The sequence below is a fragment of the Rosa chinensis genome, chromosome 2 (genome assembly GCF_002994745.2).
Source record: "Rosa chinensis cultivar Old Blush chromosome 2, RchiOBHm-V2, whole genome shotgun sequence".
In the NCBI taxonomy this organism is placed as follows: domain Eukaryota; kingdom Viridiplantae; phylum Streptophyta; class Magnoliopsida; order Rosales; family Rosaceae; genus Rosa; species Rosa chinensis.
Window position 1 is genome coordinate 55,558,940 of NC_037089.1, and position 133,509 is coordinate 55,692,448.

Here is a 133,509-nt window from a genome sequence, read left to right on the forward strand (position 1 = left end):
TTCTTCTTTGGAATGCATAACCATCTAGTTCTTGGAAATTAATTCTAGTTCTCACATTGGAAGAGAAAATAGATGGCTCGTATTGGGGGAAAGGATAGTGGGGATGTAGATGGCTGCAAGTTCTATGGGGAAGACGATGCACACTGCAAGTTCTTTTTTTCTTTCTTTCTTTTTTTCTAGTTACTATTAGTTGTTTAATGAAATGGGCAAACCGGAAATTAGACAAATGTTTGTTAGGGCTGGGTGTATAAAGATTTTTGTTGGGTACATTTAGAAACACCCTTATATAAATAAGGATAACTAATTTCGAGTTTTAAAATACAACAAGTGTGAACCACTTCATTCTCTTAAACACTGTGTCGGTGTGTCCAAATACCAACAGACCACAAACGAGGAGGGTAATTCACCATCATGTAATTCATGTTGACAATACTGAGGAAAAATCATACACATGATTTACATAATAACATAAATTTCAATGAAGGATTGGAAGAAATAGATTAGTCCTCAATAAATAAAAGTTGTTCGTAAACGACTATGTATATGTACGGATTGCAAGTAATGGTTCGATCCTCAAAAAAATAAAAGCAGTTTGTAGACAAATAAATGTAAGATAAAGATTGCAAGTAAAAGTGCAATTATCAAAAAATAAAAGCATTATAAGAACAAGAAAATGAGAAATTACTAATTTGATTTTTTGATTGAGGCTTGCATAATGCAATTGACTAAAGACGAATTTTGACCATGCCCTTGTGCATGCAATTCGATGGGCACCCATTTTCTCGAATACAAAACTTGATGATCTAAAATTAAAGCACCGCAATTTTGAACTCTAGCGAACTATATACTATATTTTGTACTCTCTTGTCACAAAGAAGATTTGTAGAACAAATGAGCTAGGAAGAACTCATTGATTGGATTTCCGGCCCTTGATCTTTGTCAATCTTTTTTTAGAGGAGATATGACAATGAGTGAACTAATGTTTTGTTCACTTATTTCCTTTAGAGACACACGTATTCCTAAAGACACCTATTGAAAATAAGACATGTACCCTTTCGATTTAAAATGTTAATATCAATTACATTTTCATTCATATTTAATTAGAAACAGACAACTAAACTTAGAACATAGTTCTCAAGAATAACGTCATAGTTCTCAAGCAAGGATTGTCAAGATAAATCGAGGATTGACTATGTCCTTCATCATTGGAACAAAATGGATTTTCAAAAACAAATCTGATAAAAAGGGTCAGATTACCCGCAACAAAGCAAGGCTTGTTGCTCAAGGGTATTCTCAAGTTGAAGGTCTTGATTTTGATGAAACCTTTGCCCCCGTTGCAAGGCTTGAATCTGTTCATCTTCTCTTTGCCATTGCATGTCATTTGAGGTTTATTCTTTATCAAATGGATGTGAAAAGTGCGTTTTTAAATGGTGTTCTTCAAGAAGAAGTGTATGTTGAACAACCTGCAGGATTCATAGATCCTATCCATCCCGACCATGTGTATAGACTTAAGAAAGCTCTCTATGGGCTGAAACAAGCCCCTAGAGCTTGGTATGAGAGATTTTCCTCTCATCTTTGGATAAAGGCTATGTTAGAGGTTCAATTGACAAAACTTTGTTTGTAAAAAGAACTTCTCATCATTTCATTCTTGCTCAAGTCTATGTGGATGACATTGTTTTTGGTTCAACTTCAGATTCATTGATTGAAGAATTCACTAATATCATGAAAAATGAGTTTGTGTGGCAAATTAAATTATTTTCTTGGTCTGCAAGTCCAACAAAGGAGTGATGGTCTCTACATCTCTCAAACCAAATATGCCAATGACCTTGTGAAAAAGTTTGGTTTGGATGCTGCTACTGCTGTCCGAAATCCCATGGGAACTAGTTCAAAACTTGATGTGGATTTGACTGGAATTAGTGTTGATCAAACCTTGTATAGAAGCATGATAGGAAGCTTGTTGTACCTTACTGCTAGCAGACCCGATATTTCTTTTAGTGTTGGTGTTTGTGCTAGATATCAAGCTAATCCTAAGGAATCACATTTAAAGGCTGTTAAACGCATCATTAGATATGTTTATGGAACTTCTAACTATGGGGTGGTGTACACCTTTGATTCCAATGTTGAGATTGCAGGTTATATTGACTCGGATTGGGCGGGAAATGTGGATGATCGAAGAAGCACCTCGGGTGGATGTTTCTTTGTGGGAAACAATCTTGTTTCATGGCATAGCAAGAAGCAAAACTGTGTGTCTCTCTCAACTGCCGAAGCCGAGTACATTGCAGCTGGTAGTTGTTGCACCCAAATGTTATGGATGAAACAAATGTTGAACGACTATGGTTTCCCTCAAGGTAAGTTGTCAATCTTTTGTGACAACACTAGTGCCATTAACATTTCTAAGAATCCTGCTCAGCACTCACGCACAAAGCATATTGATATTCGATATCATTTCATTTGTGATCTTGTTGATGCAAATATCCTTCAGCTGGAATTTATTCCCACTGAAAATCAATTGGCTGATTTGTTTACAAAACCTTTAGACAACCTTCGTTTTGAGTCTCTTAGGAAGTCTATTGGAGTGTGCTCTACTGTTTGAATATTCTCACTCATATATGCAGGCTGTTTGTTATATATTATGTGTGATGCATTTAGTGTAGGTTGTGAATTATTTCCTTTGGGGATTGCATGCATTGTTTCAATCCTAGAAAATACTGATCATGTCTTGATCTAAGATCAGAGGGTAGTGTGTTCATAATTTCTTCTTCCTTGGTCACTCAAGGTTCTCAAGACTCTTTGCATCAGCTTTCTATTGTTCACTGCTCTTTTTTTTTTGTTTGAAAACTCTATTATCTTAAACTCTTGCACCTAAATCTCTTGTGGGGTTTTATATTGTGCTAAGTTTTTATGATGGTTTGAGATGAGTAGTTTATGCTTCTTTGTGAAAATATTTAGAGAAGCTTGGCCAGGCTATTCCCAAAGTAAACGGGCCTCGGTCGTGGTGAACGATATGAGGATTGGGAAGAAAAGGGAATGGTTTGGTCACCCCGGTGGTATTTTCCTGTTTTGATATCCTCTTTTTGACTCGAGTTGAAATGTCCTTTGGAGTGTCCTTGTTACACTTAATGCCTTAAAACCAACTGGTTTGAGAGCCATTGACATAAGACTTGTTACATGGGTCAAAAATATGGTTTATTTCGGAAAGCTCAAGCTTAACAAAGCAAATGATGATGAGCTAAATAAATAAATTTAAAAAAAAAATTGGAGAGATAAGGATCAATGAAAAAAAATAGGACTTCATCTCATTCCTTTGTAATCTCTTGTGTATCAATTCTTATCCCTTGGATGGTTTAGCTCAAGTTTCTAAACAAATTCAAGAATCATGAAATGCTACAAGTCATCTTTGAGCTGTGTTTACAAAAAGGAACTGTCAAATTGTCTTGAGTTTCTTTGTGGGATCCGGAGGGATTGAAATGTGCTCTGCAATCCTCTGTGGCTCTTTGCCTGGCTTGTCAAGATAAATCGAGGATTGACTATGTCCTTCATCCTTGCTTGCTTACATTTTTAAATTCTCAATAATCCGCTGCATATATTGAGGGGGAGTATTCATTGATACATGTGGTCTTCCTTGTGTTCTTCAAAATTGAAGGTTGTTATTTCAAAAATGTTATCCAAGTTGGCCATTTGCATTTTTCTGCAGATTTTGTACTCTTGAACGGATGTTTTCTGTTCTTATTGATAGCATTTTCCCTTTGTCATTCCTAGACAAAAAGGGGGGGAAGTATTAGGTGCCTTTGTGGCTGTTCCTTATTGCTAATGCTTCATGTGATCTTAAAATGCTTTGCTTGGTTGCATTGTTTTTCTTGTGCCTTTATTGCCCATGCTTCACTTGGTATGTCTTGTGCAATTGTTTCAGGTTTGTTTTGGTTGCAAAGTAGTGTTTTGTTTAGGAATGCCAAAGGGGGAGATTGTTAGTATAACTTGTATTGGCATTCCTCACTTTAACAAAACACTCTACCCACTAAGCCCAAGAGTTAGAAGCCCTTGTTTGCAGCCAAGACCATGATTGCTTTGTTTAATTACCATTGCTGTAATTGTGGTTGTCTTGCTGTCAAAGACCCACGTGAAGACTTGAAGATCAGTTTGCTGCCTTGCTGTCAGCTTCCCTATCTTGACATAATAGTTTAATTGCAACTTGGTTCTTCTTCTCTTTTGTGTGGCTGTGTTGCTGTCGAAAGCCAAGGCCAAGTTTGAAGAATTAGTTCAATTACAACTTGATAACCTCATCACAGTTTGTTGCGTTGCTGCCTTGTTGTCGTGGTTCCCAATCCCATCTCATCTTGCTATCTTGTCCAAGATCAAGCTTCAAACTTGAAGATCAAAAGAAGACCCCTCTTCTTCATGGCTCAAGTAAGCTCATACATGGCATCTCTTTCAAAAAGTCAATGGTTTTTCATGGGTTCCCTTCCTATGTCAGTTTTGATTATGGAGCTTGAGTGTTTTGGGTTCTTGAAATTGGTTTCCCAATTGAAATTAGGAGCATGAGTTTACACGGGCAATCTGAAATTATGGGTATGGGTTTACCTTCTCCAATTGAGTTTAACGGTTCTTTGAGTGAACTGTCCTTTCTCTTCCTCCTATATATATATGGGTTCTCTGTTCCTATTCTGGTATTGAAAATACTTGTGTTTCAGTCCCTTTGTCTATCAAGAGTTTATCTCTTTGGTTTTCTATTTTTCAAAATGTCTTGTTCCATGTTGAAAACAATTTGAAAAACACAAAACCATTCATGCATATTCATCTCTTGCATCCCATGAGTTCAGTTGGGAATTGTAAGCTTCAAAGGTGAAATCTCCAAGTCGAACTTGCTGCGTTCATAGCTTGTGTCATAGTTGAGATTTCTGAGTTGTTCACTTGTGTAAACAATTAGCAAGGAGTGATTACAACAGTCTAGTGAGTTAGTCTAGAAGGATTGCCGCGTCAGTGCAATCCAAGTGTTGTAAACTTGTAATCTGTTTCATTAGTGACTTGGTTTTGGTCTTTCAAGAGTAAGGGCCACGCAGATGTTTTCCCTTGATAGAGTTTTACTGCGTCAACAAAACATGTGTTCTTTATTGCTTTAGTTGGTTTGTTGAATTTACAATACAATCTGTTCATTACCAGTTCTCAGGATTGATCACCCTGTTGCAATCCCTGAGAAAGGTTTTTGAACGAAAAAATTGGCTGTGAACCTATTCACCCCCCCCCCCCCTCTAGGCTCCTTCTAGGATCTTCAAAGTTTGTTGGGACTAGTTTTTGCCAACTCAAACAAAGGGTGACAAGATTTTGGGTTCGATCATGAGAAAAGGTCTTTTGTAACTTTGTATAGGAGTCTGCTAATATCTTATCTGCAACTTCACTTGTACTACTGAAATCTGAATATTAGCTAAAGCTAAATCATCTTTGTGGTTGAAGTTGTAGCATCAGTTTTATGTTCAGAAAACTCTTTTTAGAGCAACTGTACGTGCGACCATATATACTCATTGCAAAAAAAAAAAAAAAGAGCTTGTGCTGTCAAATTTGGAAGTCCCAATTAAAGAGTTTAAGGAGAAAGAAGTGAACTACTAGAAGCTTGACACAATATTAATGGTTATGGCTCCTTCATTATTCTCCTCCTTGAGAGCACATTTATGGTGGTTGTTGATGGATGATGTAATTTGATGATATGATGATGGAAAAGTTAAGATAGGTTAGCTAATTTGGTGAAAATTATGTAATTGATTAAGGTAGGGGAGATGGAGTGAATGAAGAGAGAAGAAGAGAGAGAGAGAGAGAGAGAGAGAGAGAGAGAGAGAGAGAGAGAGAGAGATGATAAAATTCAGCCAAATTGAGAATGAGTATGACATGATGCTTAATTAACCTCAAAAGATACAATTTTGTGACGGAAACAAAGGCTAAAGAACCGTAGTATCCTTAGGAAGGTTTAAAATTACAAAGGAAGTCAAATAGTACTTTGCAAATTGAAACGAAAAAAGAAAAGCACGAGTAAGAATGGAGAAGTGATGAATGATAATATGTTTGTGTGCTGATGCATGTGAGACCTATAATCCGAAGGCATAGAGGAAGTAAGGTACGTAATGTCCTTTTGACAAAAGAATGGTTCATGAATGTGGACGGGTGATTGCTCTACATGGTGCTTGCATAAGCATAATGATTCTCCAAATATACCGATTCCAATTATTTTGTCGCACTCCTAAGATTGGGTTATTATTATGTCTAATTTTCGCTATATTTGTATTTGACTTTGGCTAAAATAAAAATAAAATAAAATTAAAACAGTTATAGAATATATGACCAAACTTTTCCAATTTGTGAAGCTAGGAGTTGTATATATCTAAAGGAACAAAGACCTTAATTGGCTGACAAGGGTGTTTAAGCACTCTCTCCATTGTGAAGCTAGCTGGGAGGTGTCGATCTCTGAAGCAAAAGCTAATTTACTCTACTTCAATATTTTGTTTCTCATGAGATTCTTGAGGAAGTGCATGTATTTCTCTTTCATCGCAATATAAGTAATAAAAACTAAGACTCAAAATCAAAGTCATCTCTCCAATGCAATGAGGAATTGAAGAGCAAGAGGGATAAGGGTGAAGAGAGAAGAGGGCTGCGTGAAAAAGGAAGGAGATCGAGGCTTGCGGTATAGTCTACCTATTTTTGGCTAAAAATAGGTAATACCAATATTAGTAAACCTATTTTTAGCTGTAGATCGAGTGAAACTGTTTTTACCTCTTATTTCTCAATCCTCACTGAAACCTTACATTTCTTGAAGTTTCCTCTCCATAGCCTGCAATGTTGAGATTCATAGTCGTACAGTAAAATTAAAGACCCTCTCAAATCATGTACTGATTTCTTTAGCCTTCATCTGGAATCAGCTAAAAGTAGGGCATCATAAAAATTAGAACTGATTACACTTCCCATTTCATTGTTTCTCGTCTTCGAGTGGACCAAACTTCTTTGCCTTTGGCCAGATCTTGTTTGTCCATGATGCGTTACCATTCATCTCTTCTCTTTTACTAAATACTCACAACTACACCATCTTTCATGGCAATGCAACATAAGAATTCCTAGTATACCTCAATTGTGTATCATTCAAAATATTTGGTTAGTGAGGAACTAATCAAACAAGGGTGGAACTACTAAGGGACAAGATGGGTCCTCGGCCCCTCTTTCCCTTAAATTCATTTGGACTGTCTCGCCTAGACCTCGAAAAGAAAAAGAAACAAAGTGTTTTTTCCTACGTTCACGCATATGATCGATGTAGTCGTCGAGCCTAACAAGTTTTGCCCCGATGGTATTTATTCTTGAATATTGAAAATTTCCATATTATTTAAGATTTTGATTTTAATTTTGTAAAATAGTCAATTACTTTACAGGTTGCTGAAGAATTTGTTGATCAGTTTGTGTTGTTGTTTTGTTGGAAAAAACTCAGATTGCTCAATTGGCTCAAATCTCCATCTCCAAGTATGTCCTTAATTATATAAACTTTTTCATTTCTCTATTTTTATCTTATATTTTTTCCAGGTCTTTTTATTTAGGAATGATTATCTTTTTGTGCATTCTAAGAGATCACGTATGAACCCTATTTTGTAATCATGTTTCGCCAATCTGCTGTTCAGAGTTTGAATCTTCATTAATAGATCATAGACCCCTTAGCCTGTATATGTCGAGGACATTCCTTAGTGGAAGTTCCATGCATTTTTTTTTTTTTGGTTCTCTTAATTGATATCTTTAGTTCGTACACTTGTGAGTTGTGAGCGTTGAATTGGTTGATAGTCTTCCATAGGTCATTATCTATGGAGTTTGTTTGTTGGTTTATAAGATGTGTATTCTTTAAGTTGTGGATGATTACTGGATGAATGAAATTGTTTCCTTTCATAATAGTGAGAAATACAATTGAATCTAACAGAATAGAACGATGAGGAAGTTATTACATTATATATGAGACATTGTAATCAGTATAAATTTCATGAATGGATGTGTATTTTTGTATGACAGTTTGGGTAACAAAATTTCTTTTCTTTTGTCTAGGTCCCAGGCATATATTCTTCGCCATTGAAATCAAACAAGCTAACAAGGTTTGAAGAGGAATCAAGAAGGATAGTTAATTTGCTCAAACGTACAGAGCTAGAGTACGTGCATGCATCTGCAACTATAGAGTAATACAACACTGCATGGATAAAGAAACCCAGACATAGTGAGAGTGAAAGAGTCAAAGAGATATGGCAGCCCTAGTGTACCAGATGATGTCGTCCACAGCACTGGTCTCACTGGGACTCTACCATATGATCGCCACCACCCGCAACCACCTGAGATTCCCACAGTCTTATTTCGCTAGACCCTACCACCCTTTCCCTCTCTCCATCTCCTCATCATCCCACAATCACCGCCTCAAGTTCCTCCAGCTCTACCTCGTCATTGCATTCCTCGCCGTCGCCATAGTCCACCAAACAGTAGCCTCCTTAGACGCCGATCCACTCCTCAAGGGTCGCACGCCTGTCCACTACTTCACCTCCCTCCAGTCCGCCGCCTCCCTCTTCCTCTTTCTACTCCTCACACTGGCGCTCCTTCTCTCCGAGTGGATCCCATCTTTGCTGCCCCTCCCCACCGACCTCATCTTCGGCCTCGCCGCCGCCCTCTTCTACTTGCAGTCATTCGTCTCTTGGGGCGCCGCAGCCGTCCAGACATCCGACCTTCAGGCCAAATGTGACTCCATCTCAGGAAGGATATCCGCCCAAGCCTCCATCCTCTGCCTCGTCTTAGCTTGCCAGCCAAGACTATTCGTGGCAGACGTAGGTTTGGGCGCTTCCATGTCTCTGCAGGGACTGTGGGTCCTGCAGACGGGCCTCTCCCTCTCTGTGGATGCCTTCATCCCAGAGGGCTGCCACAAGCTTCTTGATGTGGTCAATGGAGTCGAGGGTTCAACCAAGTGTGATTTGGACGAGTCCAAGTTCAGGGCTGTGGCCATTCTGGATCTAGTGTTCTTGGTGCACGTAATGTTCGTGTTGCTGATTGTGATGGTCACCTATGCAATGACTGCCAAGTCGGTTGGTATTCGGAGAATGGGTTCTTACGAGGCCTTGCCTAATGACAACAGCCACATTCAGATGAAATCCTTGAGTGGCACCCAGGCTTAGGCATTGATTTAATTAGAAGAAGCAGAGCAAAGAGTTCAATTAGATACTCATGCAGAGCCTAAAGCATTGATCGATTTTGTATCTTCGATCTTTTAGGTTTTTTTTTTTCCTATCTATCACTAGCTAGGGTGATTGACCGTGATTCATATCGATGCGGGAGATCGATTTTGATAACTGATTCAATGTGTATATACAATTACAAAGTGCTTCCCTTCTTTGTTTAATTGTTTGTAGCCAGGCAGCTGCCTTTTGCTTTACTACGGGTTAGTGAACAAGAACTTCACAAACAATTAAACGTTGCCAAGTTTCTTCTTCACAGGTTCTATAGTAATAACAGTACACTGTGTAACAAGGTGACCGCATAGCGCAGTGGATTAGCGCGTTTGACTTCGGATCAAAAGGTCGTGGGTTCGACTCCCACTGTGGTCGCACCTAAGTTGTATATTTTTTTTTCGTTGTATCTAATGTCTGGGAAACTACTTCGATAGTTCAATTTCTATTTACATGGAGTTTAATCCAACAAGCCTTTCAGCATGGTGTAGAAGCATGCAGTTTGTTCCATGAAGTTTGAGCCGAGTCATAGTAATATTCCCAAAGAAATGAACAGGACAGCAGAAAGTTACTTACTCACAGACACAGTAGATTCTCCGTTCTCGTTTAACTAACAGAATCCATCTACAATAATCTGTCCATTTGAAAGAAGCCATGTCAAACAAAGGAAATTAATTTAATCAATGTCACAGGTAATAAGAGTGTGTTGTCTAAATCCTGACACTAACTGGTAATCAAATTAGGTACTTTTCATTGAAACATATAATGTTTCTGCAAGGATAGAAAATTTCCTTTAAATGCTATACCATATTTACCACAACCACCTATAGTATATCAATGAGGCTAGGGAAACTCACATTTCAGTAGCATTCAATCTGCTAGTTAAGGAAGCCTAGGTGTTTGTTTGAAGAGAAATGGCAATGGAGGGAAACAAAGTAAGCTGTGAAGTGTTGGTTTGTATTTGGCTTGGATTACTGATAGGGCAGTCTACAGCTTTATCATCCGGATCGTGCTATAGTGGTAGCTTCATCGCCTGTATGAGCCAGCCACCACACAATCCTATCAAATGTGGCGTTTACCGCTTGAAAAGATGCCTCTTACCAACTGGTCCCTTTGATGGCCAAAGAAATCCTCAATACATTTGCTGTTTTGCACCCTAGGTTGTGCTTCCTCTTACTGTGCCAATATCAGCACCAACCTTAATCCAAGTAATTAGATCTCTCTCTGACTCTCTCTCTCTCTCCATCCAAAATGGTGAAACATTACGGTGTCGGGTAGAGCTGTAGAACTAAAGTGGTAAAATTGGGTCAAATAGTTGCATGGTTTTTAAATTTACTAAAATTTTTCAGAAACTATATATTAAGAGTGATCTGTAAGATCAATGGTCTTGATCATCAAGCTTTATGTTTTAAGTGAAATTGTCTGCAAAATTTTTACTGGGAATTACACATACGTTTGTGAGTAACGTAAATAAATTTACGTTGATTTTCTTTGATCTTTATCAGATGAAGGAGAAGTGAAAACTCGTGTGGATTCTTGCTCGGGGAAGCGCACCAATTCTCAAGCATCGATAACGCACTAAATGTTTAGTAATTTCTGCAAGCTAATGAATAAAAGCAATTACAAATATGTATTTGTATCTCGAAAGAAAATTAATAAAGTGCCAATAGTTGTTTTGAGCATTGGTCTTGAGATTTGATTTCAAATCTATACTAGTTTGAACCAAATGCCTCCATGACTCCATCTATAATGAGCATTTGTCTCAGAGCATTGAATCCACCCCTATTTCACTATAACTTGGTACATACCCAGAATTTTTATTTCAATGTAGTTTCATTGAACAAGCTCTCGAGCACAATGCAGTAGTCGCACTCTTGGTGTATATTGAAGGTATGAGAAGAGATGTAGAGCTAGGCTCTTTGAAATGAGAAAGTGACAGCTGAAAGTTTGCAACTGGAATCCACTAATGTCTACAACTGATACGATTCCTACTATACACTGCAGAAGTACAAGAGAATCACGATTTAATATGCAACAGTTGTTACATAGAAATCATATTTTTCCTCTCACAGCCTCACATTCCTATAATTAATGGTATTGGGAAAGAATTTCAAGTTAGGAGAAGGAGAAAGCCAGAAAACAAATGGCTTCAAAGTAAGATAAAAGAATAACCAAAGTAACGGGGAAAAATAATTTACCACTATAAAAGTAGTTCACTCTGATTCAGCAGCCTTTCTCCTCCTACCTCTCTTTGCAGTAACAGTGACAGCACCTTCAGCCTCAACTTTCTGTGGTTTCTCATTATTTACAAGATCTTTAGACGATTTTATTTTACTCCTCAGCCGCAATATTTCACCCTTGGCAGATGCCAACTCCTCTTCCATTTTCTTTGCTCTCTTCTCCAGACTCTCCCTTTCCTTGCCAAGTTTCATGACAAGATTATGGGCATCTTCCATATTTTCACGTGCCTCTTTGGATGCAGTCTTTTGCTCTTTTAGGGACTTGTAAAACACCTCTTTCTCATCTTCAAGGTTAGAAATTAGAGAATTAGCCTTCTCTAACTCTTTGGAAAGTATTAATGCATTTCGGTTCATCTCATCAAGTGACTTTGTAGCCTCTTCCAGGTCTGTCTCAAGAGACTTCTGGGACTTCTTGTTCTCTGAGATTTGCTTCTCCAGAGTTTGAAGTTCTTTTTTAAGAGAAGAAACTCGCTCCTTCTCTTCTTTTAAATCATTAGAAGCTTTGGCAGCTGTTTTATATACATCAACCAATTCATTCTGCAGGCTATCATGATTTTCTGCAACAGCTGCTAGTTGATGAGACACACTTTGCAGCTCCTCTTCTGTCTTCTTTAGAAGTTCTTTCACTGCAGCAAGCTCAGTAGCAATCACGTCACCACTTGATGTAGCCTCATCTAGGCTCCTCTGCAGTGATTCCCTAACTCCAGTAAACTCAGCCTGAACCCGAGAGATCTCAGCTTCAAGTTCTGTACACAAATTTTTGACTGTTTTAATTGATGTTCCAGATTCGAAGCTTCATTTCTAGATTTTCCAAGAGCTTCCTGAGTGATGTGGAGTTCATGTTTCAAGCTCTCTTCACTGTTCAATGCATTATCCAACGTTTCCCTCAAGGTTTCCTTCTCTCGGGTCAAATCAGCAGTTATCTGTTTGCTTCTACTTGAGTCAGTCAATGCAAGCTCAAGTTTTTCCTTTAGCAGCTGAAGGGCCTCATCTTTTTCTCCCAAAAGCTTAGCATCCAAAGCTGCCTTTTTTCCAGAGGATGATTTCAGATTATTGTATTCCTCCTGAATAGCATCAAGCTTCCTCTTAAAATCACCTTTCTCAGAAGACAAAGAACTTACTGTTGAATTCAATTCATCCACAGTGGAACTCTTCAATTCCAATTCCTTTTGATTCTTCAGGAGTTCAACTTTTAATTGTTGAATATCTGAAACTGCATGAGCTAGTTCATCCCTAGTTTGCTTGTAGGTAGTTTTTAAGTCCTTCAACTCCAAATCCTTTTCTGCGAGAGAAGAGCTAAGGCTTCGAACATTACTTTCTCTGTCCTTCAGTTCTGAATTGAGTAAATTAATCCTTCCCTGCAAATCTTCGATCGAGTGGAGCTTTGCCTTCAAACTTTCTTCAAGCTCTACCTTATCTTCGATAGCCTTTGAAAGGTTTGTTTTAAGGCTTTCACTTTGAATTTTAAGCTCCTCAATCAACTTCTTCTCACTATTTAGCTCCTTCCCTAGGTCCACAATAGTACTCTTTGCTGAATTTAGTTGGTCTGTTAGAGACCTCTGCTCTTCCTTTGCCTTTCCAAGTTGCTTGCTCCTTTCTTCCTGTTCATCCAGTAGCTTGGATTCAAAGTTCTTCTCCAATGAAGCAATAGCAGCTTCCTTTTCTTTCAGCTGGTTCTTCATCTGTGCAATTCAACCACAGCAGATGTGGGTTAGATCAAGCAAATCATCCAAAAGTACATCCTTGCAACGAGAACAAAATCAAAGGACAATGGTTTTTCAAGCTCAGACTCGTAAATTACGTTCTAATGAAGCATTTGAGCATACAAGAAAACAGCAAAAAATTAAAAGACAAACATTATAGATTTATGGTCATAAACTTGTTGAAGTTCCTTTTTAAAGGGACTAGACTCCTTCAATTTTTTCTGGGTTATCTCAGCAGGTAAAGTAAAGCTTGACTGTAGAAGTGCAAACTTACAGATTCTACTATTGCATCAGTAGCTTTCTTTTCTTTCTGAGCCAATCCATAAAACGCACCGATGACACCAGAGCTGAAAATACCAATACCATTCAGGATAGACAAAATGGGATTTGGTGCTGCATCTCCTTGCAGTCCCTGCTATTCAATGATATTCACTCTTTAGACAATTAAGCCTCATTACAATCATTAAAAAACTGAAAGCTATTAATTGGGATTTAATAGCAAATCTAGTATTCAGACCTCTGCCTTTATGTTCTTGTCTGGAGTCTTTGGCTCAATTTCTTCTGAAAAAAAAAAAAAGAATAATAAAGAAAAAAGATTAGAGCATAAATAAATAATGAACCAAAGTGGAAATGGGTGACTAGCAGCAAGTGTTTCATGGAACACTGGTCCATGCTAAGAAAGACCAAAAAGCGTAGCAGAAGGTAAGAACCTTCATTATGTGTAAGAAGTATGTTTTTTTCCTTCTTTTTTTTCTCCAAAAGAAAAAGGCATTAAATTATCTTATGAAATATTATTAAGTTAAACTAAAACTCTGATTTTCTGCATCCCCCCTTATGATAACGTCTTTCGGAATCAGTAACAGCATCAAAAAAAGAAATAAAAAAGGGCAATTACTACCCACAGTCATACATTCTTTAGCTACTTAGAGTGAAAGACATCTTTTAGGCCACTCAATTCCCCACTTAGTCTTGAAACCAGATAAGGATTGTACTGGTATCTGGGGCATCAGATATGGTTTTGCCACCTATAATACCTTCTTCTGGCATGACTTGGTACAAAACCTGTGCCTAAGCTAATCTGTCAACCTATGCAAGTGGAGCTACTATTTTGAATTTCTAGAAGAAGAAAAAAAAACACACTCAATTGATATGATATTCCAACATTTTCAGCATTTGGGAACCAAAAATTGGAACCTTGTAGACAACAAACTTAATATTACCATTTGGATTAGCAAAGATGAGTATTTTATGTTTGCAAATTACAGTAACATCAAAAGCTGGGTCCAAATTGTTATCTTCTTTTCGAGTCCTCATTTTATTAACAATCCACATAGAGATTCCGAAGAAATACAAAAGAACAGCCTACAATCCATTATATGCATTTAATCCTCCTTTGAAGCAGAATACCATTATCTGCCTAGTCTTAGGTGATTCACTGTCTCCATATGCAACATACAATGACCTATGTGTTACAGATACGTGATGTAGTCCCATCTTGATGTGATGCCTTTATAAAGAAATTACACTCAACTCCTCTAATATTGCCTAATCAACTCAGATTTTAACTTCAGTTCCAACATCTTAACTAACATCCCTCAACTTGAAACTGCATTATCAAAAGAACCTTATTGTTCTGAGTACTGACAGAATTACAAAGTCACTTGAAACATACATATTAGATCCTGGAATAAAATAATTATCAAAATTTCACAAACAAATGATGAGCAATTTCCAACAAAAGTCAGAGAACATAAAAGAAGACTGTGTTCCAAAGTTCAAAACTTCAAATGAGATGACCCATTTGCGACAAACCCAATTCTTCACAACAAAGCCCATAAGCTTTCTCCTTGCAATACTCATGATCATTAGGAAAAAATCTCACAACCCATTTCCTAATATTAATAACAAACTCAGAGAAGAGCACAAACAAAGCAACCAACTTTGAGTAGTTGTAACTTACTAGCGGGAAAGGCTTCAAAAGCATGAGCCCTGAGATGCAATAGTGGAAGAACTGAGATACCCACAAAGAGAATAGCCCTCCTCTTGCCATGATCGCCGTCGTTGAGGTCCTCTTGGCGCAGAGACGACATTGGCACTCTTGTTCTGTTTCTTCTTGCGTTGGTCTCTGCATTTCTGGTTTTGGAATGAGAAGAAGAAGAAAAGGGAAATCGAGAGTGAGGGAAGGGAGAGTGTAGGAAGCAAGTGCTCCCCATTGCAAACCCCATTTTTGATTTCTTTGGTTGATATGAGGATAGAGTTTAGCGCTCAAAGTTTTCCTCTTTTGCTCTACTTTTTTCAATTTTCTGTTTCTTCTCCACTCACTGATAGCGAAAGCCTCGTATATACCCCATCCATTTTCCCTTTTTTTTTTCTTCTTCTTTTTTTTTTCACAAAAAGAAAAGAAAAGATAATATTATTTAGTTTCACCAAAATCATTTATTTAGTTATTAATCTATTCATGTGAAGCTGTTATATGTTACTAAATATTGCGGAGGCTAGCGTCGTTGGGTTGGATTGGTTCAATAGACGGGGCACACTGCAAACAATTTGTAATGTATATATTATGTTGGAATTTTAGTTGATATTTCAAAACACACAACTATATGATGAAAGGTATTTGCCTTATTTTCTAAATGCGTCAATTTAAATTTTGGAGTTATGAATTTCAGTTTTGTTTTTAGAGCACTTATTGGGATTATAAATTACAAATTGACTCATATTAATATATATATTTATCATGATCATAACCCGTCTAGTAATTATTTTATACATGGGGGTTATAACAGTTACCCATTTTATAACCCCTCTATTATAAATTTATCATTCAATCTCTTTATGATTTGTATAATTATACTAGCTAGCAACTCTTTTATAAGCCAAAACACCACTTGCTCCAAATGCGACAGATACTCTTTCTCTTTCATCATCTCTTTTAAAATTAGTTTTTCTCTCTCTCTCTCTTGAATTATTTTTTGTCGTAAAGTTTTGAGAGTTTTACTATTTTACATTTTGCCAAATGAAAGAATCAAGCAGTTCTAGGATCCAAGTTTGCGAGTGTACGCTTACAAGGATTAACGGTTGTTGTACCCTGGAGGGTAGGGCGCCACAAACCTGCTACACCGAGACATTGTCTCCGAGGGGCGAAATCTACTCTTAAGGGCAATGTTTACACGCCTCAACCTAAAACTCTTTTCGAGTAATGTGTCATTCGGAAGCCTATAAATTGAAGAGATAAGTTCTATAATCCTTGTTATTTTCTCTATTATGACAATAATATTATGATTATTATTTGTTACTAATATATTGTATTTTTGAGATCTTGTAGGAGGTGAAATCTGGAGAAAGAAGTAGCATCCATCGACCAAATTTTCCAACATATTATGCGTTTTGAAATTTCAAAATTCTGAAATACTGTAGAGCTTTCCATGTTATTTCTGAGTAAAATTCGGAATTGTCCCTCATGGAGTTGATCTCATGTACAAGAGAAGCCAAAAGTAGTAGACATAGAGAAGTAGAGAACCCAGCACGAAGACTTTGTTGAGCCAAATGGTGTGCGGTACTGTTGTTGACTCACATTGTGGTCCTTTTAATCTGTACCATGCTCTGATATCATTTTTACTATTCACTGCTAACTAATGTCCTCAGTGAAATGTCATTGCTTTCCTTGTTTTCCCAGCTCAAGTCATAAACCAGGTACCACTAGTTTCAATACAGTAAAAACACTAATGGCAGCTTAGAATTACAGTGAAAATGATTTGGTTAAACCATAATAAGACAAAAATGATGTGCTTATCAGCTTATGCAGTGATGCTAGGCTTGATTTTGAGTGTGGGGGAACTTCCAAAATTATGTCATTCAAAAATATGTGGATGCTCCTCTGCTGAACGCGCCCATGTGAAGAGAGAGATGTTAAATATCGTACGACTTCTGAGATATACATTTGTAGGGGAATATGCAAACCTGCACCATTATGCAGAGTCCGCAACTTGACACTAAAATTATATGGAGGTGGTGGGAATCTGTTCATTTGAAATTGAAAGAATGATAATGACTAGGGCCAACCTGAACCTCATTACCTGAAAGGACAGACTGAAAGTAAAAGGATGCCTAAAACAAAAGGTTAGCGTTGGCCAAAACAATATGAAACTGGAAGAGAAAACAAGCTTTAGAAATTTAACCATAGGGAATGTAGCAGCAATGGATCTCTATAGTAAAGCTCTGCTTACACTAAAGGAGAGTCCGAAATGTACATTAGGATCTCACCACACGGAGCACAGATCTTGCAAACTACAGGGGTGTTCTTGAGAGGATTAGGACTATAAGCACATATAATCAGAGTTATTGCCTTGTAGTACTATGTTTGACTCTGGCACAATTTAAGGACATACACTCATCTTTGATGCAATGCATCAAAATGATCCTGCAATTGTTTCTATAGCCATAATCTTCTAATACAAAATCGTTAAAGAACTAAATAAGTAACCCATACACAAGCTATCATAATCTCTGACCATTCGGTGAACTGAATCATCATACTTCAAAACAAAAATCATCAAAGCTTATGAAATAATACCCCAAAAAAGTCAGCTGTTATTTCAATACCGCATGCAATCAACAATGAGTTCAGGGGGTCCAAAGTGTTTTTTACATGAACACTTGCCAACAAAAGCATTAAGAAACAAACGGGATACGAAAACTGATGACCAGGGCTTTTAGCCACTTGAAATCATCCAATCAAAATTATAGAGAACGACCTATGATGCTACTACTACTCTATGTCCCGAGTCTCCTGACTATGCATACCCAATAAGAAGAGATCTTCCTGGTAGCTTTCAGGAGAGCTTCCTGCAGATTTAACCCAAGTCTCTTCTGCTTCCTCTTCAGCAAAAATCTTCTCTGAGTGACAATCAAAGCTACAAAATGCTTTCTCACTTCTGCGACAAGTCAGAGAAAACCTTAGCCTAAAAAATAAATGTGAAACTTGGGTAAAAATTGCAAATAGAGATTTTAAACAAACCTGCACATGTAAATTTCCTCTCCTACCAAGTTCTTCTTGCAGGTGTAACAGAATCTCAAAATTTCATCTGAAGGGTCATGTTGTAATCCCTCCTGGTGCTGACCCACTCGAGGTGATTCTATCTCGACTATTTCTTTGTCAACATTGTTTAAATCTTTTGTGTGACATTCCAATATACAGTCACAAAAAATATGAGTAGTCTTCGGGTTTGGACCATGAGAAATTATACAGGTATAGTCCTCAGAAAGTTCCATCTCTCTAGCAGGGATAGAGGATGCATATTGAGGGTTAGAGACAATGGGTACTGGAAGTGAACTTGGTTTAAAACCCAACGAACTTTCTCCTTGCATAGAGACAATCAGTGAGGAATCCCTGCTGGAGTCCAACAAAAATGGTTCAATGTTTTCAGATGGTTCAGATTCCAAAGGAAGTCCCACAAACCCAGATGAAACATTCACTTTATCTGGTTTGAGTTGGGGATTGAGAGATATGGTTTCAGAAAGTGGCCTAATTATGTAGTTTCTGGGTAAAGATTGGGACTTCATGGAATAATCATCTGAACCAGAACAGAGCTTTGAGGAGTGAGAGTTGTTTTTCCCCACCTGTGGTCGAAAAATTATGGTTTTCCTCTTCGATGAACCAAGAACTTCACTAGTAGCTTTGGTTTCATCAACAAGGAAATTGACAATGCCAAGGCCTGCTTTCCTACAATCCCATTTCTTGTGATTTCCATTGTGGGATGATGATCGAGCGGACCTAAGTCTAAATGGGTTGCTAAGATTTGAAAAAGGCCTGAGGTCCAGAGGAGATGTAGGGCTCCTAACTGAGTCAGAATCTGAAGAACCTTTGTTACCAAACCCTACAAAGAAATCAGGAATACTGAAAAGCATGCTACTTGTGTGTTTCAGGCTTAAACTATTAGAATCAGCCATTAGATCCTCATGCAAAAACAATCTGCATGTGAAATACTTATCTTCCTCTATGATGTTCTAAAAGACCCCAGTCTCTAACGAGGAATCAGCAATTCCTTACTGCTTCAATTTAAAACCTGAAAAGAACAACAAAAATACATTGAATTAATGGCAATAACAACCAATGCCACACAAAATGAGTGAAGAGGCAGGGTGTAGCAGCATCCACCATTTACTTAGCAATACAAATAGTAAAGCTTAAGTGAACATCATGAAAAATGGGCTTTAAAATGATACTAGTATGCACCGATCATCTAAAGCAAGGAAGAAATGACCAGATAACAATCCTAAAAGGAATTTTTCAGCAGAATGGGAATAGAACCAACTAAAACCAATCAAATAAGAAGGAAGGGTAAATCATGAGCATAGATCAATAAACCACTATTATAGGCAGGCAAGAAAATCCCACCCAAAACGAGAAATTTCACTGATCCAATCCAAAATATATGCCAAATCAAGATAGATGATCAAGATTAAAACTTTCCCAGATGGTAACTAATCAAAAGTCCCAGTGCAACCCAGAGGGTACAGTTCAAAGGACTCAAGCAGCCCAGAAACCAAAACAAGTGCAGCAACAAGTAAAATCCATAGAACCCACTTCAGTAAAGTTTCTTCAACGTCCCCCCACACAAACACTATAATCAGATGTATCTGATGACATGCATATCCTAACAGATACGCTTCACTTTCCCAAATAAACCTCCAAACTCATTTAAACTGGGCAGGGAATCCATACAGAAATCAACGGTATTTAGGAGCTAAGTTGCAAATGCAGATTCAAATACAGTAACGGATTGATCAATCCTCCAAATGCATCAAAGGGTACAAGAAAATATGATTAAAGTATGAATCTTTTGCTCAACTGCCAGCCATAAATTCCTAATGAACATCAAAAACATAAAGTTTACAGTACCTAGCTGAGATTTCAAACAAAAGAATCAGTTCAAGACCCAATTTTTGAAGTCCCCAAAACCCAATACAGAGAAGAGATCAGCTAAACAAAAGTACATACCCATATAAGAGAGAGGAAACCCACCTAGTTTTCTTCTCCAAGAACTCCACTGATTATGAGTGATGAGTGATGAGTTTTGGGAATATAAACGGCAAACAGATGTGGACAAAGTCTGTAACTTTTTCTTATTTACAATGCACTTTTTTTCTTTGGTAATGCATTTAAAACGAGAGCAACAATGGACACTTTACTGTGGTTTCTGATATGTATTTATCTCTCTCTCTCTCACGCACACACGCGTACACACACGATTAACAAAGCTTTCGTATAGTCTGCAGCTTGGTATAAAACTATGTATATTCTCTCAGTTTGGAGTTGATGGCCATGGCGGCATCTTTTTTCTGCATATGAGATACCACATATCTGGCCGTTACATTTTTTCTCTCTCAAAAATAGGAAAATTCTCGTGAAAATAAGTGATTCCCTGGCCTTGAAGATAATTATTTGCATATTTATATACGTTGAGAAGAAAAATATAATAATTTTTAGAGTAAAAATCAGAAATAGTATTTTTTTTGTTTTTTGAATTAATGGTAATTCCATTGATAAAACTTATGTCAAAAAGTTCATTACATATCCACCCGCTGCCTCACAATTGACATAACAAGATTTCGTGGTGAAACCATAGTGATATATATGATAGACCAACTATATTCGAACTAATCGCTCACTTTAAAACGAGCCTATAAGCTATGGAAAAAACATAGCGAATAGACAAGCAAAACTACACTCGTTAGGGCCTATTAAGTAACCTAACCTAACACGCATAGGCCCCTAAAAAAATAGGGAATTATTTAGCTAAAACAAAAACTAAAATAGAGGTCACATCCCAATAGCCCACAGTTTGCCCTAACCCGAGCCTAACAACAAGCAACCCAATCCAATCCCTGTCGCACTATGCCAAGCCGCCAACAGTCTAACACAGCAGCCTTGTTGCGGCCATGAGGAACACCACCACCATCATCACCCGACGCAGTCAACCGGAGCCCTTAACGAAACCCAACAGGAGAAGACCCGACCCACCAAGATCAATCTCCACGGCACCAAGTCACCACCAAACAACTCCACTGCCTACGCCTCCATCAAAGCCATCACCTATGTGTTGCCACTCGACCCACCATGTCGTCGTCGATCCCGCATGCCACAGCGCTCAACAGACCAAGATTCGGCAACGATGCTGTCAAACTCCAAGCAAAGAGACAAACTGAGAACAACTATCAGCAAGCCTTTGAGGTCCGTTCGGCAGCAGACTTGACATCACGTGACCAAGGCCGACATAGATGCTAGGCTACCACCGGACAAGCGCCATTCGAGTACGCAAGAAGACGTGCTAGGGTTTTGGGAGAAAACTTTGAAGAGAGAGAGACTCAATCAACCTAGGTTTGATCAAAAATAGTACTTGAACTATACTTTTATCTTATTAATAGTACCTGAAATTTTTTTTTTTGTCACAACCCATACCTGAACAAGTTCTTTTAAAATGATACCTAAAGACATTCGTTCACTACTCCAGCCAAAAATCGCACATGAGGCACACGTGTCTCATTTATTAGGCACACATTTGGTATTTGTGTTCATTGATTGTTTGAATTGAGATAAGAATTTTGAGTTTTTACTTTATAGTTCAAAGATTGAGAAGCAGATAGTGGTTTGGGCCATGATACAGTTAATGACTAGTATAAATTGTCATGTTTAACCTTGATTAATGAGATATGTGTGCCTCATGTGCCATTTTTGGCCAGAGTAGTGAGTGAATGTGGTTTTAAATATCACTTTAAAAGAGCTCGAATAGTTCATATACTGGTTGTAACAAAAAATAAAGTTCATGTACCATCGATAAGATAGGGGTCTAGTTCAATTGCTATTTGTAATTTTTTCCCCTAATTTTTAGGGGCCTCGACCAATAGCTCCCATCTAAGAAATTTTTTCATGCTACCGTCACACCGAATAGATTGTGTGACGCTCCACTTAAAGGCTCCCACATGGATATTGGATCCAACTCATATCCACTTTGAAAACTGATTATGTAGAATACCCTTTCTGGATCGTCAACCCTTCGAGCAACTTTTTACTGTCCCCACCGGTATCTACCTCCCAGCGAAACCACCAGTCCACCACACTGAAATTGATGAGGTATTATAAAAAAATAAATTTTAAAAATAAAATAAAATTAAAAAGCCTTAAGAAGAAACCCAATCATAAATCCATTAGACGTGAGTCTCTTATCTGAATCGAGTTTGATACTATTGATATATTCTTCGACCAAAAGGAAAAGAAAAAAAACATATTCAAGGAAATAATGGAGGTAATGAGAAGACTGGTGTGTGCATGGAAGAAGACATCTGTTGGGTGGATCAATGCAACGTGGTGAGCATCTGTAGACTTTTGACTTTAGTTGGATATTATCCCAGAAGTCTTGAAACCTAGATGAGCGAATAATTCCAAAAAAAAACATTGAGCTTAAGTCGGATGTTGATGAAATTCTTCCAAATAATAATTGAATTATTTCCTATCGATCTTCTCCATTTTAATTGAAACCATCTTGCCCAGACAAAAGAATAGTTATGTAAAATCAGATTCATGAGTTTTTGTTTTTACACAAGCTCAAGGACATAGCCCAGATCAGAGAAATTGGCTCTTCGAACAAATATTTTTTTTTTTTTTTGGGCCAATGAGAAACTTCCCTAGCATATTTTGCTTGACTGATAAACACAGTTGATAAGTAATTTACCAATTCTTCTTAACAAAGAGGCTTGGATTGGAAAGTGAATGTAAGCTGGTAAATAACTGCCTCTGCGAGAGCAATCTAAGGCTTCACAACCTTTCTTCCTACAAATCTGAGCCTCAACGATTAATGTAGAAGGATAATTGGCAGGGATGTCATTCCTGTAATAGCAGTTGACTTCAGTATGCCATTTCTTACTACTAATTTGACGCTTATGGGAGGAATCCATGTTCATTCCTCCATTCCTACTAGTCATATTGTTGTTATATATATTAGAACCATTGCAGTTGCCTCTGGCTCCATTATATAATCTTACCCTTCCATTAAAATTGCTGCCTTGATAACCACGTACCATGCATATATAAGACAGTTTTCCTCAATTTTATCCACCAGAAGAGTTACCGTTATAGTGTAACCAGCAGAGGTGTGATTGGGGTCTCCTGAGTAGAAGACTGCTGTTAATAGTTATCAACTTATCATAATCTATCTCTGCAGCAAGCAACGAGATCTAAAAGACATCAGGTAAGGAATCTGTGCTAATCACCGTTTTAAGACAACGATAGTGCCACAACAATATCTTGCTCATCTGACTTAATCCAATCCAATGCTTCTGCAACAACATCTATCACAAATTTTTTTTTTTTTTGAAAAGCTATCACCAAATTTAAATACTCTAAATATGTGATAAGTAATGAATCAATCATACTCAGCAGCAGATGAATATCATTCAGAAACAAACACATAATCTGACGATAATGAATAGTTTTTCACGAACAGCTGGAAAGTCATTTAAATTCCACAAAACACATTAGACTGAAATTCCATAATAGTTTTTCAACGAGAGTTTTACCAAATTTTGAATGGTACAAAACATATTTCCTGTTTTAATATAAAGTACAGAGCTAAACCATGTTCTTTCAAATTGTGCAAGCCACAGATGAAAGGTAGAGACGACAATGTCAAACCAGATGATCGAAAACAATTGGGACTAAACATGCACAAGCAAGGTTTCCGCTCTTAGCTCTTTCCACATGACATATATATGAACACATGCATTAATATATGACCAATTTAGAGAAAAAATCACGGCATTCAGAAAGGACTCGCCAAATACAATACAAGTGATACTACAGGACGCAGACTGTGTATTTAGTGAGTGATGAAGTCATGAAACTATGTCTTCTTCTTCTTCTTCTTTTTTTGACAACTTCAAAACAATTAATGTACGTCTTAAGCATAATACAATTGTTGAATTGCAACAGAAAGGGGATACTAGAACCAACTGCACATGTAATGAGCCGCTATGTCTAAATTTGCTGACATTTTCGTCACAGCATCTCAGAAATGATCCAATCAAGATATTGTAAAAGACACGTTAATATTTTTCTAATGACACTAGGTGGTTAATGATCAGCAGCTCTCAGTCACCAAAGAATAGTGACACATGCAAAAGAACAATTATTGATTACTAATATTGACAGATAAAGATACACGAACTATTCTGGGGATTAAGTTATATACCTTGAGGTATGCTCCAGGACTCGGATCAATCAAATAACTAGCATAAAGCAACACTATGAAAACTAGCATAAAGCAAAGACTACGAACACACAAATATAGCTCAAAAAGGGACATAACCACATACCTAGAAAAAATGAAAACCCCACTGTTCTCACAACTAATGGCCGTTGACAACAAACCCAAAAGACAAACATATACCTTAGCTTTGTGTGTATTAATTGTATGATATAAACTAGAGAAAGCTTCTTTCAAATTTCTGAAAACCAACAGAAGACATAATTGGAGAAGTGTATTCAGTAGCTTCTTCCCCAGTAGGTCCACTTCTTTGCTGGCTTTCCGGATGCAAAGCAAAGAGTTCCTTCAGGGAGTTCGGGCTGGTCAAAGGGCGAGCATAGCGACTTTGCTGCTCCAATTGCACTCTTTGTTCGGATTTTGACATTCTCTTCTACTTCATGTTCATCACACCAAGGAGCCAGGATCAATTTCTTGTTGCTCAAGGCTACTGTGAATTCATCCCAAGTTCTGGCGACCTGGATAGAAGCATCTCGTTTTTGTTTTGCAACATCAAAGAGATTTTGTTGAATTTTATCGAACATGTCTTTCACTTCCTTGACCAAGTCGACCACAGGAATGTCCACTTTCACACAATTGTCACGCCGAACACAGCCTACTTGTTTCTTTTCCAAACCTTCTGCTCCAATTTCAATTCTTAGAGGAACACCTTTTAATTCCCAATGTGAATACTTCCAATCAGGCGAGTAATTGTCCCTCAAATCAGCCTCAACACGAAATCCAGCTTCACTCAACTGCGCAACAATTTTCAGGCAGGCATCAAATATGACATGTGTATCGGCATCCTTAGAAGGCACTGGAATCACAATGGCCTGGATAGATGCTACTTTTGGTGGCAGTACCAAGCCTTTGTCATCTCCATGCACCATTACCATCACTCCAATCGTTCGAGTACTATAACTCCAAGAGTTTTGCCAAATCATTGCTTTTTCGCCCTTTTCATTTTCATAAGTAATGTCCAAGTTTTGACCTAGACAATGTGAAGTGGCTCCTTGTACACCGCGGCCAGTATTTGGAACAAAAGCCTCCACACTTGTGGTGTAAAGACCATCGGCAAGTTTCTCGCTCTCACTCTTTTTTCCCTTCACAATTGGAATTGCCAAATATTCCTCAAATATCCTTCTGTACAGTTCCAATATCTCAAGGACCTCTTTATCTGCCTCTTCCTTTGTTGCAAAAGCTGTGTGGCCTTCTTGCCAAAGAAACTCCCGACTCTTGATAAATGGAGTGGGATTGCTAAACTCCCATCGAACCACATTGCACCACTGATTTAGCTTCAATGGTAAGTCGCGGTGTCCCCTAATCCACTTCGAGTAATAAGGATACATAACTGTCTCACTCGTTGGACGGATTGCAATAGGCACTTCCAATTCAGATTTTCCAGACTTTGTGACCCAAGCAACCTCTGGAGCAAACCCCTCTATATCATCCTTCTCTTTTTTCAGACCAGCAGGGGAGACGAACAAAGGAAAGTAGCAATTTTTAATCTTCATTTTCTTTATTTCTGCATCGAAAAATGCTTGCATGGTCTCCCATATTGCCATTGTCCATGGCCTCAAAATATAACATCCAGAGATGTCATAGTATTCAATCATCTCACCTTGAACAACAACCTCCGAATACCACTCCTCGAAATTCTCATTCTTCTTCTTGATCAGACCCAGGCCAGTTTCTTTCTCCACGTCCTCCTTCTTTTTCCCACCACTCCCCGAAAGATATTTCAATAGAAAGGCTGAAAAGCAGCCCAAGCATACAACAATAGAGAGCCCAGAGGATAATTGAAACCTCATAGTCAAATCGATGGAGGGGAGTCAAATATAATTTGAGAGAATAATTTTGTGATGTGTATTCTTCTCACAAGGAGGATATACAGATACAAGATATCCTAAATATATATAAAAGGAAAGTAGCATGACTCAGGGCAACGAGGGGAATCTAGCGGCTGCGTTCTCGCTCCTAGGATTAGGAACATGGTCCATCTTGGTATGAAAGAGACAAGCTAGAGTACCCCCCAGTATGGGATACCTCTATTTTTTATTTTTTTAATATATAACAACTAAATATGATAGTAACCTGATGAATAGGTCATCAGGTTACCCAATAAAATTTTGACACATGGAAAATAAAAAAAAAATTATACCAATTTAACAACACATTTGTCATCAATTTGTAATATTGTCTATGTACATGTAAATATTGTCCTAGACCTTGTAATTACCTCAAAGAGGACATTTATTACAATACTTTTGATAATTTGTCCTTACATTCGTAATAAGCGTTGTCAGAGATGTAATTATTTTCTCAATGACAAAAATTACAGAAAGTACCACCCAATTACACAATCGAGAACTATATTACGTGAATGAGGACACACGCTCTATTTGGTATGAAATATGAAGATTTACCAATCGTACAACACATTTGTCGTCAATTTTGTAAAATGATTCATAAATTGGTAGATGTTGTCATAGACCTTGTAATTACCACAAAGAGGACATTTATTACAATACTTTTGATGATTTGTCCTTATATTCGTAATAAGCATTGTCAGAGATGTAATTATTTTCTCAATGACGAAAATTACACAAGGTACCACCCAATTACACAATCGAGAATTATATTGCGTGAATGAGGACATATGATTTATTTAGACTAAAATATGAAGATTTACCAATCGTACAACACATTTGTCGTCAATTTTGTAAAATGGTTCATAACTTGGTAGATGTTGTCCTAGACCTTGTAATTACCACAAAGAGGACATTTATTACAATACTTTTGATAATTTGTCCTTATATTCGTAATAAGCGTTGTCAGAGATGTAATTATTTTATCAATGACGAAAATTACACAAGGTACGGACCAATTACACAATCGGGAACTGTATTACGTGAATGAGGACATATGATTTATTTAGTCTAAAATATAAAGACTTACCAATCTTACAACACATTTGTCGTCAATTTTGTAAAATGGTTCATAACTTAGTAGATGTTGTCCTAGACCTTGTAATTACCACAAAGAGGACATTTATTACAATACTTTTGATAATTTGTCCTTATATTCGTAATAAGCGTTGTCAGAGATGTAATTATTTTATCAATGACGAAAATTACACAAGGTACAACCCTAATTATACAACTGAGAAGTAAATTATGTAATTGAGGACACATTTTGGTATTAATATTAAGAATTACCATTTGGAGAACACATTTGTCTTCAATTTTGTAAAATAGTTCATAAACTAGTAAATATTGTATTAGACCTTGTAATTACTAAAAATAGGACATTTATTACAATATTTTTGAGTATTTGTCCTTACATTCATAATAATCGATCCAAGAGATGTAACTATTTTCTCAATACACAACATTACACAAAATACTACTCAGTTACACATTCGAGAACCATATTACGTGAATGAGGACACTTGCACTATTTGGTATGAAATATGAAGATTTACCACCTATACAACACATTTGTCGTCAATTTTGTAAAATGGTTCATAAATTGGTAAATATTGTTGTAGACCTTGTAATTACTACAAACAGGACAATTATTACAAATTTTTAATCATTTATCCTTATATTTGTAATAAGCGTTATCAGAGATGTAATTATTTTCTCAATGAGGAAGATTACACAAGGTAAAACCCCATTGTCTTCAATTTTGTAAAATTTATTTCAATATTTTTGATAATTTGTCTTTACATTCGTAATAATCGATGTCAGAAATGTAACTATTTTCTAAATACGGAACATTACACAAGATACAACTCAATTACATATTCGAGAACTTTATTACATGAATGAGGACACATGCTCTATTTAATATTTCATCTTAAACCAAGGTTTGGAATTGAGGAAGAGTAGAGAATTGGTGCTGGAGGTTGATCAAAAGCCTTTGCCAGTTGAAAGGTGGGATTGTGCAGTACATAAATTGAAGAATAAGGATTTTGGGTGAAAGTTGTTGACGGCAACTGACCAAATTGAGGTAAGAAGCATTCTTGCTTTGGATTTAATTCTTAGTTGGGTTTAATTGAAACTAAGGTAGGGTCTGGTATCAAGGCAGACTTGAACATGAATAGTGTAGTTAGAGGGGGGACTTGCTTCCCAGAAGTTACTTGGATATCCTGGTGAGCTAGACCTTACTTGGATATCCAGGTGTGCTAGACCTTACTTGGATATCCTGGTGAGCTAGACCTTACTTGGATAATGGTAGAAGTAAAGTATTGTCGATACCTTAATTGAATGTTGAAGGCTTTGTATGGTTTTGAGATTCCATTGAACTGCATGTTGGTATATGTATAATTGTATTATTCTGGAGTTAAGTTGCAGATTCGGGTGAGTTTGGCAGAAATTAAATTATAGTTAAAGGTTTGGTTTGGTGCTGTGGAAATTAGTTGTTCGCTTGAACTATTTACGTGATTTAGGATTGGTCGAAATTGATATATAGGTGAAGGATATCTACTTGTACCTAGAAAACAATCAACAAAGAGAAACATGATTAGTCATGCAACTTTTGACTCAACCAAACCGACGCAGCAACTTTCTCATGAAACAAGCATTCTAATTGCATTAGGTATTAGCATCGTCTCTCTGTCCTATCAAATATCACCACCAAGTTCATAATTAAATGAACTATAAATACTAAAAGGCAAATGAGAATATAGCAGCACCATACAAATCACGAACTATAAATACTTCCATCATAAATATGTAAGAACATAGCAGGTCCTGACTAAAAGAAGATATCATTGTAATTGAAAAGCTACGCAGCTGAGTGCTCTAGCTATACAAAACTCAATTTGGACAGTAGGCTAAATTTGACTGAGTTGACTTAGCTAGTTACTTCAAACATAAATACTTGCCAGAAGGAATCTGCATTTTCATGAATAAGGATAGCAAAAATCTCAGAGCAATAGCAACAGTTCATGTAATTAGAGAAGAAAAATAAAAGAAAAGTGGGAAACAATCATTCAGTCTCAACTCCTCAACATACTGATTATAATAAAAAGGTGCCTGTTCCTTTTTATTGTAATAAAAATACGGTATATTAAGGCTAACGCTACTCACCTAACCATATACTAATCAAACATAATAGGAAAAGAAGAACACACTTGTGTTTCCAATAATTGAGTTTATAGTTGACCCAAAAGTTTCCAAGAATAGTTCAGAAAATGGAAAATGCATCTAAACATGACAAAATTCCAACATATGAACATGACTCCTAAACTACATCCATACCAAATCTCAAAATTTCGATTCTCTTTCCTTCCACTAAAATCAATTTTCTGCACAGAATAGTGGAAAACTGAGCAATTCTCAAAATCTACTATACATTTGATTTCCATCAAACACACAAAAACTTAAAAAATAAATCCCTCAAACAAAGTGAGAGAAGAAGTTCCTTAAACCAAAAAAGCCAAAAAATTTGAACTAGCTAATCAGCTGCAAAAACTTACACAAAAACCCAGAAAGCTGTGCCTACACATGACTACATACTAACACCACAAAACCAGCGATCCAACACAGGGATTACAAATCAACACAGCAAAAACGGCAGAGCAACCAAAATTGAACACCAACAAGGTACAAATTTCAAAAGTTTACCCTACTACCTAGCAAAGCTAATCAGATAAATCACACAAGCAGTACCCCTATTTGGTTCTACCCATTTGATCAATATATATGAGAAGCTAACCAGAGATTTCCCGAAAGCTAATATATATCATGGATTATGAATCATATATCACAAATATGTACAAGTAAACACCAAATCAAGCTGCTGAAAGTTACTAGACTGCAGATATTTGAGCAAACAGCTTCGATTACGAATCAAACTCAATCAAGCAAATTACAAATCAAACTCAAACATTCTTTGGTTAAATTTTACATATACTACGAAATCAAACTGCTCATCATTTAGCCCAACCTTCAGTATCACTATGAACAATCAAATTAGGAGACGAGCGATCAATTAAGAGAAGAAAGAGAGACCACCTTCACCAAATCTCAAATCAACTCTAGCCCAGCCTCTCAAATCAAAATAGAACGTATACCTGTTCTATCTCTTCAAATTCCCTTCAGGGCTCTCAATTTACATGAGAAAAGACTCAAACTTTGTTCAGCAGGACACACAGCCCGTTTTAACTGACAACAAAAACCCCATTTCTTCAAACTCCCATCAATCCCCTCAATTTACATGAGAAAAGAATCAATCTTTACTCTTCACAAACTCGAAAGTAAACCCCAAAACATAAAAGCAAGCAATATCAGCAACAAAAGAACAATTTAAGAACATAAATTGTTGAATGCCAATTTCAGAACCAGCTAACCAAGCTTGATTTCAGCAACAAACCAAGCTTGTTTCAGGCTATCTGCTTTGCTGCTTGAGGAAGAGAGCAACCAAGTTCAAGACTTCGAGGCTATTCGACTGAAAACCCAGAAAGTAGTCGAGATGTTCATGTGATACAGATCGATTGAAAAGTAAGAGCCGAGTTACCACCGTTAGTTCGTCACCATCGACGCCTCAACGATCGAGGAGACACGCTGAGACGGAGAGGGTCTTTGCCGCACAGAGAGAACCCGTGGGCTGGAGGCTGAAGACGACTGGATGAGCAGTGGGGAGGCAGAGTCACGCAGAGAGAGAGAGAGAGAGAGAGAGAGTCGTGGTGGCATATCATATGAACCAGTTACCGGCTAAATAGGTTAACTTGATTCGAATATCCACGACCATTGGATATATTGTGGATCTGACGGTCACAAATATTCATCAAACAAACAGTATGGGATACACCCCAGTACTGTAGAATTTTCCGGTATGAAATACCTAATCAAACTAGATTAAGTTTTGTAATTAAATTAGGAGAGTGAAATTGATACTCCACCTTAATTACAATCCCACACCAATATTTCAATTTTGTTTCGGGAGAAAGCTAGGAACCGCTTTTGTGTAGGAGAGGAAATAGGTGGAGGCAATCCTATTACAGGAAGAAGAGAGAAGCTTTCTGAAAGAAGAGCGAAGACAATGGTACGTAAGAAAGTGGTCTGCTACTCAATCATCATCTCGATCTATTAATTCCATCATCCATCAAAACCTAATTTGTTCTTTCACTGGAATCGAAGGACCTTGTCAAGCCAAACTATCGAACAAGCATCAGCTCTCCTTCCCGGCCAGCTCCAACTTTCATGTCCATCGTTGGATTTTCGTAACCATGTAACTTGTATAGTTGCACTAGTTGTGCGTAGGGAAGGCATGGTATGCTACTACCTGGCCTGCATTGTGATTTACCTTACTGCATCGTCCTTAACAAGTAGAATTGTTATCTATAGCTACTTATGAGATGGGATGCTGCATCTATAATACGTTGTGATGGGTTAAGGGGTCCTCTGCCCAATAGGAAATAAAGCTGTTGAACTGATTAAGCTGCGTACCATTAATTTATTCTGTATAGTACATGTTTCAAAGACTAGACGGAAGACTATACGAGCTCATGGGAAAGGAGCCTACGTTGCAAAATTCAATTATTCAAATGCCTCTCACAACAAGCTCATGGGAAAGTTTGAACTGAAGAGTAGTAATTATCTGGAGGTCCCTGATCTCCTCAAGATCGATTTATCTCCTGGATGGCCCTTGTAAGCTTTATTCATGAGTCTATGTTCAGCAGCACAGCATATTCTTACAGGGAATCCTAGAACAGCGATATTTGAATTTGGTGTCTGGGTTGCGAAGGCATCTGAGTCTTTGGGGGATCCACTCTCTTAATGCTGTTTATGATGGAATGTATTGGGGCTAAATGCAGGCCATTTTGGTGAAATGGCTATAATTAAGAAGTACAGGTTTTGAGCCAGATGACATTACATACAGCCAAATATAATACTTGATCAACCCTGTAAAGTACTAGATGGCATGTGAATGACATTGAAGCTTGGGTGATCTGCCCCCACTAATGATGCACGGATACGGCAATTTGGCCTCGTATCCCGTATCGATCCGAGATACAGGTACGATACGGCTTGGATACGCTCGGATATGCGGATCCAGATTGGATACGGTTTGGATACGTCTGTATCCTTTGTGGATACGTAGTCTGTAAATAAACCGGAATACCGGATACGCCGCTTGGTCGTTCACTTCTCTTCTCCTCTTCTTCGCAAGTCACAGACTACAGATCAATCAGACTTGTTCTTCTCTTCTCTTCTTCTTTGATTCACCTGTAGCTTGGAGGTTGGAGCTTCAATTAGGCTCGCTTCATTATGTTCTCCCCTCTCTTCTTCTTACCCATATGAATTTGATTGCTTCTGTGATGGTACAAGTTCTTCGATTGGTTTTAAGGGTGTGATGCTTTCATGGGTTTGATGATAAAAGGATAAGGATGAACGGATTTATGGGTTTGATTTCTTTGATTCGACCAGAAAGGTCTGATGGTTTGGTTATATGGGTTTGATTGCTTCGATTCGACAAGAAAGGTCTGATGGTTCTGTTTTTTTTTTTTTTTTTTTTTTTTATGACAATCTGATGGTTCTGATGGATTTATGGGTTTGATGCTAAAAGGATAAGGATATTTTAATACCTTGATAAAAAATATTAGTTGTTGCCACTCATCACTAGTATGTTAGGAAGAAGATAAGTATAATATATATATATATATATATATATATATGAATATATTATTTAATTGACGTATCCTTCTCGTACCCGTATCCAACTATATTTAAGATTTGCCGTATCCACGTATCCGATCGTATCGTATCCAGATATTCGTACCCGTATCAGTGCTTCTTAGTCTGCCCCTCATATCGAGACTTTCGAGATGATTTTAGGGCATTGTGCTGTTAATCAGTGCGACAGGGCACTGGTCTGTTTTGCATAAGTATTGGGAAACTCGAAAGTTGAAGGAAGTTTGACATAAAAACACTTAATTTGCAGGTACTTGTGCGGACAATGTGAATAATGTGACAACAATTGCAAGAGGAACATGGAGGTTCTCAGGGAAGACTTTCATGTACAACTTTATGTTTTGCTATTCTATTCTGAAATTCTGAATCAAATAATGCTCCTTTGCTGTTCTTCGAGAATTACTTTGATGAATTGAAATAAGTCCCTGTTACTATTGTATTCTCAATCTCCTCAAATCAAAAGTTAAAGTTTCAACAAGGTGGGCATATCTTACATTCTTAGAACAACAAGTGATTGATATATATATATATATATAGACAAATATCAGTAAAATGGAGATATATAATAACCTGTACGTCAATGCAAACCTCCTGTTCTCTACCCCCTGAAATTTGAAAACCGTAAACTGGCAAAGATTAATGGACCTAACCTTGCTTGTTTTCGTTCCAATTGTTTCCATTTTGTTTGAATTTGTAGTCTGTATCATTAATTAATTTGTGACACTTTACTCTTTTCTGACCTATGCAATTTGAAACAATACAATTTTAGCTTCTTCTTTTTTCCCCCTTCCCTTCAGCATAATTTGTTTTGCAACTAACTGGTGAACATTTCATTCCAAATTTAGGCCATACACAGACTTCTTATCAACTTTATAAATGTTAGTATAGATTTTATTGTATATTGGCATTCCTAATACAAAACCTAGAGTCTTAGGTCTAAGTTAGAAGTGTGCCAATCATTGGAGTGAAGACCTAGTCGAATGAAAAGAAAAAGACTCAATGCACTCAATGCTTCAGTTGACTCCTCAAGGTACTTCACGGGTAATTGCATATGCATCTCATACGTTTTGTGTCTTTATGCATACTGGGATTGATGCATGTGTTGCAATCCCGGTTAGGTCAGAATATGTGAGTTGGTCTATGTTCGATTTCTTTAGTTAGGAGATCTTTTGTGTATTATTGCTGTCAGTCATTAAGTTGTAAAAGGATATTTATTCTACATGATTTGTTCAGTTAAGTCTATCTTTTTCATTAGGGATAAAATCATGTTTATTTGCAGAATATCTTTTTAGGATATGTCCCTTCCATATAAGGAGTCAATTAGGTTTTGGTGTCTTTATTGTCCAAAGTTTTAGGGGGAGTCTGCATATTATAAACAACAATAAAATGTGTTCATTGTGCTGGCCTTTGATGTGAAAAAGATTGTATTCATCCATTGTGATTTAGAAAAAGGCTTCATTCATCTTTGAATAGTGATGTGCTTCAAATAGTATCAGTAATCTACTTGTTCCAAGTTAAAGTAGATTGGTGAGTCAAACACTTTTTCATTTATCAATCATATACTGCATATCAAGTACTCTCGAGGTCAGTTGGAGTTGTTGATGTGCAAAGAAGGTTGAAGGTCAAGGTCAGTACCTGTCAATCCTACCCGTGAGAGCAGTTCATTAGTGGAGAAGATTTACGAAGACGTGATCATACATCCTTCTAGAATGTGTCTAGTAAGTATAGCCGAGGTTAGTGCTATTGGTTGTTTGTAAGAGAACTCGTATCTTTCCATTAAGTGAATTGGTTTTCACTAGGGCTTTAGAGAGTTAAGGCCCCGCAGTTGTTTTCCTCATTTTGAGGTTTTTACTGCACAAACAATTCTGGTGTCTCTTGATCGCTGTGTGATTGTGTTTTCATTTCTTTTATACACTTTATCTACACTGCTATATTCAGGGATTCATATATGTGTTTCAATCCTTTAACGTTTCTTGCTGAAGTTTTTTGTATTAAGGAAAAGTTGTGGTTTGTGTAGGGAAAGCCTATTTACCCCCCTCTAGGCTTTTTAGTTTCGTCCCAATATTTTCAATAAACCCACTAGCCACTAACAACATTCTCACCAGAAGATCTGAAGGAAGAGGAATTAAATGCGATGTACCGGCCGGTAGCTTGTAAAGCCAAAGTTTCTTCAATCATGGCATTTTGCCACTGAGAATAAGCAGAAGCAGCCTAAAAGAATCTTGGTTCTACGTAATCATAAATCTCAGTATAACAAGTAAAACCACAGGCCAAAGGAAACTCATCAGAGAGTTTGTTTGACCTACTGCTTGAAAAACAGTAGTAATCTTCAAAAAGCTTCTTATCTGTAATCCAATATTTAGCCCTTGTCACCATGGAATGTATATTGGAAGCATGTACAGAATGAATATAATCAGGATGCTCATTTGAATTTCAGAACAAGGTAAAAGCACTTGCACCTGATCTTCATTATTAGGACAGCAAGGTGCCAGGTGGAGCAGCAGAAGGGTTTATAGTATTCTGAGAATGCTTAGTAGATATAGAAATAGAATCTGATTCATTAGTATGAAGACTAGATCGTCAAGAATAAGAATCATGAGATCTACCCGGTTGTCCTCCAGAAAATCCAATGCCAATAAGCCACTGAGGAACATAAAGCATGCCAGCCTTTTTTTCTTCTGGATTCTTTGTTTGTTTAGGGATATTGTGGTCTTTGTAGTGAAGAAAAAGGACTTGACTACAAAGACCACAATATCACTTTGCAGGTAGTTTAGCTCCTTGACACTCTAATTGCCTCTGTGAGAGCAATCTGAGGTTGCATGTCCATTCTTCACACAAATCTGACTCTTGACAATGGATGATTGGCAGGGATGTCAATCCTGTAATAGCAGTTGACTTCAGTATGCCCTTTATTACTACATCTATCACACTTAGGAGAGGCATGCATTCCGGCTCAATATTCCTCTAATATTCCACTACTGTATTGTTGTTATTATAACCATTCCAACCCTTAGACCATCATATAAAACACAGGGACTCCACAGATATATATATATATATATATATATATATAATATCTGTGTGTGTGTGTGTGTGTGCAAGAAAAAGAGCTCATTCACATTTTTTTTCACTTTATACAAGCCGGAAAAGTGGAACATCAGCACCTGCCACAGATGAAGGATAGAGACTACAAATTCAAACCAAATGGGAACAATTGCAACTAAACATATATACAGAAGCAAGGTTTTGACCACCCTCTTTCTACTTGGCATATACATATGGAAACAACTGGGACACCGATAAGTATCTGTATTACTGATCTGGTTTTAGATTTGCAGACTACAAAGATGATGCTCTTAACACAAGGACTACATATGAAGTTATGATTTTCGACAAAAAAAAAAAAACAGAAAAAGTTATCATTACTTTTCATATTGGAAAACAATGTTTTGAGATAACTAAGATCATATTAATCAGTGTTCTGAACAGAAACAAGATCCTGAAATACAGAGTCAGAGTACAACTTTTAAAGTTTTAATTCTGATGGCCTAATTTTGCTTTTGCAATACTTGAACCCAATCTTTTTGGCTCAAGTGTTAGTTTCATGGGGCTGCAAACTGCAATACAAATACTCGTAGTCAGAGAACAGTAGATAATTGGTGTACAGTATAAGTTATAATTCAATTGAAAATGCATGCATATCATTCCATGCCAAAAATAATTTACTTCATGTGCGTGTGTGTGTGTGTGTGTCAGGATTCAGGAAGGATCGGTTGAACTATCAGTATTTTTAACCTGAAACTAGATATAAAGTACCTTATTAGTTACATATCTTTAATGAAATCTGGACCATATAAAGGTGAATCCAGTTTACTGTGACAGCAGTCTAAAGCTTCAGTTATGACTAAGAACTATAAAATGTTTTTGTATTTAACTTAAAGAGTCTATGCACCCAAAGAATGAATACATCTAAACAACTTATAGGTGAAGATAGTATGTGCTGATTTGCCATAATATAATACCTACATATTGATGAAGATTAGCAGCTGGTATTTGAGTTAATATCGAAAATAAAAGCTAGCTTGACGTTGTTGGAAAATAAAACCAGCTGACCTGGTGATCGAAATTTGGCCTTTGGCAAGTCTAAGTATCAAACTGGTTTAACAATATGGAGAATGAAATATCAGCGCTAATCTTCAAATCATGAGTTGCCATTTCAAAAATGGTGCACCCTCTAAGCACTTGTGCAGGGTTTGAGTTTTAACATCAGTCTCGGCTATATCAAGGTAGTATTGTATTCTGGGTTACAAAATAGGAATTAGAAGTCAAGGTATTACACGGTCATCCTATAGTAAATATGCTTGAGAATTGGTTTGTTGTTAAAGCTGTAAACTTTGATAAATCTCGTCTCCTGCTATCCCACCACCAGAAGCTAGAAAGTTTAGGAGTGATGGCGAGTGGAAAAGTAAAGTCCTTAATATGGCAATAATCCTGTCCATCTTCTCTTATTTTTAAAATATTGTTTCACAACTCCACACCAATCTCAAAACTATAAAGAAATCATGTTCAAATTGTTGTTTTCACAGCCCAAAACACTCGCAAAAATCGTACGAACTCCTTTGAAATTTGAAAGCCAACAACACCGTCCTTTTTTTTCAAAATGCATTTATTTTCCTCAAAATCACAACACAAAACAACGGTGAATAAAACACACAATATATATAGTTTTTCACTTCACCACCCAATCTCATCAAAATATGTATATATATCAAGCGCAAGCGCAAGCGCAAGCGCACGCGCACACACACACGTAGTCATCCACTCAGGGATGCCACTAATACTAAATATATATAGTCCACAAATTCAAAACCTAAAAATCATTTTATAACAAAACTTTGTTTTAACTTATTCATGAACCGTTCACGATCAAGTTTATATAATTCAAAACAAATATTTATTTTCTTACTTGGGTACGTGTGGCTTTGGGTCTTTTTAGGTTTATATTTTTTTATTTTTTCTTTTCAATTGGGCATGCATCCTTTTTTACTAAAGGATGTTAAGTCGGTTCTCGTTCTTTGAGTGGAAAGGTCGACAAGAAACAAACGGTTTTTTGGTTAATTTTATTTGCTCTGGGTTGCCTATGTTTCTAGTTTTTGCACTTAACCAAAAAATGTGGGTGTGTTAGAGGATGTTGAGTGATATGTTTGTGTGCGGGGTGTGCTAGTATAGTGTGTTTTATATAGTGCTCGGGGTGAACGAAACATTCTTTTTCTCTTATTTAATTGGACAAGACATTAAATGAAGAAAGTGTTGAGATATATCAATGTATTGAATTATTATTTTCTATAAAACTATTAAAATAAGAATAAGCATTAGCCTCAGAAAGTCAACTTCCGGTCAACTTGGGTGTGGGAGACGATGTGTTGGGCAGTGGGCTTTTGGGCCTCTGCCGATCTGGGCTGCTATGCAGTCTGGAGAACTGGGCCTGTGGTTCAGCTCCCCTTTTCTTTTACACTTGGATTGGGCTTGGGTTTGGACTTTTTGGGAGGTAACATGTCTTGCTCTTTTACCCCGTACTTGTTCCTATGATGTTGCTATGGCTGGGTTGAGTGTTGAGACGTACACCAAGAGGGTTTTAGGCGTTAAGATGTTCATACCAGTGGTTCCATCCAAGGACAGTGTAGGGTTAGGGAGTTTTTTCAATTATGTATTTGTTTTCAACAGTTCCTTTAGGATTTTAGTTTTTCTGGAATTTCTATTTTGGATTTTAGTACTCTATGAGTTTGCATTGTAATATGAGGGGTGCTTGTACCCTTCATGTTTGACCGAGCGAGGTCGTCATAATTTCTATCAATGGATTAATATTTCGTTGCCCTCAAAAAAAGAAAAAAAAGAATAAGTATTAGCCCAATACCACCCCCTCCACAAGCCCAAATTGCAAAGAAACAAAAAAAACTCACTTACGCACCAAACATGTGATAGCACCCTCTTTTATCCCGAATCGTTTTATACTCTCTCTCTTCTTCTTCTCTTTCCGTTCCCATCTCACTTCCTCCAGGAATTGGTTTCAGTTCTACGGAAATGTTGAGCTAAAGCTCTTTCAGAAGCTTCAATTTTACCTTTTATCCTAGAAATCTCCGGAAAGTTTCGATCTTTCTAGTCCGCAAAGACTTGGTCTTTTTTCAGGTAAGAATTTAGGGCTTTGGTTTCAATTTCCTAACCCTAGCAATTTGATTTCAGCTTGGGAATTCATAGTTTCTGAATTCGAATCGTGGGTTGCTTTTTGTTTAGAGTTTAGATGATAAATTTGTAAACTTGAGCTGAAAGATGATAGGGTTTACTTCTCAGTCTATTGGGTTTTCTCGCTAGAGTTTTGTTTGAAAGATAAGGTTTTTTTGAGATATCTATGCATGTGGGTTTTGCTGTTTTTCTTAATTTGATTCATTTTAAATGTTGATTTGGTACTGGTTTTAATTTAATGCTTCTTTCTTTACTGAAGTTGTAGATGATGATGATTGCAGTGATTCATGGACTTGGCTAATTTGTATTAATAGTTGCATGAAAAACTGGAGGTTGTTTACTGAAATAAGAAACTAGGGGAGAAATTAATAATGGGTATGAATGCTTTTGTGAGTTTGATCCTATTCAAGTGGAGAAACTGATGGTTTGGAAATAGAAAATTTTGGGCTTGGTTCTTGAGGTGTAACTTCTTTTTGTAATCTTGAGATTGTGTGGAAATGGATGACACTGAAGATGATGCAAGGTATCCTCCGAATGTGTATGGTGCGAATCACCCACAGGGCTATGATTCTGCACAGCCCCCGAAGCTACCTGCTCGAAGTGGTTCATTTTCTAGGCCAGTTAGTCATTATGATGACGATGAGGATGATGAGGATGAGGAGTTGGGTGAGGAAGAAGGCCACAATGGTCAAAATGGTTATCCTTCTGTTCATAAAGATGTTGGGGATGATGACGATGACGATGATGAGGAGGGTGATGATGATGAGGATGAGGATGACGAAGAAGATGATAAGAGCAAAGTCTTTAAGAGGATTGACGATGATGATTTGCAAAAGCACCCAAAGAAGCGCAAGTTGAAGAGTTTGATTTCAAGTTATGAATTTGCTCCTCGTGTACCTGCTCCATTGGTTCCAGCACTCCCTGCCCCAAGACAATCACATGGTGGCCGGAATGCACTTACGGATTGGACTGAGCATGAGACATTTGTTTTACTAGATGCTTGGGGTGACCGGTTTCTTCGGCGTGGGAAAAAGAGTCTTCGCTCTGAGGAGTGGCAAGAGGTTGCAGAGAAGGTGTCAGAGGTGTCAAAGATTGAAAGGACAGACACTCAGTGTCGTAATCGATTGGATACCCTGAAGAAGAAGTACAAAAAGGAGAGGGTCAAATTTGCAGAGACTGGAGGTGCTATTAGCAAGTGGGTATATTTCAAGAAGATGGACATGTTAATGTCATCACCACAACAGCAGGCTGGTCTCTCTTGTGGTTTGGACTCAGGAGAGTATGTTTTCATGAACCCTAGAGTGTATTTGAACCGTGCAAACGGGTTAGATGAGATGAGGGATAGTCCAGGGAATTCAGAATCTGCTGAGGGAGTGGAGGATGAGTCGGATGGGCTACCACCCAAGAAGAGAAGGTTTGGAAGGGACAATGATGAGCGATCTTCCTTTAGATTGCTTGCTGATTCTATTCAGAAATTCAGTGACATATATGAGAAGATTGAAAAAAGTAAAAGGCAGCAGATGGTAGAGCTAGAGAAGATGAGGATGGATTTCCATAGGGATTTGGAAATGCAGAAAAGGCAGATTATGGAGAGAGCACAGGCTGAAATTGCGAAAATGCGGCAGGCTGATGATGAGGAGAATGATGTGTCTGCTGAAAATGCTAGTGGGTAATAGCAGTATCTATCTGTAATGTTATTTACTTTTTTTAACTGCTAGCTGTTGTTGTTGTTGTAACAATTAGGGGTCTTTTACCTCTTTTAATTTATTGTGAGGAAATAATATGTTGATGTTGTAGCAGATATGGGATATGAAATAGGTTCGAAGTACAATTATTTCTACCAACGCTGTTCCCTGTTTGTTGCATTTCTACTCAAACTCTGAAAGTCTAGGAGTATATACAAACAAGAGAGATATCAAGTTGTTAAGCAGGTCTAAACCGAGGTACTTGATACTTTTTGTGTCAGTCTGAAACGGCATCATAAGTATCTAGTACCTCAGAATTAGAGCTGTAGCTTGGATGGATTCTCTTCTTAATTGTCATCATATTGACTGATCCTTATTTTTGCCCCTCGTTTATTGTTATTGGAATCTTGTTTCCCTCTCTCTGGTTGCCTTGGATATAGGTACTATATGTATGAACTGATACTACAAGATCCAAATGCTGATAAAAAAGTTCTACCAAATAAACGGATAGTCATTCATGGTGCACTGCTGTAATTTGTTCATCAATTTTATAATGTGCCCCTCTTCGCTTCTCAGTAAAAGACCTCAAAAATTTCTAGTTCCGATGCTTTTCATAGACAGCTGCACATTCACGAGTGAGGCTGTGAATTTCGAAGCCAGTGCACGGCGAGAAGAGGACGTATGACATTTGGTTCGATTGTTGAGGGTGGCCGCTCTCAAGCAGCACCGGTTTGATCAGTCAATTTGTGTATTATCCATCCTTGATGCAACAGTCTCTTAATTGGAAACTGTGGCTTGCTGGAGATTTAAAATTTAAATTGTGGTCTAGGTTTGTACATATGTGGCTAGACACTAAATTCTGTTCCACAGTGACTATAATTTGAGGCCTAAATCCTGTTTCAGGATTCTTTCTGACATTACGTGATGGAAACTGATGAAACCCAAGTCGTTAGCAACATGAGACCCTACCAGCATAAAGTAATCCCCAAGGAGTAGAATTATTCTACAGTTTATCTACCAAAATGTATATGTCGAAACCAATGTTTTATATATATGCAGTTTATACTTTATGATGTATATGATAGTGGTACAGTATATTTATAAAAAAAATATAAAAAGTAAAAATCAAGTTTAGAACTCCTTCTATGATGGCATGAGTGTGGGATTGTGAACAATGGGATCTTCAATCAGTTGTTAGAGAGCGGCAGGCATTCACTTTCCAAGATTTGATCTAATAGAAAGTTCTCTATCGAACTAGGGCAACACTTGGAATTTGTGGCTTTCATGACTAGGAAACTCTTTCAGGACAGATCATAGATGTGCCAGCACTTACGAGCGTGTATATCCTGCAGAAGAACCAGTCACTTCATCAGCCAGTCGAGCATACAGCACTAATTTGATCACTATAGAAAAGACCATATTATTCAGACATAAAGATTGCATATAATGTATCATAACTTCTAATTGTTGAATGCTGTGTGCTAACCTTTGTGATACGGAGGAGCTTTTCGTTACAAATAGACAAGAAACTACCCGCAATAAGTATGTTGACAGATAAGCAAATCTTCGACAATGTTAGACAGGAAACAACCACTAAAACAGGTATGGTAGTGTAAAAGAGCCTGAACATGGAATTATAAAATCAATCAGGGAATAAAGGAAGATACGTTACATACCAGATCACGGCCACTAGCAAGTGATGACATCATATTCAAAATCTATTGAACTCGTCTCTTTCATCTGCTCTGCAAGCCTCCTCAAACACACCAGCATCTGCTTCAATCTTGGCTTTGGACAGATTTCTATAGCCCTCCTTAGGTCACCAAGCCATTTTACATGGAACAAAATATTATAAATGGCAAGGATATTATAAGCAAGGATTGCCTTGAAGTTTCTTCATCTCATTAAAAAGATCCACAGCTTCATTTGGAAAAATTCCCACATTTCCCGAAATCTTTAACCATCATGGCACAGACCCTGAGATTTGAACCAGTTTCCTTTCAATGCTTGAAATAACTCCTTTTTCAGCTCTATACCAATTAGCTTTTCCAAGACTGTTGATCATGCTGAAATAAGCAGTTGGACAATGGGAATTCTTTTCATAATCCCCCTCAAGAAGCAATAAGGCTTTCTCAATTCTGTTTGTTATGCAAAAACTATCAACAGAATGCCTAAACAACCACATTTGCTTTCATTTAATTTTTACCATTAAGAAGCCACAGAAGCTGGTGCTTTGGATTCAAATAAAGCTTTAATTATAGTGTGAATCTTCAATTCTCACAGCTTTCTAAGTCCCCTTGAAACTCAGTGCAAGTAAAATCAGTAGGAGGCCACCCCATCCTTTTTATCGACTGGACTAGACTCGAAGCTTTCTGAACCCTTCCCAACTTGAAAAGGATAGCATTTGGCCAGTATAAATTTGACAGTTGGATTCAAACCATTCTTCTATATATCATAAAAGCACCTAAAAGAAAATCATCGCTATTTTCAACCCAATTTCCCAAATACAGACACTAGCTAGTGCACCTCATGTTGGTGCGTTCGGAAAACAGTTGCCTTTATACATATCTAATAATGGAGCTCATGGAACTTTTCATGATCACCTCATCAAAGAGCCAAACCAAAGAAACTCAACAGCTTCTACATCCCCAAATGTAAACAATAGAGAATGTATACCACTGTATTTTGAAAACAGTTACCTTTATTAACATCTTGCTATTGAGCTAATGGAACTTTTCCTGACGACCTTCTCGCACAGCATTAAGGTCATGGAGTTGTAATTGGACTTCCTTTGTGCTTTTATCCGGTACTAGGGAGATAGTACCTTGCTCATCTGAGCGCTCCTCAAGGTTCTTAAAACTTCACATAATTCAGATACAATGGTAACACATGTACTTTAAAGCATCTCTTGGATGGTTTTCCACAATTCACCATTTCACCAACCATACCACCCTCATCCAGGCATCAACACCATGTAAGCGGTTGAACTATGTTGTAAATTTTCTCTTCCCTCTGAACTTAAAAAATCTGAATCTTTAAGTCTTAATGATGGCCACAACATCAATCTTGAGAACTAGGAGAATCAATCTATCATCCACCTTCAGCTTCAGCACTTCCACTGCCTTTTCTGCATCAGACCCCACTTCATATTTTCAAAATCTTTTGTGAGCTTCTAATCCAATGACATAACTGAAGGTCCTTCCTTGACATCTTTACTAGTGGAGTCATGAGTAAGTTTTTCAGTTTGTCAGATGCACTTGGCAACCAAGCTGTTTTAATTTTCCCATTTGCAGTTTGCCATATGCACTGAGCAACCATATAATGCCAAGATCCAAATATACATGTCAGCACATTAAAACCATTGCAATATAGGTTTACAATTTTGTTAAAAATGATGGAACAACCTTGCTGTCCTTACCAAGCAAAAGAAATTTAAAAAGTCAAATAAACAAAATCCAGCTGTAAATATTTGAACTTCAACAAATGCCTCATATACCTCTTTGCTGAAATTGAAGCATAAATGATGAGGCTTACCTGTGTCGTTAAGTTCTCATAGTGATGACATGAGGTTGATATGATCACTTCAAAGCGCATGATATGGCAATCAACTTTGACATAAGCGCAGGTTTTCATGACTATCAAGCAGGACAATTCCACTTATGCATGGAAAACTTGACTGTGGTAGTAGAGACTTTGAGACTGTACTGTTGCATCAGTGACTTTCTTTTCTTTCTGAGCCGATCCAGGGATGATGCAGAGCGGATGGCGGCCCAATTTGAGGAACAGTTAAATCGTGCTAAAGGAGGAAAACGAAATGTGACTAGTAGACAGGAAATGGCAGTTCGGTGTCTGATTGGGACGCACCTTACCTTTCCGGAAAGGGAATCGCGCCAGAAACAAGACTCATTGCTTTGCTAGGAGCTGTAGCATTTTTCGGGCTTTTGGGATCGTTTAGGGCCTCAAAACGGCATTTTTCTATTTTACCCGTTTTTGGTTTTCTTAGTTATTTTTTGGTTGTTTTCGTTTTTATCCATGGGCCTTAGGGTTTCGCTGTTAGTCGCCCTAGGGTACTTTTCTCTTATTTATGCAGCAGCAAGCGGCTGCAGAACACACCTTTCATCTTTTAATCAATAAAATAGAGATTTTCTCTTTTATCTCTGGTGGACTTCAGAATCTTTTGCTTAGGTTTATTGCTGGTAAACCTAGTTATCAATCCGACTGCGTCAAGGGAAAGCACCCTGGACCCCAGAACTGAAAGTACCAAGACCATTCGGGATAGACAAAATGGGATTTCACGGTGCATCTCTTTGCAGTGCCTGCTGTTCAGTGAGTTATCTTTATTAAGTATATCAAGAACATTTAAAAAATGAAAGATATCAAGCATCAGACATCTTATATGTTCTGCTCTGGTGTCTTTAGCTCACTTTCTTAAGAAAAACGTTGAATAAATGCATAACAATCATGAACCGCGAGACAAAAACTGAGTTATTGTTGGAGGTGAAAAATTTCGTGGAGGAGTTTGACCCAACAATTAATGTGGACTAGAGCGGGAACTGACCTGGAAACAATCGAGAAGCTTCCCTCGAGCGTTGACCTGGAGTTTGACCGTCGGCTCGAGGAGAAGGGATGGTACCTGCAGAAAACCCTTCGATGCCTAAGTCAGTACGTTTCTTAGTAGTGGAGTACAACAAGTTGGAATTAGATGATTTACCTCGCTATCGAGCAGCCTATTTATAGGTGTACTTCGGCGTGGGCTGCAAGTAAACTTGCACAGCAAGTTGCAGTGACTTAAGCGGCACACCACCATGAAGGCCATATTCACTCCTGCAATAACCGTCACTTATTGGCGGCCATGATTGCCACACTGAATGTCGCATTTATCGTCGTATTTATAGCTACATCAATTGTTGCATTTACTGCTGGTCTGTTACCATTACTTCTCTTTAATTGCCTTGATTGCATGGTCAAATTAATTGACCACCCCCACAATGCCCCCAAATTTTCTCCTTGGGAATTCATCCCAAGAGAAAATTTCCAAAGCTCAAATTTCTCTATGGGCTCCACATCTTTATATTTCTCTTTGGGACCCCCTCTTTGAATTTCATCCAGGCCTTCCTCGTGTTGAAAATGTAGATGCTCGTATAAGAAGATCCTCGCTCCTTGTTTAGAGTCGGCATCTCATCTCGTCGACGTGGGTAATAGCAGTATCTATTTGTAATGTTGGCGTCTTGTTGTCGGCCTTTGGGGTCAATCTCGATGTCGGCGTAGGCGTTTTTCTCAACAATCTCACCTCAGCGCCGATCCAAACCTCGATGTCGGTGTCGACCTCGACGTCGATGACATCATTCTCAATGCCTTTAGTGCCAATCTCTATGTCGGTGTTCACTTCGATGAGGGCGCCCTGACTTCGAGAGCGACAACCTCGGGTCGGCGTACGCGTCTATTTTAATGAAGGCAAAGGTGTCTCAACGTCGGCGTAGGTGTCCACTTCGATGAGGGGGCCTCAATGTCGACTTCTCGTCGTCTCTCTTGATGAGGGTGCCTCGACGTCGGCGTCCATTTCGACAAGGGTTCCTCGATTTCTGCGTCCATTTCGACGAGGGCGCCACGACGTCAGTTTCGACAAGGGCGCCTTGACGTCAGTGTCCATTTTGACGAGGGCGCCTCAACTTTGGCTTCGACAAGGGAGCCTTGACATGGGTGTCCATTTCGACAAGGGTGCCTCGACGTTGGTGTCTATTTCGACGAGGGTACCTCGACGTCGGCGTCTATTTCGACGAGGGCGCCTCGACGTCGGCTTCGACAAGGGCGCCTTGACGTCAGTGTCCATTTCGACAAGGGTGCCTCAACGTCGGCGTCTATTTCGACAAGGATGCCTCAACATTGGCGTTTATTTCGACAAGGATGCCTCGACATCGGCGTTTATTTCGACAAGGATGCCTCGACATAGGCGTTTGTTTCAAAAAGGGTGCCTCGACGTCGGCGTTTATTTCGACAAGGGTGCCTCGACATCGGCGTCTCGTTGTCGGCGTGGGTGTCCTCGTAATCTCCTCAGCATCAATCTTAACGTTAGCCTAGGTGATGACGACGACCCCCGCAACGACCGTCATGGCTTGGATACGTATTCCATTCTCCTATTTGCCCCCTTGTTTTTCTTTTCGTAATGGAGGGTCTATCTGCCACGCATTGCGTCTTAACAACATCCGAGGATGGGATTGCCCTCACTCCCTGTACAGAACCGATTGCATAACCGCCATATCCTGCACAGTTAAAATTCGTCACGCCATCCCACCCCCGCCTGTAGCGAGGGTATAACGTCCCGAACCTGAATTTACCGATTTACTAGTCATTTGGACTGTAAATGACTTTTACTTTCACTTTTACTGTCGTTTCGGTACTTTTGAGGGCCCTAAAAGATTGCTTTTTGTTCGGGTCAAAATTTGAGAAAATTTTCTTCATGAAAGTTATAGAGGACATTAAACCAAGCGCGTGCATATATGATACGTAAAAATCGGAATTCATATGTGAAAGTTATAGCTTAAAATGTGAAAGTTACTATTCATGATAATAAGTATATATATGGAAATTTACTGTTGGTAGGTTTCCATTTTCGGAAACCTCAGTAACTCTCTCTCTCTCTCCTTTCTTTCCCGAGTTTTCCTCTTCCCCTTCAGCCTCCCTTCAATTTCCGGCGAATCTGCTTCTTTCGGCCGCCCAACGACGAACTCCGGGCAATGGGCGGCGCTCCGCCTCCTCCTTGACACACCTACGGTGGTGATTCAAGATGATTTGGCCGGAATTTGGCAGATTGGGCTTCCAAACTTTACTGTAGCAATCGGCTTCAATGGTCGATTTCTTCAAATTTCGGCCATCTCCGGCCACAAAACCAGATATAGTAGAAGCGCCTCGAGCCAAGGATCATTTCCCCTCAAGCTTCTAGCTTCAATTCGTGGTGTGGAGAGTGAATCGAAGAAATTTCAAAACTAGGGTTTTGAAATTTCTGGGCTTGTGTTCACCGGCCAAATTTGAGCTCTTCAAGGTAAAATTGGAACTTGTTGTAGTTGAGAAAGATGTTGGGTTTGTTGAGTAGGTGGTGGTGCTGCCAAATTTTGGTGGGCATCGGAGGTGGTTGCCGCCGGCGCGTGTAGCCCACGTGCCGCCACTGTAAGTTACACGCGTGGCGCGTAGGGTGGAGTTTTGGTTTCTATTTTTAGCTAATTAAAATGTACATGAGTTGTGGAGGTTGTAAATGTGATTTTGGTGAAGATTGAAGAAGTTGTAAATAGATTATGAATCTTTGAAAAGTTAAGAGTTTCGGTTATCGAATTTGAGAATCCAACCGTCGGATTTCTCTCAGTTCTGCCCTAGAAGCTTTAAACTAATGAGTTGATATTGGTGGTGAAATTTGAGTTGAATCCGAAAAGAAATGGAGATATGGAATTACGAGGGGTTTTCAGGATTCATTTTAGATTCGTATCAAATTGTCGAATTGTCACTGACGGAATATAATTGTGTACAGGACGACGTGATCGACGAAATAGTATTGTGAGTGGACTTTTGTTTTAAATAATGATGCATGCACTTATTTTCTTGAATTAATGCTTTATTTATTTATCATATTACTTTTCAAACATATGAATTGATTTCGGTTTATCTCGTGGTTTTGTGTTCAATAATGTTTTTCAGAGATTGATTATGATTTATTTCGGTTATGACTTTCGGATATTAATTTCTTATGCTTGGATTTGAATTTATGATTTATGTTGATTTTCAACGAATTATTTTCCGATATGATTTCTGGAATTATATATTATATTTTTATTTGTCGATTTGAGATTTTAAAAAGATTTTCGAAATGGGATTTCAATGGAGATATTTTTCTTATTTACTCATCGACTTTCGGTTTTGGCATTGGGAATGCCTTATTGATGATTGTGGATTTAGTTTTGTTTCTGAGTTACGATTTATAATTTGATCTCACCTATTTGTTATGATTTTGAGAATATTTTGGCGTGCGGGGCCACGTCATTGGAATATACTTATTTTTCTCGTGAGATATTAGGGAAGCTTTGTGGATTTATGGATTTACTGGTTTTCGATTGTTTTTCCTCACCATACTCGGGTCGTTCGGTTAGTGTCTCCTCCTCACTTACTTTGTGTTTGTGAGTGGCAGTTGAGGATTCTCCTCCTCACGTGAGTGGTAGTCGAGGTAATTAGTTCTCCTCCTCACACAATCTATGTGTGGGTGGCAGTTGAGGGTAGGTAGAGCCTAAGGGGCTCCTTTACCCGTATGGTGATATTTTCTTCTCCATATCCTATTATTACTTAACTAGCGGGGCTAGTCTGATTTCTCTTAACCAGCGGGGCTGGTATGTTTTCACGAGATTTCAGAGTTTAAAGAAATATGTTTTGTAAGTGTTGCATGCATCGAGGTTTTATAAATTTAAAGAAGTGGGAAAGTATTCAAGTTTGTTTCATTTAAATCATCTTAATTACTTATTTTTGTCCACTCACGCTAACGTTTTTATGTACTTTCCCCTGGGCCTTCAGTTTCAAATGCTCAGTTTGCAGGCGAAATTAGTTGAGGTCGGGTGTACATAGAGTTGAGGCATAGTCAACAGCATGGCTTCTGCGTTTGCCTTTGAATTAGGTTTTCCATGTTTACCTTTCTATTAGAATTGCTGTGATTACCTATGGGATTAATGTTATTCAAGTTGCGTTTTGCGTTATGTGAATTGGACGATGTTGTGATTTTGGAGAGCAGGGTGGCTCTGAGAATAAGGATGAGTGATTTAGAAGTGTAAATTTCATTTCTACAGGTTTTGGATAGTCCATTTTAGGAGAAGTTCTGCTAAATTTTTGGAAGAATTTCTTCTAAAATTGACCCCACAGGGCCACTTCGGATTTTAGGGTGAAATCCGAGGGTGGGTCCTGTTAGAGGGTGTGGTCCATCATCCCACCCCCGCCCGCAGCGAGGCTGAGGTCCAGAAGGTCGCACAAGTTTAATCAAACAATAGTTTAGTCATTCTCATCACTGGCTTCCATTGCATTTAAAGATCAATTGTGAACTATAATCATAGGAGTAACTGCTAAATGTTGATCGGTGTGACTTGGGTTGGTGCCCATTTGTTACTTTGAATGGAGACTTACCGACGTCCCCTTCGATTTCAACTGCGAGCCCTCGAGGACTGGCTCGGTTATACTCATCGATCACTTTCCTCAGCACATGCTTCCTTAGAGCCCTCAAGGATTGTCCTGTACTGGTTCCTCCAGTTGTTCATCCAATCAGTGTGCCGCTTGCCCCCTCAGCATGAGGTCTGTTTATGGCTTTTACTGGTGGCGTTTGTCACTCTATTGGTTTAGCAAGCACCGTCCCTGGCCTCGCCACTGCCTTGGCCTTTGCATCTCATCATTCAGAGGCAAGTTCAGATCTTACAGTAGGTTTGAGGCAAGTCTGTTTGGGGATTGGATTTTGTCACCGCCAGTCCTCAGTGACAGAAATGAGATGTCTTGAGGTGCAGCTTCCGCCATCACTTTCTAGGGAAAAGTGCTTCCCACAGACGGCGCCACTTATTGGAGGTGAAAAATTCCGTAGAGGAGTTTGACCCAACAATTAATGCGGACTGGAGCGGGAGCTGACCTGGGAACAATCGAGAAGCTTCCCTCGAGCGTTGACCTGGAGTTTGACCTTTGGCTCCTCGAGGAGAAGGGGGTACCTGCAGAAAACTCTCTGATGCCTAAGTCTAGGGGTGGGCATTTTGTACCGAAAATGCGGTTACCAACCCGAACTGCACCAAAAAAATGGTTCGGTAACCGCACCGAACTAAAACGGTTTGGTTTTATGATCACACCGCACCGAACCGTATAAAAGCGATTCGGTTGCGGTTTCGGGTCATAAACCGCCCAATTTAAACCGACCCACACCGAATTTATTTTAATTACATTTTATTTATTTATTATTTCTTTATTGATTGGAAATGTTAGTTTTCAATATATAAGAAATCCATTTTTGATTAGGTTTTCAGTTTGTAATAAGTTTCTATGTTTGCTTGATCATTGATATATATATATATATATATATATATATATATATGTGTGTGTGTGTGTGTGTGTGTGTGTGTGTGTGTGTGTGTGTGCTTAGGGATGGCAAAAATCCCCAGCGGGGCGGAGCTCCATTGGATACCCGCCCCTGATGGGGGGAGAATTCGAGGACAAATGGGGAATGGGGATGGGGATCCCCAATCCCCGCTATCTAAGATTGGGGATGGGGTGGGGATGGTATTGTGATCTCCATCCCCAAACCCGCCCCAATAATATATACATATATTTAACTATATATATTTTAATTTATTTTTTATAATATAAATCATAAATATATACATTTACTACTTTACTTTAATGGCTACACTTTTACTTTAATGGTATTTTGACTTTTGCACTCAATGAATTATGATTTATGAATTTAATCATGTTTTAAATTTATTTTTTGCAAATTTTGATTTTAAAAAAGACAATATGAGAAAAAAATATTTTATTTATTAAATTCTTATTGGGGATTTGGGGCGGGTTTGGAGGTTTAGTCCCCAGTGGGGATGGGGATGGGGAATCCCCAATATAATTTTATTGGGGATTGGGGCGGGGATGGGGGTAGAGAATGACCCCGGGGATGGGGATGGTATTGTGATCCCCATCCCCAACCCGCCCCATTGCCATCCCTATGTGTGTGATAAGTTGCTATGGTCTTTCTGCAAGTTGTTTGATATTTGGGTGATATTTGCCGATTTGTGTGGACTCTACATGCATTCAAAATTTATTTATGCCTTATTGAAATTGTTAGGTACAAATAAACTTGATTTTGGCCCTCTCTTTCTAGTTGAAATTAATAAATTGCTCCAAACCGAAACCGAACCGCACCGCACCGAAAAATTGTGTAACCGAAATAATCGGTTCAACCCTTTTGTAATGCGGTTGCGGTTTGATATATAGGCCAACCAAAAAAAGCGGTTTGGTTGCGGTTTGGGCCTCAAACCGAACCGAACCGCACCGCGCCCACCCCTACCTAAGTCAATACGTTTCTTAGTAGTGGAGTACAACAAGTTGGAATTCGATGATTTACCTCGCTGTCGAGCAGCCTATTTATAGGTATACTTCGGCGTGGGCTGCAAGTAAACTTGCACAGCAAGTCGCAATGACTTGAGCGGCACACCACCATTAAGGCCATATTCACTCCTGCAATAACCGTCACTTATTGGTGGTCATGATTGCCACACTGAATGTCGCATTTATCGTCGTATTTATAGCTACATCAATTGTTACATTCACTGCTGCCATTACTTCTCTTTAATTGCCTTGATTGCATGGTCAAATTAATTGACCACCCCCACAGTTACCAACAACATTAGATTTTACAAGGAAGACTGATCCATGCTAATGTACACAATTACCTTAGGCAAAAGTAGTCAGGCAATGGAGCTCAATAGAAACATGGTAATAAGGCAACCATCTATGTTCACATATGTAATGGACATGATGCTATTACCATAAAAGTAAGCAAGCTAGGACCCCGTCCTAATATTGCCTTGTCACCTCAGATTTCAACCAACTGCAATATCGATCAAGGACCCCAAGTGCATTCACATAAAAAACATGCATCTGCATACTCATCGTAGATATAAAATGCAATACGTACGATTCACGACAGAATAATATCAAATGCGAATCTAGTCAGTGAATAAAGAAACATCCTACCCAGGCTAAGCTCCATGTTCAAATACAATGATCACTTGCAATCCCAGTTGTTTACAGTGACAAATTATAACAAACACAATAAGCTCTTCTTCTTAAAAAAACCATGCCAAATCAAATTTCCCCATTCTCAATAAGCTTCTTAACTTGTACAACAAATTCGAGTTTTTCGAAATCCCATTTCCCCAATTGCAAGAAATCCAGTTCATTGCAATGACCAATTTACAAGAAACCCAGGTCTCTGACCCAATTGCTTAAAACCAAACCAAGCAAATACAATCACCAATCAGAACAATTATCTTAGAACACCTAGTTCAACTCGTCGTCTTGGTCCGTTGAAAACTTCTCCTATGTTTCAGCGCGCCCAAACCATCTTATTAGAGAGTTTTAGTGTCAGAGTCAAATGACCGTTAAGCCCCTCAAGAAAAAGAAAGAAGCCTTTTAACCGCTAAAAGGCAAACGCTTCAAAATTTGGAATTGAGTACAAACTCTAAAAAAAAAAAAAAAAACTCCGTTTTTGGCCTCTGAAGTTTTCTCTAATCTGAATCCATGGGAACTCTCCAACCAAACCATAACCCTCCTCCCATTGACGATGATGAACCGGATCACGACCCCCCTTATTTTCCCGCCATTTCCGAAATCCCAATGCCTCCGCCTTCGCCTCTTCAGTGCGCTCATACCCTAGCTTCCGGTGCCGGAATTCCCTCCCGGAATCCCGAGACTTCTACTGAGAACGGCGACTCGACCAAACCAGTTGCTAATGACTTCGCCAACACGCACTTCGGCGCCGACCTGGACTTCTCCGGCGGAGAGGAGGAGGCCTCCAGCAGCCGCCGCCGCCGGAGCCGGTGGGACCCTCAGCCGGAGACGGAAAGCCAGAGCGGCGTCTGCGCGAGGAGGAGGAAGTCGCGGTGGGCCGATGAGGAGCCGAAGCCGGTGATTCAGCTGCCGGGGTTCGTGGGAGGTATTGAATTCGATCCTGAAATTCAAGCTTTGAATAGTAGGCATCTTGAGATTAGTAGGATGTTGTCTTCCGGTTTGCCTTTAGATGATCGCCCGGAAGGGGATAGGTCTCCATCGCCGGAGCCGGTGTATGATAACTTTGGAATTAGGATTAATACAAGAGAGTTTCGTGCGCGTGAGAGGTTGAACAAAGAGAGGCAGGAAATTATTACTCAGATTATTAAGAGGAACCCTACATTTAAGCCTCCGGCAGATTACAGGCCGCCCAAGCTTCACAAGAAGCTGTACATACCCGTGAAAGAGTACCCTGGTTATAGTTTTATGGGACTTATCATTGGCCCGAGGGGGAATACCCAGAAGAGGATGGAGAAGGAGACTGGTGCTAAGATTGTCATTAGGGGTAGAGGGTCGGTGAAAGAGGGTAGGTCGCAACAGAAGAGGGATTCGAAGCCTGACCTGTCTGAAAATGAGGACTTGCATGTTTTGGTCGAGGCTGACACGCAGGAGGCTGTTGATGCCGCAACTGGGATGGTAGAGAAGCTGTTGCAGCCTGTGGATGAGGTGTTGAATGAGCATAAGTGGCAGCAGCTTAAGGAACTTGCGTTGTTGAATGGGACTATTAGGGAAGAGGAGTTTTGTAGGTTATGTGGTGAGCCGGGGCACCATCAGAATGCCTGTCTGTCACGAACTTCAACGTTTAAGAGAGATGTTCTTTGTAAGATATGTGGTGATGGTGGGCATCCAACTATTGATTGTCCAGTGAAGCGTACGAATGGGAAGAAAATGGATGATGAGTACCAGAACTTTTTGGCTGAGTTAGGTGGGACAATGCCCGAATCAGCAACTAAGCAGACTGCTACTTTGGCTCTTGGCGCAGGCAGCTCGGTAAGCAGTCCTCCTTGGGTTAACAATGCTGGGAATGCTAGCAGTACAGCACATCCAGGATTGGGCTCAACTGGATTGAAGCCTAGCAGGGACTATGATGACACAAATTTGTACATTGGGCACTTGCCACCTACTCTTGATGATGATGGTTTGATAAGGTTGTTTTCACGTTTCGGTAATATTGTGATGTGCAAAGTTATTAAGGACCGGGCTACTGGATTGAGTAAAGGTTATGGATTTGTGAAGTACGCTGATGTTCGGATGGCTAATAGTGCAATTGCAAGCATGAATGGTTTTTCCCTCGAGGGTCGAACCATTGCTGTCAGAGTTGCTGGCAAGCCTCAACAGCCTGTTGTGTCTCCTGGACCACCAGCTTCGGCAATGTCACCATACCCGGTCTCAAGCCAGCCTGTTGGTGCTTATCCATCCCAGCAATTTACCCCAGGTGGCCCTCTTTGGACTGTACCATCTACTAGCTATGCAGGAACTCCAGTTCCTTGGGGAACCCCTGTTCCTCCTCCATATTCTCCTTATGCTTCTCCAGCTCCCCCTCCTCCAGGTTCAACCATGTACCCTCCTCCCACGCCGGGTCAACCTGTGGCTGCTTACAGTGCACAATACCCTCCTCCTCCTGGTGCATCACGTCAGCCAGTGACGTTAAGTGAAGCACAACAGAGTTATACTCCTCCAGGGGTACAATCTGAAAGATCTACCCAATCTGCACCAACTAATATATACACAATGCCAACAAATGGCCAACATGCTTATCCTACATCTGCATGTGGCTACCCATCTTACTACAATGCAGTTCCACCACCTCCTGCCCCCGGACCTGTACCTGGTTCAACTGCATACCAATCCCAGAGCATTGGTAATGTGCCATGGGCCACAAGTACTCCTGTTCTTCCTCCTAATTCTTCTGCAGATAAAGCAACTCACGGTGCAGGTGCAGAGTATGAGAAGTTCATGGCGGGTATGAAATGATATGGTTCCCTTCGTATTATTCTAAGTTGAAGGTATGCACTGCACACTGTTTGTTCCATTCCTGTTTATACATATTATGTTTTGTTATCTGTTGGATGCGTAGTTTCGCTTTGCTCAATGTTTGATACTATGATTGATTCAACTAGCTGGCCTTTGCAACTCACAGTGGTATCAGATTTCTGCAGTTTCTAGAACTTCTTTCCAACTTGCAGTTTGAGCTGCATTCAGTTTTATGTTTAGTTAGCAGAGAATGTTTGGAGATGTATGAATTAATCACTCTTTGCTCCCATGAAATCTTCCTGAACCTGTGTTTGTGTTTTACCTTGGGTTATAAATTGGGATGTTTTGCCCAAGTTTTGACAGTTTTATAAGTTTTTCAAAAAGGTTTTTTTTTTTTTTCTGAAATAGTTCTACTGTTACATACGAGCATATGTGCTTCTATTTGACTTATATATATATATATATATATATACACACACACACAACACACACACACACACACACACACTGACACACATACAAATATATTTGAAAAGGTAAAGCAGCTCTACACAGGCCATAATACATCTGCTATGACAGTTTGCAATGCCTGCATGTTTTGACTTCAGGATTTGTATCTTTATGTCTATAAAAGTATAAGTCTACAAAAATATGCCTGTTTGGCTGTGTCTATGCCTCTACAAAATAAATGTAGCCCTCTAAGGATGGAGACTTCCATGTATTGGACTGAGGAGGGCTTTTCAGAACCTTCAGCTCCCTCCTGCTTTGTTAGGGGGTGGGGAGGTACGGTGTGTGTGCCCTTATCATTTGCTCTTTAATATTTCAACTTCTCTTAGTTTTAGTTTAATCCGGGACTTCCACTTGTTATATATATGAGGGTTGTTTACAGACAGATGATCATGCCATCATTATAAGTATGTGTTCCTCCGAGAAAGTTTTGGAATCTGGATATCGCACCCAAAATTTTCATTTGTTTTATTGCGGAACAAAAACTACCATGAGCCTCTCCTCCTCCCCTTTGGATATAAATAAAGAATGATTTTGTAATGATTGCTTTTTTATCTGTGTGCCATTGCTTTTATAGTTAATTGGATCACCTTGAAAAGCCCTAATGCAGGGATGGTGTTAATGATGTATATCTAAGAAATTTATAGTTTTGTTATTATCTTGCTTTTCTTTTTTTGTACTTGACATTGCTTCGTTGCCATTATGTAAAACTTTTACAGGACTGATGTTTCTTGGAGCTCTTGTGAGCCTGATTTCTTACCTCTTGACGTTTGGGACTCACATCTTTAACCTTGCTGTACTGTTATGACCTTTGCAGTGACATGAGCTGGAACTTCAGTTAACTGCTCTCATGTTGGAGATTCCGTCTAAAACAATATGATTTTGGGTGCTTATGTTAAACTTCATTATGGTTTCACTAATGTTTCCTTTTTCAAGTTTTGTTTGGATGTTCTTGAATGTCCAGTATCTGGTCCTTTACTTGCTTGTTTTCTTGCTTTCCCTATCTCTCTAATTCCGTTATAATCCAAATTTTACCATGAGGACCTAAGTTTTTCGGACTGCCAATGGTGCTGAAGCTGCTTCGATGATGCTTTTCATTCCATATTAAAAGGTTATCGTGCCTAACGACTTGAGACATGCTTGGTAGGTGTGGAATTCTTATGTTGTTCTCTTATTGACTTTTTCCATACAATGGGATTTTCTCACCAGAAATTTTGATTGAAAAATAAGTTACTGTTAGAAAGATATTCATGGGGTTTTTGCTGTGTTTTTTTGTTTTAATAGAAGTTGTTGAGGTTATGAAAACAAAGACTCATGGACTTGGTTGATTTGGGTTTTAGTTCTATGAAGAGGGGGTTGTGGTTGTTAAGCGCAGTAAGAAACTGTGGTGGTGGGGGCTTAAGTGAGTATGGATGCTTTGCGAGTTTAATTTTATTAATGGATGACACTGAAGATGAGGTAAGGTATGCTGCCAATCTGTATGGTTTGAGTCACCTGCAGGGTTAGGTTTCTTATTGAAGTGGTTCATATTTTAGCCCAGTTGGTAGTGGTGACTGTGTTGATGACAATGAGGAGGATGAAGAGTTGGGTAAGAAGACAATACTATCACATGTGGCCAGATTTCACTTGCAGATTGGACTGACCATGAGAGATTTGTTTTAGTAGATGCTTGGGGTGACATGTTTCTTCAACATTTGAAATGGAGTCTTTGTTGTAAGGAGTAGGAATAGGTTGTCAGAGGTCAAATATTAAAAAGGACGGGCAATTGCTGTTGTAAACTTGTACATATTGGAGAATATCAAGTTTGCAGAGACTGCTGGTGCCAAAAGCGTGTGTTTCTTTCAAGAAGTTGGATAAGCTAATATGAATGTCACAATAGCAAGCCGGCCTCTCATGTGGTCTGGACTATGAACTCAGGAGAGGGTAGGAACCTTTGCAAATGTGTTTGATGAGATGAGGATGATGGAAGAGAAGGTTTGGAAGGAATCATGATGAGCCGTCTTCCTTTAGATTGCTTGCTGATTGTGTTCAGAAATTTATTTTGGGATATATCGGAAGATCAAAATTAGTAAAAGGCAGCCCATGGTAGAACTAGAGAAGATGAGATTGAATTCGATAGGGGATTGAAAATGCAGAAAAGGTACCCGTTCTGTAGATAGTGCCAGCTAAGATCATGAAAATGCTACAAGATAGCCGTCTCTGCCGAAATTGCTAGCGAGTGATGTTATTATTTGTCCGTAATGTTATCTCTTGCTGTTGTTGAAACAATTAAGGGCCTTTCACCCCTTTGTTGATGTTTATGAATTATGGTATAAGAAAATTTTCGAATTACTTCTATTTCGCTGCCATTATAATCCATCTTGGTTCCACGTTGCTGTTGTATTTATCTACTCAGTTGTCATCTGCCGGGGCCAGCATTTTTAGCTAAAAATCATGCATGGGAGTATAGACATCTAGATAGGGATGCCCAGGTCCATTCGTTACTGCATGATAAGCTCAGTTCTGGTCCAAAGCTGCATGATTACCAAGAACCTTTAAATTAGAGTATCCTTCCCAAACTACTCAATTCATCCATCATAAAAAATAAAAAAAAAACCCAAAGCTTGGGATGCCACAACTTCGCAATTCCAATTAATCTGCTATAATTCGAAATAAGCATCAAATCAAACAAAGAAAACAAACTGATCCAAAATGTTATTCATAACAATAAAGGGTAACTTCATAATTGTAATTGTCGGACAAATTTACAATCATAAATCCGCTTCCATGAAAAGCCAACACTAGGCCGTCGGGTATTCAACAACAAAAGGGCGTAGCAGTCCAGCAATTTCAGTAATCCAAAGACAAAAATTATAATTCCATGTTAATGTCCTCTGCATGAACCAACACAAAAGAGGACATACTCGATACTAGCCAACTTATGTTGATGATCATCCCAAAATATAAGTTTGCAAGTGTGGTAGTAATCCTCTTGCAGCACATTGCCACCATTTGAATCAACAATGTGGTTGCTTGGACCGACTGATGTTCTGAGCTAATTGTCATGCGCATTAGAAACTCTTCCTTCAAAGTGGACTTCCATCTACTGATGCTGCATCTGCAAATCAAAGATGTCTTCACACTGTGAACTGACTCCAGCTTCCACCTACACAACACAACACTTTGGAACTCTCAAGCTCTTCACGTTGGATGTCAGCTTGTCTTGTTTCATAGCACGTCCTTTGCTTGCCTCCTACAATCATTACATGTGATAATTCTTCTGATTCATGTCAATTTGGAATCATGATATACTTCAGAATTTCCTTGACCCGGTCCCATATCTAACAATGTAGCTCGAATACCGGGGACTCGAGAAAGGCTCATATTTTGGGCTAATCTTAGGCGGCAAATCCTACCATTTCTTTCAAGTGAGGCGCGAGCCTCCCAAATCAAACATTGCCCGTCATAGATCCCAGTCTTGACTGAAAAGGTCTTATTTCAGCTCTTTGTTCCAATTATAATATAAAACCATATATAGGTTCTAGAGATGACTGGAGCCCTGTGTAAGCCATTAATATGTTGCAATGAAAACACCACGCCACTGACAAGCCTCCTAGTTATCACTGATACATTTCTTTGCTTTATAGAAGGATCATGTCAATACTCATGATTAATCAGAGTAACAATCTTCATAGGATTCCATGTTTGTGGACTTGCTCTCTTTCTAAGAACTAAAGCCACTTAAACAGAAGTAGGTCTGTATCTCAGGCTTCATATGTGTTGCTGGAAAATCATGGTAACATTTGCCAATATGTAAGAAGAAAGACTTCCGACTGAATAGTTGGAATTTGCTTCATTCTTGCAACTTTTTCAAATCACTTCAGTACATATTCAACTATTTACAAAAACCAAGATCCTTGTTTTCACGTCTTTTGTTTCTTCCATAACATGATCTTCTAAAGCCCTCTCATACTCGTTTCTATTGCCTTCTGCACATCAGCTGGAGCCATTCCTCCATAAGCTAACTTTACAAAAGACTACTGACCTTAGTATCTGTTTCCATCTGCATAGGCTTGTCTCCTGATTCGGGAACACAATTTTCAGCACCGAGCATAAGCAGGACCCTCAGCATCTTGATTACATCTACCTCATCAGCAGTTGGGGAGCCACATCGCTGGGGGTCTCAAGACTCTCCATCTTAGTAGCCTCCTTTGGATGCTCTTTTGGGACAGGAACCTCAACTTCCTCCTCTTCTGAAAGCTACAACAAATTTGAAAGAAACAGCTAAGATTTAAAATCAATAGTACAAATAAAACCAACAGCAACAACAACAAAAACAATTAATAATAATAACCTTAAAAGTAAAAAATAAAAACAGCAACAACAACAACAACAATCAACCACGAAGATTTAAAAGCACAAGGCTTTTGACAAACATACAGCGGCTGAATCCACAGACAATTCCATGCATATTCAAGTGAGCTTTGACCTTCCATTCTTTTCACTCGCTTTTAAAATTAAAAAATAGCAACAACAACAACAATCAACTACGAAGATTTAAAAGCACAAGATTTTTGACAAACATACAGTGGCTGAATCCAGAGACAATTCCATCATATTTAAGCAAGCTTTGACCTTCCATTATTTTCACTCACTTTTAGCAGATTGGAAAGGACTCATGTGCATATATACAATGAGATGTCACTAAATGTGGCCTACGACCCAGCCACATGACTAATAAGAGCATACAAGTCTGAGATTTCATATCCAACATGTCTGCTCACTGTATAGGTATTTGCCGGTGCCTTAAAATAACTACCATAAGCATACTACTTCACATCAACTGAAACCATGCCAGATCTGTAAATGTAAGAGCCTTAATCTTGGAATGGGACTTGAAAGCTAGAGTAGTAACTTTTCCAGGATAAAGCAATCAAGAACAGGAACCTCTCATTCACAGTCAGGTTATTAAATAGTGCACCAGATATATACATTGGGAAGAAACAAAAATAATTGCAAGAGTACAGCAGTGTACTTAGGCAACAGGAATTGAACCAAAGAAACAAGAATAAAAAGATTTAACAATAGAAGGGATGAAAATTTACCTGAAACTCTTGGACTTTGAAGGTTCGACTAAGAATTGCACATTGCAAAGCACCACCCCCTGGCGACGCACCCACTTGCACTCATAGTTCTCCTGGGCACCTTTTTCAAGAACTCTATCAACATCTTGATCCTAACTCACTTGTCAATCTTCTCATGCCACCCATCATTACAAATTTGATTATCACTTACTCCACACTAAGAGTACATAAAGGCTGCTAGCATGAAGGCAGCGTTAGGCGTTACCATCAGCAGTGCCTCTAGAGTTGGACTGTGGAACTGAGGCTCTGCATCCACAGAGCCCCAAAGGCACGTTAAAAGGAAGTGCCTTATAAAGCCAAGTAGTTAATGATTATTTAAAATGGGGGCGGGCATATTTGTTAAGTTGCTGAGTCAACCAATGTAATCATCAATATTCCCTATAAAACAGGCAATGGACGAACATTTAGAATTCATAATCATTTCATATTTTCATATTATAGAAAATTAGAAAGCTATTTTATGTGAACACTAAAGTATATGACTATCTCTTTCATAGCCTACAATGTTACATGAAACAGTGCAAACTATCAAGTGACAGAGCAAGCCTCATTCATATAATTTATAAATGTGTAAAAGTACTTGGATTGCAATCACTTGTGTGAACGGCAGGCCCTCAGCTTTACCAGGTTTTGATCTAAAAGAAAGGTTACTAGGTTGTCGACCAGGACAGATGACATGCCACTGGGATTTAAGAGAGCGTGTTTCCTGCAGAAGAATCAGTTTTTTCATGAGAGAATTGAGCAGCAGGTTTATGCCAGTAAGACTATATTTGATTGCTAAACATAGCAAATATCAGTCATATTAAGAATATACACTAATCCATATACTCTAAAAAAAATCTCAAATTTATGAACATGCTCTGTGTGAATTTATGTGAAAGAGAGAAGATTTTCATCACAATTAAACAATAATACTGTTAGTCCTAGTGCTTATTCATCACTTTATATGACATTATGATAATGCAGTGCTATTCTATGATATACTAGTGTTTAGGACAGTTTAAATTTCTACCGCTATATGTGTAGTGTGTATGTGCAGATACTAAAGAGACATCAACGCCATAAGAAACTAAACATGATAGATGTATATCTAAACAATGATACATGCATATATCAACAGAAATTGCTAGCTTTCAATTGTTGACACCATAAGAAACTTTTAAGCAAGTCTTCAACCATGTGAAATAGACCCAATTAGCACTGGTAAAAGGAAAATAAATTATATCATACCAGATCCCCTTAAGGAAGTCATATGAGCTTCATCAACCTTGCCGACTGCCTCAAGTATTGATGAGTAGGTGATGAGATCATATTGAAAACCTTTTGAAGTCATCTCTTTCATCAGCTTTGCAGCCTCTTCAAGCAAGCCAGCTCGACTGAGACAACCAAGAATAGTGTTATAAGAAACTGCATCTGGTTGAATCTTGGAATGCTTCATCTTTGAAAACATTTCTAAAGCCCTCTTTGGGCCACCTGCCCTAGCCAAGCCATTTAAAATGATGTTTTGTGAGTTTATGTCTGCAACACAGCCCCTTTCTTCCATGGTTTTAAGCAAGGAAAGTGCCTCATCTATCATACCAGCCCTGACCATCCCTGACATGAGGGCATTATAAGTATATACATCCGGATTGCATCCAAGTTTCTTCATCTCGTGAAAAAGATCCAGAGCTTCATCAAGACGCCCACATTTTCCGAAATGTTTAATCATCACGGCATATACTCTAGCACTTGCATGTCCACAGTTTTCTTTCAATTCTTGAAATAACTCATTTGCAGCTTCATACCGCTTTGCTTTTCCAAGACTGTTGATCAGGCTGCAATACGCAGCTGGACAAGGGGGGAACCCCTTTTCATCCATCTCTTCAAGAAGCAACAAAGCTTTCTCAACTCTATTTGTTTTGCAAAAACCATCTATCAGAATCGAATAGGTAAAAGAGCTCGGAATAACACCATTCACTTTCATCTTCTCAAACCATGAAGCTGCAACCGAAGCTGGAGCTTTGGAATCAAATAAAGCTTTAATTATCGTGTTATAAGTCACCACATTAGGTGTGCAACGCAAAATGTCCATCTCATTGAAAAGATTAATAGCATTTTCTATGCGACCTTCCTTTCCCAAAATGTTTATCAAATTGTTCATGAGCACAACATCAGGCTTACAACCCTCCTTCAGCATGTTTTTGTACATGACATAAGCATCTTCAACCCTCCCAGCTTTCCCTAGCCCCTTTATCAATTCAGTGTAAGTAAAAACAGTAGGCGGACACCCATTCTCTTTCATCTCCTGAACTAGACTTAAAGCTTTCTCAACCTTGCCCAACTTGAAAAAGATTGCCAATAGGGTAGTATAAATCTTTGCAGTTGGATGTAAACCGTTATCCTTCATCTCATCAAACAACCTAATTGCAGAATCATCACGACCCAATTTCCCAAATGCAGATATTAGTGCACTGTATGTGACTGTGTCCGGGAAACAGTTACTCTCATTACACATCTCATTATAGAGCTCATGGACCTTTTCATGATGACCTTCTTGCATCAGCATTAAGATCATGGAGTTGTAACTATGAGCTGTTGGGGTGCAGTTGTGGCCTTTGATTTGGTAGAAGACAGATAGTGCCTTGTTTACCATCTTAGCCCTTCCCAAGATTCTTATAATCTCAGACAATTCAGCTGGATCGATAACACGTGCACTTCGAACCATCTCCTGAATGGCTTTCCACATTTCACCAACCATACCAGCCTCGTCCAAGCAACGGATCAACCCCATATATGTGGTTGAATTGTGTTGGAAATTCCTTCTCTTCCCAACCCACTTGAAAAACTTAACCTTAACAATGGCCTCGACATCAATCTTGAGAACCGCGAGAACCAACCTATGATCCACTCTCAGCTTCAGCACTTCCAAGGCCTTTTCGGCATCAGGCCCCCACTTGAAAATTTTCAAAATCTTTGTGAACCTGTCATCCAATGTCCTCACAGAAGGGTCCTTCCCTGGCATATTTCTACTCATGGGAAAGCTGTCCGATGCATTAGGCAACCGGAACATCTTAACTATCTCATTTTCTGTGAAGTTGACAACAAAATTACAACTTGAATGTCAGCACACTCAGAGAACCATGCCAAATACAGAGAGATACAAGTCTAAGCTTACCAAGAAAACTAGCTAGGCATCTTTAACTGGGTAATTCAATAACAACATTACTAAAGCCATATGCGGACACAGAGATGTTGTTTGACCCAGAAACGTCAAAACAAAGAAGACCCCAGTTGCAGAAATTGAAGTTAGAAGACGAGGGCGGCCTTACCTGTTTGATTAAGTCTCTGAGAGAGAGGAGTGGAGGTTGATATCGATCGAGTTGAAGCAACCGACTTGGCAATCAATTTGGCCATGGCATACAGTAATAAGTGTTTAACGGATGGCCCTCATTGATTTTGCACCCTCTTGTTTTCCTTCAGACTCTAGAGAGCAGAAAGGAGATGACTGCTGTTCACTCCTGGTTTCCTCTTATTTATTTTTAGGGAAAATCGTCTAAACAGTGTCTGAACTTTTCCAGACTATTAATTTTCATATCTAAATTTTAAAAAATATCAAAATGATATCTGAGGATTGAAATTCGACCCAATATTCATACCTAGGAACAGTTACAACGTTAATTCCGTTAACTTTTGAAGGGTATTTTCGTCCCTTCACTTGAACCTAATCGTTTTCCCCCAAATCGATCTCCCAGAACCTTAATTTCGTTGAAGTTTCGTCGAAGACAGCAAGGAACTGTGGTGTGGGAGATGGCGAGGAGCTGGGCGTACGGGGTTGTCCTGCAGCGCCTCCGCTACGACGGTGGCTTCTAGCCTCGTCGAACGGGCCATAGTGATGGCGATGCACCGACGGGTTTTCTTTTCTTCTCAGGTGGTGGTGACGGCTGCTGCGAGGTAATGTGTGAACCATATCAATCCCCACCCTCAATGAACAAACTGGGCACAATCCTACAATATCCTAGTATTCTGAGCAAAATGGGCATGGAAATCCCTCCCTTACATCGTCATCCCCATGAATTTCTTCAAATCCCATGAACATATCAGATCGAGATTGAAGAGTGGATTGGTAGCGCTTTGAAGCGGTGGAAAGACGAGCACTCCATGAATCACCGTCCATGATTTTAAGTCTTTGTGAATTTAATTTGGGTTTTGTTTTAATCCCTTGGCTCCGTTCTCACAGATTCAGAAAGCCAAAAGAAAAAAGAAAAAAAAATCCAATTTGGGGGATAAAGGCGGAGGCTTTAAGCTGGAGAAACCGACGACGACGATGAAGGCGGTGGGTGAGGAGGTTAATTTCAGTGAAGAAGAAGAAAGGAGCGATTAAATCTCCAACCAATTTGGTTTCTGTGTATAGGCCGGTATATTGATATTTAGGAGTATTTGATGAGTTGGGAAAAACTGGAAGCAAGAAGAAATGTTGGGTGAATGTGACAAATGGGCAGAGTGCAAGTGAGAATTGAAGAATCTCAGCTTTGCTCTCTCTCACTCTCTCTCTCTCTCTCAATTGTTTTTCCAAGCTCATTATAGTCATAGCCCACCAAGAAATCCCATTGAAGCAATGATCATGATGAAACACCCTCTGCACCCAGCACTCCCTAAAAGAATCTTAACTTCACTTAGTAGTCATCAAAACCTTCCTTCCCTTAAATTTACCACTGTCATCTTCAACACGGTAACCAAGACTTCCCTCCCACCCCAAAAGTCCAAAACCATGAACCTTTCTTTTCTTCACCTTTATGAAATCATTGAAATGTGATTTCAGTCAGGACCAGGATAGAAGGGAAGGGAAAAAAAAAAAATTTAAATAGCTCCTCTGCTGGGAGTTGAACCCGGGTTGATATCTAACCAAATTTGCTACAGTGGATTGTGTTGTGTAATAAGGATCAATACTGAAAAGACGAAAATACCCTTGAAAAGTTAACAGAGTTAACGTTTTTACTGTTCCTAGGTATGAATATTGGGTCGAATTTCAATCCTCAGATACCATTTTGATATTTTTCAAAATTTAGGTATGAAAATTAATAGTCTGAAAAAGTTCAGATACTGTTTGGACGATTTTCCCTTATTTTTATTTGCTCACCAAATAAAATTAGGATTGCTATTCTCTTAATAGTTTTTTTTTTTAAATCGAAATACCACATTCTTTTTAGGGTCCTTGACTCAAAGCCCCAAAATCAACTAAAATTGTCCCACTTACCCCAGCAACAAATTTTAATTCCCACTAACCCAATTTGAAGCAAAATGACGATTTTAGCCTTAGCCTAATTAAAAATTACATTTTCTCATACTCATCTCTCTCTCTTCCCCACCTCCTCCTCGGCACAATTCTCTCTCTCTCTCTCTCCCCCCCCCCCCCCGATGCGGCGTCGAACTCTGGCATCACTCTTGAAGCTCCGGTCGGAGCTACCTAAAGACGATGAAGAAGCTCCGGCTTGCCTAAATCACAGACGAAAAGCGCCAGCTTGCCTGAAGACGACGAAGAAGCTCCGGTCGGAGCTAACTCGCCGGTGGCGAACTCGGATCTCGATTTGAACGTCGTCGTTTCTCTCCACTCTATCTCCAGCACGACTCCTCTTTCTCTCTCTTGCAGATTCCTACAATCTGGTCTCCTCGCAATAACAACTTAGGGTTTCGATATGATATTCAGACATTTGCGTGCTCAATTGAGAGTCTGCAACTGGGAAAAACCGGCGAAGAAAGGTGCAGCGGTGGGTGCCCAAATCAATTTTTTTTTTTTTTTTTCGGGTCTAAGTTCAGTTTCGGGAGGAAGAACAAGAAGAAGGCAAATTTGACTGTAGGTGCGAAAGGTCGGCGAATAAGGTCCTGGAAGTCACTGGACGAACAGAAACAAAGAACGAATAGAGGTGCGAAAGGTCTTCGTGTAGGAAGAAAGAAGAAGATTGGATATCAAAGGGTGGAAAATAGACTAGATAAGTAGATATGAAGGCGTCCGGGGATCGAGGTCGAAAAGAATTTTTATTTTATTGTCTTGTTTGTTCACTGCATCAGAAATATGATTAGGGGGCAATAGACATCTATTGGGGAGCAATAGACATCTATTAAGCAATACATGGCTGATAGACATCTATTGGGGGGCAATAGACATCTATTAGGGGGCAATAGACACCTCAATAGACGTCTATTGGGGGGCAATAGACGTCTATTGGGGGGCAATACATGGCTGATAATCGTCTATTGGGAGGGCAATACATGGTTAATAGACGTCTATTGGGGGCAATACATGGTTGATAGACGTCTATTGCCCCTTTATTGGGGGGCAATAGACGTCTATTGGGGGGCAATACATGGCTGATAGTCGTCTATTGGGGGGCAATACATGACTGATAGTCGTCTATTGGGGGCAATAGACGTCTATTAGAGGGCAATAGACGTCTATTGGGGGCAAAAAAACTTTCAGGTGGGTGGTAGCCGGTGATCGGAATCCGGTGGCCGGTGACCGGATTCCGGCGAAAATTGGCCGGATTCCGGCGGCCGGTGACCGGAATCCGGCTGCCGGTGATCGGACTCCGGCGAAGTCCCCTATGGTTTCTCTCTCTTCCATTTTCTCTCTCTCTCTCTCTCTCTCTCTAAGTAACAAATGTGAGGGTAAAATGGTATTAAAAAAATAATAAAAACAAAAAAAAAATCTTAATGGGGTATTAGGGAAGACCTCCTTAGAGTGTTTTGGGTAAGAGAGAATTAAAAAAACTTAGTGGGGTAAGTGGGAAAAAAATCTCTAAAAATGGTGTAAATGGACAAAAACCCTTCTTTTTATTGAACCAACGAGGAAGTCACCCAGTACTATTTGATCTACTAGCATAAGTATTCTCTTCGTAAGTGAGAGGTCATGAGTTCGACAGAACTTACAATAGACTAGTTGTTATATATGATTGTTTATTTGATCAAAAAACACAAAAATGAGGAAGTCGATTGTATTTATAATGAGCAAGATTACAAATAGGATAATGGTTCGTCATAAATCTCAGTATGACACAAAACTGAAACCCTTGGTGACAAAGTAATTTAACTTCGGTTGATTACTGATCAAAGAGAATGTATCTTAGCAATATACACAAACTCGTAATATAGAAATTTTTTGCGATGCCCGAAAATAGTGAAATCCGCAATACTAAACCAGAGACAAACCCGAAAATAATGAAATCCACAACACTAGACCAGAGACAAACAGCTCTACATTTTGCATCGGGAGTATATCAAGAGACAAAAGGTCTGAATTTGGCCAAGCTAACACGACATACACTGGGTAAGTCGGTACGTTGTCAGTCCAGGTTGAATTGCAATGGAATAAAAGCAACCGTTGTTTTTCTTCCTTTTTTAGCAATATATCCAGTGTAACCTATCCTCATTTTATTTGAACAAGAATCCATTGACAGGAGGTTCTACTTCCATGGCCTAAACCTGAGGTTTTAACCTGCAAGTCGAGCTATGTGTTTAGAAAGACCACAGGAACTAATGTTAATTTCAACTTCAAAGTGAACATGCTCAGCCCGGAAACAAGGAGAACCATAGGCAAAACAAAATCGAGAAAAGCTTCAGATTCATGAAATTAAGAGATCCAAGACATAAGACAGTAAAAACCTACACGAACAAAGAGCTGAAAGGCATGCTCCCAGCATAAGAGCAAAATAAGACCAAGGATACAATTCTCTTGAAAACCCTAAAAAAAATCCGGATTCTAGAGACAGACTCTAAATAACTGACGAAGCACAATAAAGGCTTTACAGACTCTTGGAAGTATATCATCAAACACAACCATAGGCCTCTCCCCTCTCAGTCCAAATTGTGTGCAAGGCTCAAATTGAAATGTTTTGATGCTTAGGAATCAAATCCAGGCCACAAAAATCATAGGAAGACAAATTACTCCACAAACTAGGCCTGGGGAGCTTCTGGCTTGTCTGTTTCCATTGGTTCAGCTGGAACCTCATTGTCACCAGCAGCAGGATTCTCATTGGAGTTGGGATTGGCATGGCCTTCACCACTCTGGGGTTGATCGCTTCCCTGAGGAGATGGGCTTGGTTGTGGTTCAGGAGTAGCTGGTTTGGCTGGTGCTGGTTTTGGTTTTGTCATTATTGGTCTACAGAACCTGTCGGCCAAATACACATTACCAAATTAGATATGCCTTGAGGAAATTAAAAACTGGGAGTAGTCACCACATTTCTTTGTGATAACGGGGGTACCTATCGAGTGCTTCAGCCTTCCTCTTCACATCAGCTGACAAGAGTACTGGAGTAGCATGTTTTGGCAGTGAATCCTGTTGCTGTTTTTTCTCTCTTAACCAGGCCTCAGCTTCAACACACTCATTTAAGACCTATAAAACACAAAATAATGCAAGTTAAACCAAAGATGTTGCAAAGTGACAAAAAGGTCAACAACCAATTACAAGCCCACTACAAGTCTACCTTTTGTTTGTCAGCAACATCGATGTGATCGAATTTTGGATCAGCTGATACTGCAGCTTCTCTGTAACTGTTAACACAATGACCTAGTTGGTCAATGACAGATCCCCTCTCTGTATGCTCCTTGTATCGCTCTTCAATGGCATCACCTTGCTGCAATTCAATGAAACCATCAAAATGAGAAAACCATAATATACTTGATGACAGATTGTTGTATTCTCTTTAGCAGATTGAGAAGAAAATAACTCAAATAGGGGAAGCGGTAGAAATAATTAGAAGAGCAGAATCCTCACCTTCTTAAGCTCCTCAAGCTTGGCAACATAAACACCTTTGGTTTCGTCCTCACCATCTTCATATAGCCAGTCTTCCGTCTCCTGAAGTTTGGTGATAAATGCTTCCCTCTCCGAGTCAGTGACAAATTCCTGGTACTTGTCACTCAGCTGGAGGCACGACAGAGACGTTTGTTAGCAATATATATTTCTTCTTTTGAAAAGAAACAAAATAATAAAGTAGACAGGAAATCCACAAGCAACAAGGAATGTAAAGTACCTTGTTTCTCATGTCATAAACATATGCCTCAACAGCATTTTTCTTGTCTTTTGTTTCTTCCATAACACGATCTTGTAAAGCCATCTCATACTCACTTTCTATTGCCTTCTGCACTTCTGCTGGAGCCATTCCTCCATAAACTAACTCTACCACAGGAATGATTGTTTTCTTAACCTTTCTTTTAGGAGCATCAACCTGCATGCAAACTGATTCATCAGCAGAGCGTCCAACCAAATACTACTACTAACTTTTACTCAATCCAAAAGACTGACAGTCTGACACACATTACTAATTCTGTCTGGTAAGATTAAACGCAGAATGCTAACAAAAGGATCACAAAAAAGTTGAATGAATCAAAGAACAAGAAACAAAACCAAATTTTATCTAGGTCATTCATCAAGCATCCACCCTTGGTCCACATAGATCTAAAGCATAAGAATACCACCCAAGTTCCATAGTATACAAGATCATTCCTCCCCCAATATAAAATGCCAAAACTGCTTCTTCTTTTTCTTTTTTTCTAAAAGAGCTTTTATTGCCAAAATCATGTGAAAAAATACAGCTAACACATGGCAAACCCACAGCAGACCACTGACCTTGGCATCTGTCTCCATCTGCACAGGCTTGTCGCCAGACTCGGGGACACCATTCTCAGCACTTGGAACATCAGTGCTCTTAACATCTTGCATATTCACATCATTCCCCTCAGAATTTGGGGGAGGTGCATCACTGGGTGCCTCATCAGTCTCCATCTTAGTGGCCTCCTTTGGTTGCTCTTTTGTGACAGGAACCTCAACTTCTTCCTCTTCCAAAAGCTACACAAAGGAGTTGAGAAAAGATAATATGATTTATGAAAAAAAGAATCAACTAGGTATACTTAAACACACAATTATTGAAAAACTTACAGTTGCTGACTCTACATATACGATCCCATGTAAATTCAAGCGAACTTTGACCTTCACCTTCGCCCTCTCACTTGTATTAGATTGGAAAGGACCAATCTGCACATGTACAATGAGATGTTGATAAATCTAGCCTATGATCAAGCCACAAGAAAAATAAAAGCATACAAGCATAAGATTTCATATGTAACTTGACCACTCACCGTATATGTACTGATCTTTACAGGTGCCTGCAAATCACCAACATCAGTATACTGCACATCAACTGAAAATGTGCCAGATCTGTAAAATGTAAGAGCCTTGAAACTTGGAATGGGATTTCCCTTGGGAAAGACGGTAGTAGTTTGATCCGCTCCTCCATTCTGGGCATCTGGGCCGGAACCTTTCCAGGATAAAGCAATCGAGAATGGAAAGCTCTCATTCACCTGCAGATTAAATAAGAAATAAGTACAAACAAGGATAATTGCGAGTACAGAAGCTTGTCACTTCTGACAACCAAAGAAACAGTATAGGAGTCTGAATATTTTACCTGAAACTCTCGGACTTTGAATGTAGGACTAAGCATTGCACACTGCAGAGCACAACCCCTGGCAACACACTCACTAGCATTCATAGTTCTCCTAGGCTCCTTTTTGAAGAACTCTGTCAATATCTTGATTATAGCAGGCACACGAGAGCCTGAACCAACAACCTCAACAGTATGAACGTTCTCTATTGAAAGATTTGCATCGAGAAGGGCCTTCTCCAAAGGTACCTTTACGCGTTCCAAAATAGGAGCACTAATTTGTTCAAATTCATCCCGCTTAATAAAACCTCTAACATCTTTCTCGTCCATTAAGCACTCAATATTCAAAGGTGCCTCAGGATTTGCACTAAGCACCTTCTTCAGCTTCTCACAAGCAGCTCGAAGCCGAAGGCAGGCCCTTGCATTCTGGTAAACATCTATCTTGTACTCTTCCTTAAATTTTGCCGCAAAGTGCTGGAACAGTACTTCATCAAAATCCCTACCACCCAAAGACAGGTCAAATGAATGAGCTAGAACTTTCAGCTGCCCCTTCTTGAAGCCAGCAATGCAAACTTGCATGCTAGCATGCCCAATATCAACAAAGGCAACATTCAATTGGTCGTTCTCTGGTAAATCTGTCTTGTAGATTCCATAAGCTAAAGCAGTTGCAGTAGTTTCATGAAACAACCTAAGAGGGTTCAACCCAGCAATTCTGGCTGCATCATCAACAGCTCTTCTTTGGAGATCAGTGAAATAAACCGGAATTCCTATACAGCAGTCTACAACTGCTGCATTAAGATTCTTCTGAGCTATGATTTTCAGATCAGAGAACACCATTCCCAAAACTTGGGTGGGTGTGAATGTCTTGGCTTCTCCCAAATAACGGGCATGGATCAACGGATATCCATCAGGCCCTTCAGTAACAGCAAAAGGCAGGGACTTGATATCCCTCTGCAACACGGGATCCGAGAATTTCTTTCCAACCAAGCGTTTGATCTGCGAAATCGTGTTCTTAGGGTTCATCATAGACGAAGCAGCACCTGCGGTCCCAATGAACCGCTGCTTATCCCCGAAACAAACAATGGCGGGAGTTTCACGTTTGGACTCGTCATTGAGCACGACATCAATACCCCTCTGCCTTGCCACGGCCACAATGCCACTCTCATTGCCAAAATCAAATCCCACCACACTCATCCTTGCAAGATTCTAAATCTGAACACAAACAACAACCCACATTCAGCACGGAATTTCCAATCAATTTTCAATCAAGTCAATGTTCACTCACACAGCAACAAGTCTCATCATACAATCAACCCAACCAAAGATCCAACCTTTACATAACAAAACTAACACGCTTCATCAACTACTAAACAAACTACACGAACAAATATAGAAGTCAAGTACCCAAGCTTGTATATAAGACATATCAAACGCAATATCAACCTAATTCCTCTAAACGCAAACAATAATCAAACAAAAAATCACAAGCAAGCATTAGAATCAAAGCAGTTCAATAACCCAGTAGAATGTTCAAATCGGAAAACAGTACCAAACAGATCTAAACCCAGCCGATACTCAAAACCCTGTGAGATCGGATCCGATGCAAAATCTAGGGTTGCGAAAAGCGTACCTGAACCGCAGAGGGCGACGGGGGCTTGTTGGGGTTTCTGGAAGTCTCTCAAAGAATGGAGAAACGAGGACTCTTTTAATGCGACGAGAGTCTGAGACCTAACCGAAAGAGAGGGGGGGGGCTTCAGGCAATTTTCGGCTTTTATATTTTTTTTCCAAAATATTTGGTTTTAGAGGTGGGTTTTTATAGAGGAAGAGCAGGGAAGTCAAGTGGTCCTAGAGGTGTCTAGAGGGCTTACTCCGATTCTAGAAAGATCTTTTCTTTTGAAGCGGTCTGAATTTTTTCCTAATTGATCTACCCAAACCGGGCTGCTACAAACCCTATTTTATTCTAGGGTTTTCTTGACCAATACAAACTCTTTTTGAATTTTGATCTACACGATCTACCATCCAAAACCTAAATTCGAATTCTAAGGCTAAGGCTAAGGATAATCCAAAATATATATTAATTCTTTTGAATAAACGGAATTTTTTTCAACTTATTTATTTTTTGATGAAAAAATAACACTTTTGTTACGGACTCAAAGTAGAATCCAAAAAGAGTAAATTATTTTGAATAATCAGAATTTTTATTTTTTAAATTATCTGTTTTTGGAAGAAAAAAAAATGACACTTTTATTACAGACCGAAAGTATAATGATTTTTAATCCTTTTTTAGGTACAACAATGATAAATATTACTTAAAGTGAATTCACATTTTTTTTTAGTACATTTCATTTATACTAGCCTCTTCGGCTTTTTTTAATTTTTTTTTGTACCAAAAAATTGGTTTTACATAATTTATTTCTTCATCAAACTGCAATAAAAAAAATAAGGAATAATACAGTTTCTGAACTTGTGGTAAATAACAATTGGTGATTCATTGCTCACACGTCTAGTAAAAGCCCTCCCATATTGAGATTAACAGTTTCTTCTCTCTCTTCTTTTCTTTTTCTCTTTTCCTGTTTTTCTTTTTCCTATTTTTAATTTATTGTTTTATCAATTATCTATTAAAATTTATAGTCTTAGAGTTTTAATTAATCAAGGGCAATTGCGGGATTATTGAAAATTTAACCTTCAACCTTATTGGCTTAATTAATACTGATATCAATTCGAACTATAGAACCGACAATTGAACCATGCTAGTAACCAAACCCGGCTTCCTTAAATATAATTGTTGTGATAAATCCATGAGTTTTATACCCCTTAAGGAATAAGAGTTCACAAGAAATATGAAGTCCGAGAGTAATGTAGCCATCCATAAAGAAAGATTTCCCTAATAATCTTGCACATTTTCTCCAACTACAGTTGATTTTTACCAAATCCATAGGAAAGAAATCAAGGAGAGTGTAGGACACAGAGTTTGAGGCCCAATCATCTTACCTTTCATGCATAATGCACCATGCGACATCACCAGCCAAATCAACATGAATCAGGAAACACCAATTCGTAACCTAACTTTAAGGTACTCTGTCTTCAACATGTAATAAATCTGGTACCATCTAGGACACAAAGATGTTCCTAAATGACCATTGTACCTCGTGTTGCACGTCATGATCTAGTATTATAATCATTACCATATGACAGGGCCCGCCCCGGATTTCACTCCGAAGTGACCATGTGGGGCCCTACCTTAGAAGAAATTCTACTAAAAATTTGACAAAATTTCCCTTAAAAATGGACTACCCAAAACCTGTAGAAATACATTTACACTTCTAAGAAATTCATCATTATTCTCTTGGAGTCACCCTGCTCCCCAAATCATAACATCTTCCAATTCACATCACACAAATCTCAATTTAATAATATTAATCTCACAGGTTATCAGAGCAATTCTAAAACAAAAGGTATAATAGAAATAAAAGTAAAGAGGGTGAAGGATCGATAGATCCTACAATGCGGAAGCAGTGACAACTATGCCTCAACCCGTGTACTCCCGACCTCAACTAATTTCGCCTACAAACTGGGCATTTGAAACCGAATGGCCCATGGGAAAGTATTGAAAAACACGTTAGTGTGAGTGAACAAAAATAAATAATCAAGATCATTTAAAAGAAGCAAACTTGAATACTTTCCCATGTATCTAAACTTATAAAGCCTCGATGCATGCAACGTTTATAAAACGTATTTCTCTAAACTCAAAATCTCTTGAAAACATATCAGCCCCGCTGGTTAAGAGAAATCGGACTAGCCCCGCTAGTCAAGTAATAATAGGATATGGGGAATAAATATCACCATACGGGTAAAGGAGCCCCTTAGGCTCTACCTACCCTCGACTACCACTCACACATAGATTGTGTGAGGAGAAGAACTAATAACCTCGACTACCACTCACGTGAGGAGGAGAATCCTCGACTGCCACTCACAAATACAAAGTAAGTGAGGAGGAGACACTATAGAACGATCCCAGTATGGTGAAGAAAATAATCGAAAACCAATAAATCCATAAAGCTTCCCCAATATCTCATGAGAAAAAGATATCTTCCAATGACGTGGCCCCGCACGCCAAAACAGTCTCAAAGTCATAAGCAAGTAGGCGGGAAATAATAAATATAACAATCCTTACAAAAACCTCCAGTCCGATAATATGGCAGAAATTTCAAAATCGACGAATAAAATATAGTACTAAATTCTGGAAATCACTTCGGAAAATAATTCGTTGAGAATCACATAAATCATGATTTCAATTAAAATCGTATATCGGAGATAAACTATCGAAGGCTCAAAATCCGTTTCCGAAACATAATTGAAATAAATCATAACTAATCTCCGAAAATTAAGTCATATTTCTGAAAATAAATCATAAGTCCAAATCCGAGTATAAGAGTTTCATATCCGAAATTCATATGGAAAACAATGCCAAAATTATAATCCAAAGCAAAATATTATGCTCGATAAATAAAACAATAAATAAATTAATTATTATTTCAGGAAAAATAATTGCATGCAACATTCTTTGAAAATAAAAGTCCACTCACAGTACTATATAGGTGACCACGCATACTGGTTTCTTCGTCGAGCGGTAACTCGGTATAGCGCCTTGTACACAATTATATTCCGTGAACAACAATTCGACAATTAAATATGATTCCAAAATCAATCCTCTTAAATCAACATCTCTATTTCCATCAATTCAACCCAAACTTTACCACCAACACCATTTCATTAATTTACAAGTTCTAGGGCAGATTCGAGAGAAATCCGACGGTCGGATTCTCATAAATCGATAATCAAAATTCTAAATCTTCGAAAATTAGAAATCGATTCAAAACTTCTCCAATCTTCACCAAATTCACATATATAAGCTCTAGATCAAAAATAGGATTTAACTAGCTAAAACATAACCCATAACATTGCCATACGCACCTCCACGTGAGACCTACCCACGCCAACCAACTTCACCTCCGACTACCAAATTTCAGCCACAACATCTACTCAACAAGCCTAACACTTTTCTCAACTACAAGAAGTTCCAATTTTACCTTGAAGTGGTCGAATTTGGCCGGTGAAAATTTTCCAGAAATTTCAAAACCCTAGAATTGGGTTTTTGCTTGATTCTTCCTCTACAATGCAAATTGACGCTCGAAGCTTGAGGGGAAATGTCAAATGGCTCGAGGCGCTGCTATTGGACTTGGTTTGGTGACCGAAGATGGCCAGAATTGGAAGAATTGCTGGAAACCTCCAACTGCTACAGTAAACTTCAAGTCGTCGATCCTCACGTACTTCTCCAGCCAAATCGCCGTGGCCCACTACCACCGGCGTGTGCAGTGGAAGGAGGCGGTCCTATACTAACCTGCAGCACACAGTCATGTGGCCAGACGGCAGCGAATCTAAAGGAAGAAAACGGAGACCGAAAGGGAAAGAGAGATAGCTCGGGGGAGAGGAGAGAGAAATGTGGGTTTCCGGATTTGGAAACCTACCACAGTAAAATTCTAATATTTATACTCAATTTACCATGAACAGTAACATTCGTATTTCACTTATAACTTTCGCAAACGAACTCCGTTTTTTATGTACCACATATGCACTCTGGAATGTGATGTTCATGAATCATGAGTACTATTGATTCACGAGTACTATTGATGCTTAAACATCAGTTACAAGACTCTATAAAATGTGTTGATTCTTGGTATATAATTTATCTGACGGTAAAGGGAAGAAAGCTAATTTGCTGTCAGGATGCTTGGTGCTGATAAGTTTCTAGGTCATTTGGATGGAAGATAATAGAAGAATACTTGAGGACTATAAGGGCAAAGGGGTGGAAGAAGTTTGGAATCCAGTGTGTTTTTGGTCATTTATGGGATTTGGTTTCTATTAACTTTAGGGATTACTCTCTTTCTTTTATTACATTGAGAGCTGAAGTGATGTTTTTTTTATTCTTTTTCTTTTTTCTTTTTATTGTTTCTTTTAGATTTTGTGTCCTGTAGGGGGTGTATTGTATATGAAATTAGTGGAACTTTTTAAGAAATCTATGAAATTTAAAAGTCTGGGTGTATTCAATATAGACTTTCAGTAGTCCATGAAAATCATGGGGTATTCAATTAAGATTTTTAAAGACTTTATAAATTCCACCAAAATCTAGGGGTATTCAATTAAGACTTTTAAAAATGAATAAAAGTTAAGAGGTATTCAAAATTTCATTCATACTTATGGAATTAGAAAATCAAGAATAATCATGGACTTTGTAGTGTTAACTATACATACCAAATTCCAATAATTTTCTAGCCACCGGACCAAAGATTTGAAAAAGTCTATTAAAGATTTTTTTTTTTTTTAAATCTATCAAAGTTTTCTCTCTGCGCGCAAAGAGGTTGGTTGTCTATATATCATCTCTCTTTCTTGTTTCTTCTTATCTTTTCTCTAATCTTTTATGATATCAATATTTTTTGATACCCAACATGTTCATTGTAGTTGTTGAATATGATTTTTTTTTTTTTTCAATTGTGATACTTGGAACCCTAATAGCAATAAAAAATTATTTATGAAACCCTAAGACCCAAATATTGTGGTCTACCCCTAAAACCTTGAATAGTGTTGCTATGAAATACTAGGTTTTGTCTTATTATTTAATTATTCTCATCGATTTGAATTTATATCATGGTTCAAGGAAAGCTTGAACAATTCAATTTCGATTGATTGATTATAGATCAAGACATTGAGCAATATTTTTATGATATATGTTAATAGGTGAAAACAAAATTGATGAGAGTAATTAACCATAAGCATCAAGTGATCTATATTGTATCTTTAAGTTGATTGAGAGATTAGAAATGAGAACAAATTAGCTAGACAGAGTAATAATCATTCATTTGAGTCAAGTTCTACTAGAAGATACTTGACCATTGAAGATGCAACGAATTATTATCTTGCTTTACATTTGGATTGCATTGGTTGTGTTCTTTGTTTTTTATTTTTATTTACTAGAAAATCTATAGAAGTCATTCATAATAAAATATATAGATTTTCAGGAATCAATAAAAAGTATGTTGCTAAAATAAATGGTTTTAAGAAATCAATAGCAGTCTATCAACTTTTTAAAGAGTCTGTGGACTTTTCAAAAAGTCTGACAATTAAAAAAAGTCTGCATAAATCCAAATACAATACACCCCCCATAGTCTTTCAGAGAGATCTTGGATTTTGTTTTCGTGTTCAGGTTGTGGATTACTAATCCACCCTTTCTACATGTTTATTGTTTTGAAAAAAAAAAAAAGAAGAAGAAGATTCTTCTCTCCTAAAACTCATCCTACTACACTAAGCATTTTTCCTTATTTGATTTTTGTATGGAAACCCAGTCATTGTGCACAACGTGTTAGTTTAGATTAATCTGATAGCCAAAGATTTTATTTATTTATTTATTGTTAAGACTCAAGTGTGCACTAATGCATCTCATGACTTAATCTCTTTATAGCTCCTGAAAATTCGGAGTTCCATTTACCGAAACCCAGGGTTTCGTGTAGCAGAGAGGTGGCGTCGGGTTCGTTCCAGCCTGCAAGAGGACGTCTTACAGCGTTGTTCTCGTCTGGTATGTGGACAGCGGCGTGGATTTTGATATGGTGCTAGGTTTGAAGGCAAGGGTGACGTGAGGTCTGGTTTGCGACGTAGGTTGTTGTAATCGAAGGGCATCGAGTTGCAGGACGACGGTGCATAAGGCAGCGGCAACCTGGTTTTTCTGTGGAGGCGCGAGTGCTTGTCGGGTCTTCACCGGAGGCTTTGTTGGGATCTCCTCTTCCTTTGATTGCAGGTGAGCCCAATCCAAGGAGGTCTCTTTCCTACAATCTTGATGGGGGAAGGCCGTGGACGACCACTTAAGCAGTGATGGGCGGAGGCTGCCTCTTCTGCAGGGTCAATACCCGTCGATCTGGGGGTGGGAGGCGAAGGGTTTAGGTAGTGAGCTTTTGGGCCTCTACCGATCTGGGCTGCAGATGCAGGCTGGTGAACTGGGCCTAGTTGGTTTAGTTCCCCTTTCCTCCAACACTTGGGTTGGGCTTGGTTTTGAGATTTCTAGGAGGTGGCCCTGCTCTTTACCCTATATTGTTCCTCGAATATTGATGTGGCTGTCTTGAGGGTTGCGACGTACACCATGAAGGTCTTAGGCGTCAAGATGTTCAATCCAGTGGTTCCATTTTTGGGTTGTGTAGGGTTAGGGAGTTTTTAATTTCTGCATTTTATTTCTGCAGTTCCTTTAGGATTTTAGTTTTTTTTTTATTTTAGTCCTTTTTTGCGAGCATTGATTTGTAATATGAGGGGTCTTTGGACCTCTCAAGCTTGACAGAGTGAGGTCGTATGATTTTAATATCAATGGATCAGTCTTCCGTTGCTCTAAAAAAACAAGTACACTAAATGTATAAATACCTTAAAGATATACACATGCATATAATTATGATTTGTATGTATCATGTTAATGGTTAATATTTATCTAAATATAATAAGTTGATATAGTCTCTCTCATTCTTTGTTTTGATCTATTGCTGTGGTTTCTTGGTTACTTTTATAGTTCTTGGCATGATGATCTAGAAAATGACATCATGCACATGCTCTATGAATTTGGTTCCTTGCCATGTGTTGTAGTGTTACTTATGCAGCTTTATTTCCTTGTACATATGATATGGCAACATGTAACAGGTTCGTCTGAAACGTGAGTACTTAGATGAACAGGCACATTCTCAACGGCAAGGATGTAAGGCATGTCCCATATTGCTTGTTCTGATACACCATGTTAAATGCTTTTCCTCATTGATTTTGCTAATTTTCCTTGTAATGTACCAAAACACTGAAGGTGCAGGTTCTGACTGGGAAGACTGGTACAATCAACAAGCATCACGCGCGGTGAATCAGGCTGTTGGACGTGTAATCCGTCATCGTCACGATTATGGAGCAATTATTTTTCTTGATGAAAGGTTTTTTCTCCAATTCTCCTCCCTCCACTCCTACCATCCCTACAAAACAGCGAAAATAACCATCAACTTCTACTTTGATAATTCTTTCTTTACTAAGCATAGTTCAAATTTATCTCTATTACTTTACAAGAGTTGACTTATTTTCCAATCTATAGTTTCAATTTTTTTTAAGCACTTCTTATAGCCGGAGGTAGAATCTGATTACCATTCGAATGTGAAATCTTCTTTTGGTAATCTTCAATCAATATTGTTAGGGTTATTCTGCATAGGGATATAGTGGATCTCGAATGATTTTTGTTTTAGCTTTTTTGTACTTCTACAGAGATATATAGATGATACATAAGCATGTCTTTGGATGATACTTGATGTTTATGGGCATATCCACATTCTGATTACTATTATTATTAGTCCTTTTTTTTTTTCATTTGTAAATGGATATCAAAAGTGATTTAAACATATGGGCTCCCTAGCTTATATTAAAAACATTTGCTACTCTAAATCTGTATTACTCTTTAGATTTAGTTTCAATTGGTGCGCGTAATTTATGATAATATACCAATACTAGGCATATACACACCTCTCTCTATATATTTACATCATAATTAATGTTGACAGGTTTGTATGGCCAAATCGTCAATCTCAAATATCTCTCTGGATACGACCTCATATCAAGGTGCTTTTGGTTTGGAGTAGCCTTTTGATCTATTTAAAACGCTTCTGTATTTACACAGTTACTCCAAATTTGGGGATGTGGTTTTTACATTAACCCGTTTCTTCCGGGATGGAGAAGCTCGGGGTCTTACAAAGCTGAATTTATTAACAACTGAAAAACAGGGTAAGATTGGGGCAGTTACTTTTTCAAGCTCTAGGGTTTTAACTGTATACAACATACTAACGTGCTCCTCATTGTCTTGTTTACTTCTATAATGATTGGAATCCTCAACTGCAATTCCCAAGCTTGTCTCATAAGTTGTATCTGCTTTGTGATATTTTATTTTCTCGTCAGTGTATTTGCTGTACTTGACAATTTCTAAAGAACAGTCAAAAGCTGCTATAATGAGTTATGCCATGGACTTGAATGCGTCTGTTAAATTTCAGATTTCTTAGATACTAATATTTTGGGCCATGGAGTTGCATAAATCATATCGGGATGAGTATAGAATGTAAGACACCAATGCCAATGTTTGAGCTAAACCTTAAATGCATACCTTTTTTCACGGTAAAGAATCTTGGCATGCTTTCTGATGTGATGAGAACCTTTAATCGCGCTGCCAGTGATAATTTCCTTTACGCGTTTTGTATGATTGCCAGGAAAGATATGTAATGTGAGTCGGAAATTCAGCAACCTTCAAACAAATTTTATTTTGATAAATTTCTCCCGGGGGTAAATCTTTTATCATTACCACAGTGGCCACTCATATTATTGTTTATGTAAAAATAATGTCATAGGTGATTTCTTGTGTGGTCTGTTTCTTGGTGATTTGTACTTCCAGAATACACAGGTGGGTCAAGGCTGTCCTGTAAAAGTTATCATCTTCCATTACTGAGGCTAGAAGGGATCGGAAAAAGTGTCGAGCCTGGTGGGTGAAATCGTCCCTGCTAATCGCTCTTCTGTTACTTGCTGCAAGGATCAGTCTGTGTCATGGAAGTGCTCAAATAACCTATTAGGAAATGAGAAAAAGCTTATTTCCCTTAAGAGGGAGAGTATGCAGTATCAAGATAGAAATGTAATTAATCTTACTGATGAATCAATATTAAATGAAAAGCGGAGTGAAGAACTGATAACTCCTTGTTCTGCGAAAGTAAGGTAGGCGCAGAACACGATGCGGCACAACATATTAACAATTCTATTGAGCATTCATCTCTTTCAAAAGATTTTGAATCCCTTGGCCTTCTTTCCACTAGAAGTTCAATGAGAAGCGAAAGCTCACATAGATCTAAGTCATCTGATAGAGAAACTACTCAAAATGCTCAAGCTGGTTCAAAGCTGCTGCACAAAGACAACAGTGTAACATCGAGTCCTGTGCCTTCTGGTGAAAGAGGAAACGAGAGGTTCTCAATTTCCTGTTCAGGTGAGGGTTCTGATGATGTTTTCTCATTGCTGGTTACAAGATGTTAATATTTGGTTTTATTCTAACAAGTTTTATATAGTATGAAGCTGGATAGGGGATGTCACCTAATGCATATAAAATCTGCACCATATTTGCCGAAAAAAGCTTAAGCTGACATGCTTATTGCTTTAAAAAAGTTCTGTTACACTTACAGGTTGGATTGCCTTCCAAGGATCGTGATGCTTAATTCTGTCATTGTTGCATTCTTCAGGAATAGTTTTAAGACTATTCTTTAACCTCAATGGTTACTGATAAAATATTTGGGGTAGACAAATGACGTCGAAAACTGTTGTGGATACTTCATTTTTTTGGTCGAAGTTGTGGATACTTATGAATCATGGTTTCCATTTGAAATTAAAGACTTGTGGCACGGGTCACAGGATATTGAAGGTATTTAGTACCTTTTCAAACAAGAAAACGGAAAATAAACAGTTTCCTTCTTCAGAACATCTTTCTTGAGTTTGAGACATTGTGGACCTATTTACGTTCCACTATTTGTTCGCTGGACATTTCCAGAAATGAATGTCTTCTTGTCTTTTGTTTTTTCCATAACACGATCTTGTAAAGCCATCTCGTACTCACTTTCTATTGCCTTCTGCACATCTGCTGGAGCCATTCCTCCATAAACTAACTCTACCACAGGAATGTTTGTTTTCTTAACCTTTCTTGTAGGAACCTCAACTTCTTCCTCTTCCAAAACCTACACAAAGGAGTTGAGAAAAAATAATATGATTTATGAAAAAAAGAATCAACTAGGTATACTTAAACACACATTTATAGAAAAACTTACAGTTGCTGACTCTACATATACGATCCCATGTACATTCAAGCGAACCTTGACCTTCACCTTCACCCTCTCACTTGTATTAGATTGGAAAGGACCAATCTGCACATGTACAATGAGATGTTGATAAATCTAGCCTGTGATCAAGCCACAAGAAAAATAAAAGCATACAGGCATAAGATTTCATATGTAACTTGACCACTCACCGTATATGTACTGATCTTTACAGGTGCCTGCAAATCACCAACATCAGCATACAGCACATCAACTGAAAATGTGCCAGATCTGTAAAATGTAAGAGCCTTCAAACTTGGAATGGGATTTCCCTTGGGAAAGACGATAGTAGTTTGATTCGCTCCTCCATTCTGGGCATCTGGGCCGGAACCTTTCCAGGATAAAACAATCGAGAATGGGAAGCTCTCATTCACCTGCAGATTAAATAAGAAATAAGTACAAACAAGGATAATTGCGAGTAAAGCAGCTTGTCACTTCTGCAATACAGAAATTCAACCAAAGAAACAGAATAGGAGTCTGAATATTTTACCTGAAACTCTCGGACTTTGAATGTAGGACTAAGCATTGCACACTGCAGAGCACAACCCCTGGCAACACACTCACTAGCATTCATAGTTCTCCTAGGCTCCTTTTTGAAGAACTCTATCAATATCTTGATTATAGCAGGTACACGAAAGCCTGAACCAACAACCTCAACAGTATGAACGTTCTCTATTGAAAGATTTGCATCGAGAAGGGCCTCCTCCAAAGGTACCTTTACGCGTTCCAAAATAGGAGCACTAATTTGTTCAAATTCATCCCGCTTAATAAAACCTCTAACATCTTTCTCGTCCATTAAGCACTCAATATTCAAAGGTGCCTCAGGATTTGCACTGAGCACCTTCTTCAGCTTCTCACAAGCAGCTCGAAGCCGAAGGCAGGCCCTTGCATTCTGGTAAACATCTATCTTGTACTCTTCCTTAAATTTTGCTGCAAAGTGCTGGAACAGTACTTCATCAAAATCCCTACCACCCAAAGACAGGTCAAATGAATAAGCAAGAACTTTCAGCTGCCCCTTCTTGAAGCCAGCAATGCAAACTTGCATGCTAGCATGCCCAATATCAACAAAGGCAACATTCAATTGGTCGTTCTCTGGTAAATCTGTCTTGTAGATTCCATAAGCTAGAGCAGTTGCTGTAGTTTCATGAAACAACCTAAGAGGGTTCAACCCAGCAATTCTGGCTGCATCCTCAACAGCTCTTCTTTGGAGATCAGTGAAATAAACCGGAATTCCTATACAGCAGTCTACAACTGCTGCATTAAGATTCTTCTGGGCTATGATTTTCAGATCAGAGAACACCATTCCCAAAACTTGGGTGGGCGTGAATGTCTTGGCTTCTCCCAAATAACGGGCATGGATCAATGGATATCCATCAGGCCCTTCAGTAACAGCAAAAGGCAGGGACTTGATATCCCTCTGCAACACAGGATCCGAGAATTTCTTTCCAACCAAGCGTTTGATCTGCGAAATTGTGTTGTTAGGGTTCATCATAGATGAAGCAGCGCCTGCAGTCCCAATGAACCGCTGCTTATCCCCGAAACAAACAATGGCAGGAGTTTCGTGTTTGGACTCATCATTGAGCACAACATCGATACCGTTGTGCCTTACCACGGCCACAATGCCACTCTCATTGCCAAAATCAAATCCCACCACACTCATCCTTGCAAGATTCTAAGTCTGAACACAAACAACAACCCACATTCAGCACGGAATTTCCAATCAAGTCAATGTTCACTTACACAGCAACAAGTCTCATCACACAATCAACCAAAGATCCAACCTTTACATAACAAATTCATGAACCAATACACAAACTATGGTCAAAGTAATTAAACTAACACGAATGCTATAGAAGAAGCCAAGTACCCAACCTTCCATATAAGACACAGAGTCAATCAACCGCGCAATATCAATCTAATTCCTCTAAACGCAAACAAAAATCAGAAGCAAACATTAGAATCAAAGCAGTTCAATAACCCAGCCATAATGTTCAAATCGGAAAACAGTACCAACCTGTGAGATCGGATCCGATGCAAAATCTAGGGTTGCGAAAAGCGTAGCTGAACCGCAGAGGGCGATGGGGGCTTGTTGGGGTTTCTGGGAGTCTATCAAAGAATGGAGAAAGGAGGACTCTGCGTTTGGTGGGGCTTTTAAGCTCCCCAAAGCAGGACCAGCTGTTTGGTAAAGTAGAAAATGACATGCTTTGCTTTTAAGCCCAGGCTTTTTCGGAGGAAAAGCAGAAGCAGAAGCCGCGCACTGAGTTTAATGAAATTTTCGAAATACCTAAAACTCTCCATCTCCGATATGAGTTCTCTGTTCCAAGGCCACCAATCGATTGCATAATGTTCATCACTCGTTGTACTAGTTAAGCTGGTGTCGCTCTGTGAATGTATTCCTGCGATTAATTAATCATTTCTTTTAAGTGAATTAACATCATGGAGTTTGATTGGGTCTCTGGATTTTGAAGATGGACCGACTGGCTGAGGATCTATCTGGCATCTGGTCTCTGAAAAGGATTGGCACATCTCCATGATGACTCCAAGAGCATCTCCAACGGAATAGCTAAATTTAATTTTTAGCTATATTTAACTATTTTTGAAGTAAAATTCAGCTCCAACAGACTAGCTATAGCTTAGCTATATTTAACTTTAGCTAAATTGGCTAGCTATATTTAGCTAGAGAATCCTACATAGCTAAAGCAAAAGTTATATTTCTCTCTCATCTTTTATCCACATGTCAGTTTACGATTCGATGAAACTTAATATATCAGTTACAAATAGCTATCATTGATGGAGCAACATTGTTAAATCAATAGCTATAATTCACAAGTTTAGCTAAATTTAACTAAAAAATAAATTCTACTGTTGGAGATGCTCTAATGCCTCGTTTGGTTCGTGGAAAGTAAGCATCAGGAAAGGAAAGTTATTCATTTCCTGTGTTTGGGATGCAAAAGGAAAGGAAATACTTTCCTGAAGCAAAGGAAAATAGAGGGGAAAATGGTTCCTTCCATACTCCAAAGGAATCACTTTCCCCCCTTCTTTCCTTGCATTTATTACTCACAACATATTATTTTATTCCATTAATTACATACTTTTTAACAACTTTCCGGATAACTTTCCTTACATTACCAAACATCGGAATGGAAAGTTCTTCGGAAAGTTCATTTCCCTTCCCATGGGAAAGACAAATGAACTATTTTCCTTTCTGCGAACCAAACGAGGCTTAAGTTCTCCTTGAGTGCTAGCTTTTTTATATTGGGAACTACATACAATATTCTTATTGACTCAGAGTTCTCAAGGCTGCTAATATTTTTATTGATGACAACTTTGAGGCATAGGTAGCTAGGTAGGTTGTAATAGCTTTCACATTTTGATATGATTCGTCATAGACTTCAAAATGTATAAAGCTCATGATGTTCGCTAGCTGCATAGTTGGTCCTAAATTACAAAGTTATAAAGCTCATGATGATCAGTTTGATCATGGGATGAAAATCCTTGATGACTTTGTTTTGCTTATAACTAAAAAGGAAAATCCTCCGTACACTATTTGATTTTTGGCTCATTCTAAACTTTCGTACCTCATATTGAGAAAATATCCTAACGGTACCTGACATTCTAATCCCGACTGAAAATCGGTATCTGAAGCCGTTAGCTCCATTAAGAAAACTGATAGCTGAAGGATATCACTTATTTTTTCTATCAAAACTTTTTTTTTTCTCTCTCCCTACTGTGTGTCTCTCTCTCTCTCTCGTTCCCATTCAAACCCATAACACCTCAAAATTCCAATTTCTGCAAATCTCCTCCAAACTGAAATTCAAGTATATAGTCATATAGAGCTCGACAATGGGAACAAGTTTGATACCTCAGTTGAAACCAAACTTCGCCGGAAAACAGAGCAAACTTGCCGAAAAACTTAGAAACATCTTCTTCTCGATTCTCTCTCTTGGCTCATCATATGAATGAAAAAATACCATGAATAGGTCGGTCACATCGAGAGGATCCTTCTTATATAGGTGCGAGGCCACAATATGGCTGGAATAGGAAAAATCCGCCGAAGAAGCTGCCACTTTCTCTCCTTCGATTCTCTGTCATAGGACGTCGTTTGACAAAAATAAAAGCACAGGGATGATGGCGACACGGAGACGAAGAAAACTAGGCCGGTCCGACGTCTGGAAGTGGCCGAAAAATGAGAAACAGTCGGGTCACAGTCATGGATATTCGGGTCCGCACGGATCCAGTCTGGGTCTCCATCTATAGGTTCCTTCAATGGTCAAGATCTTCTGCCATTTGAAATCAACCGTCCAGATGTAGCCGACTGGAAAGTTCTATTTTTAATTATATTTCTATATATTACCAACTTCTAAAAATCATTAAAAATAGCTCCAGTGTCCGAAAAATCCTTAAAAAATTCCTACGAACTCGTAACAACGTTTAGTTTAATCTAGGGGCTCGAAAGATAAAATTTGATAAATAAAAAATTTAAATAATTTTTTGAAACTAACAATAGTTTAGATTAATAAAAAATATTTGCTTTTTTTATTTTATGAAAAAAAAACTAAAGAAAACAAAAACTAAAGGGTAAATTGGTCATTTGATGATCAAAATATGTCAGCCGTTAGTTTTTGTAACGGAGCTAAAGGCTCCAGGTACCAATTTTTGGTCGGGGTTAGAACGTCATGTACCGTTATGATATTTTCTCAACGTGAGGTATGAAAGTTTAGAATGGGCCAAAGGACAGGTACTATACGGACGATTTTCCCTAACTAAAATTGAAATAGAGTATTAAGATTAACTTTGTTTTACTATTTTCACCAAAATCTTGATCTTTGATGACTTTGTTTTCCTTCTTCTGTCGCTGCCTACGTCAAAAGCAAAGAAATGTGTGTTAGTTGGATATTAGTGGATAACTTTAAATGTAAATTTTTCTATTAGTACTGCATAGCTTTCGAACATGACAATATACTCTCAAGAGGAGTTATTGAATGTATTTCGCATTTCTTATCAAATGCTGATAATATTAACTTGTATTATGTATTGTAGGTAATCTTTGATCAGGTTGTAGACTTTGGACTTGCCAAGTTGGCCTTAGATACAGATACTAATGCCAAGTTGGATGGAACCATTATGATACCATCAGGAGCTAGCTAATTGTAGTGTTTATGTGTCTGCTGCAAGGCAGACTGGAGCAGAAGTACGTATTGCAGCATATGAAGCATTAGCTCGTACTCTCATAGCACTAATGTCTCTGTGTTCTCCTCAGACTTTGGATCTACTTAAGAATCATGACAGCTCGTTGCCATCAGATGGCAAACCTCTGTTGGATTCTTTAGTGCTTTCTTTTCTTCAGAACATAAATAACATCCTCACAATTGGAGTATTTGTACGAACTCGATGTGCAATTTTAATGAATTGGATAGCCATGTCGTTGAATTTGATATATTTTCATAGTTGTGTAACTGTGTTGATGAATGGTTCACGTTTGTGATGGGATGATCTATTGTTGTTTATTATGTGCTAAATCACTAAATGGCGATTGAATTTGTTCTTACTAAGTAGCCCCAATTGGTAGCAATAAATTAGTATGATTTTGTTGTTGCTAAATCTTGAACATGATTATCAACCAAACAATTACAGCAAAAAATTCTTTCATGTCCAAATTGGTCATTTTACAAACTCACAATACTTTTAGTTTTGAGTTTGGGTTTTTGTCCATTTACCCCAATTTTAGGGTTTTTTACCCACTCACCTCATTAAGTGTTTTTTAATTCTCCCTTACCAAAAACACTCTAAAGATGTCTTCTCTAATACCCCATTACGTTTTTTTTAGACTATTTTACCCTCACCTCTTTGTTACATAGAGAGAGGGAGAGAAGTCATAAGAGACTTCACCAGATTCAGGTCACTGGCTAACTTTCACCGGATTCCGGTCACCAGTCGCCAGATTCTGGTCACCTGCCGCCGCCCACCGGACTTCTCTGAAAACCTTGCCCAAGGTCTTCAAAGAGGTCGTCAGAGATCTCATAGGTTGCCGGAAAGGTTTATTGCCCTCAAATAGACCTGTATTGCCCCCCAATAGACCTGTATTGCCCCCTAATAGAACTTTCGAATACCGGAATGAGAACTAATCTTCCTAAAATTAAACAAATAAAACTTTGATTAAAGAAAAAAAAAAGGAGATTACATCAATTCAAAACGTCTATTGCCCCCCAATAGAACTTTCGGTCGCCATTATGGGAACTAATCTCCCTAAATTTAGATAAATAAAACTTTAATCAAAATCAAGAGCCGCGAGATAGTGGATGTTAATGAGCGCGAAGGAAATTGGTTGATAAGATTGAAAGAATCAACAATAGCTTTTCAAAGATGATTGGATCTTTGCAAGTGATACTCTAATTGAATTTTCAATTTAAATTGATGCGCAAGATCATCATCAGCTCCACCAAGCTCAACAACCAAACTATGAATTTGATTTTTCACTACTCCTCTATCACCTTCATGACTCTTAGTAAAACAATTGACTTCGAGAAAATTCGAAGAATTATCGCAAAGCCTCACTGTTACAAAACTTTTAAAAAGGGCTTAAAAAAATTCCTAATAAACTAGGGGTTTTTGAGGACTATGAATTATGAAGCTTAAAAAAAGGATTTTTAGATAATTTTCTCCAAAAAATATTGCTTTAAGATATAAAGAGACGAAAATATCCCTATAAATATTGAGATTTAACGCCGTTATAAACGACATGTACTAAAAGTGGTTCAGATTTTAATGTTGGGGTATCAATGTGATAGTTTTTGAAATTGATATACCAAAGTGATGAATGACTTTTAATTGGGGTACTGTTTGTAAAATTTTCTCTATATATAATCGATAACTAAAGGGAAAATTGATGATTAATACTTTAAACCTCCTCAATGATAATGACGAAAACCTAGGTAAAGCAAAGAATGTTGAAATACCAACGTGATCAAGTATAATGGTTGAATCGAATAGCTAAAGTCATGAGTAGAAAGACGTTGTGTTGGTCGAGAAGTTTTTCTTTGCTGGGTGTAATTTATGAGGGTATTTTAGGAACAATTGATGAGTATATATTTACATATAACTCCAACAATAGGTTCTATTTGGGGGTGCTATTCTCAGTTTAGCACCCCTTTGATTCACTATTCATATAAGACTAAACTCTCATCTCTAATATTGAGGTGCTATATAGTTAAGTTCATTAAACATTTGGTCTATTGAGGCGTGAAAATAAAAAAACGAGCTCCACAAAACCTGGACTGTTTTCTTGGTCAAGGGTTTGCACTCTTCTTCTTGTCTGGCGGCACGCCTGGGCTGCGTTGGCTCTCCTCGCCCGCTAGAGGTTGCTGACGGACGAGAATTTGAAAACTAGAGGCCCGATAGCTTATTGGAGAGGGGTTATGGCTCGAGTCCGGCTCTGGATGGTTTTGGCGACTAGCATCGGAAGAAATCTTGGGCTCAGTGGGAGGCGGCACAACGTGGGTCGAGTGTCGCGGAGGCACTTCCTTGATCTCTATGATCGGCGACGTGATGGAGGGTCTGGATGGTGGTGGCGACTTGCTGGATCGGACTACATCAGATTAGTTTTAATGTGGCTTGGTCGGGCTTCGACGTGGGTTGAGCCAGCGTGACCGGGCTTTGCGTTGCTACGGCGAGGCTGGCGTCAGTGGTAGTGGCGAGGGCTAGCATCGGTTGCGGCGGCAGGGTCTGGTATCCGGTGGCGGCAGTCGACTGGTGAGGTTGAAGATAGACGGTGGGCCTGGTTCAAGATATTCATAGTTGGGCCTGAGCTGGGTTTCTTTCTTGGGACTATTGAGCTACAATTTTTGGGCTGGGTTGTTTTGACCTAGACCCTATTTAGTTTTTCTTAGTCTTTTCAATAATCCCTACTTTCAAGGACAATCTAGGCACTGTGTGCATCTAGTTTTACCTATGGGTCTTGATCTTGTCGACTTAATTCCATGTTTCTAGTTGTACACCAATTAAGGTCTCTAGGCGACTAGATTTACTGGGTAATAGTTAGGTTGGGAGGGTCGGATCCTTCTAGCGCCTCCGGCGTAGTACCAAAGGGGGATCCCGCTATGTCTACGTATTTGATTGTACAAGGAGTATGTCTATTTTCTATGTACTATTGTGGATACTACCACTATCTTTTTATCTATTTAGATGATAGCGGATGAGTATGTAATGACCTATTCTAGCTTATGAATATAGGGCGCTTCAAACAAAAAAAATATTGAGGTGTTATATTCACTATTCTTGATTAAAATATAATATGAGTATAATGTTTATGAATATTATATTAAAAATATATTAATTTAATTAAATAAGATAAAAATCTTAATTTTTATTTTATTATAATATTAAAAAATTATTCTTATCATTTAATGATTTTTTTTATAAAAAAAAAAATTCATAATTTTTTTTTCCTGTTGTGTCAGCATATATGACAAACAATCAAATTATTTAGAAGATTTGTACAGTTGTGTCCGCAATAGGATTCCACAATAAATCCGACGTTTGCTCTGTTCTAACAGCACCACCACCACCAATGGTGATCCAAGCTTGGCAAAGAACAACGTCTTCATTGTGCCTCCAAGAATCCTTTCTTGGACCCATTTTTTCCAAGAGAAACAAAAAAATGTACGAACAAGAAGATGGGTTAATAAATGAAAATTTTTGAAGGAGATGGAGAATGTTTGGTGTGAGGAATTAGGAAAGAATGAGATGGTATTTATAGAATTTCCTAAAAATTACTGTTCCAACATGTATATTTTTTAAAATAATTTTTTGGTTAAAAATGAAATTAATAACCCTCGATTTAATAAGAGCCGTTGATATATATTTTTTTCTCTCAAATCTCATTCCCAGATTGAAAATATATCCGTTTGAAGGAAAAAAAAAAAAACAAGCCCAACATTAGCACTATCCTTATTTAAAATGGACGGATCGGAGCCGTTGATTACATATAACCTCTGGGGTTACAACGGTCAGTAGGGGACAGCTTGTGGCCCACGGGTCCCACTACAGCAGACACCTCAGCTGACTTTTCTCTCTCCAGCGAACTATAGCGCGTGCCCTTCTTCTCCTTCAGCTTGCACGCGCATCCCTTTCAACGTGCCTTCCCAACGCGTTTCGTCCGGAGTTGGGCTGTCACAGCCCACTTGGTGGCCCCCATCTATAGTGAACGGGTCTTGGTTCTGAAAAAGTCTCATATTTGAGACTTGGGATGAGACCAAGTCCAATAATACTAGGACCATCTCCCCTTAAAAAGCCTTGTTGGAGATGAAGAGTCCTATAATTTTACAAAATCTGGTATGAAACCCCCTTGTTGGAGTTGTCCTAATGAAAGGTAATATATTGCTAGGTGTTCTTAGATTTTTGTTGGGTACATTTAGAAAGACCATTTTTTGTTGGGTATATTTAGGAAGACCACAAATTTATAATATCAACTAAAATTTAAAATATTTATTCGTCATTTAAAAATATTAAAAATTGCCCATCGTTTCTCATTAAAAGTAAATTTACACGTGTCATTGGATTAACCCAAATAATATGAAGGACTGAGAATTAGATTAGAATTAGGCTCGATGTAAATCATCGGTTCGATTATCTTCAAATATATTAAAAAAAAAGGGAAAATTTTGCAAACAGTACACCAAATAAAGGCCACTAATAATTCTTATACATAATGTTCCAAACCGATCATTTTGGTACACGGACTCTCGAGCACGACCCACTTTGTAGACATACTGTTAACTCTTGTGTCATTATACATTTGTCAAAGGGTAATTTAGTACTCTTACACTCTGATTCATTTTTTTGGTAAAAAAAAAAAACGGATCTCCTATCTCTCTCTCTCTCTCTCTCTCTCTCCCCGCACATACCCAAACCCATAACGCTTGACACCGACGACCACCACATCTCCTCCACCTTCCAAATCCATACCCACCAAACTCAACCAACTTCTAATCCCACCAAAATCCTAATTCTAATTCTAATCCCAGGCCCATCCCCATCACCGATCACCCTTAAACCACAATCCCTATGCTCATCTCCAGATACCTGTCCGGGTGCATAACCCCGACGTCGCCAGTGTAAAACCACTCGACCCAGCCCCAACATGACGGACCCGCCTCACATATCCGACCTGTTTCGCTTCAAGCTCAAACCCGAATCCGGATCCACCACATCCGCCTCCGTCAGCCCAACTGTCCTCACTCCTTGCCTCGTCTTCAATCTCGCCTTCTCCGTCACTGGAAACTTATTCCACTCCGGCTTCCAGGGCCGGGTCGGGTTGTATTGTGAGGCGAGTTTGGTTCAGAATTGAGGAGAGGGACGAGAGCGAGGTCGCCATTACTGTGAGGCAAATAGCAGTAGACTAGTAATGTTCCTGCTTCGTTCTCATATGGGTGTAATTCCTTTATAATGAGGTGGGTTTGAGCTATGGAATAGAGAAGAAAATCTTAGTGAAGCTGTTTTGGGGTTTTTGATCACTGCCTTGGAGCTCCCAGGAGCATCTGGGTTTTGAAAGATTTGGGGCTTTTGGTGGCTCTGGTTGAATGCAACGAAATGTTGGAGAAATAAAGAGTAAGAGAGAGATAAAGAGGTGGGTGGCCAGAGTAAGAGAGAGAGAGAGAGCTGGGTGCCCACAGTAAAAATTGGAAGAGACCAAATTATCTCTCAAATTAACGGCGTCATTGACGTCGTGTATAAATAGTGGGTTGGAGTTCTAAGTCTGTGTACTAAAGTTTATGATTTATAACTTTAAGTATAGAAATTATTAGTGGCCTTTATTTCATTTAATGTTTGTAAAATTTTTCCTAAAAAAAAATAAAAGTAATTGCACGATATTTTGCGCGAAAAAAAAAAAGCCAAACAAACTTGGTGTAAAGAGCGACATGGCGGGAAAATGCGCAGTCTTTGAGTCTATTTCCCCAATCTCCCCGTAGCTATTAGGGTTTGTGGATTTGACATCATCAACCCAAATTCTCATTGAATCAAGTTCTCTCCTTTTTGTACCAACAGATGCCAACTTACAATATCAGAGGCATCGATGTCGATTTCCCATTCGAGGCCTACGATTGCCAGCTCGTTTACATGGAGAAAGTCATTCAGTCTCTCCAACAAGTAAGCTTCCCCTTAATCTCTGTATTTCGATACTTCGTTTCTTGCTCTTGAAACCCAGAAGTTGCTGTTATGTTTTTATAAAAAGGAATCAACTTTGCTTAATTGATTTTTTTTTTTTTTGGGGATGTTGTGTGATGTTCAGTTTGGTGCTTTGTGAGATTTTTAGATAGATGAGTATTCGGGTATGTGATCGGACCCGGTTTGGAGTTGAATTGTGTCATTGGATAATGATTGTGAGTCCTAGTGATGTAGGATGAGTATGCCTAATTTTCAAGTTCACATCAGTATACAATTGGGGAACTTTGGAGTCGGACTGATAGTTTGTGTACTGGGTATCATGAATCAATCGTCTTTCGGCGGTGTTAAGACATATGGACATTGTTTGTGATCATTATTGTTTCAGGTCCTACTTAATTTCTGTTATTAAGACATGTCAAGGTTGTTTATGATTATTATTGTTTCGTGTCATTGGTGTAATTTTGATTTGTGTCTACATATGTAATGCTGCAGAGATCTAACGCACTGTTGGAGAGTCCGACTGGAACTGGGAAAACCCTTTGTCTTCTCTGCGCCACATTGGCTTGGAGGAAGAGCTTGGGGGTTTTCTCAACTGGTCCGAATGTGAAGATGAGTCAGATCAATGGTGATAAATCAGGTGCTTCATTGTCCCAGTCCCAGTCCCAGACCAAAGATCATCCTACCATAATATATGCGTCCCGCACTCACAGCCAGATCCGGCAAGTAATTCAAGAGTTGAAAAGAAGCTCTTACAGGTCAGTCATTGGATGGTTTTGTAATTATTTAGTATGGGTTCTACTTTGGAGTTTATTACCATGATTACTTTTCACTGAATCTCCATTTCGTTTTTGTTTTTATTCACCAATTGATGCACAACTCCAGTGTAACTTCCTGACATTGCAGTGTTGAATATACAACATGCCTTTTCTTGTCCTCAAAAGGATTGGTAGTTTGCAGTGTACACCATCTATTGCTGTTTTGGGCTTTCAATGATACCCATTCTTTGTAGATGTTATTTCATTCAATTTTTCAATATATAAATAGCTTCTGTGACATATTCCTTTGGTTGTTTTTAAGGCGATGTTCTGCACATCTTGAACCATGCATTATTTAACAAATATCCGAACCCCAGGAGGAATGTAATTTTCAGTAACTGCATATAGACCACATGTTAGTTGTCTTATTGATCGGTACCTAAAGACTACACTGATTGCTTGTCCAACAGAAATCCAAGGTCAATTTGTGGATATTTTAACATATACCAGCATTTGTTTACTTAGACATGACATAATACTGTGGCATATATTGATTATATAATCAGTGAGCTGTTGCTGATTGCCAACTTGTTCACTACAGCTGTGAACTTGTGGTAGTCAATGTTGCAACTTGAATAACCAGCTGTTCAAAGTTAGTTTTGAGTCTTGACACATAAAGATGCTTCACTACTAATTAGAGGAATTGTTCTCCAAGTTGGAGTTTTTGTGTGCTTTCCATTTGATTTTTCAAAACATTAGAAACTGAACTAATATTTGACAATCTGCAGGCCGAAAATGGTAGTATTGGGTTCTCGAGAGCAACTATGCATTCATGATGAAGTGAGTTCACTTCATGGAAAAGCACAGACGAATGCCTGTCACTTCCTCTGTAGAAAGCGTACAAAGCGTTATTGCAAACATTATTCTCGTACTGCTGGTATGTCTGTATAACTTTATGCTTGTTAGTTGATACACACACACACACACACATAATTACATATAGTAACTAGTAAATTGACAGGATGAATGTCGTTGCCCTTTCTGTTATAGATTGATTACAATTTTGTGTACCGCGGTTCATAATGTAGAACTGCTTGGCTTGACTTTAGCATTCGGAGAATTATTGAGGCTGTTGATTATGTTTAATAATGCCATTTTATTGTTAGCTGGTGCTTTATATGCATGGTGGATGGTGAGCAGGTGTGTTTTAAGTTGCTGAAATTTGTGGTCCTATATGTTATAATTGTTTGGATGTCGTGATATGTCAAGCTCTCTATTAAGTTACTGAGTGGGGAGGGTAGATGAGTTATGTGTTATGAAGTTTCTTGTCCTAAATAAGCTGACTAGATTATGTATTAAGAATGTTATAACGATTTGATTTTTGATTAGTATTATATTTGTTGAATGGAGTAAAGTTGTGAAGTTTTTATACTCTTTTTCATCTCTTTTTTGTGTCACTGACTGCATTAACTTGACTGTAACGGACATTTTAAAGAAATCTAATTTGCATGTCGGTGCTTCTGTTGTAGATTACTTGAAGAATAATTCTCATCTTGGAGATGAACCTATTGACATTGAGGATTTGGTCAATACTGGAAGAAAGTCTGGGCCGTACGTTCTTTTATCGGTGTTCTTTCACCACATTAAAATGATAGCATACATCTCCAATCTTCTATTATTCCCTGAAACCCATTCCCATTGTTGCTTAATGTTGAATTAGCTTGCCATTTACTTATTACCTCCTTGTTGCAGGTGCCCTTATTACTTATCCCGGGATCTTCATAAGGTTGTTGATATATTATTTGTACCTTACAACTATCTTATTGATCGCGGGTTTAGAAAATCACTACAAATTAACTGGAAAAACAGTATTCTCATATTTGATGAAGCTCACAACCTGGTAAGGATTACACTGAAATGTTAACTTTCTGATATATAAACTCTATTTGTCTAAGTTGGCTGTAAATCTCTGAAAGCTATATAATTATTCTCTCAGACACTCTTAGAACTGATGCAACTTAAAAAAAATATTCAGTTTATATTCATGCAGAATTAGTAATTTGAATTTTTACATCAGTTAACATAAATCTAAACATAATGCAGGAAAGCATATGTGCAGATGCGGCTTCTTTTGACTTGCCATCTTGGCTTCTTACAGCATGCATTTCTGAAGCGAAAAATTGTATTGACCTTTCCGTACAAAGAAGGGATGAATCAACTGATAAATCAAAAAATCCAGATAACTTTGCGATTCTTAGAGGTAAACCCACTTGATCTACTGATAAGTATTTAGTATTAACCGAAGTTGCTATTTCCAGTCAGTACTATGCCAGTAAACAGTCACTATAGTAGTGATAACTTGTTAAGGACTCAACCTTGTATATCCCATTATATTGGTTTTCCTAGTTGGGTCAACCTGTTTGACAGTGTCCTTTTTCTTACAGTTTAGGACAACATGCTTTTGGTATGTCTTTTGGTCTTGCCATGGATATGTGGTGTTCTTCCACAAAACTATATTTGGCTTTGGTTTTTACCAGTGATTCATATCTTGCAGCGCTTCTTTTGAAGCTTGAGAAGCGAATTTCTGAAGTGCCTATTCAATCCAAGGAATTGGGATACACTAAGCCTGGAGCGTATATCTATGAACTCCTTGCTGATCTAAACATCACACATGATACTGTTCCTATGATCATTAATATAATTGAGGAAGCTACTCTACTTATTGAGGAAGATAACCAGCAGAATGCTAAACGCAATGTCTGCCGGCTGGAAAGCATTAGTGACATCCTGAATACAATTTTCAGAGATATAAGCAATGCAAAATCCTATCGTGTAAGTTTGCACCTTGATGTGTTAGTTATTATCACTGTGGAAGTTTAGCAGGAGGCTTGTTTCCAGTTTTATTTGCCTTGTTATTTCAGAATAATGAACTACTTGTCTGAATAAAGAACACTGTTCTGCTCATTTTAGGTTCATGTACAGGAAGTTCAAGGAAGTGCAACAGATGGTTTAAAGGGTAACTAAACACTCATTTTCTGATAATTGGAATTTAAATTCATTATTTTATGTAACAGTTTTAGAATATTACATTGAGCATTACTGTTTGTCGTGCGCAGTCCTCTCACAGTATACATGTGTTTTTTTTTTTGGAATCCCATTGTGTATTATAAAAGATAATACTTTTCCAAGTGTTTTCTTCTCCTCACCCCCCTAAAAAAAATGTAAAAACAAAACATAAATGGCTATAATGCATTCTAATGAAGTACTTCGTCTGACAAAGTTCTTCATCATAGCTTTAAATATAATAATATAGTCCAAGAAAGGTACCTAACTGCAGCTTCTATTAGGCCAAGCAGCTTAACTTCGCACATTATTTTATATTTATAACATGTGATAGTGACAATTGTATTCTTTATTTGTTATTCCAGGTAAGTCATCTAGGACACTCAGCTGGTGGTGCTTTCATCCTGGAATTGCAATGGAGGAATTCTCCAAGTTGGATGTAGGCTCTATTATATTGACATCTGGCACACTATCTCCCTTAGAATCATTTGCACAGGAGCTGAAAATGTAAGTGATTTTTGTGCTGTTTTTCTTTGATTTGTTTATGCTTATGGCCGACTCAAATTCCAAAAATGAAAATGATTTCTTTTGTTTCTCAGAGAGTTTCCTGTGCGGTTGGAAAATCCTCATGTTATTACCCCTAATCAGATATGGGCTGGAGTCGTTCCAGCTGGCCCTTCGGGTTGCTCTTTCAACTCCTCTTATAGAACTCGTGACTCGATTGAGTATAAGCAGGAACTTGGAAATGCTATTGGTAAGTACCGTATTTACTGGTAAAAGTATAGTAAATAATGTTGTAATTGGTATTTAATATGCCACTGATCCGGACACCACCTATTTTGATAAAATGTCAAAGCTAGCAGTCTAACAAATGCTTAATTATTGTTTTCAAACTTATTATTCCAATGAAGTGCTAGTATGAATTTATTGCACTTATAGAATTTTAAGTTTTTCAAACACGACGTCATAGTCGTGCATAGTAGCAGAGCATTTTTCCCTGGTACTGCTGGCTGATGCAACAATTGTTAAATGCAACAATTTTGCATGACCTGTTTCCCAATGATGGCTGCACTTGCCACTGATCTAGACTTCACCTATTTCGATACAATGTCAAAGTGAGCAGTCTAACAAATGCTTAATTATTGTTTCAGAGTTATAATTTGGATGAAGTGCTAGAATGAATTTATTGCACTAATAGAATTTAAAGTTTTTCAAATACGTCATACTGGGCGTCGTTATAGACCATTTTCCCCTGGTACTGCTGGCTGATTCAACAATTGTTAAATGCAACAATTTTTCATGGCCTGCTAGTCTGCTACTTGCCAGTGATGTATATGCACATATATATACAATTTAGTTCAGAACTTCAGATTGCATATTATTTCCTCTCTCTCTCTCTCTCTCGCTCTCTCAGACGCAACCAAACTACCAAAATGGCAAAACCCCATCTTGCTGTAGGCTGAACATTATTGGTTATCATTTGCGAAATGTGTCTGATTCTTTTGACTTTGATTTTTCAGTCAATTTTGCTCGAATTGTACCTGATGGATTGCTTGTATTCTTTCCTTCTTACTACCTTTTGGATCAATGCATTGGGTGCTGGAAGAATATGGTAAGGAATCAATCTTGGGTGAAGAGGTCGAATCAGTTTGGTTTATTTATTATTATTATTTTTTTTTAGAAGAGAAATTTTATTAACAGACACAACAAACTACAACAGAGGTGCTTCCGTCTCATGAGTATCACACGTTATGTTCTATTTATGCAGAGCCATGCCAATTCAACTACAATATGGGAAAGAATTTCCAAACACAAGAAACCTGTTGTAGAACCTAGACAATCTTCATTATTTCTTTCATCAATTGAGGTGAATGACAAGACATACAAAGAATCAGCCTTTTGTTTTATGATTACATCAAGGTAGTCCTGCCGTCACATGTTCTATCTGATTATTTGCTGGCAGGACTATATGGCTAAGCTGAAGGACACCTCAGCTTCTGGTGCAATATTTTTTGCCGTTTGCCGTGGTAAGGTATGTTCTTATATTCTGAATTATTCACATCTTCGGCTGTGGAAGACTTCTTCATATTTGTTGATTGGAAAGGATTGAAATATATTTCTGTGACATTTGACTTTCATACAATCAGATGTTTAAAAGCCTCCTAGGTTATACTTTATAAGTTTCTACAAAACAAAACATTTTATATATGTCTGTCTTGTCATGCCAATATGAGATGTATTTGACAAAATCCTTTGGATATTGATTTGCATTGATGACTCCTTTCTGACTGAATGTTCCGAATTGGGGAAGTGGAGACTGCAGATGCTCTAAAGAACCAAAATAGGCTAATTTCTACAAAATTGGTTTGTTGCACGAGGCATGCTTATTTGTTCATATTTTTGAAAGTATACAGGTACTCATATTGATAACAAAAAAACTGCCTTGGAGTGTGGTATCATTTGGACTCCAGAAGCAATACATCTGTTGTGCTGGATATACTGTATTATGGTATTAGCTTCACTGTAGCATGCATAGTGTTGACATGCATGAGTGACGTTACTGTTAAAGATACATCCAGACATTAGCTGCTCTAGGCTGTCTATGTGGCAAGCATAGATGTTAATGCTGATTACAAGATCTTTGTTTCTTGGTTTAAGCTCCCTACCTAAACATTAATGAGTTTTTCAACCTAGTAACACTTTGTCTTACTATATATCTGCTGTAGACTGTCTCTCTGAAATCTAGTGACATAGTTGATTTGATTAATTTGTCAGGTAAGTGAAGGATTAGATTTTGCCGATCACGCTGGAAGAGCTGTAATTGTTACTGGTATGCCATTTGCCACGTGGACTGATCCTAAGGTTTATAATTTTTCCCTGTTTCTTCTTCAGATTGCCTTTTAAATGCCTTTATCATCAAATTCATAGCCTTTTTAAGAAGATGGAATTGAGACTGGTAATTTTATTGACACTAAATCATTTTGACCTTTTCTGCTTGAATTTGAATTTGCTTGACTTGTAGCATTGATGAAAAATGTTACACCTAATATTAAAAATTAATTCTAGTACCTACGTGCATTCACCTGAACCTAAATCTCATATGTAATGTTGACCGTGTGTTATTATTGATGTTTAGAAATTACAGTAGGTTTGAGACTTCTGCACTAGTGTGTTAAATCAGTGTTGATGTAACTCAAATTACCTCTGGAATGTGATGTTCATGAATCATGAGTACTATTGATGCTTAAACATCAGATACAAGACTCTGTAAAATGTGTTGATTCTTGGTATAGAATTTATCTGACGGTAAAGGGAAGAAAGCTAATTTGCTGTCAGGATGTTTGGTGCTGATAGTTTTCTAGGTCATTTGGATGGAACATAATAGAAGAATACTTGAGGACTATAAGGGCAAAGGGGTGGAAGATGTTTGGAATCCAGTGTGTTTTTGGTCATTTATGGGATTTAGTTTCTGTTAACTTTAGGGATTACTCTCTTTCTTTTATTACATTGAGAGCTGAAGTGATGTTTTTCTTTTCTTTTTATTTTTATTTTTATTGTTTCTTTTAGATTTTGTGTCCTGTAGTCTTTCAGAGAGATCTTGGATTTTGTTTTCGTGTTCAGGTTGTGGATTACTAATCCACCCTTTCTACATGTTTATTGTTTTTTTAAAAAAAAGAAGAAGAAGAAGATTCTTCTCTCCTAAAACTCATATACTGAGCATTTTTCCTTATTTGATTTTTGTATGTGAACCCAGTCATTGTGCACAATTACGTGTTAGTTTATATTAATCTGACAACCAAAGATTTTTTATTTATTTATTGTTAAGACTCAAGTGTGCTCTATATGCATAAATACCTTAAAGATATACACATGCATATAATTATGATTTGTATGTATCATGTTAATGGTTAATATTTATCTTAATATAATAAGTTGATATAGTCTCTCTCATTCTTTATTTTGATCTATTGCTGTGGTTTCTTGGTTACTTTTATAGTTCTTGGCATGATGATCTAGAAAATGACATCATGTGCATGCTCTATGAATTTGGTTCTTTGCCATGTGTTGTAGTGTTACTTATGCAGCTTTATTTCCTTGTACATATGATATGGCAACATATAACAGGTTCGTCTGAAACGTGAGTACTTAGATGAACAGGCACATTCTCAACGGCAAGTATGTAAGGTATGTCCCCTATTGCTTGTTCTGATACACCATGTTAAGTGCTTTTCCTCATTGACTTTGCTAATTTTCCTTGTAATGTACCAAAACACTGAAGGTGCAGGTTCTGACTGGCGAAGACTGGTACAATCAACAAGCATCACGCGCGGTGAATCAGGCTGTTGGACGTGTAATCCGGCATCGTCATGATTATGGAGCAATTATTTTTCTTGATGAAAGGTTTTTTCTCCTCCCTCCGCTCCTACCATCCCTACAAAACAGCGAAAATAACCATTAACTTCTACTTTGATAATTCTTTCTTTACTAGGCATAGTTCAAATTTATCTCTATTACTTTACAAGAGTTGACTTATTTTCCAATCTGTAGTTTCAATTTTTTTTAAGCACTTCTTATAGCCGGAGGTAGAATCTTATTACCATTTGAATGTGAAATCTTCTTTTGGTAATCTTCAATCAATATTGTTAGGGTTATTCTGCATAGAGATATAGTGGATCTCGAATGATTTTTGTTTTAGGTTTTTTGTACTTTTACAGAGATATATAGATGATACATAAGCATGTCTTTGGATGATACTTGATGTTTATGGGCATATCCACATTCTGATTACTATTATTATTAGTCTTTTTTTTTTTTTCATTTGTAAATGGATATCAAAAGTGATTTAAACATATGGGCTCCCTAGCTTATATTAAAAACATTTGCTACTCTAAATCTGTATAACTCTTTAGATGCAGTTTCAATTGGTGCACATAATTTATGATATTATACCAATACTAGGCATATACACACCTCTCTCTATATATTTACATCATAGTGTTGACAGGTTTGCACAGCCAAATCGTCAATCTCAAATATCTCTCTGGATACGACCTCATATCAAGGTGCTTTTGGTTTGGAGTAACCTTTTGATCTATTTAAAACGCTTCTGTATTTACATTGTCTTTTTCAGTGTTACTCCAAATTTGGGGATGTGGTTTTTACATTAACCCGTTTCTTCCGGGATGGAGAAGCTCGGGGTCCTACAAAGCTGAATTTATTAACAACTGAAAAACAGGGTAAGATTGGTGCAGTTACTTTTTCAAGCTCTAGGGTTTTAACTGTATACAACATACTAACGTGCTCTTCATTGTCTTGTTTACTTCTATAATGATTGGAATCTTCAACTGCGATTCCCAAGCTTGTCTTATAAGTTGTATCTGCTTTGTGATATTTTATTTTCTCATCAGTGTATTTGTTGTACTTGACAATTTCTAAAGAAAAGCCAAAAGCTGCTATAATGAGTTATGCCATGGACTTGAATGTATCTGTTAAATATTAGATTTCTTAGATACTAATATTTTGGGCCATGGAGTTGCATAAATCATATCGGGATGAGTATAGAATTTAAGAGAGCAATGCCAATGTTTGAGCTAAACCTTAAATGCATACCTTTTTTCACAATAAAGAATCTTAGCATGCTTTGTGATGTGAGCACCTTTAATCGTGCTGCCAATGATAGTTTCCTTTACGTGTTTTGTATGATCGCCAGGAAAGATATATGAGTCGGAAATTCAGCAACCTTCAGACAAATTTTATTTTGATAAATTTCTCCCTGGGGTAAATCTTTTATCATTACCACAGTGGCCACTCATATATATTATTGTTTATGTAAAAATAATGTCATAAGTGATTTCTTGTGTGGTCTGTTTGTTGGTGATTTGTACTTCCAGAATACACAAGTGGGTCAAGGCTGTCCTGTAAAGTTATCATCTTCCATTACTGAGGCTAGAAGGGAAAAAGTGTTGAGCCTGGTGGGTGAAATTGTCCCTGCTAATCGCTCTTCTGTTACTTGCTGCAAGGATCAGTCTGTGTCATGGAAGTGCTCAAATAACCTAATAGGAAATGAGAAAAAGCTTCTTTCCCTTAAGAGGGAGGGTATGCAGTATCAAGATAGAAAAGTAATTAATCTTACTGATGAATCAATATTAAATGAAAAGCAGAGTGAAGAACTGATGACGCCTTGTTCTGCGAAGAAGAGTAAAGTTAGCGCAGAACATGATGCAGCACAACATATTAAAAATTCTATTGAGCATTCATCTCTTACAAAAGATTTTGAATCGCATGGCCTTCTTTCCACTATAAGTTCAATGAGAAGTGAAAGCTCACATAGATCTAGGTCATCTGATAGAGAAACTACTCAAAATGCTCAAGCTGGTTCAAAGCTGCTGCATAAAGACAATAGTGTAACATCGAGTCCTGTGCCTTCTGGTGATGAGGAAACGAGAGGTTCTCAATTTCTTGTTCAGGTGAGGATTCTGATGATATTTTCTCATTGCTGGTTACAAGATGTTAATATTTGGTTTTATTCTAATGAGTTTTACATAGTATGAAGCTGGATAGGGGATGTCACCTGATGCATATAAAATCTGCACTATATTTGCCGAAATAAGCTTCAGCTGACATGCTTATTGCTTTAAAAAAGTTCTGTTACATTTACAGGTTGGCTTGCCTTCCAAGGATCGTGATGCTTAATTCTATCATTGTTGCATTCTTCAGGAATAGTTTTTAGATTAGTCTTTAACCTCAATGATTACTGATAAAATATGTGGGGTAGACAAATGACATCGAAAACTATTGTGGATACTTATGAATCATGGTTTCCATTTGAAATTAAAGACTTGTGGCACGAGTCACAGGATATTGAAGGGTATTTTAGTACCTTATGCGGAATACTTGTTGAAACAAGAAAACGGAAAATAAACAGTTTCCTTCTTCAGAACATCTTTCTTGAGTTTGAGACATGTAAATAGGTCAACAGTTCACTATTTGTTTACTGGACATTTCCAGAAATGACTGTCCCTGATCCCTGAATACCCCTGTTTCTTTTAAAACCTTTTCTCATATAGGTAGTTGTGTTTGGCGTTTCTTCTTCATTGCAATTACACAGTTTTTCTGTTTAAGGTTGAATATGAACAACTTGGTGTTTGTGGATTTTTTTTTCCCCTTGTGCCTTGCAGGTTAAAGAGAAACTTAGTGCTTTGGAGTATAAAGAATTTGTAAATTTGATGAAGGCACTGAAGTCCAAAGCAATGAACATAAGTGAAGTTTTGCAATCAATTGCGAGATTGTTTTCTGGACCAGAGAGGCTTCCCCTTCTTAAAAGGTAATTCTCTCCATCCATACCTGATATATGTAGTCATGATCTGCTACTTATTTGTGAGCAGAATATTATGGCCGCTCCTTGTTGGATAAAAACCAATGTGTGACACCTCTAAGAAAGTAAAAAGAACAAAAAAAGTACTTCATTGAAATTTGAATATGTTTTTAACCAAAAAGTTGGTGAGAATAGTAAAAAGATCATACTGTGTGTCTATTTATGTATAGTTTGGCATCTCACATTTGAGGCTCATACTAATTTTCTGTCGCAATTGTCAACAGATTTAAGTATTTTATCCCAGCAAAGTATCATTCCTTGTATGAGCACTATTTTCAAACCAATGGATCTTCTCAGAGTGAGATGCACAACAAGAAGGCCGGTTTTTCCTGAGGTGCTACCTGATATAGAATGCAATGTGTTCTTTTGTAGAAGGGAAAGCTTATAGTTGTGAGGAGTTGTAACTCTAGTGGTTGAAAGCATTTACACTTGCATCGAAAACCACAATTTTAATCTGGCTCCCCCGTCCCTTTGACATTCATTATAAGTTTTGAACAAATAGAAAATGTAATTAATTACATGGGCATTTTGCTCGTAAGTTTTTCAGTTATACTGCATACGACAAGCAGATTGATTGAAACAGACTGATTACATATTTCATTGATTAGAAGAATTGATTACATCGGACAGATTAATCAATTGCAACTCGCTAATTGAACGACTAAATAATGATCTAACCAAATAGGAGGATTATTCTTCATGTCAATGAATGATGGTTGATACACAAGTGAAGAATGCAAAACCAAACACCATGCTTATCGGTATCAGTTCAAAGGCTCCTTTGGCAATGACCTACTGCTTCTAGCGTTGACATTTATGTGTCCTGCTTTAGTAGATGTAGTTCTGGTGCTAGTATCTGAAGAGAAGCTGATGACATTGAACCTGTGCTCTATGGTTTGAGATTCTGTCTAATGAATGGCTTTCGAAGAATAGAAATTGAATGTAGGTGATGCTGTGAATGTGGTTGTAGACATCAACTCCACCCATTTTGACTTGAGCATGGAGGGACCAATATTTGATGAGATAAGAAGATTGTCTCCAGCTTTTGATGTGAACTGTTGGAGAAAAATTTCAAGGCCGGGCAATAGAGCTGCAGATATGCTAGCCAAAGAAGCTGTGAAAACAGATGGTATAAAGTTCTGGAAAGAAAGTGGACCTCCTTGGTTCAATGAGTATGTAATTGCTGATTTGTCTGGTTGATGTTCCGGGGTGGTTTTCTAATTCAGTAATTGTTAAGAGGCCACATTACCCTTAGGATGTCTTCTACGTATGTCCACTGTTTATCAATGAAATTATTATCTAAATGCCAATGCACCATACGATTGAGCACCACTCTGCATCACAAAAGTCACAATCTCCAGTTTTGATCAGTTGAGGATCGAGGATTTGAAAAAAGAACAACGTTGCAAAAATTATATACGTAGAAGACCTAATTGCTTCAAGGTAGTTAAATCTTTGAAACACATTGCATCATTATTGTTTTATGAAGCATTACAACAGAAAGTCTCTTTAGTGACCAAGTTTTTTGCGAAGAATTTATTTTACTTAGTTAAATGTCACATTTTACGAGGAATAATTAAGTTCCTGATATACAGTACTGGTAGTTTCACTACTAGCTAGTATTGACCAACATTTTTCACTTGCAGGCAACTAGCAGAAGTGCTGGTGAAGGGTCACACTCCCACTTGTCTACAAAGTTATAAGGTGGATGAAAGTATTAGGATCCTCCCTATTACGCTAGTATGTTTTACCAATGTTGAATGTGGATGGGGAAGGTGGATGAAAGTATTAGGATCTTCCCTATTACGCTAGTATGTTTTACCAATGTTGAATGTGGATGGGGAAAGCATGGGGCCGGGCTTCCTTCTGATTCCCAAGAATGATGATGATGAAGGAAATTGATACAGGTCTGACCATAACCAGATTGAACATAGAGCATACTGAGCATTAATTTGTTGCATCAGGTCTCAGCTGTACGTCTATATATCCCTATTCTTAGATGGTAATTAACAAACTGTTCTCGATCTTCTGGTTCCTAGCTAGCCTGTTTCATAGGTTTCATTATTGCTTTTGGATCTTAATTTATGGTTCCTATTCCTCATAATTAATTGTTCATGTTCATTAGGCATAATTTCTCTTGGTGATCCTGATAGAACTACAAAAAGGGCATTGGAGTGTGTGCGTGCGTGCGTGTGTGTGTGTGTGTGTATATATATATGGAATCAGATGGTTTCAGCAATTTACCTCAAACATCTGATCACCAATTAAGGAACATGCAACAAAGAGTACTGTTGCTTTTCAACACAGACATATGCTATGTTTTACAGGTTATACATGGAAGCTAGACAAGTTCTTATTCTCTAAGGGGAAGTTTTTTTCTCCAATCATCTTTGACAAGATTGATTTCTAGTTTTGTACGTTTCTCTGCTCAAATAATTGGGCATATAGAAATTGAGCAATACTAGCTAGCTAGCAAGACTCCATTGCAAACCCAAGGTCTCCATCTTTAACTGTAAAGTTTCATTGTTGACTTTGACTGGTGGCGGCTACGGGCTCTACGCAAGCAAAACACCATTTTCTTCTTGGGGTGCCATGCACCATGATCACCTTTTTCTTTGCTTCTTAGGCAGTAATTAGTACTGATCGTCTGATTGGAATATGACAATCATCAAACCAATAGCTAGCTGGTGGTTACAAAACATCTACAAAGTCAAATTATTATTTCTTTTTAGTTTTTATGATGATAAAGGTCGTAAATTTTATTCATACAATGTGAAATCTCATATAATGATCAATAAAAAAGGGAGTTGTCCTCTAGGGGGAGAGAGAAATGGAGGCTAGAGCAATATTGCTAAGTATTTTTTTGGTTAACAATGGAAAATGGATTCTTTTGCTAAGCATTGACCAGTCAAATTTGAGTACACCACTGAATACTAGTGTATATATGAGATAGCTAATATGGATTGGATTACAAAGGTAAAAATGGGAAAATAAAAACGCATTTTTTTTTTTTGAAAGAAGGGCTGGTGCTGCTACCCTCAAGCCTTGATTAATAAAAACGCATTTTTTATTAGTTAAAAGTTTGAACTCAAACGTGAAAATAAAAACGCCTTTCTTATTAGCTAAAAATTTGAATCCAAATATGAAAGGAAAATGATTGTTGGCCTCTCAATCCTACATGTCATGATATGTCACTACATACATCCAAGGACCAAAATATCGAGTTTCGAGGAAATATCGATGGTCCTAGAAACGGAAATTTCGACGGAAATATCGAGGATATATCGATTTCGGTAAATAATCAAGAAAAATGATGGAAATTTGAAGAAAAACATGAAAATTTTAAGTGAAACTTCTAAATATGTTTATTTTATCAATTGTCTACTATATATGAAAAGAATATATTGAACAAGCTTCATTTCATAGTGACTTGTAGTTATTAAAGGAGAATAGGTATATATAGAATCACTGACAAACAACAATTATTGAATTTGACTTAATACATACTAAATATTTTTTATTAATTATAAAAATAAATTATAAAAAGCAAATACTCAGTAACCTTGAGTAACTAATTTTTTATTTGAAAATAAAAAAATGATAGATACTTGATGTAAAGGACTGTGAGTGAGGAAGTAGATACTAGATATAGAAAGAATGACATGAATATGTTGAAAATTTTTATATCTATAGAGTTATAATTTCTAAAGATAAGTTAAAAAATATTGGAGTGAAGTCAAGTGAATGTAAAACTTATAAATTAATAGTTGAATTTAAAAAGAAAGGATAATTTATAAAATTTACATGTTCAGAATATGCACCATATATACTGAAAAGATATAACAATAACCACAAAAGCAGCGCAGCAGAGGTGGTCTTGGTGCTCGCTTAATTTATAAGTGGTCCGAGGTTCGAAACCACTGTCTGTACAATTTTTGAGAATTTTCAGTTTGAGAGCAACTGAGGAAAATTTCAAAATATCGCGATATATTGGATTAATATCCAATATATCGCGAAATATCTCGAAGTTTTCGGACGAAATTAGTGTGGTATGCGGAGATAATTTCGGAGGGGCAAAAAAAACGATAATTTCGCCGATTTTATCGATTTTTTAGTCCGTGCATACATCACCTATTTACCACATCATGTCATGTAATTCTTGAGAAAAAGATGATCATATCATTAATTATTTTATTATTTTTCTTTTCATTACCCTAATGCTTCGATTTAAACAACAAATCTTTTTTCTTCAATCAAGAAAATAATTTTTTTTTGAATGGGTCTATTTAGACCTCTAAATTTACTATTTAAACTCCCTCTTAAAAATTTAGCCATCAAATTTCCATTTTTACCCTCATTCTCTCTTTCTTACTCTCTTCCTTTTCTTCAAGGCATGGAGTTAAGGATCTTGCCAGGACCTCACAGGCTCACATTACTGCTGCAACGTTGTAGAGAGAGATTTTGTTTATTTGCCCTTTCATTTCAATGGATATTGATGAACTTTTCCCTCTCTTGTACACGTACTACATGTAGAATAATTGACATTCTGTTGGTGAAATTACAATAAAATTATAATTTCTATATGAGAAACTCGTTGACAAAAGGCTGAGGCACGGGTATCTCGCTCTCTTTAAGGAGATTCAAGCCCTTTGCGGAACAATGCCGGTGCACCAGAAATCTCTTGACTTGTCCCCTCCAGGATACAACAGCCCAACAACAAGTTGTGTTGCTCACACCAATCTGCACAAATTGGAGGAACCCAAAGCTCCACCAAAAGAACACCTTTCTTTGGCCAAGAAACACACAAGACTCTTTTGGGGGATTTTGGAAAGAAAGTTGATGGGTGAATAGTTGAGTAAAAGTTTGATGTGTTTTAGCATGCAACAAATGGTGCTATTTATAGGCTCTTAGGACACTCCCTACCATTAATAGGGTAGTAACCAAAAGCCATATGTTACAAGAATTAAAACCCAAAATAAATCAAAATAAAACACCATGAGTTACAAAATAAAATTCAAAATAAATTCTGAATTTAAACACACAAATAAATTCAGATTTTAAACACAAAATAAATTCACTCAAATTTAATTTCAATAATAAATAAAATATTAAAATGTAACAACATTCCCCCACTCATTTTAATATTTTAAAAAAATATCAACCAAAGTTACCGGCCAAAGACAAACCATTATGCATCATGAAGGTGTGCTCTGCATTGAACCTTCACTTAGTGAAACAGCAATCCCTACTCCAGAGTTGATAGTGGTCTCAGACTTGAACTACAACTGCTTAAGGGAAAATAAGAACTACTGCTCACACATAATAATTCAGGTGTTAATATGAGCTTTATTAGCCAGCACGTTACGGCCTTGTGCTTATCCCGGTTTTCATGAGTGTATTTCAAGAATAAGCCCAATTCTTATAGAGAGCGGCCCCACTCTCTCACTCATATAGGTAAAATCCGTCAAGGATGCTCTTGTAACTATGACATCCCACTCATATGAGCTACATATTTTATTAAGAGTTTTAAGTAAACTCAACCTTCATATACGTTACAAGATTAATGCACTTACATCATAGGGATGAGTAAGAAAATATAGTGCATTTTTCTTACGGCCACCTTATGATTCGTTTTTCCCATTGAACCCAGTTTTTAGGATCTCTAATCACTGGGTTGGGTGTCCTCATATATGGCTCATGACGATATGGGCTTCAATCCCATCCCCCTCGATGTATTCCAGACATTTTCTCTTGCCAAGCCCTTAGTTAAAGGATCTGCAAGATTATCACATGATTTAACGTAATTCACATTAATAATTCCATCACTCAAATATGATCTCACAGTACTGTGCTTTCTTCTTATAGGTCTGGATTTACCGTTATAATAACGGTTATTTACTCTACCAATAGCTGCAGTGCTATCACAATGAATCAATATAGGTGGTATAGGTTTTTCCCACAAGAGAATTTCATGCAATAAATTAATCTCTCAACCAATTTGCTTCTTCACTTGCTGAAGCTAGAGCAATAAGTTCAGCTTCCATGGTTGAATTAGAAATTATTGTTTGCTTTTTTGATTTCCAACAAATAGCACATCCACCTAATGTAAAAATATAACCAGTGGTAGAGAGAGAATCACCTGACAAAGTATTCCAATCGGCATCACAAAAGCCTTCAAGTACAGCAGGATATTTTTTATAAATTAATCCATAATTTTTAGTACCAAGCAAATATTTCATAACACGCTCAATTGCATGCCAATGTTCTTTACCTGGTTTACTTGTGAACCTGCTAAGTACTCCAACTGCATATGCAATGTCAGGTCTAGTGCAGTCAGTTGCATAGCGCAAACTGCCAATTATGCTAGCATATTCCTTTTGATTAATCACATCATTTTCACTTTCAACAGGAAATAAGTGAACACTAGAATCAAAAGGAGTAGACACATGCTTGTGGCCAACATAATCATATTTCTTCAAAATTTTCTCAATATAATGTGACTGATCAAGAAAAATACCATCACATGTTTTTGTTATTTTCATGCCCAAAATAACATTAGCCTCACCAAGATCTTTCATATCAAAATTGCTCTCAAGCATAGTTTTTGTCTCATCAATTACATGCAAATTTGAGCCAAAAATTAACAGATCATCCACGTAGAGACTAATAATAACATGTGAATTTTTCCAAGATTTATAATATATGCATTTGTCACATTCATTTGATTTATAACCATTTCCAATCATGCAGGAATCAAATTTGTCATGCCACTGTTTAGGAGCCTGCTTTAAACCATAAAGGGATTTAGATAACTTACATACCTTGTGCTCTTGACCAGGTTCTATAAAACCTTCTGGTTGGTCCATATAGATCTCTTCATCTAAATCACCATTTAGAAAAGCTGTTTTCACATCCATTTGATGAATAATCAAATCATGAATTGCAGCAATAGCAATCAATAATCTAATTGATGTAATCCTTGTAACCGGAGAAAAAGTATCAAAAAAGTCTAGATCATGTTTTTGCTTAAAGCCTTTAGCAACAAGTCTAGCTTTATATTTATCTACACTTCCATCCGGTTTGAGCTTTTTTCTAAGGACCCATTTACACCCAATGGTTTTAAAACCTGTTGGTAAATCTACTAATTTCCAAGTATTATTAGAAATTAGAGACTCCATTTCATCATTCACAGCCTCCTTCCAAAAATTGCATCTGGTGATGATAAAGCTTCATGTAAAGAAATAGGATTTTCCTCAACATTATAAACATAATAGTCAGGGCCAAAATCTTTTTCAACTCTAGCTCTCTTACTTCTTCTAGGTTCATTTTCATTAGTTTGTTGTATATGTAAATTAGAAGAAGAAGAACTAGGTTGTGAAAAAATATTTTCTCTAGATTCTTGACCCCCACTATTTTTTGATTTAAAAGGAAATTTTTCTTCATGAAAAATTGCATCACCAGATTCAATCACAACATGATTTTCAACATCAAGAAATCTATAAGCTGTACTATTTAAAGCATATCCAACGAAAACACAAGTAGTAGCTCTAGCACCCAATTTTGGTCTTTTAGGATCAGTTAGCCTCGCAAAGGCTAGACAACCCCAAACTCTAAGATAACCCAAATTTGGTTTATGCCCCTTCCACACCTCAAAAGGTGTAATTTTTGTATTTTTATGTGGCACTCTATTCAACACATAACAAGCAGTTAAAACTGCTTCACCCCAAAGATTAGAGGGAGCACCTGAATCAATCAACATGGCATTTGTTAACTCAATCAAAGTTCTATTTTTTCTTTCTGCCACACCATTAGATGCAGGTGAATAAGGTGGAGTAACTTCATGAATCACTCCTAAAGATTGAACAAAAGAATTGAATTCAGAAGAATCATATTCTCTCCCTCTATCACTTCGGAGTCTTTTAATTTTTCTACCGAATTGATTTTCAACCTCAAGGAGGAACTCTTTAAATTTGGCAAAAGCATCACTTTTATTTTTCAACAAATAGACATGAGCATATTTAGAACAATCATCAATAAAAGTGATAAAATACCTGTTACCTCCACGAGTTAAAATTCCCTCAAATTCACACAAGTCTGTATGAATTAATTCCAATAGCTCGGTATTCCTTTCAACAATTTTGTGAGGCCTTCTAGTAATTTTTGCTTTACTGCAAGTCTCACATTTTTCAAAATCTTTTTGCACTGAAGGAATTAAACCCAAGTTACTCATGATTCCCACATATCTACTATTTATATGACATAAACGTGCATGCCAAAAATTCAAAGAAGAGAGCATGTAAACTGAAGTAGATGCTTTATTATTATTCTCAACATTCAATTTGAACATGCCATCACAAGCATAACCTTTGCCCACAAATACACCTTTTTTGGTGATCACATATTGGTCAGATTCCATAGTTTGTTTAAAACCAGCCTTATTAAGAAGATAACTAGACATCAAATTTTTTCTCATGGAGGGTGTATGCAACACATCTTTCAAAGTTAGCACCCTACCAGAAGTAAATTTGAGTTCCACCTCACCAGTTCCAAGCACATGAGTAGTATGTGAATCTCCAAGCATTACTGTTTTGGGCTCCTTAAAAGGAGTGTATTTCTTGAACCAATCTTTATCATAGCAGATATGCCTATTAGCACCACAATCTGCCCACCATCCTTCAACACTTTGAACCATATTTACATCAGTTATCATTGCCACATATGGTTCTTCAGTGACGTGAGCTTGAGGAACAGCCTCACGTTTTCGATAATTGCAATTTCGAGCAATATGCCCACTTTTGCCACAAACATAACAACAAGTATATTGTTGCTTATTTTCTGAAGGAGGATATTGGTTCTTATTCACATAGCTTGGTTTGCCTTTATTCTGTTGGTGAGGTTTACCAACTTTTTTCATATTTTTCTTCTTTGGCTGCATAAGAGAATTTGTATGAAAATGACCATTGGGCATATTATTATTGGAAGATACTAAATTTACCTTGGAGGTGTTATTGTTCGTATCTTGCATAAGAACATCTTGACCTCTTGCTTCCTCCTCAACTCGGATGCGAGTCGTCAAGGTCTCCAAGGAAATCTCCTTTTGTTTATGACGCATGGATTTTTGAAACTTTCCATGAAGGTGGAAGTTTATCAATGATACCAGCCACCACTAGATTTTCACCAATTTTGACACCTTCAGATGTAACTTCAGCTACAATCATTTGGAAGTCTTGTACTTGCTCCGCAACCGACTTGCCATCCACCATTTGATATCGGAAAAAACGGCTTGCAGCATATTTTTTCGCACCAGCTTCCTCGGTGTCATATTTGCTCTGTAATGCTTTCCAAATTTTCTTGACAGAAGAATATGTTGTATCATAATAATCATAAAAATGATCAGCAAGACAGTTCAAGAGATAGTACCGACAATTATACTCATCTTTTTGAAATTTTTCAACTTTTTCTTCATGAGCAAGGAGTTCATCATCCTTCATGCCTTCGGTACTATTCTTTGTTGGATTCTTCTCCGTTAGCACATAGGCAACTTTGAGAAGATTAAGGTAAAAGAGAACTTTTCCCTTCCATCTCTTGAAATGTGCACCTTTGAAGCGGAAAGGCTTGTTGAGATCTCCCACATTGTCAAGCGGCTTCTCTTGAGTACGCTCCATCTTCTATGAATCTCCTTAAAATTGTTGGTGAAATTACAATAAAATTATAATTTCTATATGAGAAACTCGTTGACAAAAGGCTGAGGCACGGGTATCTCGCTCTCTTTAAGGAGATTCAAGCCCTCTGCGGAACAATGCCGGTGCACCAGAAATCTCTTGACTTGTCCCCTCCAGGATACAACAGCCCAACAACAAGTTGTGTTGCTCACACCAATCTGCACAAATTGGAGGAACCCAAAGCTCCACCAAAAGAACACCTTTCTTTGGCCAAGAAACACACAAGACTCTTTTGGGGGATTTTGGAAAGAAAGTTGATGGGTGAATAGTTGAGTAAAAGTTTGATGTGTTTTAGCATGCAACAAATGGTGCTATTTATAGGCTCTTAGGACACTCCCTACCATTAATAGGGTAGTAACCAAAAGCCATATGTTACAAGAATTAAAACCCAAAATAAATCAAAATAAAACACCATGAGTTACAAAATAAAATTCAAAATAAATTCTGAATTTAAACACACAAATAAATTCAGATTTTAAACACAAAATAAATTCACCCAAATTTAATTTCAATAATAAATAAAATATTAAAATGTAACAACACATTCGAATTATTATGAACTATTTCTAACTGATCACTAGTATTTATATGTGACTTTGGCAGACTAGTTGTTTGCCTCGTGTTTCAAAGTTTGAGCTCATCGCTCTTGTTTCATGGATTTTTGTTTTGTTAACCGGCCCGTTTTTTGGGGGAAGAGCTAAATAGTACAATTTTAATGTGGTTGGGCAAGGCAGTTGACACCAATGTCAAGGCCAGGAGGGTAGGAGCAGTGGTATCTGAGGTTGGGCAAGGTAGATTCATTAGGTAGTTGAGTGAGGGTTGTATGTGTTTAAAGGGTAAAAGAGGATTTCAAAATTTTCAAAAAAATTGAGAGATCCAAATAGCAAATTTGGAGGTATGAATAGAACCAACCGTTTTGTTTTGTTTTTTTTATTTTTTTTTTTATTTTTCAATTCTACTCATGCTTAGATTACAATTGATTGTTGCCTAACACCAAATCATGTTGAATCCTTGTTCTAAAAAATTGTTCAACGTGCAAATAAAAAAGAAAGTGCAAAAGCAAAGAAATATATACACATGTAATTCAATCAATAGATTTGCACATACATGTAGGGGTATACATCACATCTCTTGCATAAACACATGTATATATATGAATTAGAAGTTTATTTGATTCTTGCAAATTATGAAAATATAATGTGAAATACACACACACGCGCACACACACAAGAACACAATTATATAAATGTTGGGCAACCACGAAGAACAATAAATAATCGAAAGGAAAGATCAATGAGCAATCTCATGGGACACAGATGATTGAATAATTTCTCTTTTATTGATAATGAGACGGTAAGGGAGGCAAAAGTACATGTGCTTACCTATACTAGTTCCGTAGTCCAAACTATGCCGACTAGGAACCCTCGAGCATAACGGGCTTAAATAGCCAAGGTAGTGGGAAACATGTACTTAGTTGAGGAGACTAAATGCTAAATTAAATAAATTACAGGCTAATTACCAAAACACCCCTAAGCAACCAACCAAAGGCTTAACTAATGACCCTGAACAAGTTTGCTTGCGGCATTACAAGTGCGGCGCCTAACATCCAATCAATATATATATATATATATATATATTTAAGACCTAAAATTAAAAATAAAAATTAATTTAGTTTTGCAAGATTATGATGTGGCAAAATATATTGTGAAATTTGATCAGAAGCTTCCATTGCTTCTCCCTAAAGCACATTTACAGAGAAAGTAATATGGTAGCAGATTGCCTTGCTAAGGAGAGCCTTAGCATCAATCATGCTTATGGGATAATTGAGTTTGATGGTCCTCCCATTCATGCCTCTTCTGCTTATCTTGATGATCTTGATGGAGTAACTCGGCAAAGAAGAATCTCTGTTAGGCCTAATGATAGGCCAAACTAGCTAGTTCTTTTTTAGTCTGTTTCTTTGTTTTTGGGTCTTTTTGACCCCTTACTTACCAAATATGTATATATATATATATATATATATATATATATATAGTGAAATTAAAAATAAAAATTAAATTTACTTAAATGACATAACACCTACAATTGAAGCTCTCTATCATCGGCCAATGTGAAAATCAGAAAACAAAAACGCATTCCATATTATATTAAAAGTTGCTTCCACTTTTCAAATGACGATTCCAGCAATACTCTATATGGTAGCTAGTAGTGGTGATATAGTTTGGCGTTATGCGATACTATGTGCATGTAAATCATTGCTCATCATAATATAAACAAGAATAACGTGGCAAATCTAAAAAAGTCCTATGTATCTGACTATCTGAGCACCGGGGAACATGCAATAGACAAGGACCTTATCAAATATCCATAAAATCTCACCAAAACCCACAAAATTACAAAACTTCAATGATAGAAAAAGTGTTTGATTTTCTTGAAAGGTACTTAATGAATATAGTACAATATTACAAGCATGGGATAGTGCCTAACTCATGTGAGGGCTACCGAAAATAAACCCAGAAGCAATCTAATTAATAAATTAAGCCTACCATTCTCCGTAGCACTAATCTTCATGTTCTTCGCTGAAATCCAAGGTCATTCACCTGGAATTTCAAAATTTCCGTGATCTCTCTGGGACGCTATCAGAATCCGGACGCATGTCCACGACCAAATCCGCGAAAGCACTCAGTATGAACCTGTGGGACTTCTTCTCGTTGAGATTGAGATAACAAAGCAGAAGCTCTTCCATGAAATTCCAATCGACCTTTGCCTTGTTTCTGAGGCGAGCCTCAACCATGTCATGCATGGATCTTCCAAACTCGTCGCCAGGGTTGGGAGAGTACATCAACACTGAGATACAGTCACTGGGAAGTGCCACATGATCGTTGTTATTAGAATGTGATGTGATAGCAGAGTCGTTTAGGGTTCGTGTTGACATTGACCTGGATCCTGCGTCCTCAGATGTCGTGGTGGTTGTACTAGTCCGAACAGAGCTTGACAGCCGACCTGGGGACACTGAAAACCTGTGTGAGCCACAGAGATCCGCTGCCAGTGGATCAATATTCAGTCGAGGGGATTCGAACAGAAACCCATCTTGGTTTTGGGTTTCTTGATGATCAGGACGACGCTTCTTCAGGTGTAGAGTTTTATCCCAAAAGGGCTCGTTTGTGCTTTCATTTTCATGATCACCAGGACGGCCTTCTTCCATTTGTAGGGTTTTATGCCGAAGGGCATCACGAGGACGACGATGTAGATCTTTCTCTTCTCTTCTTTCGTCGTCGTTGATGGAGTCTCCTTGATCGTCTCTTGGGTACAGAGACCTGAAATTCTCGAAGAGAAACTCATCAATATCTGAGAGTGTTGCCGCATCATCATCTTTGTCATGAGTCTCATCGTTGTTGATAGCGAAAGATAGGGTTTTGGGGTGTTTACAGGCTCGCATCCATTTTTTAGAGGGGAATTGGATTGAAGGGGGTGGTTTCTTAATCTTGGTGAGGTAATCTTGGAGACGCTTTTGGAGTTTCTTGGGCATTTTTCTCAAAAGTGTTTGGTTAACTTTGATGGGTTTGAGTGAGGAGGTTTTGTAGTGGACTGGTTTATAAATAAACCATTAAAGAAAGTAACATAATTATAATCGTTTTTGAATAACGTACATAGACATTAATTTGGATGGGAATTTCAGATTTGGGTAAAACTTGCACAAAATTTATTTGAGGTGGCTTTGTTCGCTATTATGCCAAGATTTTGACCATTTCTGAAAAATGTTGAATACACTAGGAGTAGTTTGGAAGCAACATAATGGGGTTATTGTAAATAAGTGTATTAATAAGGTATCTTGTTGATATTTATTTGACGGTTTATGCGAGATACTAATGTTAATTACTGGAGTTGTAGATTAATTCAAACGTAATAAATTGATTTTTATGTATTAATAAGGTATCTTGTTGATATTTATTTGATGGTTTATGTGAGATATTAATGTTAATTGCTGGAGTTGTAGATTAATTCAATCGTAATAAATTGAGTTCGTTCGCTTTTCATTTTGAAGGGAACTGATTCTATGCACCGACTGTGCACTTACACTGACGATTATTTTAATAGTAAGAAACGATCTCAGCCATTCATTTGTGGGGTCAGCCATCTATGTAATCTAAGCCGTCTGTATGTGCAAACTTTCTTTAACGTTAACGTTAACTTTCCAAAGATTGAATAAAAAAAACAAAACGACTGAAGAACGTAAAATTCATTGATGAGGTAAATCAGGGTAAGTTCTGAAATTAAACCAAAATGAGGGAGGGAGTAGAACAGTCGCGAATCGGGTCGACGGACGGCGAATCGGGTCGACGGAGGGAGGGAGGCAGCATTGACTCGGCGTGAGCCTCCGCGTGGGGGAGTAAAGAAAGCGGCGCATCGAAGGAAATCGAAGAAGAACGGTTTCGTTGGCCAGTACCACGAAGTAAATTGAAGACAGTCTTGTAAGCCTATAGTTGGTGAGCGTTTTTCATAATATGAACGGTTTTGCGATGACCAGTACCACGAAGGAAATCGAAGAAGAACGGAAGTACCAAGCAAATCTGGGATTCTGGATTTCTGGGTATTGGGGGTTCTGATTCAAACAATAGTTATATAAAAGGAAGGGGCAAATTCCAACCGACAGTAGCTGGTACAGTGGTATAGGCGCATAAGTGAGTATCATATGGTGAATGTTTTTAACTTCTTTTTTTTTATTTCTTTCTTTAATAAACTACTAGCAGTCTAGCACTGGGCCTACACACTGCTGTGTAGGGAGAATATTTTAATATTTTAATTTAAATTTTTTTAAGAGTGTGTGGTGTAGGTTAAAAATGGTGGAAACTCCCATCACGTCTCTATGTTGTACAATTGAATTTCTGTTTTTATTTTTTATTTTATTAATTGACTTTATTATCCCTATTGTTTATTTTTAATTTAAAATATTTTAATATATAAGGGGTAAATTGATAAATAAAAAAATTCAGTTATGGAGAATAAGTTCTTTTCTCTTAATAATAAGGGTTTTTGTCCATTTACACCATTTTTAGAGATTTTTTTCCCACTTACCCCACTAAGTTTTTTTAATTCCCTCTTACCCCAAACACTCTAAGGAGGTCTTCCCTAATACCCTATTAAGATTTTTTTGTTTGTTTTTATTATTTTTTAATACCATTTTACCCTCACCTTTGTTACTTAGAGAGAGAGAGAGAGAAACCATAGGGGACTTCGCCGGAGTCCGGTCACCGGCAGCCGGATTCCGGCCAACTTCGCCGGAATCCGGTGAGCGGTCGCCGAAATCTGGTCACCGGCCGCCTGATTCTGATCACCGGCTACCACCCACCGGAAAGTTTTTTTGCCCCCAATAGACGTCTATTGCCCCCCAATAGACGTCTATCAGCCATGTATTGCCCCCCAATAGACGACTATCAGCCATGTATTGCTCCCCAATAGACGTCTATTGCCCCCCAATAAAGGGGCATTAGACGACTATCAACCATGTATTGCCTCCATTAACCATGTATTGCCCTCCCAATAGACGACTATCAGCCATGTATTGCCCCCCAATAGACGTCTATCAGCCATGTATTGCCCTCCCAATAGACGACTATCAGCTATGTATTGCCCCCCAATAGACGTCTGTTGCCCTCCAATAGATGTCTATTACCTCTTAATACCCATTTATTTATTAAAATTAGATAAATAAAACTTTGATTAACGAAAAAAAAGAGAGGAGATTACATCAATTCAAAACGTCTACTGCCCTCCAATAGACGTCTATTGCCCCCCAATAGATATTTAAGAGGCCTCTATTGCCCCAATAGAAACTTTTTTTTTCTTTCTTTCTTTTCATTTTGGGCTTCTGAACCAATTTACAGCAAAAAAAAAAAAGAATTTGATTTGGGCACCCAGAGAAAAGCTCTGGGCACCAAATTGTGGTTCTCCTCCACCACCGGCATACCAGATCCATGTTCTCCTCTACCACAGGCCTGTGTCGAGGCCGGAGAGCCTGGGTCGAGCACCAGAGGTCGAGCTCGAGCGCCAATTCCCGCCGGAGATGAGTTGCGGTTTTGATTTCGTGATCGGCGAAGCCAAGCAACCGGTGAGTTCAGTCTTCAGCACGAACTCGCCGCCGGCAATCGATGGCGCGAACTCCGAGCTCGCTGCACGAACCGGAACTCCGACCTAGCTGCACGGAGGTGACGTAAAGGAACTCCGAGCTCGCCGCCGGCTATACGATCGATGGCGCCGGCTGCATGAGCTCGCCGCCGTCTTCTGGGCTGCAGAAACTCTTCACCAACTGCACGAGCGCCGGTTTCTGGGCTGCACGACTATTGCCGGATGAGAGAGAGAGAGAGAGAGAGAGAGAGAGAGAGAGAGAGAATCAGATCGAAGAGGAGAGAGAGTCAGATCGAAGGGGAGAGAGGAGAGAGAGCTCGATGGCATATGGTGTAATTTATTAATTTGACTGAGGGTAAAATTGTCTTTTTAATTTAAATCGGGTAGTGGGGAATAAAAATCTATTGCTGGGGTAAGTGGGATAACTTTGGCTTATTTTGGGGCTTTGGGTCAAGGACCCTAATAATAACTAGTATTTCTCCATACATGCTCCTCTGCATGTGCAAGTATTTATGAAAATAAAAAAGAAAACAGTTATTGTAGAGAAGAGATAATATGAGAGAAAAGTGGGCTGTTGGTTATATTTTTATTTATTTATTTAATAAAAATGTATTTTGTAAATGTCATAACTGTCCTTATGATTTAATTAATTCTCAAAATTTATTAATTTTTTAGGGTCATTTCTGTTAAAATTTTGGATTTTGGCTTACAAACTTTTTTCTCTTAATAATAGTAAGATATAGATAATACTTAAATAAGACTTCAAAGTACATAAATAAACAAACTAGATTAATTAGTTTTTTAGTTCTTTTATTGTGAATTTTTTTATCTTTTTATTTTTTAATAAACTACAATATTTCAAATAGACTCAAACTACATTAGTTACAGAAAGACGAAATGCCTTGAATAATTTTAGTTTATAAAAATATATTATGGACATTTTATTTAACTTTAAATATTATTTTTCGTCTCTAGGTTCAGTTTCGACCTCAGCTCTATAGTTTGTTTTTTTTTTTTAATAAAGTACATACTTAAATAAATTTTTGTATTAATTATTAGAAAAATATAATTGCATTATTTGCTTGGCCTTGGCCTCTTTAAAAAAAAATTTTCAAAAAAAAAAAAAACCTCTACATTACTTAAATAAAATTTTGGTTCCGGGCATTGACCATGTGGATTGAAACATAAACGAATACTAAATATGGTAATTTTTTTTGCGTAGCCATTTTATACCATAATGATCACATCAATTATCAGATTAGCAGATTTCTTCTTTATCCACGTTTGTTTGTCCTGGAAGATATACATTTGTATATAATCAATGAAAAAGTTTGACCACACTAGTAGGCCTAGAATTCATGTGATTTGAAACATCGATAATGAGATACAAAATATTTGACATTGTTTATATATTTACCACATAGTAATATAAACCCTGTGAAAAAATTAGCCTGTATGTCATCGTTTAAGCATGGCTAGTACTTAATTATTGAGTCCATAAATTAAAGATTCACTTTAAGAAAAATTTAGGAGATTATTCTCAGGCATACTTACTAATTACCGAGACCAAAAAGTTAATCTTGAATGATTTTACTTTGCATCTGTAGATATTTCCGGAGCCAAAAATGTCAAATTTATCGATTTTCATATTTTTTTAATCCTGCAAAAACCTTATATGTCTACTAATGTGATTTAACTTATTTATTGGTTATATGGAAAATTTACCCTCTAAACTAACAACATGGAGGAAATTTAGTTTCACATGGAGGAAATTTAATTTCACAAATTATATACATGTGTGTGTGTGTGTTTATATGTGTGTGTGTAGGGATGGGCTCGGGTCGGGCCGGGCCGGGCCCGAAAATTAGAGAGACCGAGACCGAACCCGAAACTGTCGGTTCGGGCTTTTTGTAAACTGAAAACCGACAGAAACCGAACCCATTCGAGCTGATTCGGTTTTTCGGCTTTTCGGGCCCAAAATGCCAGTTCATCATTCAGCTATTCGGCTTTGCCTGTTTTGGTACCTGGAAGACTGGAATGCATATCAAATTATAATGCTGTTTAATTATCTCAGAAGAGAACATACTTCCTCAATTGAACAAATTAGCAAACGATACAGTGAATTTGTGAACTAGTAACAAACCTGGTTAATATAGATGAACGACTCCTTAATTGAAATAAAAACACTGATTTTCTTTATTTCTTTCTATTTGATCTTTCACAACAGTCAAACAAAAGCAAGTCAAGAATGAAGAAACTGAAGTGCGGACATAATCAATTTACAGGATCAATAACACCAAATCAACATCAACAAAAGTCCAAATCACAAGCAAAAACCACAAGATTTCACACAAAACAAACCGATTTCCCAAATTAGCAATCTCAGGATTAAAGAAAAGTGGAAGTGGTCGCGGACGCCAGAATCAGATGCTCCATGGACGGAGTTCTCAGGGAGCATCTCGAGCTTCCATTCGAGAGGATTTGAGGGTGGTGGCCGCGGCGGCAGCGGACTTTTCAACTTGGCCGCCGGCGAAGGCTTCGAATCGAAGACCGTATAGTTGAGATCTGAAGACGGAGGTGCGTTCTCCTTCTAGGCTTTATGCTTCCGCGGGACCCTAGGCTTGCCGGAGCTAGGGCTTGGCAAAGTGGGCCCCATTATCTAACTTAACGTCCAATTTGGACTGAAAATGAGACATGGGGCACGGAAGACAAAAATTGGAAAGTTCAGGGAGTAAAAAAGTGAAATTGAGAGTCGGGGGGAATGATTACACCCCCAAACCTCAGGGGGGTAAACTGAAATTAATCCTATAAATAAATTAGTAATTATGTTGGTCCTTACGAATAATTTCGGAATACTTAGGAATATTTGGGTTAGAATGAGGTCAAAAATCATCAGAAATTTTTGGATTGGAATTTATTGATTTTCAAATCTATTCCAATTCCAATCCCATTTATTCTAATTTTTTTGGATTTTGGAATTTCTATATATATTTTTTGAACTAAAGCGTCTCCAAGATATTTCATTAATGATAAAAGGTAAGGCAAGAATGACCATTACATATCCTTCCACTACCATATACAAATAGACCAGAAGTTGTAGTGAAAAAAATACCATGGTGATACATACGATAGGACCATTTATTCGACAAGTCATGTGCTCACTTATGCAAATCAAGTCTACACACTATGATGTAACATAGTAAATAAACAAGCTTAAAGGTAAAACCCATAGTTGAACAAAAGAGTGCCTAGCTACCTTAAAACAATAGGAAATTAATTAGAAAGCAAGAAACTAACTAAATAGAATAGCTCAAAAGGGCAACCTAAAGCCCAGCAAGTTGGATCAGCACCCAGGCCAAATCTCCCCCTCCTTCACGCTATTGCAGCACGTACAACATGCCTTCCTGCCTTCGATCTAGGCTGCCAAGACCACGTCGCCTGCATCATGCCTCCACGACCATTAACACCATGACCACGTCGCCTGTACCATGCTACTAGATCCACACTGCCCAAGTTCTACCTCTGTACATCACCACCACCGCGCATCGAAGGTGTCAAACCAGAATCTCGCCGCCTCAACAAACCTGCTGGAGCATAGAGCGGTAACTACTCTCCAGACCACCCAAGCAATAGCCTTAAGACACTCCCATCCAGCTGCACTCTCCACACAGCTACGAGGCCAGAGGTTTGCCATAGGCGGGAGTCGCCGGATGAGCAAAGAAATGAAAACCGGGAAAACCTAGTTTTGGTTCGGGTTTCTCCCCTAGAGAGAGAGAGTTTTTTTGTTTCTTAGTTATTTGGTTAGTTGGAATTTCTATCATGAATTATATTTGGATCAGAAAATGTTTCGAAACTTTCCACTGAAAAAAAAAAGAAAAAAAAAACTTTCCACTTGAAAATAGATGGATTCAGAATTTCCTATCCAAGTCAGAGCATCTTTAGTAATGCTAGCAAATTTTTAGTTAAATTTTAGCTAAAATGGCTTAAAAGTCATTTTAACTGGCCAATTTTAAAATACGTCTGCACTAGTTCTCTCTATTTTTTTTTTTGGGCTAAATACTAGTTAGTACCCTGTGGTTTAGGTCCAAAATCAATTCAGTCCCTGTACTTCTAATTTCATCAAAAACTCCCCTGCACTTTCAATTTTGATCTAATAGGTCCAATTCGTTAATATTCTATTAGGGGTTCAAGTTATAGTTGGATTATTTGTTGAAAAACTATATATTTTTAATAGTAGGACTCACTCCTAAATTGACTATGTAGACCACCTCGACACCACATCATAAAACATAGGCCATATATGAGCCACATTAACAAGTTAAATAACTCAATTGTTAGAAAACTAACAAATTGGACCTATTAGATCAGAATTGAAAGTGCATGGGTGTTTTTGATGAAATTAGAAGTTCAGGGACTGAATTGATTTTGGACCTAAACCACAGGGTAGTAATTTGTATTTAGCCCTTTTTTTTTTGAAATGAGGCTAGTGTGGCTGTCTTCAAGTCTTGATTAATGAAACTGCAGAATACAAGGGGGAGACACAGAGCTTGAACTCCATATTACAATAAGCATAAAAAGAATATCCTAAAATAATACCAGGACTCTCCACTAAATCTATCTATTCTACCAAGCACCAATTAGCAAAGAGTGCATAACTGGTTACTCTATTTGCTTTGACAAAGCAGTGACATAATGAAAATATTACTCTATCACGAAGAAGCATCATTACAAATAGCGCAGCTTTCCTACTGTGTTGCCGCATGGAAACCAATCCGATGACACTCCATTTAATCCTGCTACGAGGAGGTTGCTTCAATTTGATCAAGAAAATGGCTCGCCGCCTCGCTAGGCTAGATAAGGCACACTGAGTGTGCATACCGGGACCAAGCCCACATCGCCCTACTATATAGTAATAGCGACTTACTGCCAGCATAAAGCCACGTTTAACTATAAATAAAAAGCTATAAACCATAAAATAAAAACAGTGTGAGACATGAGACCAAGCCCGAGCCCGAGCCAGGCCCACAAACCATCCAGCCCAAGCCAAATGCGTTGACTTCCTAAGTCTCCACGCTGCCATCTCGCACTTGTAGCCTCCAGTGTTCCACTATCGGCGGCATACCAGCCACATTGGGCACAAGCAAGGCTGTCCCTCCACTTTGTCGACCTCCCAATCATGCTAGCAAGCATTGCCACCCCATCCAACTGACCCCCACCACAGGATGGCTCCAGCCAATCGAAAGCAGATCGGAATGCCTCCGATCTAATCTGAACGATATAGAAACCGTCCTCGCTGGCACCCTCTCATCACCACCAGGCAACCTCACCTCCGTTCTTGAGAAGAACAACACTAGCCCTCCCCGCTAGCCACCTAACCCGACAGAGTCACCTCATGATTTGGATAGTGCAACTACCACCACATAGCCTCCACTTCGACTGAGTTAATTCCAGGAACATCCACAACCGGACATTAGGTCCACTTTGACCCGTCTGATGCCCTCGCCATGAGGGCGTGTCACCAGACAAGATTTGGTTTTTTTTTTTTTTCTATCAATTGCAAAGGTAGCTCTCTTGGGTTTCGTTCTTGAATAGAATTTTTGTCAGTTCTCTCTCTTTTAGTTACTTCTGAATTTATATTATTATTTAAATGAAGGAAAAATAGTTTAAATGTATTTATAAATTATAAATAACAACTTAAAAGAAATATTTTAAATTAATAAAATGATTAAATACTTGTTATTTCCTGTACTTTTCTTCATAAAACAGTTTAGTCTCTCACCTTTAAATTAAACAATTTAGTCTTTATTCTCTCTAATTCTCACCCAATAGGTCCAAAATGACTATTATACCTACACCTTTTTTCTATTTAATATTTTTCTCTATTTTTTCTATGTTCTCTCTCTCTCTCTCTGATTTTTTTAATTTTTTGTTTTTGCTTCTCTCTCGTAGCTCTCTCTCTCCTCCTAAAAACAAAAACTTGAAAAGTCGATCAAAATCTGATCCCTCATTTTCTCCTTCCCAACAAGTCAACAACCAAATCCCGATCCCCATCGCTGATGAAATCGATGACTAGGTCCTATTCCCTATTATTGATGATGAGCCCTACGATGGAGTGATTCAGCAATAAGCCTAGCGCCTGGGACAAAGCTGACTTGAGAAACTACAACTCCTCCTCAATCGTGTAGGTGTCGACGACGAAGATGAAGAATGGCAGTGTGGATGATTTCTAAAGCATGAGTCGTACTCAATGGTGGTGTATTAGGGGAAGAGCTCGGCGGGGAGGTTTTCATCGGAGAAGGAGGCGTAGTAGGAGGGAAGTGGTTACAGGTGAAGTAGAAAGCAGATCTAGATCTTGGTGGCGTACTTGACGGTGGAGAAGGGGTTGAGGACAAAGCGGCAGGTCTAGCACCAGAGAGGGGAGTAGGGGAGGGCTGACATGTTTGAGATTCTAGGTCGACAAACTCATTCATGTTTGCTGAGAGAGTGAGAGAGAGGGCTCAGGGGAGGAGAATAGAGATCAGTGTTTATTTATTTTTTTTCTCCAATTCTTGGAGGGGGGAGGGAGGGAGGAAGAGAGAGAGAGAGAGAGAAATCAGAGAGGGCTGACATGTTTGAGATTTTAGGTCGACAAACTCATTCATGTTTGCTGAGAGAGAGAGGGCTCAGGGGAGGAGAATAGAGATCAGTGTTTTTTTTTTTTTGGGAGAAAGAGAGAGAGAGATAGAGATCAGAAATGATTGATGAGGATATACGAGGTGGTGATGGAGGAGACAACAGTGTACACGGGGCTATCACTGGCGGCGTTTTTCACAATCGCTAGGATGATGGTCGTCGTTTACAGATATGTTACCACAATGTTTATGGCTCTCGAAGATTACAACAATCCTCCAATGGTGAGTAGTGCTAATTCATAACTGGTGAACAAGTACTTCAATCCCAAGATCGTCACAACGCCAAGCTCAATCCAAGTTGAGGATATGACGAAGCAAGAGCTTAGAGGATATGATGGGTCTGACCCCAGTAAGCCCCTTCTAATGGCCATCAAAGCTCAGATCTATGACGTGTTTACATGCTCTGTTTACATTTTGGGGCACAACCGAAGAATAACCTTACTGGAAAAGAGGTCATCGAAAACTAGAGACTTCGCTGGAGGAGCAAAGCTAAAGTTCCAAAGAAGTGAAGAACATCAAACGGAGAAAAGAAATAGAAGGAGGGGGAGAGAGAAAGAAATAATAAAAAAAAATAATAAAAAGAAAAAAAAGAGAGAAAAATAATTTTAAAATAGGAAGTGAGGGTATAATAGTCATTTTGGACATGTTATGGAATTGTTGTGCGAGAATTAGAGAGAATAAGAATTATTCAGTTTAATTTAAAAGGCGAGAGACTAAACTGTTTTTTAGGGAAAAGTTTGAGAAGTAATAAGTATTTAATCCTTAATAAAAATAATAGAGTGCTTCATTTCGCTCTCTATATTTAGGAACAAGATAGCAAAAAGTTAAAATGGAGAGCCATTTAGGAGTCTAGTGCAACTGCTAAAATGGATAAAAAGCTAATAGGTTTTCTATAGGCCCAGCAGGTCTGTGCCTATGGCCCCCAAATTTCATGGGCCCCCGAAATTAAACCAAGTTTTATATATATTTATATATGTAAAAAAAAAAGTAATATATGCCCATATGTCTTGTCGTTTTATACTTCTTCTCTAGTTCTCCTAGACTTCTATGCGGCTACTCGGGGAGACGGCGTCTCTTGTTCTTACCTCACCTCCATAATCCCAAATTCTCAATTCTCAAATCTCAAAACCTAGCAGCTAATTCATCATCAGATCATTGATTCATCGATCGTCGCCAATAATCATCATCATCTGCAATCATTCTTTTGTCTTCTTGTTCTTTGTAATGTTTTATTAATTTTTCTGAATTTCTGGCAAATTTGCGAATTGGGAAGAAGAAAATAGCAGTTGATTTTAACCTTTTGATACTAATTAACATAGCAATTTCGTTGGGCAAGTCTTTAAGTATTCTTTGCAAATTCAAATATTTTTCAATGAATCAATGATTAAGATTTTAAGGTCTGTTTTCTTTATTTTTCTTCTTATTCGATTCGTCTGAACTAATAGTGATTATAACTAATTATGAATTAAGTGCATCTTTGTTATTTATTAATGGAATAATGGTAGACTGGTACTAGGGCCGTAGTGGTATCAGTATCAGATGGAAGCTTGAATTTTTTTTTTTGATACATAAACTGATAAACCATAGAGCTGTACTCTATTATGCAGAGAGGCGAAAAGAATCAAGTGCAGAAGATAGCAAGTTTTATTGCCTTTGCTACCTTTTGCTCCTGAAATACTGACAATATATATTCAAAAAGCAAAACCAAGACATGAAGAGTCGATCAAACTGACAAACTTTTATAAAAGTAGCGGAATCTGAGTGGTGGAGTTGGTTTAATGGATTATGAAGGCAGAGTATTAGTGAGGACTTCAGTAGTTTAGTTGCAAGTGACTATACTGCTGAATTGTATTCTTATAGAAACCTATAAGCCTATTAAAAAGCTATAAACTTAGTAACTTACTTAATTACTTTTAAAGAGGAAAAAAAATTGTGAATATATTCGAAGGTGGGGAGCCCCATTTTTTTTTTCGCCTAGAGCCCCTGAAAACTCAGGGCCGGCCCTGGAGCCAAGATAGAGAGTCTGTTAAAGATGCTCTCCAGTCCTAATTATGACTCCCTTAATCAGCTTAGTAATGATTAGTGATGACTGGTTTGTTTTATTTAGGTGCATTAAACTATGTGCTAGGGCAAAACATGATATATGTAAAATCCACCAAGAATGTGGGAAGAAAATAACTCTCGGCCGATTCATTCAACTCTTCCTTTTGTTTCAGTAACAAATGATTGTAAAAAACATTAATTAAATGAAATCAACAAGTTTTAGGATATTTCCAATCAACCAAAATATTTTCCTTCCCTTTCATCTATCTAAAGAAAAAGAGAAAAACATTAAGAGTCCTCTGTGTAGGAGGAGAAAATGAAAGAAGCTAGGTTGGATATTTTCTTTAGGATTAATTTCAGTTCACCCCCCTGAGATTTGGAGGTGTCTTCATTTCACCTCTTGTACTCTCAATTTTAAATTTTTACCCCCAAGCTTTCCAATTTTAGTCTTCCATGTCCTATCTCTCTTGCTCTGTCCAAATCGGACGTTAACTACGACCATGAAGCCCACTTTAAGGGCTAAAACGGGCATTTCAAGATTAAAAAAAAAAAACGACAAAATACTCATCTTCTTCTTCCTCGGATCCTCCTCCTCAAAGCCTCAACCCCACTTTTCCTCTCCCTCCGATTTACAACACCTAACACCACTCACTCAATTAGTTCTTTCTTTGGGTCTTTTGCTGACCAAATGAAACTCCAATAGCAGCAGCAGCAACAACAACAACAACAACAATATCTTACACCATGTCCTTCACCCATCTTCACAATCTCAACAATCTCATTCCTCAACTCTCTAAATCTTCTAAACTTAGCTCTGATGGACTCCGAAAAAGCCATGGCCTCTACTCCTACTACCCAAATTGACCTCTTTCAAGTACTCCAATTGGGTCGTCTTGAAACCATCTTAAACCACAGTGATGGCGGCCTGGAAACGATCTGGGGACGTTAGAGCTGTAGTAAGAGGACGAAGTAGGGTTGGGCCTTCGGCCGCTGTCGTCCAGCATGTCGGATTTCTTGATAGGCTCAAGTTTTGATCGGTTGCTCCACCAATTTACCCAATTGGATAACGAGGTTGGAAGATTGGACCCCCGCCACCTTCGAAAGCGACGATCGAGTCGATGATAGTTCCTTGGTCAAAATTGAAATCTATGATAGCCACATCACAACGAAGCCTTTTGATGGTTTTTGGCCTTCGGTCTTCTAGCTTGAATGGGAAAAGCCAGTTCCTTGGTGATTTCATGATCTTGTTTTTCATGTGTTTTTGAGTTTCTGGCATCTTCAATTATTTGACTATTGTTTAGCTTCTTATTCAGTCATGAGATTCACACTGTGTGATTTGTTATATGGAAAAGATTATGTGTTTGAGGTCAGTCCAACACCTCATGACTTGCTCTTGGGTCTCTATCTCTCAACCTTGCCAGTCTTCTTTGCAAATCTGTGATGTAATTTACTGGTTTTGATTTGCTTCAAGTGAGTTTTTGTGGAAGAAGAAGAGTTTTTTAGTTGGGTTTTTTTTTTTTTTTTTTTTTTTTGTTTTTTTTTTAAATATATATATATACACACACACACACACGGAGCCGTTTGAGAGTGGACGTTCGCAACCCAGAAAAAGTACGGACATTGCTCCTCCGGCCTTAATCGAGAGTTGACAGCACGGCGCGACTTGCCAAATGGACCCCGGGGGTCTGCGAAGCCAGTTGGCGGTCGGGTGGAGTCGCTGGCGACCGTTCTGCAGCGCTGCACAGAACCTGCAGTTGCAGGTGAGGTGGCTGCCCAGAAACTGGCAACCCAACCTCCTCCGACCTCGATCGCTGCCCAAAAGAGGTCTGGGACGCCTCCGGCCAGTCCCATGCCGCCGTCGCCGCCTGGAACCTCCTACTGCGCAGTCGTCACTTTAAAAAAAATATATATATACACACACACACACACACACATGGAGCCGTTCGAGAACGGACGTCCACAACCCAGAAAAAGTACCGACGTCACTCCTCTAGCCTAGATCAAGCGTCGACAGCGCGGCGAAGCTTGCCGAATGGATGCCGGGGTCTGGGAAGACGGTCTGCGGTCAGGTGGACTCGCCGGCGACCGTTCTGCAGCGCTGCACAGAACCTGCAGTTGTAGGTGAGGTGGCTGCCTAGAAACCGGCAATCCCGACCTCCTCCGACCTCGATTGCTGCCAGAAGAGGTCTGGGATGCCTCCGGCCAGCCCTGCGCTGCCGTCGACTCCTGGAATCTCCTGCTGCTTCGACGTCCGCCTGTGATCGGGCCTATATATATATAAAAAATCTTGAAATGACCGTTTTAGCCCGTAAAGTAGGCTTCATGGTCGTAGTTAACGTCCGATTTGGACGGAGCATAAGCATGAGAGATTGGACATGGAAGACAAAAATTGAAAAGGTTGGGAGATAAAAATTTAAAATTGAGAGTACATGGGTGAATTAATGATATTCCCAAACCTCAGGAGGTAAACTGAAATTAATCATTTTCTTTATTTCAGTTTTTTTTTGAAGGACAAAAATGAAATTAGATTTTAAAATTCTAAAGAGGTGTACATACTAAATGTGAATGTATTAATAGAACCACTCATTGAACAAACAATAAGGGATGTGTTAATATAAAGGAGATCGTGAAATAAAAAGAGCGAATACTTTGGAGTTAGGTTTTCTTGCCCTAGCGTCCTTAGTTTTCTGTAGTGCCATCGGACGGCTATAGTGGGTGCTCCGATCACCCTGTTTTCTCAACATGAACGTGCTGATTTGGAATTGTCAAGGAATTGTTAATAGACGAACTCGTCATGCCCTCAAGTTATTAATCCAGAAGCATCGAGCGAATCTGGTTTTTCTCAGTGAGACTCACTGCACCAAGGAACAACATCAGTCACTTCTTCGCTCTGCTGGTCTCTCTCATATTGCTCACTTTGATCGAGTTGATCGTTCTGGGGG

General features: G+C 38.1%; 11 protein-coding genes, 1 long non-coding RNA gene and 1 other non-coding gene across 23 annotated transcripts; 5 read left to right on the top strand and 8 right to left on the bottom strand.

The window, feature by feature from the left end:
* Window positions 1-6,762: 6,762 nt before the first annotated feature.
* Window positions 6,763-9,164, top strand: LOC112187060. Of its 2 annotated transcripts, none has more exons than XM_040515480.1 (3): window positions 6,763-7,321; window positions 7,460-7,491; window positions 8,059-9,164. In XM_040515480.1, the coding sequence occupies exon 3, from the start codon at window positions 8,250-8,252 to the stop codon at window positions 9,162-9,164; it is 915 nt and encodes a 304-aa protein (XP_040371414.1). In that variant the 5' UTR covers window positions 6,763-7,321; window positions 7,460-7,491; window positions 8,059-8,249. The 2 variants fall into 2 exon arrangements, with proteins under 2 accessions (XP_040371414.1, XP_024181460.1); XM_024325692.2 differs by having other exon boundaries at window positions 6,764-7,321; window positions 7,404-7,491.
* A 355-nt stretch (window positions 9,165-9,519) lies between these two features.
* TRNAR-UCG lies at window positions 9,520-9,593 on the top strand. Its single transcript has one exon. It is a non-coding gene; the product is annotated as a tRNA-Arg (tRNA).
* Window positions 9,594-11,124: 1,531 nt separating this feature from the next.
* Window positions 11,125-15,460, bottom strand: LOC112187772 (MAR-binding filament-like protein 1-1). The gene is given in 5 exon segments (XM_024326696.2): window positions 11,125-12,213; window positions 12,216-13,137; window positions 13,433-13,570; window positions 13,676-13,719; window positions 15,119-15,460. Coding segments are annotated over 5 exon segments (2,154 nt in total). The 5' UTR covers window positions 15,384-15,460; the 3' UTR covers window positions 11,125-11,428.
* Window positions 15,461-17,725: 2,265 nt separating this feature from the next.
* On the bottom strand, window positions 17,726-20,383 carry LOC112191000 (FCS-Like Zinc finger 10). Of its 3 annotated transcripts, none has more exons than XM_024330526.2 (3): window positions 20,183-20,383; window positions 18,176-19,223; window positions 17,726-18,089 (listed from the first exon to the last, which is right to left on the bottom strand). In XM_024330526.2, the coding sequence occupies exons 2-3, from the start codon at window positions 19,105-19,107 to the stop codon at window positions 17,927-17,929; spliced, it is 1,095 nt and encodes a 364-aa protein (XP_024186294.1). In that variant the 5' UTR covers window positions 19,108-19,223; window positions 20,183-20,383; the 3' UTR covers window positions 17,726-17,926. The 3 variants fall into 3 exon arrangements, with proteins under 3 accessions (XP_024186294.1, XP_024186291.1, XP_024186292.1); XM_024330523.2 differs by having other exon boundaries at window positions 17,726-18,092; window positions 20,183-20,376; XM_024330524.2 differs by having other exon boundaries at window positions 17,726-18,092; window positions 20,159-20,376.
* Window positions 20,384-24,407: 4,024 nt separating this feature from the next.
* On the bottom strand, window positions 24,408-26,266 carry LOC112184555 (proline--tRNA ligase, cytoplasmic). Its single transcript, XM_024322820.2, has one exon. It carries the CDS (start codon window positions 26,264-26,266, stop codon window positions 24,698-24,700), a length of 1,569 nt encoding a protein of 522 aa, XP_024178588.1. The 3' UTR covers window positions 24,408-24,697.
* Window positions 26,267-29,145: 2,879 nt separating this feature from the next.
* On the bottom strand, window positions 29,146-31,253 carry LOC121051468. 2 transcript variants are annotated; one of them, XR_005805795.1, is made up of 2 exons: window positions 30,837-31,253; window positions 29,146-30,704 (listed from the first exon to the last, which is right to left on the bottom strand). It is a non-coding gene; the product is annotated as an uncharacterized LOC121051468 (long non-coding RNA). The 2 variants fall into 2 exon arrangements; XR_005805796.1 differs by having other exon boundaries at window positions 29,146-30,628; window positions 30,837-31,250.
* Window positions 31,254-39,127: 7,874 nt separating this feature from the next.
* Window positions 39,128-41,241, top strand: LOC112184733 (trihelix transcription factor ASIL2). 3 transcript variants are annotated; one of them, XM_024322973.2, is made up of 2 exons: window positions 39,128-39,343; window positions 39,657-41,241. In XM_024322973.2, exon 2 carries the CDS (start codon window positions 39,895-39,897, stop codon window positions 41,068-41,070), a length of 1,176 nt encoding a protein of 391 aa, XP_024178741.1. In that variant the 5' UTR covers window positions 39,128-39,343; window positions 39,657-39,894; the 3' UTR covers window positions 41,071-41,241. The 3 variants fall into 3 exon arrangements, with proteins under 3 accessions (XP_024178741.1, XP_024178743.1, XP_024178742.1); XM_024322975.2 differs by having other exon boundaries at window positions 39,663-41,241; XM_024322974.2 differs by having other exon boundaries at window positions 39,679-41,241.
* Window positions 41,242-53,318: 12,077 nt separating this feature from the next.
* On the top strand, window positions 53,319-58,461 carry LOC112184732 (splicing factor-like protein 1). Of its 3 annotated transcripts, none has more exons than XR_005807129.1 (2): window positions 53,319-57,309; window positions 57,451-58,461. XR_005807129.1 is itself a non-coding variant. In XM_024322971.2 (2 exons), exon 1 carries the CDS (start codon window positions 53,377-53,379, stop codon window positions 55,657-55,659), a length of 2,283 nt encoding a protein of 760 aa, XP_024178739.1. In that variant the 5' UTR covers window positions 53,319-53,376; the 3' UTR covers window positions 55,660-55,691; window positions 56,886-58,461. The 3 variants fall into 3 exon arrangements, 2 of the variants coding, with proteins under 2 accessions (XP_024178739.1, XP_024178740.1); XM_024322971.2 differs by having other exon boundaries at window positions 53,319-55,691; window positions 56,886-58,461; XM_024322972.2 differs by having other exon boundaries at window positions 53,319-55,691; window positions 56,984-58,461.
* Window positions 58,462-58,862: 401 nt separating this feature from the next.
* LOC112187942 (pentatricopeptide repeat-containing protein At3g16010) lies at window positions 58,863-65,903 on the bottom strand. Of its 3 annotated transcripts, none has more exons than XR_005806443.1 (5): window positions 64,598-65,903; window positions 62,520-64,355; window positions 61,914-61,995; window positions 61,251-61,667; window positions 58,863-60,405 (listed from the first exon to the last, which is right to left on the bottom strand). XR_005806443.1 is itself a non-coding variant. In XM_040514548.1 (3 exons), the coding sequence occupies exons 1-3, from the start codon at window positions 64,680-64,682 to the stop codon at window positions 61,979-61,981; spliced, it is 1,938 nt and encodes a 645-aa protein (XP_040370482.1). In that variant the 5' UTR covers window positions 64,683-65,903; the 3' UTR covers window positions 61,688-61,978. The 3 variants fall into 3 exon arrangements, 1 of the variants encoding a protein (XP_040370482.1); XR_005806442.1 differs by having other exon boundaries at window positions 61,870-61,995; XM_040514548.1 differs by lacking the exons at window positions 58,863-60,405; window positions 61,251-61,667 and having other exon boundaries at window positions 61,688-61,995.
* A 2,949-nt stretch (window positions 65,904-68,852) lies between these two features.
* On the bottom strand, window positions 68,853-73,487 carry LOC112190098 (heat shock 70 kDa protein 15). Its single transcript, XM_024329524.2, has 10 exons — window positions 73,329-73,487; window positions 71,723-72,910; window positions 71,397-71,618; window positions 71,197-71,292; window positions 70,888-71,106; window positions 70,292-70,486; window positions 70,036-70,182; window positions 69,746-69,895; window positions 69,524-69,654; window positions 68,853-69,429 (listed from the first exon to the last, which is right to left on the bottom strand). Exons 2-10 carry the CDS (start codon window positions 72,890-72,892, stop codon window positions 69,216-69,218), a joined length of 2,544 nt encoding a protein of 847 aa, XP_024185292.1. The 5' UTR covers window positions 72,893-72,910; window positions 73,329-73,487; the 3' UTR covers window positions 68,853-69,215.
* A 9,709-nt stretch (window positions 73,488-83,196) lies between these two features.
* On the bottom strand, window positions 83,197-85,801 carry LOC112190100 (heat shock 70 kDa protein 14). The gene is made up of 6 exons (XM_024329527.2): window positions 85,716-85,801; window positions 85,525-85,578; window positions 84,143-85,330; window positions 83,805-84,026; window positions 83,605-83,700; window positions 83,197-83,514 (listed from the first exon to the last, which is right to left on the bottom strand). Exons 3-6 carry the CDS (start codon window positions 85,310-85,312, stop codon window positions 83,296-83,298), a joined length of 1,707 nt encoding a protein of 568 aa, XP_024185295.1. The 5' UTR covers window positions 85,313-85,330; window positions 85,525-85,578; window positions 85,716-85,801; the 3' UTR covers window positions 83,197-83,295.
* Window positions 85,802-94,559: 8,758 nt separating this feature from the next.
* Window positions 94,560-106,582, top strand: LOC112185453 (regulator of telomere elongation helicase 1 homolog). The gene is made up of 22 exons (XM_024323706.2): window positions 94,560-94,797; window positions 95,308-95,570; window positions 96,359-96,507; window positions 97,100-97,181; window positions 97,323-97,470; window positions 97,674-97,830; window positions 98,125-98,402; window positions 98,541-98,586; window positions 98,999-99,140; window positions 99,233-99,387; window positions 100,154-100,245; window positions 100,402-100,500; window positions 100,597-100,665; window positions 101,409-101,495; window positions 102,759-102,818; window positions 102,913-103,034; window positions 103,639-103,696; window positions 103,765-103,870; window positions 104,344-104,411; window positions 104,525-105,100; window positions 105,812-105,957; window positions 106,233-106,582. Exons 1-22 carry the CDS (start codon window positions 94,696-94,698, stop codon window positions 106,339-106,341), a joined length of 3,114 nt encoding a protein of 1,037 aa, XP_024179474.1. The 5' UTR covers window positions 94,560-94,695; the 3' UTR covers window positions 106,342-106,582.
* An 11,538-nt stretch (window positions 106,583-118,120) lies between these two features.
* Window positions 118,121-119,300, bottom strand: LOC112185708 (transcription repressor OFP14). The gene has a single exon (XM_024323994.2). The coding sequence runs from the start codon at window positions 119,254-119,256 to the stop codon at window positions 118,336-118,338; it is 921 nt and encodes a 306-aa protein (XP_024179762.1). The 5' UTR covers window positions 119,257-119,300; the 3' UTR covers window positions 118,121-118,335.
* Window positions 119,301-133,509: the final 14,209 nt, after the last annotated feature.

Bases quoted from the DNA above. Each gene is read 5' to 3' on its own strand.
- LOC112187060 (XM_040515480.1), top strand. From the start codon at position 8,250: ATGGCAGCCCTAGTGTACCAGATGATGTCGTCCACAGCACTGGTCTCA.
- LOC112191000 (XM_024330523.2), bottom strand. From the start codon at position 19,107: ATGGCTGATTCTAATAGTTTAAGCCTGAAACACACAAGTAGCATGCTT. The intron at 18,093-18,175 runs GTTTGTTTAAAA...GACTTGTCGCAG, and splicing joins GAGGAAATTTACATGTGCAG to AAGTGAGAAAGCATTTTGTA.
- LOC112184555 (XM_024322820.2), bottom strand. From the start codon at position 26,266: ATGAGGTTTCAATTATCCTCTGGGCTCTCTATTGTTGTATGCTTGGGC.
- LOC112184733 (XM_024322973.2), top strand. From the start codon at position 39,895: ATGGATGACACTGAAGATGATGCAAGGTATCCTCCGAATGTGTATGGT.
- LOC112184732 (XM_024322971.2), top strand. From the start codon at position 53,377: ATGGGAACTCTCCAACCAAACCATAACCCTCCTCCCATTGACGATGAT.
- LOC112187942 (XM_040514548.1), bottom strand. From the start codon at position 64,682: ATGGCCAAATTGATTGCCAAGTCGGTTGCTTCAACTCGATCGATATCA. The intron at 64,356-64,597 runs GTAAGGCCGCCC...TCAACTTCACAG, and splicing joins TCAGAGACTTAATCAAACAG to AAAATGAGATAGTTAAGATG.
- LOC112190098 (XM_024329524.2), bottom strand. From the start codon at position 72,892: ATGAGTGTGGTGGGATTTGATTTTGGCAATGAGAGTGGCATTGTGGCC. The intron at 71,619-71,722 runs GTAAAATATTCA...TTTAATCTGCAG, and splicing joins TCAAAGTCCGAGAGTTTCAG to GTGAATGAGAGCTTTCCATT. The intron at 70,183-70,291 runs GTACTTTACATT...TCGTGCCTCCAG, and splicing joins TTTATGACATGAGAAACAAG to CTGAGTGACAAGTACCAGGA.
- LOC112190100 (XM_024329527.2), bottom strand. From the start codon at position 85,312: ATGAGTGTGGTGGGATTTGATTTTGGCAATGAGAGTGGCATTGTGGCC. The intron at 83,701-83,804 runs GTGAGTGGTCAA...GTACATGTGCAG, and splicing joins TAAAGATCAGTACATATACG to ATTGGTCCTTTCCAATCTAA. The intron at 83,515-83,604 runs GTAAGTTTTTCT...TCCTTTGTGTAG, and splicing joins TATATGTAGAGTCAGCAACT to GTTTTGGAAGAGGAAGAAGT.
- LOC112185453 (XM_024323706.2), top strand. From the start codon at position 94,696: ATGCCAACTTACAATATCAGAGGCATCGATGTCGATTTCCCATTCGAG. The intron at 103,871-104,343 runs GTAAGATTGGTG...TATGATCGCCAG, and splicing joins ATTAACAACTGAAAAACAGG to GAAAGATATATGAGTCGGAA. The intron at 105,958-106,232 runs GTAATTCTCTCC...AATTGTCAACAG, and splicing joins AGGCTTCCCCTTCTTAAAAG to ATTTAAGTATTTTATCCCAG.
- LOC112185708 (XM_024323994.2), bottom strand. From the start codon at position 119,256: ATGCCCAAGAAACTCCAAAAGCGTCTCCAAGATTACCTCACCAAGATT.